General features: G+C 43.2%; 1 protein-coding gene across 1 annotated transcript; it reads right to left on the minus strand.

Annotated features, from left to right (window-relative positions):
• Positions 1 to 38809: 38809 nt before the first annotated feature.
• Positions 38810 to 113986, minus strand: LOC138756279 (multimerin-1-like). The gene is made up of 8 exons (XM_069922830.1): positions 113601 to 113986; positions 103801 to 103920; positions 84886 to 84992; positions 76978 to 77067; positions 72479 to 72652; positions 58330 to 60312; positions 44926 to 45066; positions 38810 to 39705 (listed from the first exon to the last, which is right to left on the minus strand). The coding sequence occupies exons 1-8, from the start codon at positions 113966 to 113968 to the stop codon at positions 39284 to 39286; spliced, it is 3405 nt and encodes a 1134-aa protein (XP_069778931.1). The 5' UTR covers positions 113969 to 113986; the 3' UTR covers positions 38810 to 39283.
• Positions 113987 to 133667: the final 19681 nt, after the last annotated feature.

The raw sequence follows: 133667 nt of genomic DNA on the forward strand, positions 1-133667 counted from the left end.
ATGCGGTGAAGTATAAGATTGTGGAAGGAAAGGGACTGATATCAAATATGCAGAGAGAGAGAGAGAGAGAGAGAGAGTGAGAGGGAGAAATAGATGAATAAAGAGGTAAGTAAATAGCTAAATAAATAAATAGATACACAGAAAAATAAATTGATAAATGAAAACATAAATAAATAAATAAATAGGTAAATAAATCAATCAATCCTGGATGATCCAACAGCCTTCATCAATCAAAAGCTCTTGAGATGGTAATCAGTGCTTCAAGTGACAAAGGCAGTAGCCAATTTACACATGGAACACTCCCACAAATGTGATAATCTACTTTTTAATAATTAAAAGCAAAAATACTGGAGATACTTCATGTCAACGGCTTTCCACCAGTATCTGCAGTTTCTTGCTTTTCAATCTGTCTTTAGTGACATTAGTAAATAGATAAATATTGATGAGGAAAAAAAAAATCAGTGCATTTTGTTGTTCACTGGTTTATATGCAGCTCATGAAAAATTTAGATCTTCCCATATCCAGGCAACCTCATGATCATCTAAAAGTTTAATTGGAATTGATTAGTTGTTGACAAGAAGTGGATGGCCAAGATTGTGATTACAATATTGAAAATGTTTTCAGTGCAATGCTCCCCATTGGGGGTGGCTATAACAAATCCAGGCAACTACAGAGTTTCTCATTTAATTAGACAGCGAAAGCCTTACTCGGACCAACAAACTTGAAGACTGACAGGGGATCTTGCATATGTGGTGGTGAGGAGTGTTTAGTGCAGAATCAGTTGGGAAGAGTCAATTTCTAACTCCACAGAAAGGATGTATTCTCCTTATCAATTTACCCATCTGGAAGCCTTCCTGATTCCAATTGGCCTGGAATTTCTAGGAACAGCTTTAGGCTTTTTCAGATGCATTCTATGCTAAGAATGCACCTGAAGAAGCAGAAGCAGCCCTTTAAATTGCCGTTCAGGTGGCAGCGTTTAAAGCGCAACGCTGGCCACCTGAAGGACACAGATGCACAGGATGCTGCTCAGAGCACACTCCGGCACCTGCCCAGTGTCAGCTGTGATCCAGCCCACTGTCGTGATGTCATTTTGAGCACGACAAGAAGGAACACAGGACAATGGCAGATCCTGTGCAGGAAGGAGACATAATGATGACGATTTCAGCATTTCTGAGTGTTCAGAATGAGTTACGGGAGATCCTTGGTAAGGCTACTTGTGCTGCTGAAGCTCTTTAAATCATCCTTGAGATCAAAAAATCGCATGGGTGCAATCAGGAGAAGGTTCCTGCAAAGGTTGAGGACAAGAAGACAGCAGTTATCGGTCGAAAGGCGCATGGAGCGTAAGCCCCGCAGATGAAGGCGAATGCTGCTGGTCAGTCAATTAGCTATGTGACACATCGATTTCTCTCAAGGTTGAACTGCCCGCAGGGTGCTGAGTTCTGGAGTAATGTCCTCACCAAATTTAATGATAGTGAGTGGAGCAGACACTTTCGTATGGCACCTTTCACTTCGTGCTGGAACTAATGGAACCTCTCCTGACGGCGCATAGACTGGACTTGCAGCGACCATTGGAGCCCGAACTTCAATTAGCTGTGGCCTTGTGGTGGTATGCCACTCCTTGTGAGTATCAATCCATCAGTACCATTTTTGGAATAGGCGTCAGCACTGTGTGCATGGTGGTGCAGGAGGTGACCTTGAGGAGGTTCCTCTATAAACGTTTCATCTCCCTGCCAAGTGAGTCTCCAGGAGACCATTGATGGCTTCGCCCAAAGGGGATACCCAATGTGTGCTGGTGCCATTGATGGGTCACACATTCCCATTATCACACCCAGCATGGATGTTTCAGCCTACTACAATCGCAAAGGGTGGCATTCAATGGTACTGCAAGTTTTGGTTGACCACAGATTCTGGTGAGATAATCCTCTATTGATGTACATCACATCATATTTCCAATGACTATAACTTCACTGTGTGATTTCCATTCATGTTACAGCTTCTCAGATGTGTTTGTGGAGTGGCCAGGCCACACGCATGATGCCCGTGTGCTTGCCAACTCTCCTCTGTATAGAAAAACTGAGGACCAGGGCAGATACCTCTTCCCACATGACATAAGTGTTCACCCTTCAAAGCTCCGTGTTTCAAATATTATGTATGCTTGCTGTGTCAATGCTCAGGTGCATGAATTAACTACATTTCCCTGAAGATATAGGTCTGTATGATGAAGTTTTTAATGGGTCTCTATCTTTCTTTGGTAGCACTGTAATTGCAACTGTTGAGAAAGATTCCAGGAGGGCCTGGATCTCCACCATCCAATCCAATCCAATACATCCATCATAAGAGATATCAATAAATCTTTAAATTGTCTATAGAACTTTGGAGGAAACCCATCCTCCCCTAGAGATTTGTTGTAAAATACCCAAAGATTTCTCAATTTCTTCTCTTGTGAAAGGGGCATCTAAATCAATTTGTTCTCTATCTTCTAATTTTGGAATTTCAACATTTGTTAAAAATTTGCCCATCTTATTTTCATCTCCAGTGAGCCCTTTCAATATGTATTTTTTCTTGGAATTTGTTTTCTCTCAGCACTTGCGGGATCCATGTTTCAAAGAAGTTCACCACATCTCTTCCCTCGATTCCTTCTAATAATTTGGATATTATTTCATCTACTAAAATTCTCCATGCAGTTGATTTTGTCCAACAGACCTTGTCTGACTGACTCCCATTGCTTCACATCTTTCTCCAAAGCTTTTAGCTTATCTTGTGTTTTTACCAAGTCTACTTCTGCTTGGGTCATTCTTTCCATTAAGTCTTCAACAATGTCTTTAATTTCAGTCATCCTTTCAGTCATGTCTCTCATTACATTTTCAAAACCAATAAATCTATTGCTCATGTTTTCCATATTTTACAGGATAATATTTAGTTCTTGTCCCAACTCCCCAACTCTGCTGGGGTCCACTGGTCCCAAGGCCACTCTTGCACCGCTCCCTTTTTGGCCTTTGCTCGATGTTCCTGGCTGAGTAGAATTTTTTTCATTTTTGGTTCTTGGCTGCCTTGGTTTCTTAGTGCTTCTTTTGCTCATATTTTAGAGAAAAATTCTTAATTTTAAAATTTTAACTATCTTTTAAATACTCTTCATGGAGAGCTCGATCAAAACATGTCTGTTTAAGTCCTACACATGGCCACACTCCTCTCAGGGAACATTGTTGGGGTCCTTCTAAAGTTGTCATCTCCACACTTCAGCTACAGGCCTGTTGCAGGCTCTGGGAATCGTAAGGTAAAAACATCATGAGATGGGACCGGAGAAGGAGTCACCCAGTACTAAGGAGTAACAGAATGCAGATGTGACCTTGTACACTCAAGATAAGCTTGGCACTAACAAGCTGATGAGCAGCAGACTAACAGTGAAGGGTAGCAACAGCTTATTCATTGGACAGTGTAATGTTATGATAATTTACTAAGTATGTGTCCTGAGGTATAAAAAAAACACCACTTGCTGATATCAGGAGAATGCACCTTCTCCAACTAACAATGTTAGTTGTAAGTGTTACAATCCGGTAATAAAGAACCTTGATTTCGACTCAGTCTGGTGTCTGACTCACTCATTCTTGAACAAAGCAGACCTAACAATTTGGTGACCCCGACGTGAGTTAATGGTAGATGTATTGAGAGAAATGGAAATGATAACTACAACACTGTCAGCAGAACTCCAAACAGGAGGAGTAGTAACAGGAGTAAAGGACGAAAAGTGTAGTACAGATGAGGAAACGAGATACGGCCCACCATGGGAGGGAAGTAGCATAAGGGAACTCGGAAAGGAAAAGAGTAGACATGCCCGCCTGGACATAGTTAAGACGAAAGGGAAAGACGTAAAACCACTAGACATTAACCGAAGAAGTTATCTTAGAGACAAGCGTGAACGATATACCTCCGACTCTGAGACATCAGGACCTGACGGGGACAGTGACAGTAGTGACGAAGAGGTGTCTGAACAGAGAGGACAAAATAGATGTATTCCAAGAGTAAAGAGGGAACAGAAATCCCCAAAATTGAGATATCAATGCCCATTGCTGATCACGGGGCGGGGAAATCAAAAGTATGTACCCTGGTCACGAATGGACTTAGAGAGTCTAATGAAAAGACTTCCTCCATTAAGCAATGGGGCTGGTCCATGGATTTCTTGTTTTGAGCGAGAAACCTGTCAGGAACAATTAGCACTTGCAGATGTCAGAACTATCATGATAAAAATGAAAGCAGAAGGAGCCCTGAAGCAAATAGAGAGAACACTAAAAAGCGGAAAATTGGGGGATGAAATAGAATTTGACCCGCTTCGAAATAGATTTTGGGAGGCACTTAGAGAAGCATTCCCTACACCCTATAGCCTGGATGCCTTGGTAACCCTCCAACTAAAAGAAGGGGAAGGTGCGCATGAGTACCTCTCTCGAGCGTGGGATTTGTGGGAAACTGGGACTGGAGAGAGACCAGATCATAGCCCCTTAGGAAATGTTCATTATCGAAATGGGACAATAAACGGACTACCTGGTCCAGTTCAGGCAAAATTAAGGGATATAGTGTGGTTAGAAACGATGCCAGAGGACTTGTGGAAAAGACACCTGACACATGCACTCAAATGACATCGTCAATCAGAACAGGCTAAGTTAGAAAGTGCATCCCAGAAGGGAGTGGATAAGACAACTGATAAATTGATGAAAGTCATAGAGCAAATAGGGATAAAACTAGCGGCCCAACAGATAGTCCCACAGGCCATGGGGCCAGTGATAAATTCGGGACCCCAAGAAAGGAATGGTTGGGAAAGACCACTAAGTACCATGTATAGAGGAGAACATACCCTATGCTGGCACTGCCACAATCCTGGACACTACCAGCGGGACTGTCCAGAGGCTGGGAGAGGAAGGGGCATAGGATTACCCTCTATTAGAGGTAATAGAGGAATTTTAGAGAACAAGCAAGGGGTAGGGGTGGACACATCGATCGGCCCCAGAAAATTGGGGGGTGGCAGAGTGATTAACAAGTACAGGCACCCCAGTATGACGATGATATTTTGGAAGGTGCTGAATTAGATTGACGGGGCCCTGGAGAATCAAAAATCACGCCTCCCTGGGAGCCGCCGAAAATTTGGGGGACGGTGAATGGAGAAAAAATTGAATTTATGATTGATACAGGGGCAGCAGTAACGACTGTAATTAAACAACCCCCAGGGAGCACATATTCGGGCAAAACATTATCTACAATAGGATTCTCCGGGATAAGGGAAACACAGCCCTATACCAATAACATCGACATGACATTTGGACGACAAAGGGTCAGAGCACCTGTCCTAGTTGTGCCAAGCTGCCCCATTAATTTACTGGCAAGGGACGTTCTTACTAAACTGGGGATAACCATACAATGTTCTGAGAAGGGCCTTCAGTTAACATGCCCAGGGGACACAATAGAGGGGGAAGGACATTTTGTACTAATAACCCCAACAAAGGCTTCAGAAGACTCTGTGGAGGTTAATATTTTCTGGAGTTGACTACTGTATGACGAACCAAGCCCAGGTCTGATAAAACAGTTTTTTGAGTGGAGGGCTAGTATTCCCCAGTATGAGAGTACCAATACCCACTGGATCCCATGCATGTAACATTAAACTATACCATCCACCCGGACCTGGAATATGAGGAGAGGTGGGACTCTCTAAAAGAAGGGAAGACAGAAATGATACATTGTCCGTATATCTTCATGGGAAAGGAGGGAATAGCTGCTATGGTTAGCTTGTCGGCAGAACAAATGGAGTGGTTCCACTTAGGAGTAGAAAGTGTGCCACATGTAACCTTGGGAATTGCCAAAGATCACCACGCCTGACAGTTGGGACCGATGGTAAAGGAGGCAATGGGGTGTAAATACAGACAGACGGAAGTCCCGGGATATTCCACCTCGGAGGGAGGGAAATTTATCAGACTGAATATTGAAGCATGGGACCGGGTAGTAAATGAGAAAGTGGAGAGAGACCGACCCATAAAAGGAGAAAATATTGATCACAGGGACTCAGACAAATATCTTTCTGATCTGAGCCCACAGATATGGACTACGGGGGGGGGGGGGGCCTACGATGTGGGAGAAATAAAAGGGGTGGTATTTCTGGAATTAGCCAACCCCAGGCAGAAACCGATATGGAAAAAGCAATACCGTTTGTTGCCCAGCCAGGAGGAGGGTATTAAGGGAACGATAGGAGGGTTATTGGCTACGGGGGTTTTAAGGGCGGCACCAGACAGCTTGTGGAACACGCCCATCATGCCTGTCCCCAAACAAGGTAGAAAAGACTGGAGGATGGTACATGACCTCAGGGAAATTAACTCTGCTACCAAGACCATCGGGAGACCAGTCCCAGACCCATATGTTGCACTCAGGGCTCTGAGTCCAGATCACGAATACTACACTGTCATTGATCTGGCAAAGGCATTCTTTTGCTTAAAATTAGCCGAGGAATGCCAAAACTGGTTCGCTTTCACTTACCAAGAGAATCGGTACACATATACCAGATTACCTCAAGGTTATAAGGACAGTCCAGGACTGTTCAATCAGGCCCTTGGTGAAATCCTAGTGAAATTGAAGCTCCCGGAAGATGTTATGCTGATTCAGTATGTAGATGACCTGCTATTAGCAGGAAGAACGGCACATGGGTGCCTTATGTGGACAGCAGTTTTACTCAGGGGCCTGGGTGAGGCAGGATTTAAAATAAAGAGGTTGAAATGTCAGATCGGAAGGAGGGTGGTAACTTTCCTAGGAAGACTCATCAGTAAAAATGGTACGGCCATGTCCGAGACTCATCGGGAAACGATATTAAGTTATCGAAAACCGACAACAGTACAAGACATGTTAGCATTTTTAGGGCTCTGTTGATACAGTCGAACTTATGTCCCAGGATATGTGAGTTTGACCCAGGGTTTGAGGGAAATGGTCACGGAGATAGGTCACCGAAGGCTTAAGGAACCAGTCAGGTGGAATGTAGAACGCAAAGCGGTTTTCCAGCGTGTTAAACAGGAACTGGGGAAAACGATCAGCCTGGCTAATCCGGATTAAAGTAAAGAATTCCACTTGGACATGGCTGAAACTGGGGGCATTGTTAGCTCAGTTCTGTATCAGAAGGATAGAGGATGAAGGAAGGTATTGAGTTACTGTAGTTGCAGACTAGACAATGTAGAAAGAGGAAAGGCCCCATGTCTCCGATATCTCGCAGCAGTAGCTAGAACGATACAAAAAACCGCACATATTGTCCTCTGTCATCCCCTGGTTATTAATACAGACCACAGTGTCTCAGCCCTTTTAATGTCTAGTGCCTTCAGCTTCTCGGCCAACAGATCTATTAAGATGGAGGACGCCCTTAAGGGTCCTCACATCACCTTCAGGTCGCCAAGGGACAACTATTCCAACATGGCTAGAGGATTGAACTCGGGGTTTATGGAGACGCATGACTGTGTAGCAAGACTCAAGATAGATTCCAAGCTGAGGGAGAAGCTATTTGAGGAACCCATAGAGGAGGTGGATTGGGAGTTATTTACAGATGGAAGTTGCCATAAAAGTTCAGAGGGTAATGTGGCGGGATATGCAGTGGTAGGATGGGTGGATGATGCACCCTATCTAGTAGAGTCCTCTATCATCCCCCAACCGGCATCAGCACAATTGGCAGAAGTGATAGGGCTCATAAGAGGATCGGAGCTGAGCGAAGGTAAATCGGTTAACATTTATACTGACTCTGCGTATGCTTGGAGTGCAGTCCATATTGAAGCACCAGGCTGGATAAGAAGGGACTTTCGGACTGCAGCCGGACAAAACGTCCAACATGATCTGGTTTTACGGAGACTTGTCAGGGCAGTCATGCTTCCCCAGGCTCTAAGCCTAATTAAGGTAGCAGGCCATCCCCTTCAAAACACAAAGGAAGGGAAAGGAAACACGGCGGCTGACAGAGCAGCCAAACAGGTTACTGGATATCAAGAACCTATACAGGGGATGATTCTGAGGTCCCATGGCAAGAAAGAGGAATTAGAGGGAAGAGAAAATAGTAGTAAGTTGAGTGACCAAAAAGAGAAGGAGGGAGAGGGACCCCCACCAAATATTGAACATCTGATAGAAATAGAGGAAAAAGCTAGCCCAAGTGAGAACGCGGTGCTACACGACAGGAGATCATCTATGACAATCGGACAGTACATGTCTGGCGCTCCCCAATAGGTACGATAGTTGCCCCCCACCAATTACTTCCGCTATTATTTGAAGAAGCACATGGGCCGACTCACATTAGCGCCACCAAAACTTATAATACGCTTAAACAACATTGGTGGAATCCCCACTTACGCGAGCACATTGACAATTTTAGAGCTGAATGTACTATCTGCAATGGGCATAACCAAAGGATCACCTTACCCCACCCGCTTTTACGATTTCCAGTACCAACAGCCCCATGGAAAGAGATCTATATTGACTATACGGATATGGGTACTGACCTTAGAACAAAGGAAGGATACCGATATCTGTTAGTGCGGTAGATAGGTTATCACGATGGGTGGAGGCTGTCCCAACGAAGAGGGAGGATGCGGATAGTGTAATAGGCTGGCTAACGCGAGAGTTGATACCCCGCTACGGGGTCCCCAGCAGAATATGCTCTGATAATGGGTCCCACTTTAAGAATGAGCTGATCCGACAGGTTGAAGAATACTGAGGGATCAAACACCATTTCGGTAGTGTCTATAGGCCTGAGAGCCAGGGGCTAGTAGAAAGGGCAAACAGGACGATAAAATCCAAATTAGGTAAGGTTTTGGGTGGGACCAGGTTGAATTGGGTCGAGGCATTGCCATTAGTACTGATGTCTATGCGACAAGAGAAGGCCAAAGATACCTTCCTGTCACCACACGAGATTCTAATGGGTCGACCCATGCCCGGTCCAAAGACTGATCCAGCCTGGGTAAAGATTTGGGAAGAAAGGGAAGTGGAACTGGACCATTATATGCAGATGCTGGGTAATATGGTTGCTTTAGTTTCACAACAGGTGGCGAATGCAAATTAGGAGAACCCGGACATTGAAGGAGTTTCAGTGAAGGAGGGAGACCTGGTGTATATCCGTAAACCTGGGAAGGTACATTGGACTGAAATTAGATGGACTGGACCATACACTGTTACCGCCGTGACAGATAGGTCGGTAAGAATTGACAAACCAGGGGATAATAATTGGCATCATTTTGCCTTTTGCTCCAAGGCAAAACAACAAGTAACGAGTATTGGAAAATATGATGAGACTCATGTGGACAATGCTGAGGGCCCTATGGGCATTCCTGCTGATGGGTTGCCAAACAAGCCAACAGAGTAGTTCGGATCCATGTGGGGCCAAAGTTATTCTGAAGATAGATAAAGACAAGGATAGCACCTTTCAGTTCGATCTATGCAGTGTAATAGCGTGTGGTAGGAATGAGGCGTCCAGGAGAGGATATGATGTTTACATGTGTAACTTTAAGAGAGGATATCCAGAGTGGGGCCTACATGTATGTCCGTCCTGGGGTGAGGTTTGGTGGTGGACAGGACCCGACACTAGATGGATAAGAAAGCCCCTTAACAAAGGGTCCAGCAGACCCCATTAAAATTTTTTCACTAAGATCTCCCTGATACATGGTGCCATTACCCATACTATGAAAGGCATTGGCGAAGGAATTAAAAGCCCAATCTGGAGTCTCTAACCCTGTTTTGTCCTGGTTACATGGAGTGTTTGGGAAATGGGGCACAATGTTGGGACAACTTTTCCTAGGATTGTTCATTTCTGTATCCATTTTTATCACTTGTGGCTGTTGTTGTATTCCATGCATTCGAACGCTGGTCACGAGGACCATTGAGAGAGCCTTTGCCAACCGCGATGATCTGCCTCCGAAATATCAAGCTCTACAAGCTACGGAGCGGGACTATCTCACTTCAAAGGAGGCATCAAAAAATGCTGAGATCGATCCGGAGTCTGATGAAGAATGCGACAGGGAGGAGATATTATAAAATAGACTGTAGCACAAATGTTTACTATTATCTTAACTAATTACAAATGCTTAGAAGGGAAAGCCAGTTAGTTGCTTGGGGGAAAATGGGGAGAAAACTTGTAAACGGGCAATGGGATCGGGGAAACGGATGGGGGGTATACGCTAAAGAGGGTTGGGGGGAGCCCTCGCCCACCAGCCAAAAAAACCCCGTGAACAGAACCCGTATAGAGCTTGGCAATAATAGGCGAACTAATGTAACATGGTGGTAGCGTAGTCAGGGCAAGATTGTCCTCTAAAGAGGACAAAGGAGGGATTGTAAGGTAAAAACATCATGAGATGGGACCGGAGAAGGAGTCACCCAGTACTAAGGAGTAACAGAATGCAGATGTGACCTTGTACACTCAAGATAAGCTTGGCACTAACAAGCTGATGAGCAGCAGACTAACAGTGAAGGGTAGCAACAGTTTATTCATTGGACAGTGTAATGGTATGATAATTTACTAAGTATGTGTCCTGAGGTATAAAAAAAACACCACTTGCTGATATCAGGAGAATGCGCCTTCTCCAACTAACACTGTTAGTTGTAAGTGTTACAATCCGGTAATAAAGAACCTTGATTTCGACTCAGTCTGGTGTCTGACTCACTCATTCTTGAACAAAGCAGACCTAACAGAATCCAGATGGAATTGTAAAAGGCAAGCTTCGTGAACAAATCAAAGTTGCTGCCTCACCTCTTTCCATGTTACCTGCACACACTGTCTTGTCTCCTTAAAACCAAGAAGCAGTCACCTGGATTGTAAAGTAGTTAGACATAGTTGGCACATTGGGGTGTTAAAATATACTGCATTAAATCTAAACCAGAGAGTTTGTTAAAATGTAAAAAGGTGTACAGAGAGTAAAATAGTGAAGTCAAGAACAAAGTGGACTGTGAGAGAGCCTGGAGTGAACTGAAATTCACTGTCAATACGTAGTGTAGACGGGCAACCCCTCCACTTGGCTCCTTCCCTGTCAACCCTGATATAAACCCCTTTTTCCCGCCTTACCCCAGAATGACCTGAAGACCTCTGTAAATACTGGCCGATAGTTGTAAGCTAATAAAAGCTCATTTGTGCTCCTCACAGGTCTCCAAGCATTATCAATCACATTACAATTTTATTAGCTTACTTTTGAAGGCAGGATGGAAGCCCTATTGAAGCCTGGCATGCTCCAGGTTGACCTGTTCCCAGAGGCCCCAGAGGAATTCGCCTACTGGTTGGAGTGCCTCAAGTCCTACATAGCAGACACCCACGAAGTTTTCCACTTCGAGAGTCTCCAAAGATCGGCTGTCCTTTCTTGTGTTGGTCCCAAGGGATACACAGTCATCACGGACTGCATGACATATGAGATGGCTATCGAAGGCCTTAAGGCCCACTACACAAGACCCTAGAACAACGTGCTGGCGAGGCACCGACTCTCACAATGTCGGCAATGACCAGGTGAATCACTGGACGACTACTTCCTAGAATTATGGGTGCTGACAAGGAAGTGCCACTACGAGGTGGTCTCAGCTCCAGTGAGGGACGAAGAACAAGTCCAGGACACTCTCGTGGCTGGAGTGAGTTTGAGGTACATGAGGCAGCGACTGTTGGAATTGGGGAAGAAGGACCTTGCCAGTACCATCGATCTAGTGAAATCGCTCTAACAGGCCCGACTGGGAATGGACCACCTTGCTAACAAAAACGGCGCTTACTCAGAAAGCCAGATCTATGGATCACAGCTGTTGCAAGTACCGACTACCACCACCACATGTGACCGGGGGGTGCTACTTCTCCGGACAGGCCAAACACTCCTGCACCAGATGCCCCGTGAGAGACACCAGATGTTCTGGATCCAGTAAGAGGGGATAATGGGTGAAAGTCTGTTGGGCAAAGGGGAACCCCAGGAAGGCTACCACGTGCATGGCCCCCGAACAGTTGCAAACCTTGTGCATGGGGCGTTGCCTCTCCATGCTGCTTGCCGCCTCCATCTTGCTGTGCCTCGTGGCAGGAAACGCTACCAGAAGAGAAGCTACGGCAGGAACGAAAGCCACCTTGGAGCTCCTCATGGTTGACGCCACCTCTCCGACCTACAGATCAAGATGACAGTGGCAATGCAGCCTCCGGAGTGCTGGCATCAGTCATCCTCAACGAAGAGAAACCCCACCAGATGAGCAACTCGACAATGGAGGTGAGGGTGAATGGACATTTAACAGACTGTTTAATAGACACTGGCTCAACATAAAGGTTTATAAACTCTACAACTCCTTGGAAGTACAAATTAAAGATTTACCTCACAGACAACCACATCTATCTAGTGTCAGAATCGTATTCAGCAACTATTCAGGGTTATTGTACTGTGCACTTAATGGTAAAAAGGGGGACATTTTGCAAGTTCTGACTGTATGTATTGAAAGGTTTGTGGACTTCTGTGTTGCTGGGCCTAGATTTCCTGTGCCACCTTAAAAGCGTGACCACGGAGTACTCGGGCCCACTCCCCCCAATTACGGTGCAGAACGGAAGGTACCAAAATCCAGACACTACATGCGGTCTCTCCATGCTGAATATCGAACCCCCCTCCCCCCCAACTTGTTCCAGAATCTAACCCCTGATGGTAAGCTGATAGACACAAAGAGCAGGGGACAGAGAATTTATCAGAGCCAAAACACAGCGGCTGCTTAAAGAGAAAAAATCATTGAACTTAGCAACAGTCCATGGAGAGCCCAGGTGGTAGTTGTGAGAGGGGGAGAAAAGCCCAGGCTAGTGATTGACTATAGCTAAACTATTAATCACTTCCCACTCCTGGACGCATACCTACTCCACCTCCCCCCCGCCCCACAACCCGAATCTTAGATATGATGAATGAAATTGTGCAGTACTGGGTCTATTCAACCAGCGACCTGAAAGCTACATCTCACCAGTTACCCATCCATTCCGAGGACAATCTCTACACCACATTTGAGGCAGACGGATGGCTTTATCAGTTCCTGAGGGTCCCTTTCGGGGTTACAAATGGGGTCTCAGTCTTCCAGAGGCAGAGGTAGACAAGTACGGGCTAAGGACAGCATTCCCCTATCTCAATAATGTCACCATTTGTGGACACTCTGTGGAAGACCATGATGCCAATCTCAAGAAATTTCTCACAGCCAAATCCATGAACCTCACGTAGAACACCAGTAAGTGCATGTTTAGGACCAAATATCTCGCAATCTTGGGCTATGTGGTGGAGAATGCCATAATTGGCCCAGACCCCCAGCATATGAGCCCCTTCCTGAACATCCCTATCCCGCAGATCATGAAGGCACTAAGGAGGTGCCTGGGCTTCTTCTCATACTACGCCCAGTGGGTACCTCATTACTTCCCATTGTCAGCCAAAGCCCAGGCGGCTTTTAACTACGTCAGGAGTTACATCGCGAAAGCCACCATGCATGCGGTGGACGAAAATGCACCATTCCAAGTGGAAAGCGATGCCTCTGACGTAGCTCTGGCCATAACCCTTAACCAGGCGGACAGGCTGGTAGCTTTATTTTCCCGCTCTCTGCAAGGCCCTAAGCTCCAAAACCTGCCTGAGGAGAAAGAGGCTCAAGCCATTGTGGAAGCCATCAGGCACTGGAGGCACTACATGGCCGCCAAGAAAGTCACTGTGCTCACTGATCAGTGATCTGTTGCATTCATGTTCAATAATACAAACAGGGGCAAAAAAAATAAAGAATGACAAGGTCACAAGGTGGAGGCTGCACACACCAACCAGTTACAGTCATTTCACGACGAGCTCTGCCACCCGGCATCACCTGCATGCCCCACTTCGTCAAGGCACACAACCTGCCCTTCTCTATCAAGGATATCAGGGAGATGACCAGGTTATGACGTCTACGCTGAGTGCAAACGACACTTCTACCGCCTTGACAAATGACTCAGCGTCGATTTCAAGGGGCTCCTTCCTTCCACTAATGGAAACGTGTACTTTCTTAATATTATTAATGAGAATTCACATTTTCCATTTGCTATCTCCTGCCCAGACACCTCCACCTCCAAAGTCATCAGAGTTCTGCGCTTGATTTTCACCCTGTTCCCAACTATATTCAGTGACCGGGGCTCATCATTTATGAGCGAAGAGCTACACCAGTACCTGTTTGCAAGAGGCATTGCCTCCAGCAGGACAACTAGATACAACCCCCGGGGGAATGGACAAGTTGAAACGTAGAACACAATGGTCTGGAAGGCTGTAAAACTGGCCCTCTGGTCTAATGATCTTCCAGACTCATGCTGGCAAGAGGTTCTTCCCACTACGCTCCACTCCATAAGATCGCTTCTCTGCACCATGATCATTGCGACTCCTCATGAGCTAATGTTTGCATTCCCGAGGAAATCCACATCAGGGATCACTCTTCCAGCATGGCTCACAACACCAGGACCAGACCTGATGAAAAAGCACATGAGGAGAAGCAAAACAGACCCACTGGTCGAGAAAGTGCACCTACCGCACGCAAATCCGATGTATGCCTATGTGGCATACCCAGATGGTGGGGAGGACACGGTCTCGATCAGAGACCTGGCACCTTCAGGAACTGAGGTCCTGACACCTACAGTGGGCCTGGAACCTCCAAATACCCCACATCGGGTTCTGGATGACATAGTTCCAACAGAGCTACCACAAGACCTGGGATCACAACCGGGACCCCAAAGTTCCCCTCTGAGTCCAACTACCCAAGAATCGCAGGAGGCACAGGAATTTCTGGAAGAGCAATGCCCATCAGTGCTAAGGCGCTCAACCAGAATAACCAGGCCCCCTGACAGACTCAACTTGTAAAAAAAATTGTACAAAAAAAAAATTTGAATGTGGTCTCTGCTTTCGCTTGCAAGTTCTTTTCTGAAGGAAGGGGTAAATGAAGTGAACTGGAATTCACTGCAGTATGTAGAGTAGACGACTGAGCTCTCCCCTTGGCTCCACCCTGATATAAACCCTGTTTTCTTGCCTTACCCCAGAATGACCTGAAGACTTCTGTAAATACTGACCATTAGTTGTCAGCTTATGAAAGCGTATTTGTGGTCCTCACAGGTCTCTGATACTATCAATCACATTACAGAAGCATAAATAAAAATGATGTCTCAAGAGCTTGGAACACAGAGGAAAGGAAGTGAAGTTTTAGTTGTGTGGAATCTTGCTTCAATATTTTCTGACAACGTGCTACACAGGTCTTGGAAGAAACACAGAAGAGATTCATTAAAATGATGTCAGACTCTTGAGAACATGAATGTTCACAGACTTGATTTGTATTCCCTTGAAATAAATTAGTTGAGGTAATCTAATTGAGGTGGTTTAAATAACTGAAGGATTCAGTGGACATGGAAAAAGCATGCTGGTGATAAAGTCCAGGAATGCGATACTATCTAAATATTTCAGCTTGGTAATTTAGATTAATTCCTCAACTCTGTCTAGCCTAGCCCTTATTTTCAAATTGTGTCCCTGGTCCACAACTTCTCTGCATCTATCCTCACTTGAAGACTTAAAGAGGCAGGTGGAGGGGAACAGGCTAACATGTAAGAGGTGGGCTGGAAACCAATAATACATACATGGCCTCATACAGTGCCAAATCAAGGGTACCGGTACATTTGGAGAAACAACATTTTAAATTTCATTAGGGCACTCCAGATTTCTGTTACACTACACCCCTGAGTCTCTCTCTTTCCCTATGTGTCCTTTCCATCAGCTCCCCACCTCCTTCCCTTCCCTATCAGTGAGCTACCTCCCCATCACCTCAGCTTTTTTCTCTTCAACCCTCCCACCTGCCCCTGCCTATGCCCTCTTATCTGTTAGCCTGTACTCCTTCTCCTGCCCTTTTCTTTTCCTCTTCCATTTCCACACCCTTCTCATCCACCCCAACCCCTACCTTTTTATTCAGGCACCTACCTGACTTTTGCTCATACATTGATGAAGGAGTTCGAGCCGAAACGTTGGTTATTCTATTTTTCCTATTGATACTGCATGAACTGCTGAGTTTCTCCTGCACTTTTATGTCTTGTACTGCTGAAGGAATTAGCTTTCAATGAGCAATTGACTATGGAACAAAACTAATTGTTTTATTGTGACATGTAGTGCAATACAGTAAGAAGCTTCCTTTTCTATGCTATCCAGATAATCCATGAGTAATGTAGAGCAAAGAGAACAAATAGATAGATAAATAAAATGGTGCAGGGAAGAGTGTTTCAGTAGTGTGGGGTATGGAGAAACTATACCAACATAGAGCAGAGAATAGTTATAAAGGACAAAACTGTCCTTGAATTTGGAGGCTCATATTCTTAAAAGCATGCATCTTCTGTCTGATGAAAGGGAGAAGAAGACAGTATGACTGGGGATGGGATGTGTGCTTTAATTTTATACCAACTCTCCCAACAGAGAAAGAATCTGGGTAGTATCAATGGTGGGCAGGTGGTTTTCACGATGGTCTGAGCTGCATTTACCAACCTCTTCAACTTTATGCGAATAAGAATATCAGCTCTGAAGGATCTATATGAAAAAATAGAATTAGAAAAAAAAATGTTTTCCTTGGTATCAGAGACAACTTTGTTTCCAATATTTTTGTTAAAAGCTTAATGCACATCATTTAAACCATTAGATGGAGCAGAAAAAAAATAAAGTCAAAATGTTTTTACCTTTCAACACTGGAACAATAGGTGGTGTAACACATTCATGAGCTAATGTTTATTGGTAATAAGTTTCACACATTCAAAACAGTATAAACTGACAATAAAATATCCAGTTGAAGAAAATAAATTGACAGGCAGTAGTATACAAAATTTATTTTATCCTTGATCTTTGTGTTCTCATCACACCACAGTTTATCTTGGTGAAAGCTGTGCAGGTGACATAACAGTTAAATCAGATTGGACCAATTGAAACTACTTTCTTTCATGGTTTATCTGAGTGCTCATGCATTTCAATCAAGAGCCACTCTCATTTTAAATGTACAGGTTGAATGAAAAGTAATGCCATCAATTCTCATTGTTGGAGGAACAAGGGGATAGTGATCTACATTTGATGAAGAGAAGTTTATGATTGATGCTCAGGGGATTTATTTTACTAACCAAATGGCTTGAGTGATAAATATTGGTTGAGAAACCATCCCTGCTATTCTTAAAGTCAGGCCATGTGATCTTTCTATAAAATCTGATTAAAAGTTTGTGCTCTTTATGGGTTATGGGTTATGAGAATGTGATGATTTTGTGGGCATTTTTAATCTGACATAATTGTACTTATTGGGGGTGGTAAAAGGTATAAATGTTTCAAGTGTGTTTAGAAATGGCTGCATCTCAATGTTCAAGTTTATGATCATCCAATTGTACAACCCAACGAAATGTTCTCTGGTCCTTGGTGCAAAAACATGCAAAGACACAATCAGACATAACGCACATACAGTGAAACACTGAACTATGTCAACGCTGTGATTGTAGTAAAAATACACAATAAATGCCGGAGGAACTCAGGCAGTCTCGCAGTGTCCCTAGGAGGTAAAGGTATATTACCAACCTTTCGGGCCTGAGCCCTTCTTCAAGGTATAAGCAAAAATCAGGCAGGCATCCCAATAAAGACTGAGAGAGAAAAGGGGAATGGATGGCATGTTTAGTGTAGCAAGATGTATTGGGGGTTGTAGGTCAATTGGGCAGCAAGGGCTTGTGGGCCAAAATGGCCTGTTACTGTGCTGAATGTCAAAAATATTTTTTTTAAATAATTCAATTTAATTTTAAAAATAAAATAAAATTAAACGGGAGGAGGAGGAATCCAGACAAACAAACAAAAGGTGCTAATTAGATATGATAAGAGGAAAGGTGAGAATTAATTCTGGCTCTGTGAAAAGAAACAGGGGGAAAAAGGAGGGGAGAGAGAGAGTGAACTAGACTAAAGGAGACGGGGATGAAGATGGTTGGGAGGAGGGGAAGGGGTTGGGTGGTTTAATGGAAACTAAAAAAATTGGTTAATGCTATCTGGTCAGAGAGTGACAGAACAGAAGATGAGGTGTTGTTCCTCCAATTTGCAAGTGGTGTCAGTCTGCAGTGCATGAGATTATGGACATTTCAGCAAGGGAATGGGATGGAAATTGAAATGAGTGGCCACTAGGTGATCCATGCTATTGTGGTGGACAGAGCCAAGGTGCTCAATGAAGTACATATAGGAAAATAAATAAATATTGATTATTAAATAGTGGAGTCTCAGAGGGTTATGTATGAGCATTTCATTCAGTTGTTCAGCAGTCTCACTGGCTGTGGGAAGAACTGTTTCTCAGCTTGATCATCCTGGCTTTGATGCTCCTGTATCTCTTTCTTATGTGTTTTACATGGTAGGACAGAGGATGGGTAGCCAATCGAGTTTTAAGAGATAAGAAGGTATTTGTTGACTGACTGTAATATCAGAGAAGGGATTAGTTACAGTGTGCCTGTCAATATGCTCTGGACATACACAGCTGTGGACTGAAACTTGGAAGTCTTTAGGTCATGAGGCTACACATTTGATTCCTGCTGCATTACTGCACTCACCACTGAACCCTTGGAGCATTCCTTGACCTCCATGTAATACCTACCATAACTAGTCCATGTAACATGGCCCTATTCACTTGCATGAAATATAAAAAGGAAACTGGTTTGCTTTCTCCAACTTAATTTCAATCAATATTTTTGCTTACTTTATATATAATATGACTTTGGAATAGGATTGAGAACTATGGATACTGAACTCCTGTCCATTGAAGACATCTATTTGAGAACCTACCTCAAGAAGGCAGCCAACATTATAAAGGACCCCATCACCCTGGTTGCAACCTCTTCTTGCTATCACCTGCAGACAGAAGCCCGAAGTCCAGCACCTCTAAGTTCAAGAACAGTTACTTTACAACTGCTATCAGGCTCTTGAATTTTCCATTACTACCTTAACCATAAACTACTCATGAATACCAAAAGATCTGTCTGCGCAATTGAAATATCACATTTTTCTTGCATCAATGATGAATATTTATTTATTTTTTCTTTTAAATTTATTATCTCTTTTTGAATACCTGTGTGGCTGCAGGAAGAGATCATTTTGGTGCATCCGCACATTGTACTTGCATATTTGACAATAAACTCTCATACATTAAGTGGCATACATGAAAAGTTCAGAATCCCCACAGTGGACTAAGTGTGGTGCTCTATAAAGCGATCACCCAATGTATAACAACGCAGAACAACTTGTTGGGAACTACAAACGTGATCGACTAGATTGGAAGAAGTGGAAATGAATCTCTTCTTTACCTGGAATGATTGTTTGGATCCTTGGGTGGTGGGAAGGGAAGTGGGTAAATGGATAGGTGTTGCAGCTCCTCCAGTTGCTTGAAAGGTATGATGGGAGTCACAACATGTGCTACTCCTGCAACATGCAGAGATTGTAGGAAAGGGGAAGATGGTGGAATAAATGCTGTCCTTACCAACCCTGACATCATCTTGCTGCCAAATATTAATGCTAAAATTCCAAGTGCTAAGATGAGGAAAAAGTAGCCTTTATTCAATATTTTCAAACAAGGCGAGGTCACGTGATGCGGGAAGAGTAGGAGGAGGCAGAACCCAAGAGCTCCCAGGCTTTTTAAACAAAATTAGGGTTAGAAACCTAAACGAAGTATCAAAAATACCAGGAAAGGGCTTCGGAAAGTATTTACAGTACAGAATGACTGAAAAAGGCAAGCTGTTGAGTAAGAATACAAAAGAACTTTCCCCGAAGCAAGAGACGAACCACCCCCCACCCTGTGGTGGGAAAAATGGCGGGGTGATCCCGTGGCCCGAGTAGAAGCTGCAATTTCAAACATGAAACTTACCAGACAGGAAGACCAGGACTCTGATGGAAATAGCCAGAAAGTACCTGAAGAAAAATCGCCTGAAGCCCTTGGGGATGGGGAAAGGATTGGGTCCCCCCTTCCTCAATGGGTCCGTCGGACTGGGCGCGATCATGGGGTGTACGAAACCCGTGAAGAGGTTGGCGTTAGCAATGGTCGCGGGGCAGCAGCGCTGAACCCCACAGACATTGGAGCTTCCCGACTGAAGGGGAACTGGCAGGAAATCAGTGTCGGTGCCAACAACAGAGGTGAGTTTAACACTCGCTTCTGACCCAGTAGTGGGTCCAGGATCAAGTCCCGCAGAGCAAAGGGCGTCGGTGTCAGCATCGGTGTTGACAACAAGGACGACCCAGGATCGAGTCCCGCAGAGGGGGGGGGGAAGCTAGACAGGGTCCAGAGCACCCTATCTGGGCTAATAGGTAGGGTGGCTGAGGTGGAGGAAGGGATGAGCCAGAATGAGGATACTATTCACAGTATAAATAATAAGGTAGAAATATTACTAAAGGAAAGGAAAAATGTTCGGAAAAAATTGGATGCCCTTGAAAATTTTATCAGAAGAAATAACATTAAGATAGTGGGGTTAAAAGAAGAGGTGGAAGGGCAGAATCCAACACATTTCTTCCAAACTTGGATCCCTAAGGTGCTGGATAGGGAAGTGCTGGGAGAAAGGGTCAAGGTGGAAAGGGCGCACAGATCTCTTTTCCCCAGACCTGGTCCTGGACAAAGGCTGCGATCTGTACTGGTGAGACTGCTACATAAACAGGACAGAGAAAAAATACTGGGGGTGGCAGCGATGAATGCGAAAAGAAAAGGGTCCCCCCTATAGGTAGAAGGCAACAAAGTTTTTTTCTACCTGGACATTAGCGCGACCCTCCAGAAAGCAAGAAAAGCATTAGAACCAGCTAAAAGATTAGTTAAACAAAAAGGTTACAACTGTGTATTGAGGTACCCAGCCACCCTAAAGGTATCATTGCCAGGGGCTACAACAAAATTTATTGCAGACCCAAAGGAAGCTCTTGAATTCGCTGAAGGTTTGCCTGCAATGGGAAAAAAAGAAGTAGAATTTGAAGGAAAGATGTTCTAGATTATACTGATATATTGTCTTACCTTTCTTGATAATTAAATTGTTGAAGTACGTTTTTTTAAAGAAAGAGGTTAACCCAAATAGCTATTATAGTTTTATCTGTGACTTTTCCCGGGAACTCAGGTGATGGAGAGGGGATTAGATGGGTGCCAGTGGCACAACCTTTTGTTATGGGTTGACAGCCAAAGGAGGCTGTCAGCAAAACAGATGGGAGGGTGGATGTAGAATGGGGCAGAGGTTGCATTGGGAGGGTTATATGGGATTAAGGGGAAGTATGATTGTGAATGTTTTTTGCAGATTTCTGCTCAGGTATTTGAATTATTGTCTTTGTCTTTGTCTCCCCCTTGTTTTTTTATTTGCTTATTCTCACGGCTCGGGTGGGGCGGATCAAAGGTTGGACAGTAAGAGATTGGGAGTGCATGGGGGTGGGGTGGCAGCGAAGGGGGAGGTACTTTGGGAAGAACCTGGAGATAATGATTAAGAGCATAATGGTAGTCTCTTTTAACATTAACAACCTAAACAGTCCAGTGAAATGGAAAAGGGTCTTGGCACACATTAAAAAAATATGGGTGGATCTGGCCTTTCTTCAAGAGACACATTTAACTGAACAGGAACATCAAAAGTTAAAAAGAGAGTGGGTGGGCCAGGTTATATCCTCCTCATTTGGCTCAAAAGCAAGGGGAGTGGCACTTTTAAAAAGGAAGAGTGTTCCAGTGCAGGTGCAGAGGGTGACTGCAGACAAAATGGGTAGATTTGTAATGGTGCACTGCTAAATATATTCAGAGTCCTGGACTCTAGTTAATGTGTACGCCCCCAATTTTGATAATGAAAAAGTTATACAGGACCTTTCCCTACGTTTGGAGGAGGGTAGTGAAAATAATTTGATGGGGATGACTTTAATTTATGTCTGGAATGTGTATTGGACAAGTCCACAAAACATATAACTAGGACTAGAGCAGCGAAAGCCATCATTGACTGTATGAGAGAGTTGAATGAAATAGATGTGTGCTGTAGAATGCATCCAAGAAAGAGAGACTACTCATTCTACTCAAATCATCATGACTCCTACTCTAGAATAGATTTCTTTTTGGTTTCAGCCCATTTAGAGGGTAGGATCATGGATGCCAAGCACAGAGTGAGACTTCTCTCAGACCACTTCCCCCTGGTCTTGACTATAATCATGCCAGATAAGCAGGACACAGCATACAGATGGCATCTTAACACTTTGCTATTGAAAAAGCTAGAGTTTTGTAGCTTTATAAGATCTCAAATAACTCAGTTTTGTGAGGACAACTGCTCCTCTACTCCAGATATTTTTTTTCTATGGGACACACTCAAGGCGTACTTGAGGGGTATACAAAAATGGTCAAGAAAAAATATATGAGGGAAGTGGAGAAATTGGAAAAGGACATTACCCAATTAGAGAAGGATTTTCAGGAATCAGGCCTAGAGGACCATTACAGAGCTCTCACATATAAGAAATTGGAATATAATACGCTTCAGACATATAGTATGGAAAAGGCTATTATGAGGCGAGACAAAAATATTATGAGTTGGGGGAGAGAGTTCATAAGGTACTCATATGGCAGTTGAGGGCAGAACAAGTCTCTAGAACAATTAATGCAATATGAATGGGGAATGGCCAGGTCTTGTACAAACCAAAGGAAATAATGAGACCTTCAGGGAATTTTATGAAGGACTATATAAATCTGAATTGTCTAAGGACATCAATCAAGAGGACAAGTTCCTGGCCAGATTAGATCTCCCCTGCCTGAAATCAGAGGATCAGGCAGGATTAGATCTTCCTTTTACTGAGGAAGAACTGGGTAAATCATTGAGTGCGCTGCAAACAGGCAAGTCTCCGGGGGAGGACAGGTTCCCGCCTGAGATCATTGAGAATTTAAGGACTTATTAATGCCTCTGTATATGGAGGTGATAAACCAGGCTAGGGAAACGAGGTCCCTGCCAGAATCTTATACAGTGGCGATTGTTATGACAATTTTGAAGAAGGGTAAGGATCCACTTATGCCCTCTTCCTGTAGGCTAATTTCTCTGCTGAATACCGATTTCAAGATCCTAGCTAAAGCCCTGGCAAATAGATTGGCATTGCGTTTGCCAAAATTGATAAACAGGGATCAGACAGGCTTTGTACAGGGAAGGCAGGCAGCAGATAATATTGGCAGATTGCTGAGTGTTATGGATCTGGCACAATCTAGAAATGAGAAGGGTCTGCCATCTCCTTCAATGCAGAAAAGGCCTTCGATAAACTGGAGTGGGAATTTTTATTCAAGGTGCTGGAGAAGGCAGGGCTGTAACCAATTTTTCAAAACTGGATTAGGGCGCTATACCACGCGCCCAAGGCAAAAATTGTAACCAATGGGCAGGACACTTCAGCCTTCCCACTTACCAGATCTAATAGGCAAGGTTGCCCACTCTCACCGGCTCTCTTTGTGCTGTTAATGGAACTGTTGACAGAATTCATTCATCAGGAACCAGACATCAAAAGTTATAAAGTGGGCCAGGAGGAACTCAAAATTAATTTGTTTGCTAACGATGTACTGATGTATTTGACAGAGCCTGTGACTTCTCTGTGTAGACTGCATGAGGTACTGGAGGACTATGGGGAACTGTCTGGGTATAAGATCAATTGGGATAAGTGCTAGTGGGCAGGGTCAACTGCATCAAAATGAATGTGTTGCCAAGATTCCAGTATCTTTTCCAAACATTGCCTGTGCCATTGTCCCTGGGTTTCTTCAAACAGTTATCACATATGCTTAGGAGGTTTCTTTGGAATGGTAAGGGTACCAAGGCTCTCTATGGAAAAATTAACATGGGACTATAGTCTAGGCAGATTGAGTTTGCGGGACTTTAAAAAATATTGTTTGGCAGCCTAATCGAGATACATCACCTCTCTTTTTTGGGAAGGAGATGTAGCATCTTGGGCACAAATTGATCTGCACTTGGTGGGCAAGAAGATAGCAGAGGAATTTATTTATAAATGAGACATTAAATTGTTGACAGGGAAGAAGTGCAGCCCCATATTAAAACAAGTTTGTGGGCCAAAATCAACCAGTATTTGGATATTAAAGTTGTCCCCAAAAATGCCCTTGACTCAGAATAAATCAATACCACTGACAGAGGGTACAAGGTTCTGGACATCTGGCTCTGTAAGGGAGTCAGGGGTATAGAGGACAGTTATGAGCAAGGGCAATTAATGTCATTTGAACAGTTCAAAAATAAATATGATTTACCGAATAAAACATTTCACTGCTTTCTTCAAATAAGACCTTTTCTGCGGGATGTATTAGGTCCAGGTATGGTCCTATCTCGATGCAGCAGCATAGAGGCCCTGATTCGAAGGGGGATCAACAAGAAATTTATTTCAGCAATGTTCCAGTCAGAGGAACCCAAACCGGGCTTTCATAGGTCAAGAGAAAGATGGGAGTCGGACTTGAGCATTACAATTGGTGAGAGGTGCTGGTCCGACCAGTGCTGGGAAAGCATGACCACGGTCATTAATGCAAGGTACAGGCTGGTCCAGTATAACGTTTTGTACCAGTTGTACATAACGCCGCAGAAAATCAATAGATCAAAACTAGAACTCCCGGATCAATGATTTAGGTGCAGTGTTGCAACTGGGATGTTCATGTATGCAACCTGGTCATGTGCCAAGGTGAGGCACATGTAAGGAGGACTCCATAAACCAATTGTGTGGAGGAGGCAGTTCATCTATCCAATCCAATCCCTTAAGACGTGCCATGAGAGCCATTTTCATATGACAGTGAAAATGTTCCACTAAGTCATTGGACTGGGGATGATATATTGTCGGCCAATGCAGTTGTGTGGCCAGCAACTGTGAGATTGTGGACCATAACCCAGATATAACTGAGCTCCCCTGTCAGAGGAGATATGCATGGGTAATCCGAAATGTGCTATCCAATTGGCAATGAGGGCTCTCGCACAAGCTGAAGTGGAGGTGTCAGAGAACGGAACAACCTCTGGCCATCTCGTGAACCTGTCTACTATTGTGAAGAGGTGAGTAGTGCTCTTGGATGGGGACAATGGCTAATTATATCCATGTGAATGTGATCAAACCTGCTCTGTGTGGGTGCAGAAACCTGTAGAGGGGCTTTGGTGTGGTGCTGAACTTTTGTCTGGTACTGGATGCATGTCCTTGCATAAGTGGGACGTGAGTTTTCCCACCACGAGCCTTGTTGTTGTCCTAATCATAGGGGTGAGTCAAACTGTGTATGGCGTCAAACACCTGACGTTGCCACGCAGCAGGTACAATGGGCCTCAGTTGGCTGGTGGATATGATGCAAAGTAGGGAGGCATTAGCTGGACCAAAACATATATCCTCCAATTACAGTCCCATTATGGCAGTATAATACACGGCCAGCTCTTCATCTTCCTGCTGAACTGCTGCCAAAGCCGTGTTGTCTATACTGGGACCAGGTGAATAAAGGGAAGCAGTGGCAGTGTGGGATTGTGTGTTGCCAACTATATTGTTCTTCTGGTGATGTGTTTTATCGTAGTCGTAAACTCTGAAATGTAGGAGAGTTGTCATTGTTGTTGAGCTGACCATGGATCGGACATCTTGGCAATGGCGAAAGTCAACGGCTTGTGATCCGTGTCGACCATAAATCCTCTGTCCGCTAAGAAATAGAGAAAATGCTGGATGGCCAAGTGGAGGGCAAGGAGCTCTCTGTCAAAAGCACTGTACTTCTGCTCCAATGGTCTCAAATGACAACTAAAGAAAGCCAGGAGTTTCCAGATGCTGTTAATAAGCTGATCCAGGATCCCACCTACTGTTGTCCCTGATGCATCCGCCATTGGAGCCATTAGCACATCAACCCTCAGGTGCACGAGCATAGTGGCTCTTACTAGCGCTCCCTTGGCAGTCTCAAATGTGGCCGTAGCCTCGTTATTCCATTTCAGTTCCTTTGGATGTCCAGACAAGAGTTTGACAAGTGGCTGCATAACTATGGCTGCAGCTGGCATGAAAAGATGATAAAAGTTAATCACGCCAATAAACTCCTGCAGGTAGAGGGTCTTGGAAATTTTCAAATGGATGAATAGTGGTGGGAAGACCTGTGTCTGAATAGCATGTCAGGAATTATCAAAGCCAGATACATGCTGGTACAGTATAAGTTCCTGCATTAGTTATAGCTCATACCACAAAAATTACATAAATTAAAGCCAGAAATTTCAGAACTGTGCTTTAGATGTGGTGTAGAGGTTGGAACTTTTGTCCACTCCACCTCTGGCTATGTCAGAAGGTGAGGTCCTTCTGGAGGGACCTCAGGGACATTCTGAAAAAAATGACAAAAGTGATTTTTCACTGGATCCAGGATTATACCTTCTGGTAGATATTAGGGAAACACAGTTTAGACCAATGGTTCTCAACCTTTTTCTTTCCACTCACATATCACTTTAAATAATCCCAATGCCACAAATGCTCTGTGATTAATAAGGGATTGCTTAAGGTGGTATGTGAGAGGGAAGGGAAGGTTGACAATCACTGCTCTAAACCCAAATGTTACTGAAATATTTTGCTTCAGAAAAATTGTCATTGGCCCATTTCCTTTGGAGTTATGAAACCATGCACGTAACAAGTTAATTAGATACAAGTAAAACAGTGGTTTTCAACTTTCCCTTCCTACTCACATACCACCTTAAGCAATCCCTTACTAATCACAGAGCACTTATGGCATAGGGATTTCTTTAAACAGACTCGGCAAGGCAAATAGCGCCTTTGGAAGACTACACAAAAGAGTCTGGAAAAACAACCAACTGAAAAACCTCACAAAGATAAGCGTATACAGAGCCATTGTCATACCCACACTCCTGTTCGGCTCCGAATCATGGGTCCTCTACCAGCATCACCTACGGCTCCTAGAAATCTTCCACCAGCGTTGTCTCCGCTCCATCCTCAACATTCATTGGAGCGCTTTCATCCCTAACGTCGAAGTACTCGAGATGGCAGAGGTCGACAGCATCGAGTCCACGCTGCTGAAGATCCTGCTGCGCTGGGTGGGTTACGTCTCCAGAATGGAGGACCATCGCCTTCCCAAGATCGTGTTATATGGCGAGCTCTCCACTGGCCACCGTGACAGAGGTGCACCAAAGAAAAGGTACAAGGATTGCCTAAAGAAATCTCTTGGTGCCTGCCACATTGACCACCGCCAGTGGGCTGATATCGCCTCAAACTGTGCATCTTGGCGCCTCACAGTTTGGCGGGCAGCAACCTCCTTTGAAGAAGACCGCAGAGCCCACCTCATTGACAAAAGGCAAAGGAGGAAAAACCCAACACCCAACCCCAACCAACCAATTTTCCCCTGCAACCGCTGCAACCGTGTCTGCCTGTCCCGCATCGGACTTGTCAGCCACAAACGAGCCTGCAGCTGACGTGGACATTTACCCCCTCCATAAAACTTCGTCCGCGAAGCCAAGCCAAAGAAAAAGAAAATGTGAGTGGAAATAAAAAGATTGAGATCCAATGGTTTAGACTCTCCAAACACCATACTCAGTTTCTGAAGATCAACTTGTCGGTAGCCAGGAAGTGTATAGTGGTTACGTGGAAGCTTAGTATTGCACGATGGAATGTGGAAATGCAGGGTTGCATTCCCCTGGAGAAGATTAAGTTTAAATTAAGGAAGAAGTATGGCACATTCGTTGAAGTGTGGCAGCCATATCTGAAGCACATAGGCGCATAAATATGTGCTATGTACAACCACCACCCCCCACCCCCCCACCACCCCCCACCCCCCCACCCCCCACCACCACCTTTTTGAGCCTTGAGCTTTGAATAATGAGTGAGGAAAGAAAGCCATCCCACTAGGTATATAAAGAAGAGATGAACTGGAGGGCGTGACACAGACGTGTGTTTTAGTTTTAATTTTAATTTTTATTCTCATTTTCATTGTTTATCCCTTCCCTTTTATTGTTTATTTAATACTTGGGGTGTAGTCGCATGTTGTTTTTCTTATGTAAGTGTGTAACCGTATAGGTTATGGGAGAAGGGAGGAGGGGGAATACGGGAAGGGAGAGGGGAAAATGCTGGTGAATTATATTGTGCGGAAGGAAAAAATGCCATATTGTTTGCTTGGGTTTTCATGAGTCTTGAAAATAAAATAATTTTAAAAAATGGTTTGTGACATTGCTGAAGTCTCAAAGCTTGTATCAAATTGACACAACATTATGGTTAATTTCATAAAAGCAGCATTTGTATGACTGAATTTTGCATGTAAAATTTATAACTAATAACCGTAAATAAAATATTTATCTACATGTGACTTCTTAAACCCATGGGTTTATCTGTCTCCTTCTGTGCAGTCAGCATCAATGTTAATGAGAAAAAATGCAAATTGGAATTGAGCAATGCAAGATAATTTCTGTCTCACAGCCTAAACATCCTCAAGTTACAATTACATAAGAAAAATACTTATGAAGAACTGGCTAAACAAAAATGCTAATTGGGATATTATAGTTATTATCTGTGTATGTTAGAGTCATTGAACAAATAAGCAATCTAGACAGAATCATTTTAAAGTGTGTGAGATGTTAGGCTTTGGTGGCCCCCACAGGTAGGCATAAAAGATCTCATGGCACCATTTAAAATATCATATGAGTCTGCCTGCTGCCTTAGGTAATATTAATTCCACAACCAAAAGATTGCTCAACTAGATTATATGTGTAGGATGTTGATATTAAGTTGGCAATGTATTCAATACAATGGAGACCTCAGTACAAAAATATCTTCAATGGGATAAGAGGCACTTTTGGATATCCTTGTTCTGAAAGTGTGCAATATCAATGCCCAGAACATAGAAAAGCACAGGAGAGGAACAGGCCAACTACACAAATTAACCTACAAACCGCAAATGTTTTTGGAGGATGGGAGGAAACCAGAGCACCCAGAGAAATCCAATGTAGACATGGGGAAAATCGTATAAACCCTTAGAGTCAGTGTCGGATTTAAATCCGGGCCACTGGCACTGTAATAGAGTTGCACAAGCTGCTACATTATCTGTGCTGCCAGTTAAGGGGATTTTTTTTTTCCATCCAATGGGTGGTAATGATCTGGAGCTCCCTCCTTGAAAGGGTAACAGATGCCAAACTTCCCAGGACACAAAAGAAGTAGAAGGTGTATTTGAACAGCCATGATCTGCACAGCCGCCAAACAAAATGGGATTGGACAGGATATTTATTTGGACAAATTCAAAGCAATCCTTGACAGGCTACTATGAAGTATTGCATTATCATGTGATCATCAGACTCTTGAACCACCTTTTGCTTCTTTATAATGATAGACTGCTCAGAAATCACAGAAGGACTGTCTGCTCTCTTGCAAGTCTGCTTACTTTTACATTAGGATTACTGTGAATATTCATACTCATCTTATGTATCTATTGTCTCTTTTAATTGAATTGAATTTGTTGACAATTGTTGTTTTCTCTTTACAAGTCTGTATATGGCTGCAGTGTTAGAATTTCAGTGCATATGTACTTTGTACAATGAAAACAGTATCATCATCATTTAAGACCATATGATCACAGTTGTTCTCCATGGAGGGTTTACAAATTAAATATTACATGTACTTTGCAAAAGAATGGTCAGGAAGTGGGCTTCGGCATGCTTTATAACCATGAATATTACTTTGTTAAGACTGCACATCTGAGCTTGACCTACGAAAATCACCAGGCCCCATGGGACTGCAGGTTAATGTCAGATTCAGGATTCACAAAAAATTAAGAAAGTAAATTAAGAAAGTAAATTAAGAAAGTCAGGATGCCACAGTCAGCATAATGGTTAGCGCAGCGCAATTACATCGCTGGCAACCTGGGTTCTAAACTGGCACTGTCTGTCAGGAGTTTGTACATTCACCTCATGTGTGCGCGTGTTTCCTCTGGGTGCTCTTGATTGTCCCTCTCCCTCCAAAAATGTACATGATTTTTAATTACCGAATATTTCAGTGTATAAGTCGAGTCTTGAACCCTCAAAAACTCTATCAAAAATGGGGGATCAACTTATATGCCAGATACACTTTTGAGACCTTAAATTCCACTCAAAAAACTGCTCGCTGCCAATTCGGTGTATAAGTCAACCCTTGAAATAAACCCTACTATAACAAATTTTCATGCCACCAGTATAGTAGAACAAATTTTTTATTGGAAATAAAAACACATTTTGTATATTATCAATTAAGATCTTTTGTAAAACAGTTATGTGGTCGACATATGATTTTATTGCCTGAATCTAGTTTTGAAGAATATGTACTTTCAATACCAAAAAAGGGATATATATCTAATTTGTATTGTATTTTACAAGAAATTGATAGTAAAAAAGACTGGGATAAAGATAAGTTGAAATGGGAAAAAGATTTAGGACATAAAATAGCTGAAGAAGCTTGGATGGAAATTTGTCAGAATAGTATTCGGAAATTAATTAATACTAGACTAGCGATGATTAATTATAATTTTATTCATCAGCTATATTTAACGTCGGAGAAATTAAAAAAATTTGGTGTTAGTAAGTTGGATTCTTGTTTTCGATGTGATCAGACGGCCAATACTTTTTTGCATACTGTTTGGCTTTGTGATCGATTGCAACAGTTTTGGAAAGGTATTCAATCTATTTTTAACAGTTTATATAATATCCATCTTGTATTAGATCCCGATATATTTTTATTAGGGAACATGCAATCATTAATTGATTTAGGTTTAGAGGATTATCAGATTTCATTTATCTATTTAGCTTTAGTCGTGGCTAAGAAATGTATAGCACTTACTTGGAAAGATAGAAATATACTAACTTTAGATAAGTGGTATTTGGAAATGAAATTTTGTTTGACTATGGAAAGGATATCTTTTTCAATTCAGGATAAGATGTCTTTTTATGTTAAAGTGGACTCCGTTTTCTAATTATATGCATTTAAGTTTGATTTAAATATATGTTTAAGCGTGATATTTTAGTATTGACCATTTTTTTTTGTTGTTAGAATTTTTTTTAGGTTAAGTTTTATCTCTTTTTTTGTAAGTGGGTATTTTTTTCCATATATAATATTGTTAATTTTATTAACTCTTCACTCTTTATTTTGGGGGGTTGGACTAATTTTAAGTTAGACTATTAATATTGTGTTACAATTAATGGGGGGGGGGAGTTATTTTGTGTAGTTTTCTGATGTAATATTGTAATCATACCATTTTAATTTTTTTTTATTTTTCTTTAAATGTAATTCTCTATTGTATTCATGTTATAAAATTTTAAATAAAGTCTTCAAAAAAAAGGAAATAAAAACACATTTAGAACCTTTCAAAATCACTCTCACTATCATCATCTGAGGCAAAGATGGTGGCAAACACATCCATAGTCCCACACTTTCACTTTAACCCATGCTTTGAGCACAAAGTCACTCAGCACATCAAGTGCTGCAGCACACATTGCCTTGCCTTTTGTGAATAATTTTTCTACACTAGACATCCTCGTGCACATAGTCATTGAATGGACTGTTCAAGCAGGCATCAAGAGGTTGCAATATAGATGTCAAACCACCCAGGATAACCGCCATATAAGATTTATGTAGTGCTAATCTACTTTTCGTGTTCTCAGGTGAGTGGCTACGAAACATATCCCAGACCAGTAAACTACATTCTTTGCATAAACCGCCTGGCCGCCTGTTCCACACATTGTCTATCCATAGTTTTACACCATTTTCATCCATCCATCCTTTTTCATGAAAATGTGCAAAAATACCTGCAGGAATTTCATTTTCGGTTTAATTTTGCGTTTGAAGATTACCAAGGGTCTTAACTTTGTCCTGTTGGCCATGCACGATAACACCACAGTAAACCTGGTCCTTTCGTGGTCTGTACTTGTTTGCACAGTTTTAACACCTTTTCATTCCACTGTTTTATTGTCGATTAGGTCGAAATTCGTGGGGGTTTCATCCATTTTTCCGATAATTGCCAATGCAAACTGGTGTTTCTGCCAGTTCCGTGTGATAAACTGGGGAAGACTTACAAGTTTATGATTAAGACCTTTTGGTAGTTTCTGAACAAATTTTGTCTTTTGACATAATACCAGATTTTTTTTGTTCATGAAACGGTTGCACCAGCCTACTGTAGCTTCAAAATCTTTACTGCATTCTGGGCGTGATTTCACCCTCTTCAGTGCAAATGTTCTTATTTTATTTCATGTGACTTTGTAGCAATCTTGCCTCTGTTCATGTACTCATACTACAACGTGATACTCCAACTCTGGCCAATGAAGGAGTCCTCTCCTCATCGAATATTGCCTCTTGGGTATGTTTCTTAAAGTCTCTTCTTTCTTTCTCCAATCTCTTAACAATTTCTCATATATCTCAAATTTTCTTGCAGCACCACAGTTGCTGGATTCCTTGGCCATTTCTTTTACTTATAACTTAAAACTCGCTCCATACTTTCATCATTTTGCTGGAGCCTCCATGATAAGAACCACACTCAACCAACGCTCAACAGTTCAGTCATGGTGAGTTTTGTTGGGGGGGGGGGGTGGCAACTTATACACCCGATATATGATAAAACCATGAAAATGAGGCTGAAAACGAGCACCTGACTTATCTGAATTTTACATCAAAATATACGGTAACTGGTGTATTTGTGTGGCACAGACTCATAAGATAGAAAGGCCTGTACTGTACTGTATCTTGAAAAATAAGCAGGAATAGGCCCACTCTGCTGCCTTTCTCACTGCTGATCTTTTCCTCAGTGCCACTTTCCTGCACTTACACCAAACTCCTTGGTTAATTAAAAAAAAATTTAAAACTCCAGCCCCTTGTCATAGAAAACCTACAGCACAATACAGGCCTTTCAGCCCACAAAGTTGTGCTGAACATGTCCCTACCTTAGAAATTACTAGGCTTACCCATAGGCCTCTATTTTTCTAAGCCCCTTGTATCTATCCAAAAGTCTCTTAAAGGACCCTATTGTATCCTGGGAATTATAGGCCCATGAGTCTAACGTCTGTGGTGGGCAAGTTGATGGAAAGTGTTCTGAAGGATGGTATTTACAAATATTTGGAGGTACAGGGATTGCTAGGGAGTAATCAGCATTGTTTTGTCAGGGGTAGATCATGCTTGACAAACCTGATTGAGTTTTTCGAGGGGGGTTACAAAAAAAGGTTGATGAAGGGAAAGCTGTGGATGTTGTCTATTTAGACTTTAGTAAAGCTTTTGACAAAGTTCCCCACAGGGGGTTAGGAAAAAAGGTGGAGACATTAGGTATAAATGAGGAAGTACTGAAATGGATTCACCAATGGTAGGATGGGAGGTGTCAGAGAGTAGTGGTAGAAAATTGTTTGTCACATTGGAGGCCGGTGACTAGTGGAGTTCCTCAGGGATCGGTCCTCGGTCCACTATTATTTGTTATATATATTAACGATCTGGAAGCAGGGGTGGAGAATTGGATAAGCAAGTTTGCGGATGATACAAAGATTGGTGGTGTTGTGGACAGTGAGGAAGATTACCGTAGATTAAAAGGTGATTTAGGAAGGCTGGAGGTGTGGGCTGAGAAATGGCTGATGGAATTTAATACAGATAAGTGTGAGGTGTTACATTTTGAAAAGGCAAATCTAAATAGGTCATATGCATTAAATGGTAGGCTATTGAGGAGTGCAGAGCAACAAAGGGATTTAGGAGTTATGGTAAATAGTACCCTCAAGGCTGATACTCAGGTAGATGGTGTGGTGAAGAAGGCATTTGGAATGTTGGCCTTCATAAATCGGAGTATTGAATTCAAGAGTAGGGAGGTTATGATGAAATTGTACAAGGCATTGGTGAGGCCAAATTTGGAGTACTGTGTACAGTTTTGGTCACCAAATTATAGGAAAGATATAAACAAAATAGAGAGAGTGCAGAGAAGGTTCATGAGAATATTGACAGGATTTCAAGGTTTGAGTTACAGGAAAGGTTGTGCAGACTGGGGCTTTTTTTCTCTGGAGCATAGAAGATTGCGAGGGGACTTGATAGAGGTGTTTAAGATTTTAAAAGGGACAGACAGAGTAAATGTGGATAGGCTTTTTCAATTAAGAGTGGGGGAGATTCAAACTAGACGGCATGGTTTAAGATTGAAGAGGGAAAATTATAAGGGGAACATGAGGGGAAATTTTTTTTACGCAAAGGGTGGTAGGGATGTGGAATGAGCTTCCGACAGACGTGGTCAAGGCAGGATCATTGGTTACATTTAAGGAAAGACTGGATAGTTACATGGATAGAAGAGGACTGGAGGGGTATGGACCGGGTGCTGGTCAGTGGAACTAGGAGGGTGTGGATTTGTTACGGCATGGACTAGTAGGGCCGAACTGGCCTGTTCTGTGCTGTAAGTGGTTATATAGTTATATGGTTATATGGTATCCGCCTCCTCACCCTCCGTCACTCCAAGGAGAAAAGGCCGAGTTCATTCATCCTTTTTTCATAAGCTTGCTCCCTAATCCAGGCAACATCCTAATAAATCTCCTCTGCACCCTTTTCACCGCCTCCACATCCCTCCGGTACTGAGGCAACCATAATTGAGCACAGTACTCCAAGTGGGGTCTGACCAGGGTCCTATATAGCTGCAACATTACCTCCACAATTCAATTCCACGATTAATGAAGGCCAATACACCGTATGCCTTCTTAACCACAGAATCAACCCGTGCACCTGCTTTAAGTGTCCTATGAACTCGGACCCCAAGATCTCTCTGATCCTCCAAACTGCCAAGAGTCTTATCATTAATATTATATTCTGCCATCATATTTTACCTTCCAAAATGAACCATGCACTTATCTGAGTTGAACTCCATCTGCCACTTCTCAGCCCAGTTTTTCATCCTTTCAATGTCCTGCTGTCACCTCTGACAGCCCTCCACACTATCCACAACACCCCCCAACCTTTGTGTCAACTTACTAACCCATCCCTCCACTTCCTCATCCAAGTCATATAGAAAAATTATAGAGTAAGGGTCCCAGAACAGATCCCTGAGGAACACCACTGGTCACTGACCTCCGTGTAGAATATGACCTGTCTCCAACCAGTCTTTGCCTTCTGTGGGGAAGCAAGTTCCAGATCCACAAAGCAATGTCCCCTTGGATCCCATGCCTCCTTACTTTCTCAATAAGCCTTGCATTGGGTACCTTATCAAATGCCTTGCTGAAATCCATGTACACTACATCGACTGCTCTTCCTTCATCAATGTGTATAGTCACATCCTCAAAAAATTCAATCAGGCTCGTAAGGCACGACCTGCCCTTGACAAAGCCATGCTGACTATTCCTAATCATATTACACCTCTCCAAATGTTCATAAATCCTGCCTCTCAGGATCTGCTCCATCAACTTACCAACCACTGAAGTAAGACTCACTGGTCTATAATTTCCTGGGCTTTCTCTATTCCCTTTCTTGAATAAAGGAACAACATCTGCAACTCTCCAGTCCTCTGGAACCTCTCCTGTCCCCAGTGATAATTCAAAGATCATTACCAGAGGCTCAGCAATCTCCTTCCTCAATAGCCTGGGGTACATCTCATCTGGTCCTGTGACTTAATGCTTTCCAAAAGCTCCAGCACCTCCTCTCTCTTAATACCCACATGGTCAAGCTTATCCGTCTGCTGCAAATCATCACTACATCACCAAGATCCTTTTCCATAGTGAATACTGAAATCTTTATTAAGTACCTCTGCTAGAACCTTCTGTTCCATGCACACATTCCCACTGTCACATTTGATAGGTCTTATTCTTTCACATCTTATCCTCTTGCTCTTTATACTTGTAGAAAGCGTTGGGGTTTTCCTTAAACGTGCCCACCAAGGCCTTCTCATGGCCCCTTCTGGCTCTCCTAATTTATTTTTAAAGATGCTTCCTGTTAGCCTTATAATCTTCTAGATCTCTAATATTACCTACCTCTCTGAATCTTCTGTAAGTTTTTCCTTTCTTCTTGACTGGATTTATTACAGCCTTTGTTCACCACAGTTCCCGTAACCTACCATAACCTCCCTGTCTCATTGGAATGTACCTAAGCAGAACTCCACACGAATATCCCCTGAACGTTCATCACATTTCTTCCATACTTTTTCCTAAAAACATCTGTTCCCAATTTAACCTTCCAATTTCCTGCCTGATAGCCTAATAATTCCTCTTACTCTAATTAAAAGCTTTCCTAACTTGTCTGTTCCTATCTCTCTCCAATGATATTGTAAAGGAGTTAGAATTATGATCTCTATCTCCAAAATGTTCTCCCACTGTGAGATCTGGCCAGGTTCATTTCCCAATATCAACTCAAGTACAGTCTCTCCTCTTGTAGGGTTATCTACATATTGTGTTAAGAAACCTTCCTGAACACTCCTAACAAACTCCACCCCATCTAGACTCCTTGCTCTAGGGAGATGACAATTGATATTTGGGAAATTAAAACCTCCTATCACGACAGCTCTGTTATTATTAGACCTTATCAGGATCTGTTTCCCTATCTGCCCTTTATCTCCCTGTTCATATTGGACAGCCTATAAAAAAAGCACCCAGTAAAGTTATTGACCCCTTCCTGTTCCTAACCTCCACCCACAGAGACTCTTCAGACAATCCTTCCATGATAACATAACATATAACATAACAATTACAGCACAGAAACAGGCCATTAGGCCCTTCTAGTCCGCACCGAACCAAACACCCCTTTCTAGTCCCACCTCCCTGCACAATGCCCATAACCCTCCATCTTCTTCTCATCCATAGACCTGTCCAACCTTTTCTTAAATAATACAATTTACTCCGCCGCCACTATTTCTCCCGGAAGCTCATTCCACACGGCTACCACTCTCTGAGTAAAGAAGTTCCCCCTCATGTTACCTCTAAACCTCTGCCCCTTAATTCTTAACTCATGTCCTCTTGTTTTAATCTTTCCTCCTCTTAATGGAAATAGTCTATCCACATCCACTCTGTCTATCCCTTTCCTAATCTTAAATACTTCTATCAAATCCCCTCTCAACCTTCTACGCTCCAAAGAATAAAGACCTAATCTGTCCAATCTCTCCCTATACTCTAGATGCTTAAACCCAGGTAACATTCTGGTCAACCTTCTCTGCACTCTCTCCACTCTGTTTATATCCTTCCTCTAATTAGGCGACCAGAACTGCACACAGAACTCCAAATGAGGCCGCACCAACGTCTTACACAATCTCAACATCACCTCCCAACTCCTATGTCCATCTTTTCTGCAGCCATGACACTATCTCTGATCAATAGTGCCACGTCCCCACCTCTTTTGCTTTCCCATCCATTTGAATGCTTCCCTTCTCTATCACATGCCTATCCTTCCTCAAATTTTGCCTCCACACTTTATCTATTTCTGAGCCAACTGCCTCTTCCACAGTCTCTTCAGTTCGGTTACACCCCCCAATGATTCTAGCTTGAACTCTCCCCAGAAGCCTTAGCAAATGACCCTGTCAGGATTTTTGTTCCCTGGGATTCAAGAACAACATATCCTTCTTGTACAAGTTAGACCTGCCCCATAAGAGGTCCAAATGGTCCAGAAATCTGAATCCCTGGCCCCTGCTCCAATCCTTCAGCCATGCATTTATCTTCCACCTCATTCTACAGTATTCCTATACTCAATGTCTCTTGGCACAGGCAGATATCTCGAGTTTACTACCTTCCTAACTCCCTGTAATCTTTTTTTTCAGGACCTCTTCCCACTGCAGAATATCTTGGACGTGATCTGAAACATCCCGGACCCAGGATCCTAGGAGGCAAACTACCATCCGAGTTTCTTTCCTGCATCCTCAGAATTGCCTGTCTGACCCCCTAACTATAGAGTCCCCCATCACTACTGCCTTCCCCTTCTTTTCCCTAACCTTCAGAGGCACTCAAGTAGTACTCAAACAGGAGTACTTATTATCAAGGGGTACTGCCACAGGGCACTCTCTAGTACCTGCCTCTTCCCCACCCCCCTCCTGACTGTGACCCACTTGCCTGTCTCCCGTGGCCCTAGTGTGACCACCTGTCTATATCTCCTTTCTGTTACCTTTTCGCTCTTCCTGACCAGACAAAGGTCATCGAGTTGCTACTCCAGTTCCCTAATGCAGTCTGATAGGAGCTGCAGCTCAACACATCGGATGCAGACATGGCTGCCCAGGAGGCTGGCAGACTCCATCACCTCCCACATCTGACACCGAGCACAGAACACTGGCCTCACACACATACATCCTGTCCGCAATTAGCACAGGTAAACCTACCTCACCTCATTAATGCCTCAGCCCATTGAGCCAAAGCTTCACCACTCTGCTCCCCTCTCATTCCACTTCCCACTCCAAATGTACCATTGACCCAGGGAAGGCTGAGGGATCACCACACCACCGACCATGGAAAGCCGCAGCATTGGCTCACCACTGACCTGGAGAAGGCCTTAGGGTCACTGCACCACTAATCTGGGGAAGGCCACCAGGTTACCACACCACCATCCCATGGAAGGTCGCCGGGTTATCACACCACTTACAAGGGGAAGGCTGCCAGATTACCACACCACTGACCTGGTGAAGACCGCCAGGCCACCACAACACCAACACTCCATGTGTCCTTTCCAACACCACGCCTTTTCCAGCAGAGCTCCAATCACAATCCAACAGAGAAAAATGGCAATTTCTCTCACCATTTGCTCTTTTGATTGTTTTGTGGGAAAACTAATTACTGAGGTCATGAGAGGTGACTGATAGACAGACTCACCAAGGATTCCATACACACAGGCCGCAGGAGGGATGATCTTCCACAGATATGAGAAATATTATGTTGAAGTGTATTTGTTTGACAATTCATGCAATTTTTGTTATATATTGCAAGCAGATACAGGCTCTATAACACTTTATTATATAATTATTACATTTAATAATACTTAACATCATACAGATGCTTTTAAGAATACTTAAAATGGATAAAGAATTTCAAACAACATATGGCGACAACTTCAACCTCCAGTCATTGTAAGATTTATTGTACTGTATTAAGCTCTCTGTTCTGCTTCAAAGCTGTCAACTGATATGTAATCACACATGTAAGCATTGTTACCTCTTTCTAAAGTTTGGAGATACTGGTGTAATGCTCCAATATTACTTATATTTAGTTTCTGAGCCCATCAATTTCAATGCAGAAGAACACAAAGGAAAATGTGAAGTTTGCAATACATTTTGCTTCCATTCCAACAGGATAGGTACTTTAAGAATATAACTTGGTATTTCTATAATAGGTGTTGCACAATGTGATTCTGGAGCTTCCTTTATTGCAAGTGATGACTTCAAATATTGTATGTGCCCTCATATTCTCCTATGTGCGATACAATAGGTAGCCACCAAATGTTGTCACGGGTGGAAACTTTTCCGGAATTGAGCCCGACGTCAGTCTCAGCCAGACACTTTGGCCATAGTTAAGTTCCAGCACAGCATCGCCAGTGACAGTTCTACTGCCGGAGACCCCATTGTCTGTGTCTTCATATTGAAAGGCTAGTTTATCAACTCCATCAACCACCAGATAGCCAGACAAGTGTGCACTGAAGGATTCGATGGTGTACTTAAAGACGTACACACCAAGGAATGGAATGGAAAACTTCCCACTTCCCGGTGCATAGGACGCACCATAATTGACATAGAGATGATTAAACTTGATTGGGCCGGAAGTATTCATCGCATAGGTATGTGCCACGAAGAACGCCACCATCGGAGCATACCTGTACGATCCTCTTGAAAAATCTGCCATTGAATTTAAGAGAACATTACTTGGAAAATTTGTTAACACATTATGGCTCTGCAATAGATTCCCTTCTTCATTCATGAACAAAACTTAGATTTGTGAGCAACGTTCACATCCCGAGAAGGTAAGTAATGAAGAAGTTTTGAAATTAGGATAGTTTTGTGATGTGGGAAAAAATCATAAAGGACCACCATCGCCCTGGTCACATCCTCTGCTACCTTGGGAAGAAGGTACAGAATTCAGAAGACCAGCACCTCTGGGTTCAAGAACAGTTTATTATTCATAGTTATCAGACTCTTGAACATCCCCTGATTATACAAATCAGTGTAGTGGTGAGCTTAGTCATCACAAAGGGACTGGATTACTGAGCTCACCAGTCAACTCTTTCTTCTTAATGACATCCAAAACTGCTGATTTTGCTAATCCTGAGGTATGGACAACCTCTCTTACTGTTTTATGCTTGTTTTTCAGCCTTATAATGGCCTCTTCGACTTTCATTGGTACAACTCTAGCCCGCATGTAGAAAAATGGCAACTACAGACTCTAAAAGTGATCAAAAGCTTAGAAGCAAACCTAGGTCTCTTATAGAGGTACCTGCACAATGAAGCAATTAAACATTCCTGAGTACTCACAAACACCTGTGAAGCCAATTGTCCCAAATATTATGGTGCTCTGATATGAAAGGACCATGTATAAAGAGAGCTGTAATTTCTACTTGGTCAAACCAAAATGTCTCCAAATAATCTTGAATAAAATCTGGAATGTGCACTTTAATTACATGTGAATTGTTTGATTTTACGTGTTAAACTGTGGTGCACTGGGGTTAATAAAGGAAAAAAATGTGTGTTTATGCCAAATATTATGGAGGGCACTGCAGCTGTTTGTCTACGGCAGGTAAGAATTTCAGTGCATATGTACATTATACAATGTATATAACAATAAACTCATGTTATCATTATTATTGTTCAGCTGCAGATACACAACAAGAATTTCAATATGACACCAAGCATTGTATTTTTAGCTCTCCTTTGTGCAGCTGGTTTGGGGGTTACAAGGCTACCTTGTGCAATGTTGGTGAACAGAGTGATAATAATGTGGAATTCTCCATGAAGATAAATGGTGGAAGCAAACAGTGAAACCCCTCAAACAATAGAGGGAGGAGGAACAACAAGGTGACACAATGGTGGCAATGGTGTAAATAGAGAATGAATATAACAATGAACAGTGATGGAAATGTATGGATATATGGATATGACACTAACCATGTGAGAGATTTTAAACAATTTCTTCTTTGTAAATAATTTAAAGTGACTAAAGTCTACTTTTGAAAAGAAAGGTAGAAGCAAACAGTATAAATGCATTTAAGGTGAAGCTTAAATGGAATAAAGGGATGGGGTAAAATGAAATCCTGTGGACGTTACTCCCACAAGAACACAAGATTTTTTTTTTCTTTCCTACTAGCATGTATTTTTATGGATAATGTTCAGTTTTGAAATATGAAGAAAAATCCCTTTTGTGCCAAGCCCCGTCCACTTAAAGCAAACATAACATAATTTTCTGCCAGCATCAAGTGGTAACAAGGCATCAACAATCATTGCAGTGAAATGTAATTTTACCTTTGTTTCTGTTGAGCCAATGTACTTTTGCAATAAAAATCTCTTGACAATAACCACCATTACCTCAAAAATAACCTCAAGTTATTTAGAAATGTTGCAAAGAATGTAAATTATTGTGGTTTAGTTCCTGAAGGGCTGCAATTTCCTGATGGTGCAAACAAGTCCTCCAGGATTTCAGTGCATAATCTCAGTGTGCATTTCTGTATTGTATTACTGATGTTGCTTCCCTTCAGAACAAGCTATGAAATTAAAAACTCTTTTTGCCTGCTCAGGAATATTCCACCACACCATTTGAAAACCAAGAAATTCTTCTTGTAAGCTTATCACTGCTTTGGTCAATCGATTCTATTAACATAAGACAAAGTATATGTTTGTTTCATAAACTGCAAAGGGGCAGAGTTAAGGTAAATGGTCACAATCTTTTTCTCAAGGTGGCAGTGTCTAAGACTAGAGGGCCAAGGTTGAAGGGAAAGAGGAAGGATTTAAGAGAGACCTGAGGAGAATGTTATCCCCCACAGAGGGTGCTAGGTTTAGGAATACAGAGGAACCTGTAGCAAGGAGTACAATGAAGTTTAAAAGACATTTGGCATGTACATGGATAGAAAAGGTTCAGAGCAAATGGACCAAATGCAGGCAAATGAAACTAGTTTGGGTAGACATGTTGTTTGGACCCATGCCAGATCATTAGAGATGTCTTCTTTCTTCAAACAATGTGGCTTTACCTCTACCACCATCCGTATATCCTATGCTACCTACACATCTGCCCTGGGCCCCTCTGCCCCCATGCACAACAAGGACAGATTCCCCCTGTCCTCACATACCACCCTACCAGCCTCTGTATCAAACATATTCTATGCCCTTTCCGCCACCTACTACGTGATCCCACCACTAGACATATTTTCTGCTTTCCTCCACTTCCACAGGGACCACTCACTCTGTGACTCCCTTGTCCACTTCTCCCTCACCTCTAATCATCCCGTTGGTACCTATCCCTGTGACCACAGGAGATGCTCCACTTTCACTCATATCTCTTCCCTCACCAACGTTCGGGGGCCCATATAGACCTTCCATGAGAAGCAACATTTAACTTGTGAATCTGCAGGGGTCATCTACTGCATCCGGTGCTGCCATTGTGGTTTCCTCTACATCGGAGAGACTGGGCACAGACCAGGAGATCACTTTTTTGAGCACCTTAGTTCTGTCTGCCACAATGTTGTGGATCCCCAGTGGTTACCAACTTCAATTCCCAATCCCATTCCCTTTTTGACATGTCTCCCCATGATCTGCTGCACTGCCAGAGTGAGACCACCTGTAAGTTGGAGGAACAACACCTCATCTTCCATCTGAGCACCCTCAAACTGGATGACATTAACAGTAACTTCTCTGGCATTTGTTAAACCATCCCTTCTTCCCCTGTCACATTTCCCCACCTCTGTCTCTCTCCCTATTCCCTCTGTCTCCTTCAGAGCCAAAATCACTTCACCTCTTATCATATACAATTAACATCTTTTGTTGGTCTGGACTCCTCTCCCAGCCAACACTGTCTTTATTCTGAGCATTCCTATTATTTTCTTATTCCTTGAAGAAGAGCTCAGATCGAAATGTCAGCAATATATCTTTTGAACAATAGAACCAAAGAACACTACAGCACAGAAATAGGCCTCTTTGGTCCCTCTAGTCTGTACTAAACAATTTTTTTTGCCTGGTTCCACTGACCTGCACCCAGTCCATAGCCCTCAATACCCCTCCCATCCACGTACCTGTCCAAAATCATCTTAAATGTTAAAATTGAGCCCACATTCACTACCTCAGCAAGCAGCTCATTCCACACTCCCACCTCCTCAGTGCCCTGAATTTACTGTGTAGGTCCTTTCTTGGTTTGTTCTTCCAAAATGCAATGTCTCACACTTGTCTGCATTAAATTCCATCCGCCATTTTTATCCCAATTAATCCAGTTCACTATTTCACCATGAATGCCGAGAGACTGACCCTTCCTGACTAACCTACCATGTGGGACCTTGTCAAAGGCCTTACTAAAGTCCATGTAGACAACATCCATAGTTTTTCATTCATCAACTTTCATTGTAACCTCTCCTCTATAAGATTGGTTAAACACGACCTAACATACATAAAGCCATGTTGACTATCCTTAATCAGTCCATGGCTATCCAAATAATTGTCCATCTGATCTGATCCCTTCCAACAATTTACCTATTACTGACATCAGGCTCACCAACCAATAATTTCCAGGGTTACTTTTGGAGTTTTTTTTTTCAACAACAGAACAACATGAGCTACCTTCAATTCTCCAGCACCACACCCACGGCTAAGGACATTTTAATATTTCTGCAATTTCTACATTAGCCTCTCACCAGGTCCGAGGGAATATATTGTCAGACCGTGAGGATTTATCCACCCTTATTTGTGTTAAGACAGCAAACACTTCCTCGTCTTTCATCTATATCGGTTCCATGACCTCACTGCTTGTTTTCCTTACTTCCCACAATTCTGTGCCTGTTTCCTGAGTGAATACTGATGAAAAAAAAACATTTAACTCTTCCCCTATCTCTTTTGACTACATACAAAGCCAACCACACAGATCTTCAAGGGAATTAATTTTGTTCCTTACTATCATTTTGCTCTTAATATATCTGTAGAAACTCATTGGATTTCCCTTCACATTGTCAGCCAAAGCCACCTCATGTCTACTGTTAGCCTCCCCTGATTTCTTTCTGGAGGTTTTTCTTGCATCATTTATTCTCCTCAAGTACCTCATTTGCTTCATGCTGCCTATACCTGCTATACATGTCTCTCTTCTTTCGAACCAGATCCACATGGACACTATCTCCTATGGATGCTGCAAGACTAGCTCAGTTCCTCCAGTATTTCTTTCTGTGTGTTTTTAAGTCTGCAGACTTTCATGTTTCACTATGTTGTTTGGCATGAACGAGTTGGACCAAAGGATTAGTTTCTGTGCTGTATGACCCTATAACTCCTGAAGCTCCAAGATGTATTTTGTAAATGAACTCAATTCTTTTACTAAACATTTCTGTTTGTAATATGATATCTGGCCTCGTCTTATTGCAGCATTATTGTACATGGAATAGATTGTTGATTTAAAAATGAAATTGGTAGGGAAATATATTTGAATATGAATGGAAATTATGACTATCAACAATGTCATTGCCACTAATTGGGCATAGTCAAGATTATGATTAATTTGCTTCAGGGTATAAATGAAATGCTGAATAAATGGCATGCCCCAAAGGATGGCTAAAACCTGGCATGAATTTTACCAATCAAATCAAATCCAGGCCAATATCCAGAGTGGTTTAATTCATAGGTTAGCTGTGACTGACCCTGGTTCCTTTGTTGTGGGATAGATCCCTGTTTTCTTGTTTCAAGCCACTTACTTGAGATCTTACTTATGGGACCAGGATTATTCCAACAATAAAACAGCCCATGTGTTGAAATGAAAAGGAACTCAATTGTGGCACAATTAATTGGAAAATTCCTTAGGTAAAAACAATTCCTCATTTCTTTCTGCAGGACCCGTCTATATTGCGGAGAATGTGAACTAAATGACAGATCAAACAAACCCACCTGTCTTCTTTACATCGAGTAGCTTAATATCACAGATGGGACCATCAAAAGGAGGACGGCAGGCACATACAAAGCCTTTTCTTTGATTAATACATGTCCCACCATTCTGGCATGGGGCACTCCTGCAGCTTGTAGACTCCACTGTAAATATAGAGAGCAAAGGTCATGAGAACACAGGGTCTTGACGGTGCAAAGGCATTTAAAGAGCATTTGGCCTCCTCCATATTTGCCAGCTTTTCCTGACAATATGATCCCTGCACTCTGTGGTATAGCTTTATCAGATCTAAAAGTTATATCTCACCCAAAGCACAGTTCGCACAGTGCGATTATAGCACCAGTGACACAGGTTCAAACCTGTCGCTGTCTGTAGGGAGTTGTGTTCTCCCGGTGTCCATATGAGTTTCCTTTGGCTACTTAGGGTTCCTCCCCACCTTCTAAAGATGTACGGATTTGTGGGTTCACTGGTCACATGGGTGAACTTGGGAGGTGTGGACTTGTGGGCCTGAAGGGACTGTTACCATGCTGTAGCTCTGAATTGAAAAAAATTAAAATATTTTGCATTTAACGAGCACCTTGTACAAAACAACAACACGGGGGAAGTGCAGTCACCATTGTAAAGTATAAAAAATGATAAGGGAATCAGGTGATCAGGCTCATGAAAATTTCATCACCTTTTATTGTACCATGAATCTGAAATGTTATGTTTCCCTCTGCATGGGGTTGTGTGACTGTGGTGGTACACCACCAGCCTACTGCAGGGGGCAACCTCTGTACCTGCAGGAGTGTAAGGGGACAGGACAACACCTGCCTGGCTGCCAATCAGTCGGCCTGAATGGATCAAGCCCCACCTGGTCGGGTGTCAATCACCCTACGGGATATAAGCCTGCGCCGGCCTCCTGAGGGCTCACACAGAGTTGCTGCAGCCACAGCCAGCCTGGCTCTGTGGAAGTCTTTGTGGATTAAATCTTGTTGTACAGTCTTTACCTTGTGTGTGTCTGATTCCAGCTAGAACACACCTTGTGTGTGTCTGATTCTGGCCAGCAGCGCACCACAGTGACCAGTTGTGAATTTCCAGGACTGCATGTTTCATTTCAATCTTCAATAAATGTTGGTCACACCTAAATTCAAACCCTTAGTAACGATGATCAGACATATGTAACCCCCCCCCACCACCTCTGTTTAATGCAACTGCTCTCCTTCAAGCTACTACTTCATTTACAAAGCTTTTGTTCCATCCTCTGGGCAATGTCATCTCTATTTGAAAACACTGCCATTCTCTGAGCAGGGAGGAGAAGATTTTATTTTCCTTTCTAACATGCAGAAGGAGAATACATTGCCCATCAGGTCCGTGATGATTCCTGGGGACCAATTCCACTCGTCTCCGTACCACTCACTTCATTTTCTAAAATTTCTGCAACTTATAGCTCATCAACTAGCCTGTGAGTTTTATTCTAATTGTGAACCCATAGCAAGGGTTGACGCTGTTGCCTGTTAACTTATCATTACACCTTTGAGATGTGGTAAGAAAGTTGAGCAACTAGAGGAAACCCACATGGTCACAGGAAGAACATGCAAACTCCACATGCTTGGCGCTATGGAGCAGCAATAACAACTATGGCACCATCTCAACTTTCCTCAAAAATATCACGAAAGCAATAAACAGAATGTTGATGACAGGAGCCAGTAACATTGCATTAACATTAATATACAGTATGAATGCTAATGTAATGAAAATAATATCCCCCACTATAGACTGGCGAACACAATCAATAATCAGAATTAGATATACAGCACTGTTACAGGCCATTTCGGCCCTATGAGTCCATATCGCTCAAATTACTCTCCATTAATCTACACCTGGTCAGATTTTTTTTTAAATCAGGGAGCCTTTGGAAAAAACCCACGCCGACACGGGGAGAACGTACAAACTCTTTACAAAGTACAGGATTTGAACTCCGGTCCTGTCCTCATCACAGGTGATGTAAAAGCATTGCGCTAATCACTACACCAACCAGGTGATAGATCAATTCAATAAGTGAAGTCTTTGTAATTGTGCTCCACATTTCAGTACAGCAGCAGATATGATCGATAATAAATTAATGAGGCAGTTTATATCACTGCTACCTTTTCAATGGAGCTGCAGGTGACAGAATCTGCTATCACGATTCGATAAAAGCTGACAAGCCTTTAATATCATCCAGCACAGGTCAGCTGCACAATTCGGAGCTTCTCCAGTAACTCTCCTGTGATGGAATGGTGTGCTAACATCTGGCTTCAAACCAAGGTCAGCCCCTTTCATACATCACACGACAACATTGTAATTCCAAGCTTCAAATAAACAGTAGAAGAGATTTGAAAGCACTTGTATGACAGGCTATGTGCACTGCAGGGAGAACTCAGATCAGATACCTGGCACTCCCAATGTGCCTCCCTTCCACCTCCCTTTTTTCTCCAGATTCTTCAAAGAAAACTCCTCCGACAAAGCTGTCAGGCAGAGGGACAAAATAACAATGCACAGGGACGAATTCTCATCTTTGTTGTTTGTTTGGAAGTCGATGAAGTAGCCGAACTACTTTCTGTGGAGCTCACGCATTTAAAGTTCCAGTTTGGCCATGAAAAATATGTGCAAATTGCTTTCAGTATTTCCATTAGCAGGTTTCATGAATACAGCACAGCAAAAGGCCTTTTAGCCCATGCTGTCTATGCTGACCTTGATGCCAATTTAAACTGCACATCTGCCAACACATGGTCTAGATTCCACTTTGCCTTACAAACTCACTTTAAACTTTCCCTGTCACCTTAAAGTTATGCCCCTTGCAATTTAACATGAGAAAGTCTCTAACTGTTTATGCTATCTGTGCTTCTCATAATTTTATATTCGACAATCAAATCACCCCTCAGCTTCCAACACTACAGAGAAAACAAATTTGTCCAACTCTCTCTATAGCTAATACACTGGAAAGCAGATGAAACCTTCCCTTACACAGCTCTCCACCCACGCACCCCACACACACACACAAATGAGAAAAAATGAAACATTTTCAGCTCAACAAATTTAAGACACAGCAAGGAAACCCCATGCATTGACCAAACTTGTCTAATGCCTGTCTTTGAGATAGCATCAGTGTTTGCTTGATTATATTCTTCACTATTATGTTAAAGATGATTTATAAAGCAGCCAGGCGATGATGGAAATTAATCATCTTTGATTGGATTTAAAACATAAATAATTTATTGTCATTCACATCCTGATCAGTGAAGAGATGCAGGAAGAGTTGGATCTTTGTGAAACACAGATACTCAATGCTCTGTGCAATGGATGCCAATCATTGAGACTGGGATCATTGAGAGGGTAGATGGAGCCACCGACCTTTCCAGACCCACTTCCCTCAATGATGGGCACCGTTAGAGAGTATTCCCTGAAGTCATCTTTATCGCAAAGCAGAATTATAATACCATAGCAAGTGCATCAGTATTCCCTCTGTTAAAACATCCTGACACTGACTGAACTTCAATTCAATCACCAGCAGTTTGCTTGCAGCAAATACAATTACCAGCTGTATATTATCTTTAAAGCAACAGCATGCTGTTTTACACTAATGCAGTTTGCACTGTGAATGGGTGGCTCTGTGCAAAGCCAAGGAAATAGTGAAGGTTGAGTGCTCCCACAAACAACCAATGAAAGAATTATTTTCAGAGAAAATATTCTATTGGCCAAACAGCAATACACAGAAAGGAAGGGTAGAAAGTCATTGCTCCACTCCTCATTGTCATTCTGAATATTGTTCCCATTGGCACCAGGAATACACCAAGAATGTGTCCTGATGTAAAATCATTATTTATTCATAGCTTGTGTACTTCATTCACTTTTTTATGTTGTGGCATAAATAATACTTTGATTTATTCTATTGTCGTTGGTGTATTTTGTGTATCTGAGTGACTGCTGCAAATCAGAATGTCAGTGTATCTATACATTGTACTTGTGTATATGACAATAAATTCTCAAACTCATAATCAGCATAAGTGGTGAAATAGTGCCAGGTTAATTTTTTTCAAACATCATTATTATTCATTTATTGTTTCCAGACTCTAGATATGAACTGAATTTAAATTAAATTAAATTTGGCATATAAGCCGACTGGCATATGGCGACCTCTTTTTCAGCCTCATTTTAAGGGTTTTATGATAAATCTGGCATATGTCGACCCAATTTTATGGCAGCCTGAGGTGCCCCGTTGACCAGCGTATAAGACAACCTCCCAAAGCTTGCAATGCTTGAGATGGGCCATTGACCAGTGTATACGTCGATCCCCATAGATCGCACAGATTGATCTGCTGGGTGTTGGCTGAAGGTGATTGCTATCATGGCGAGTCCATCGACACAATGCAACACGCGATGAAAATATGAAGCGAGTTTTAAGTTAAAAGTGATAGAAATGGCCAAGAAAACCAACAACTGCACTGCTGCAAGAAAATTTGATGTACATGAGAAGTTGGTAAGAGATTAGAAGAAGAAAGAAGAGACTTTAAGAAAAATACCAAAAAGGCAATGTTCTTTGAGAAAAGGAATCACTAGTTGGCCAGAATTGGAAAATCACGTTGCAGAATGGGTATGCGAACAGAGGTGAGATTGCTACATAGTCAACTGAAATAAAATGAGAACATTTTCACTGCAGTGGGCCAAGTCGCATCCAGACCTCAGTGATGATTTTGAGGCTACAGTAGGCTGGTGCAACCGTTTCATGAACAAGAAAAATCTAGTCACCTCTTAATGTCTGCTTGAACAAGCCATTCAAAGATCATGTGCGCAAAGAATGGAATACATGGATGATGTGTGCAGAAAAATTGTTTACAAAAGGCGGGGCAATGCATGCTGCCTCACTTGATATGTTGTGTAACTTCATGCTCAAGGCGTCGGACAAAGTTAAAGTAGAGACTGATAAAATCGCTTAAAAAGTGCAATTGTCCAATTGATGGCACGGAAGATGATTTACTGTGGGACACTGATGACAAAGTTGAAACCGCCTCATCAGATACAGATTGGGACCCATATGATGACTGCTTAAACAATGAGAGTAAGGATTGCTTGCCACCATCTTTGCTTCAGTCGGTGATAGTCAGAGTGATTCTGAAGGGTACTAATTGTGTTGTTGTTTTCAATAAAAATCTCAATGAAAATCTGTCACAGTTGGGGTTTTTTTAAAGGGTCAATGTATATCTTGAATTAGTTTTCAAGGGTTGATTTATACGCTGGATCAACACAGATTGGATTTTGAGAAGAATTTAAGGACTCAAAAGTATATCTGGCATATAAGTCAACCACTATTTTTTGAGATTTTTTGGGGTTTTATGACTTGACTTATATGCCAAAATATACGGTGAACGAATTCCACTGCTTCTGTATTAAGATTTGAACACAGGTCTCTGGATTACAAGTGTGGTATCCAAAATGCTGAACTACCAACATCCAGATTATCGAGGATCTTGCCAGGACTGGATAATTTTATCTTTGATTAAAACCTGTCACGGTTCTGCCGTTTTACTTTGGAGGACTAATTCTGTTAAGGTTTTGAGAGACCTAGATTGGGTGAATAGGTAGGATTTAATTCTTTCAAGAGAGTTCTGCAGCAATGGGTATTAACATCAAGGTCAAGAGCAAAAGAGAACGAATAATTAATACATGGAATTCACTTCCTGGAAGAGTGTTATAGAGTTATAAAGTTATACAGCATGGAACTGAACCATAGAACATGACAACACAGAAACAGTCCTCTAGTCTGTGCCAAACCATTTTTTTTCCATAATCCTACTGCCCTGCACCCAGTCCATAGCCCTCCATACCTCCCATCCATGTACTTGTCCAAATTCCTTTTAAGTGTTAAAATTGGGCCCTCGTTCACACCCCCACCACTATCTTTTTGAAGAAGTTGCCCCCTCATGTTCTCCCTAAACTTTTCCCCTTTCACTCTGAATCCATGTCCTCTAGTTTGTATCTCACTTACCCTCAGTGGAAAAAGCCTATCTATATTTACTCTGTCTATCCCCCTCATAATCTTAAATACCTCCATCAAATCTCCTCTCATTCTTCTTTGCTCCAGGGAATAAAACCCTAACCTATTTAACCTTTCCCTAGAACTCAGTTCCTAAAGTTCATACAACTTTCTAGGAAATATTCTCTGCACTTTTTCTATCTTTTTGATATATTTCCTGTAGTTAGGTGACTAAAACTGTACACAATACTCCAAATTTGGCCTCACCAATGTCTAATACAACTTTACAATAACATCCTAATTCCTGTACTCAATACTTTGATTTATGAAGGCCAATATGCCAAAAGCTCTCTTTACAACCCTATCCATCTGTGATGCCACTTTCAGGGAATTATATAGCTCAATTATCAGATCTCTCTGTTCTATCGCACTCCTCAGTGCCCTTCCATTTACCATGTATGTCCTTTCTTGGTTTGTCTTTCCAAAATGCAACACCTCATACTTGTCTGCATTAAGTTACTTCTGCCATTTTTCAGTCCATTTTTCCAGCTGGTCCAGATCCTTCTGCAAGCTTTGAAAACCTCCTTCACTGAACACATTTAACAAACTCCAAGCTATGCAAGCCTTTTATAGTATGGGAGTTCCAGTCAACATATGGAAAGTTTCTTGCAGCTGTATGCTATCTCTCTACAGATTTGCTCCTCCAATTTTTGATGACTACTGGGTGGTCTATAATACAACCCCATGAGTATGGTCATACCTTTCACGTTCCTCAGCTCTATCCATATAGCCTCATTAGATGAGCCATCTGGTCTTTCCTACTTGAACATAGCTGTGGTATTTTTCCTGATGACCAATGTGACTCCTTCCCCTTTCATTCACCCTCCCCCTTCTCTCACATCTAAAGCAAAGAAAGAACAGAACAATGAGCTGCCAGTCCTGCCCCTACTGCAACCAAGCTTCACTAATGGCCACAATGTCATAATTCCACATGCCAATCCATGCTCTAAGCTCATTAGCCTTTCCTCCAATACTCCTCACATTCATATCGACGCACCTGATAACATTTCCACCATGTACAATCCATTGACTTCTAATGGTGCATGCAGTTTTTCACATTATCTTTTCCCTCCTCCACTGCTCTATCTGCTCTGCCATTCTGGTTCACATTCCTCTGCAAATCTAGTTTAAACCCACCAGAGCAGCACTAACAAACCTTCCCGCAAGGATATTAGTCTCCTTCCAGCTCAGATGCAAACCCTCCTTCACTGAGATTCTGAAATCTGAAGCCCTTCCTCCTACACCATGTTTTTAGCTGCATTACCCTCATATTTTCCACAGGTAGCAATCCTGAGATCATTACCCTGGAGGTCCTGTCCTTCTACCTAGCCCCTAACTCCCTGAATTCTCTTTGCAGGACTCCCTCACCTTCCTACCCATGTCATTGGTCCCTACACGGACCACGACATTGGGCTGATCATCTTCCCTCCTGAGAATTCCGTGAAGCCAATCTGAGGTATCTTTGACCCTGGCACCAGGGAGCCATCATACCATCCAAGGTACTCGATCTCTTCCACTGAACCTATTATCTGTCTCCCTAACTAAGGAATCTCCTATCACTACAGCTCACCTCCTTTCCCTTCTTAGTTACAGAGCCAGACTCCATGCCAGAGACCTGACCTCCATGGCTTGTCCCTGGTAGGTAATTCCCCCCAACAGTCTCCAAAATGGTATTGAAGGGGACGACCACAGAGGTGCCATGCAGTGCCTGCCTGTTTCCTTTCCCTCTCCTGACTGTCATCCATCTACCCTTCTCCTGTCTTGTAGGTGTGATGGTGTCTCTGTAACTCCTGTCTATCACCCCCTCTGCCTCCCAAATGATCTGAAACTCATCCCACTCCAGCTCCAATTCCTTAACTCGGCTTTTCAGGAGCTGCAGCTGGATGCACTTCTCACAGATGATGTCATCAGGGATACTGCTGGTTTCTCTGATGACCCACATCCTGCAATATGAGCATTCCCCTACTTTGGCTGCCATTCCCACTGCTTATGATGAGAGGAATAAAATATATGATATCTAAATCCTGCCCTTACTTCTGCCTAGCTGATGAATCCTTTTTTCTTCCTCAAATAGGGTGGCCATTTCTGACTTCAAATCCAACTATTCCTCACCTCTTACCTGTTCTTGCCAAACCCTATTGAGCCAAACCCTTACCATTCCGACTGAGCCTACTCTGATAATGACCGCTCACTTCTTCGTCTTCAACCATTGAATTTGATTGCCCAAAATATTGCTATCTGTTGACTCTCTCCTTTTTCAGCCCCTTTGTCTTCAACTGTTGAACTCAATTGCCCTTCAGCCCATCTTTTCTATGCTGACTATGGTGCCTCCCTGAGCTTGTCCCATTTTCCTATCTATGGCCCACATCTCCCAAAACCTTTCCGATCCAGGAATCTAGTCAAATGTCTTTTAAACATAGTTGTACCAACTCTACATATTCCTCTGACAGCCGGATCCATATACTCACCACCTTCTGTGAGAAAAACTTGCCCCTCAGGTCCCATCTAAATCTTTCCCTTCTCACCTTAAATCTATGCCCTCAAGCTGTTCACTCTTCCATTTTGGGAAAAAGACAGTGACCGTTGACCTTATCTATGATTTTATATATATGATAAATCTCCTGATATCCTGCACTCATGGGGATTGGTAGATTCCAGAGTGGTTTCTTAGTGTGCTAAATTTAAACATTTGTTTTTTTTTACCTTTTTATTTTCTGCAATGTTTTGCTGGTTTCTTGAATTCTGTATAACAGGGTTTTACTATTCTATACCACTCTAATGTCACCCTTCAGCCTCCTTTGCTCCAGGGAAAACCCTCCCAGTCCACCCAATCTTTCCTTATAACTCAAGCCCTCTTGTATCTCTTTATTTTTTTAACAAGAACCAGGATAAGCAATTGATATACAGTGATGGACACAGCACAAAACTAAACGTTTGGGAATAGCATTGTGCCAGAAAGCTCTACTCTAGCTGACATCAGTCATAATAGGCCGGATGATTCCTTCTCGATTGTTAATTTCATTTATTCTATGACAATTATGATATCTTTGGATTGAAACATTAAGCTGAGGTTGTTGGGTGGATGCAAAAGATTCCATGGCCCTACTCAAAGAGATTCAAGAAGTTCTGAGCCTATATTTATCAACAATGAAATAAATGATCTTGCTGTTTATTTCATTGTTGTTGAGCGAACTTTGCCCTGCATGAATTTTGGCAATTGTATTTCCCTACAAAACATTGGTGTCTGCTCCAAGAATACAATGACTCTGGACTTCTTTGAGATGTCCTGAATTCATGAAAGACATTGTAGAAATACAAGTTCTTTCCTGTAAGAAACACCCCTCGTGACTTGCATCCAAAATAAATTATACATGTTGATACAATGTTATGTAACTTTTGGTAATAAGCTCTTCCTTCAAATAAATGCTATTAGGCCTTCCAGCACTGAATGGCAAACAGCCCTCTTCCATTAACTCTGCTACTTATAGTCAGCTATTTTCTGACTTTTGGCAAGAGGCTACCAACACCACACCTTCTCTTCCATTCAAAACACAATCCATTGGGTCAAGCAGCATCAGTGGGAGAAAGTAAACAATGTTTCAGGCTGGAACCCCACCATCTTTCATCTTTCTTGGCAATATGTCTCCATGGAATCATCACCACCTCTCCCAATAGTTTCCAGCACTGCCAACTCCAGAGATATCTTTGTTGTTATAATTTTGGTCCATGTTGACCCAAAACCTATGACTGCAATTCCATGAAGGAGGATTGGATAGGCTTTGACAGGTGAACCAAGGAGAGACTTAAATAATCACCACACCATAGAAAGGTCATTATTTTATTACAGAGATGAAGAGGAGATTCAGCAGGATGTGGCCTGGGCTGAGATGATTCAGACGTAAAGAGAGACTGGACCAACTGGGCTTGCTTTCCTTGCCATAGAAGTGGCTGAGGGGAGAGCTGAATGAAGCATACAACATTACGAGAGGCATAGATGGGTATAAAAATTATCCCAAGGGCAGAGGTTCCTAAAATGGCTTACTATAAGAGGAAGGTTTAAAGGGGACTAGAGGTTGAATTTCTTAACCCAAAGATGTTTGGAGTCTGGAACACACTGAATGAAGGGAAGTGAAAGCAGAGACACTTACAATATTTTAGATCTAGACAACCACTTCTATCAAGGAAATGAAGAATGTGGACCAAGTGCTGACACATGGAATTGATATGTTTGAGCACGGATATGCTTGGCCTATTTCTGTGCTGGATGGCTGGATGGTTCTTAACTGAGATTATAACATTTCAAGTGACGTGGTAGTGATTAATGAAACATCGTTACAGAAGGGATGTGACTGGCAGCTAAATATTCCTGGATTTAGTTGCTTTAGGTGTGATAGAACTGGGGTGGGGGGGGGGGGCAAGAGGGGGTGGGGTTGCACTACTTGTTAGAGAAAATATTACAGCAGTGCTTAGGTGCGATAGAATACAAGGCTCATCCAGGGAGGCTATTTGGGTGGAATTGAGGAATGGGAAAGGGGAAGTTACAATTATAGGGGTGTATTATAGACCACCAAATGGGGAACGTGAATTAGAGGAACAAATTAGTAGGAAGATAGCATATATTTGTAATAAGCACAGGGTAATGATTGTGTGGGAATTTTAATTTTCCAAAATTGATTGGGAAACCCATTCCGTGAAAGGACTGGATGGGTTTGAGTTTGTAAAATGTGGCCAGGATAGCTTTTTACATCAATACGTGGAGGTACCAACACGAGAGGGAGCTGTGTTGGATTTACTGTTGGGGAATGAGGTGGGTCAGATGGGTATGTGTGGGGGAGCACTTCAGGTCCAGTGATCATGGTGCCATTAGCTTCAATGTAATTATGGAAAAGGATAGGTCTGGGCCCAGAGTTGAGGTTTTTGAATGGGGAAAAGCTAGGTGTGGGGAGATGCGAAAGGATTTACAAGGGGTGGATTGGGACAATTTGTTTTCTGGGAAGGATGTAATAGAGAAATGGAGGGTCTTTTAAAGGAGAGGTTTTAAAAGTACAATATCTTTATAAACCTGTTAGGTTGAAAGGTCAGGTCAAAAGTTTGAGAGAACCATGGTTCTCAAGGGATATTGGAAACTTGGTTCGAAAAAAGAGGGAGTATTACAATAAATATAAGAAACAGGGAAAAAAGGAGATGTTTGGCTACTATATTGAATGTAAAAAGAATCTTAAGAAATAAATTAGAAAAGGTAAAAGAAGCTATGAGGTGGCTATAGCAAACAGGGTGAACATAAATCCAAAGGGTTTCTACAAATATGTAAATAGCAAAAGGAAAGTGAGAGATAAAATTGGTCCAATAAAGAATCAGAAAGGACAAATCTGTGTGGAGCCAAAAGAGATGGGGGAGGTCTTGAACAATTTCTTTTCCTCAGTATTTACTGAGGAGAAGGATATTGAACTGTGCAGGGTAAAGGAAGAAAAAGGGGTATATATGGAGACTATAGTGTTTAAGAAAGAGGTAGTACTGGAGCTTTTGAAACATATAAAGGTGTATAAGTCTCCAGGTCCTGACAGGATTTTCCCCAAGACCTTGAGAGAAGTTAGTGAGGAAATAATGGAGGTTCTGGCAGTGATTTTTCAAATGTCATTAGAGACGGGAATAGTGCCGGAGGATTGGTGTGTTGCACATGTGGTTCCTTTGTTTAAAAAGGGTTCCAGGAGCAAGTCTAGCAATTATCGGCCTGTAAGTTTGACGTCTGTAGTAAGTAAATTAATGGAAAGCGTTCTTAGAGGTAGTATATATAAGTATATGGAGAGACAAGGTCTGATCAGGGACACTCAACAGGGATTTGTGTGTGGAAGATTGTGCTTGACCAATCTTGTTGAATTTTTTGAAGAGGTGACTAGGAATGTTGATGAGGGTAGAGCAGTGGATGTTGTCTATATGGACTTCAGTAAGGCCTTTGATAAGGTTCTGCATGGGAGGTTAGTTAGAAAGACTAAGTCCCTGGGTATTAATTTGGAGATAGTCAAATGGATTCAACAGTGGCTGGAAGGAAGGTGCCAGAGATTAGTAGTAGATAATTGCTTGTCAGGATGGAGGCCAGTGACAAGCGGAGTGCCTCAGGGTTCGGTATTGGGACTGTTGTTGTTTGTCATATATATTAATGATCTGGAGTATGGGATGGTAAAATGGATTAGTAAATATGCAGATGATACTAAAATAGAGTGAATTGTGGATGATGAAGAGGGTTTTCAAAGATTGCAAAGAGATTTAAACTGCTTAGAGTGGGCAGGAAGATGGCAAATGGAGTTTAATGCTGATAAATGTGAGGTGCTTCATTTTGGAAAGAATAATCAATGTGGTAAATGGGAGGGCACTGAAGAATGCAGTGGAGCAGAAAGATCTAGGAATAATGGTGCATTGTTCCCTGAAGATAGGAGCGCATGTGGATAGGATGGTGAAGAAGGCCTTTAGTATGCTTGCCTATATAAATCAGTGCATAGATTATAGGAATTGGGAAGTAATGTGAAACTGTACAAGGCATTGGTGAGGCCAAATTTAGAGTACTGTGTGCAGTTCTTGTCACCGATTTATAGGAAGGATATTAACAAGATAGAGAGAGTGCAGAAAAGATTTACAAAAATGTTGCCTGGGTTTCAGCATCTGGAATATAAGGAAAGATTGAGCAAATTAGGTCTTTATTCTTTGGAACATAGAAGGCTGAGAGGGGATTAGATAGAGGTATTTAAGATAATGAGAGGGATAGATAGAGTTGATTTGGAAAGGCTTTTCCCATTGAAAATAGGAGAGATGGATTCAAGAGGTCATGGGTTGAGAGTTGACAGGCAAAGGTTTAGGAGTAACATGAGGGGGAACTTCTTTACTCAGAGAGTGGTTACTGTGTGGAATGGGCTTCTGGGAAAGGTGGTGGAGGCAGGGTCAATTTTGTCATTTAAGAAAGAGTTGGATCAGTATATGGATGGGAGGGGGCTGGAGGGATATGGGCAGAGTGCTGGTAAGTGGGATTAGAGGATCAGTGCAGACTAGAAGGGCCAACTTGGCCTGTTTACGTGCTGTAATTGTTATATAGTTATATGAAGGAACTACTTTGCTTGCCCAAAGAGTCAAAAACATGCTTTAAAAGTAATCAGTAGAAGATTTGACAGAGAGGAAGGAAATATTTCTTTGCGATCAAAGTATAGAAAAATTCTGAAAGTGTCAGAAACCCTTAACACAATTAAAGAAAATAGGGATACGAACTGGAAGAAACCACAGACCTGTGAACGTCATGTGAGTTGGATTAGAGTGGGTCATGATTCTCAGACAGAATGGCCTCTAAGGTTGAAAATAGTGAAACTACCTGGATCAGTGATCTTGTCAGCAAATCTTTGACTTCTTCCAGAATTGAGTGTGAAGTTGGCTTTCTTGAAAAATTTAGGCCTCTTGTATAACTGCTTAATTTGTTTCTGAATCTTGGTGATGTTCTTGACAACATTAGAAATGGTTTTTTCCACGAACACAGTGATATTGGTGAAAAAGCCTTCAATGCTAGCCCTGCTAGTGGTCTGCACGAACATTCTGAGGTCCTGCTGAAGGGCTGTGATGTTAGGCTTTTCTTGTAGCATGGTTACTTGAGGGATGCTTGCATTGACCTGAGCAATCAACAGTGATAAGTTCTGGCACTGACCCCAGGCTAGACCTGACTCCGAATTCATTCGGGAGATCCTGTCATTCAAATTAGTCCACTTAGCCTGCAGTCCTGACACTTTGCGGCTCAGCGCCTGATACTTTGGGGGCTGGGGCTGGAGTTTTGCTCCTTGTGTTTTTTTAGGCTTCACCTTTGCTAAAGACTTGAAGCTTGCCAGCACAGTGTTCAGCTTAGATTCAAGGGCCTCAATGCGTGATTGGTAATCTCTGATATCTACAGCAGGGGAAAGACTTGCTTCCTCTAGATTCTGGATCCTCTGTTCGAAATCCTCAACGGTGTCTGTAGTTTTGATTAACAAATGAGACACATTCATCAGAATTGGGGGGATAACTAGCTCAGTGTCTTTTATTGCCTGAAGGATGCCTATCATTTCCAAAGCATCCTGGTGTCTCACAACTGTAGCCATAAGGTCCTTAAAAGACTCATTGAACTGAGCAAGTTGTGGGAGCAGAGATGACATGTGGTTCTGCTCCACACTGTTCTCATAAAATAGCTCCAAAATAGATCTTCTCAGATCAGTGACATTATTTTTTAAGATATAGTAATCATCTCTCATGGAATCCATGGCATCATTAATGACAGTCATTGTCTCATTCAAACCATCCTCAATTTGATGGTGGCATTCCTCGAGAACCCCCTTAAATGATTTGTCTCCACCTTGGCTCTGGTTCCTAAGGAAATGAGCTCCCATTGTGTTTTTGACAAACACACTGAGGCTCGCCACCTTGAAACTGAGATTGTCCAGACGTTCCATGATATTCTGTTTTTGCAAATGGCCAGAGCCAGCTGTGCTGGTCTCAAGAGGTTGTCCTTGATGTTCGACAACTGTTTGGAGGACTTCAAAGTCATATGATAGATTGCTAATCCTCTCATTCATTTCCTCAAGGATGTTGTCCAGTGGAGTTAACACATCAAAGAATGTCTTGTTTAGGTGGAATATTCCATTCTCTGTCTGGTGCAGTCTGGATCCCAGGGAACTCTTGCACTCTTCAATCATTTCTTGGCAATTTCTGATCTCTATTTCCTTCTGCCTGCCTGTTGATGTTAAGTTGAAGAGCTGTTGCTCATGGGCACTCACTTCATTGTGCAATTGCAATATCAAACGGCCATGCATTTTTACGTTCTCTGTGATGTTGAACAAGTACATTTGGAGGTTTTCCTCTCTCTGCATTCCTTCTTGCTCAGGGGCTCCTTGGAATTTCAGATGCAGCTCTGGAGTCTCTCTTGCCAATGAAAAGGTTTGGTTCATGGTTTCCAAGAGAATGCCAATTCTCTCATGTTGCCCCTCTAATTTTCTTTCCAGAAATTTGTGTTTTTCAGTTAGCTCTCGAGATACATTGTGGCAAGCCAGTGACATGTCAGCTCTCAGAACTTTTATTTGCTCCCAAATGTCATGAGGCTCTGAGGGTGGTGCTGGATTCTGCCCCACTATTGTGGAATGGGGATTCCTAGATTGTGACAGAATGGTCTCATTTAACTCTCTGATCATTCCTTTTGTGCTTTGAAGCTCCTCGCTTAGACTGGAGATGGTTTTGTACAGTTCAGCCACCGTCTCCTGCAGGTTTCCCTGAAATGACTGAATCTGTTCCATTACCAGCTCCTTCACCAGTTCCTGAATCCCTCTCGACTTTGTACCTGAAAGAAAAAATAATCAGGCAAATTACAGGACATCCTTCTTTACCAAGTTTCTTGCACATAAATGAATGAATGAATATCATGAAGAGAGGGGGAAAGCCTAAAGAGGGAGGTCCATTTCTTGACAACATTTTACAGGAACACAATTGAGAGGGTTCTGTCTGGACCAGGTCAATACAGGGGATTATCAAAATGGCAGGAACATCATTGGGATCTCTCTTTTCTCTATTGACAATATTTATCAGGAGCACTGCTTAAATAGGGCTCAAATAATTGTTGAGAAGCTTTTCCATATAATATCTTATCATCAAGAAAGAGGTACATGCGTAGCAAAATCAAAACTGCCTGGTTGTGATTATTATATGCTGTACATTGTAACCCAACACCCAACCCCAACCAACCAATTTTCCCCTGCAACCGCTGCAACCGTGTCTGCCTGTCCCACATCGGACTTGTCAGCCACAAACGAGCCTGCAGCTGACGTGGACATTTACCCCCTCCATAAATCTTCGTCCGCGAAGCCAAGCCAAAGAAAGACATTGTGTGTGTATGTATGTGCACCATGGTCTGAAGAAGCACTGTTTGCTCTGATTGTATACATTTATGTACAGTCAGATGATAATTAACTTAGGACAAGAATTTTCACAAAAACCCACTGAACTGTCAAAGGAGGTGACAGAGGGAGGTATGAGTACAATGTTTAAAAGCCATTTGGACAGGGGAATGGAAAAGGAAGGTTTCGAGGGATATGGGCCAAATGCAGGCAAATGTGATTAGTGTGGCCAGCATGGAGGAGTTGGGCTTAAGGTATAATGGACAGGCAGCATCCACCACCTGGTGCACGCTGCTGTACTTCTGTTCGGAGGACACACTACCTGCCCATCAAGGTCAAAGACTCACCCCAACCATCAAGGTGACCCTTGCGATTGGTCCACCTAAATCACCAGGTGCTGCAGTCCAGGCAGCCTGCCCAGACTCAGCCCTGACCCTCACCCAATTGGCCCAGGTGAATCACCTCGGCTGACCCCTGCTGAGCCCTTGCACTTAGTTGTGAGCCATTGGCCATAGCAGCCAATTGGGCCCAGCCTGCCCTGAGTGATTGGCCCCCCAGGACTGCCTGCAGAACTATAAAGGGCCATGTGCCCCTTTGTTCTGCCTCTTTTGACCCATCGTGGGACGCAAGTAGCACCTTTCACACTGGGTTGGGGTGAGTCCTGAGGTCAGGTTGCAAGAGCCATGTCCGTACTGGTCTAGGGTTGGGCGCACGTAGTATCACTTTGATCCTGATTGTTGAATGGTATATTCATGAAATTTCCCCCAGTCTTCTGTCAGTTCCTCCCTCATTATCCAAAGTGTATATTTATCCCTTATGTATTGTATGTACATATTTGTAGAGGTTTGTCTTGCATATTGACCCTGTGGTCTCATTTGCATCCCCAAAATAAATGTGTGCTTTGTTCCTCAACTTTGGTCTGGTTCTTAACCTGTGGGACCCACATGAACCCAAGCAACAGAAGGGAATCTTTCTGTTCCATGACTCTATGATTCTATCTATTATCTACCCCCATCACAGTACAGTTTCCCACAGAAATCCCATTTTGTAAAAACTTGGCATTGAAAGTCTTTTGTAATGTCCCTCTATAATTATTGCACTGCCCAATGACTTTGGACTCACTGCAAAGTATGGCCTCCTCAAGCTCTATCATATAGGCTAGAATGAACACTGTTATCCCCTGCAAATAAAGAGGATGTTACAGACTTGAGATTTGCATCTTGCACCAAAAACCACCCACTAGGTACCTTATCTTGAAGAATGGTGTAGAAGAGCAGGAAGGATTGTGATCTGCTTAAACTTGTTCATGGCCTTGAACTACCTATTATCAGCTCAATGAACGTTATTACCTTATTACCTGTATGTGCATAACAGTCATGAAATATGAGTACAATGGCTGCAGAAGAATTGATGGCACTGTCCTGATTACTGTCTGCTGAGCTGATCAGGATCGATACAGGACATGCCTGCAGCATAAGGCAGCTATGAACCCTTAATCAATAGCCCCTTTCACTCTGCCAACCATCCGAGGAAGCGGGAAAATTTACCAGGCATACTTCACTCGTGAGCCTTTCCCACTGCACCGTGATTTACCTGGTTAATCAACAACCCAATATTTTAAGGGGGTGAGGGGGTGGGGGTTGGTGGGGTCCTGCTTCCAGTGATGACAATGCAAGAGCAGGTTGTGCTTTCACACCACCAGAAGGTGATTAGAGAGTTAACTTTGCCGGGCTCTGACATTTGGCCCCACCAAGTGTCAAAGCCCAATTGAATTTAACTCGCCCTGCCAGGTTGGGCCATTTCACACCACACAATTACCAGGAACAGACCCGTTAAATTAGCCAGTTAACCCACACGGAATCAGCAGTGTGAAAGGGGTTAATGATAACTGGTCAAAATATGCAAGGACAACTGATGTGCAAAAAGCAGCCTCATACCTTGTTGAGGGCTCAATTGGTTATAGATATCTAAGCTCTATGAATTGAGCAATGCAAGCCTGTGAATAAAGGGAGTATGGTTTAAAGTTAATCATGTCTAAAGTTATTCCCTAGGTTAAAACCTAGAAGAGGACAGAGCTCCTCAATCCACTCACTCATCTGGTTCCATCTGCTCATTGCCACTCCTTTATCTGGTTCAACTTATCATTTTCCTAATCAATCAGATTCCATAACCTTTGTAAACTCCACATTATCACCTCCCAGTCTGGACATCTCCCTCAACACTTCCCTCCCTCTGCTGCCCAACTGCTAATCAATCACTCCTCATCGGGTTCCACCCATCTCTTGGCAGCTCCTGCCTCATCTCTATATCCTGGCTATTTCCCCTCCATACTTTCAATCCTGATGTATGGTTTCAGCCTGAAACGTGTCTCTTTCCATCTGCCAGGGCTGCCTGGGCCACTGAGCTCCTCCAGCACTTTGTTCTTTTGCTCCAGATTCTAAATCTTTAATCTCTTGTGTCACCATAAAGATTCTCCATTGCTCAATACATTGCCATTTCTATGTCAGGAAGTTTTGGATTTGAGAGATGTTAATAAGCTAGAAAGGATGCAGAAAAGATTCACGAACATGTTATATGGACTTCAGGGCTTGATTTATATGAAGATATTGCCTTTTTTCTCTGAAGCTTGGTGGAAGACTGAGGGGTGATCTTTTTGAAAGGCATGGATAAGATGAATGGTTGCAATCTTTTTTTTGCTAGAGTAAGTAATCTAAAACTAGAAGGCAAAGGCTTAAACTGTGAAAGGAAATATTTAAAAGGCACCCGAAGCAACTTACACAGAGGGTGACAAGTATATGGAATGAGCTACTTGAGGAGTTGGTAGAGGTGGGTACAGTTACAATATTTAAAAAAATTAGACAGGTGCATGGATAGAAAGAGTTCTGAGGTATGTGGATCAAATGCCGACAAGTAAGTCTTGGTAAGCAACTTGGTCAGCGTGGATGGTTAGTATGAAGACCCTGTTTCTCAGCCTATATAGAATTTAGTCTGAATAGATTCTACAGTTAGAGAGTGGGAATTTTAACTCAACCCTATCTCCTCATTCAGGTTCACAACTCTGTTTGAAGGCAAGTGGGCTTCAGCCATTTTCCTTCATCGTCGTACACCTGCGCTCTGCTGGTATTTTCTTCACTTCCATCCACCCTTCCCACAGTGACAAGTCTGTCCTTGGCTAATGTTAACTTGGGAACATCATATTACTTCTGGCAATAAAAACACAAAAATACTTGAGGAACTCAGCAGGTCTTGCTGCATCCTTAGGAGATAAAGCTATATAACCAACATTTCAGGCCTGAGGCCTTCTTCAAGGTATGATCGAAAACCAGGCAGGTGCTTCTGTTTCCACTGTTTTCATCTCTTCTTTACTCCTGTTCTTACTTGTCCCTCAAATTCCCATGGTCTCTCCTTCTACCTGCTTCTCCACTTCTCACATCTTCTGTCCAATACCCTTTCACCTTTTAACCCCCCCCCCTCACCTTCTTTCCCCCATCATATATTTAACAGCAACCTCTTTTTACTATAGTCTCAATAATGACTCCTGAGCCCAAACCTTGACTGACCATTTGGGCCCATGGATGCTGAACCATTGAGTTCCTCTAGTAGCTCATTGTTTGCTCAGGATTCTGGAATTTGCAATGTTGTGTTTATCCCAAATGTCGACCGGTTGGTATTACATTGTATATTTGCTGAGCTATTTCTGTGACTAGATTAGCTTCTACATTTTCTGCATGACAACAATGAATAAACAAAATATACCACGTAAAATTCTCTCAGATACTGTGAGATAATAAAAGGTTATACATGTTCAATGAAGGGAGATTTGATAGGGGTATACAAAATTGTAAGGGGTAAAGATAGACTAAATGCAATCAGGCTTTTTCTACTGTTGGGTGAAACAAGAAAGGTGAAATGTTTAAAGGGAACATGGACGGGGGCTTCTTCACACAGAGAGAGGTGAGATTGTGGAATGAGATGTCAGCTGAAGTGGTGAAAGTGGGCTCAATTTCAACATAAAAGAGAAATTTGGACAGGTATATGGATAGGAGGAGTATGGGGGGCTATTATCCATGGGCAGGTCAATGGGACTATACAGAACAATAGTTCAGCATGAGCTAGATGGTCAAAGGACCTGATTCTGTGATGTACTGTTCTATAATTCTATACCTACTTACCTTTTATGTGAAAGAGGTTTCCCCTCAGGTTCCTTTTAAATTTTTATCCTCTTATCTTAAATCTCTGCCTTAGTTTTAGACTGCCCCACCCTGGAATAAAGTCTATGATTATTACTGTATGTGCTGTGTATTGTTTCTATGTGTGTGCACCATGGTCTGGAGAAATTCTGTTTCGTCTGGTTGGTTATGTACAGTCAGATGATGATGAACTTGACATGAACTTAAGATATCACACATCAGTATTCCTATTTGTGTTGTTAATTTTCCCCTATTTTGTGGCATTTGTCACTAAATATAGACATTCTGTTTTAACTCAAACACCAAAAGTTTTCCCTTATCCCAACAGAGGACCCCACGCTCCTGTCAAAGATTCTTACTGTATAGTGTTGCACTATGATTTTGGATCGAAACACATACAAAATCACAAAGTGTCATCAACGTACCAATTGCTGACATATTTGCAAGATTTACCAAAGTTTTGATGTTTAAATCACTCTGTTATCCATAGTCACCTTTTTATTTCTTTCTCAACACCTTCAAATATGGAACATACTACAGTACAGTACAGGTCCTTCAGCCCTCAATGCTGTATCAACCCATATATTCCTTAAAAAGCACTAAACCCACCTGACCCAATAACCCTCTATTTTTCTCTCATCACTGTGCCTGTCTAATAGTCTCTTAAATGCCCTTAATGTTTCAGACTTCACCACCATCCCTTGCACGGAATTCCAGGCAGCAACAACTCTCTGTGTAAAATATTTATCCCTGATGACTCCCCTAAACTTCTCTCCCTTAACTTTGTTCATATGTCCTCTGGTATTTGTTATTCCTGTCCTGGGAAACAGGTGTGGGCTGCCCACCCTATCTATGCATGTCATAAGTTTGTAGACCTCTGTCAAGTTTCTTCTCATCCTGCTACGCACCAAAGAGAAAGATCCCAGCTCTGCTAACCTTTTTGAAGCTCGGCTTCAAAATATTTTTTTTCCCAATCCTGCAACATCCTGGTAAATCTTTTCTACATCCTCTCCATAGCTTCAACTTCCTTCCTATAATGAGATGACCAGAACTGAACTGTGTGGTCTTACCAGAGAAATGTAGAGTTCAACATAACCTCTCTACTCCTGAAGTCAATCCCCCTATTAATGAAGCCCAGCATCCCATAAACCTTCTTAACTATCCTATCAACCTGTGCAGCGACCTTGAGGGATGTATGGATTTGAACCCCAAGGTCCCTCTGTTCATCCACACTCTTAATTAACCCTGCACTCAATCTTCTGGTTTGTCATTTCAAAATGCATTTCCTCACTCTTATCCAGGTTGAACTCCATCTGCCACTTTTTTGCCCAACTCTGCATCCTATCTATATCCTCTTGTAACCTTCAACAACCTTCAGCTCTATCCACAACACCTCCAACCTTTGTGTCATCTGCAAACTTTCTGATCTATCCTTTTGTCTCTTCAACCAGGTAATTTATAAAAATCACAAAGAGCAGGGGTCCCAGTACAGATCCTTGTAGCACTAGTCTCCGACCTCCAGGCAGAATATTTTCCTTCTACTAATATTCTCTGTTTCTTTCCGCAAGCCAATTTTTTTATCCACACAGCTAAGGTTCCACTGATCCCATGCCTCATGACTTTTTGAATGAGTCTCTCATGGGGGACCTTGTCAAATGTCGACCACATCTATAGCCTTACCCTCATCAATTTCTTTTGTTTCCTCCTCAAAACCTCAGTAGGGCTCATGAGGCATGACTTTCCCTTCACAAAGCCATGCTGACTATCCTGAGTAGATTGGACTTCTCCAAATACTCACAGACCCTATCCTTGAATTCTCTCCAATAGTTTGCACACCACTGATGTAAGACTCAATGATCTATAATTCCTAGGATTCTCCCTCTTAATTTTTTAAAACAAGGACACTACATTTGCCATATTCCAATCCTCGAGCATCTCTTCTGCAGCCAAAGAAAATTCAAAGATCATAGCTACTGCTCCAGCTATCTCTTCTCTCACTTCCCACAATAACCTGGAGAACCACAGACTTATCAATCTTGATGTTTTTAAGATGATTCAACATTACCTTTTTCTTAATCTCCACATTGTCCAGCACACAGGCCTGTTCTGTATCAACCTCACCCTGATGAAGAACATTTTCTCTTGTGAATACTGAAGCGAAGTATTCATTTAGGACCTCCCCAACCTCCTCCGCCTCCAGGCACATATTACCTACTTTAGCCTTTAGCGCCTACCTTCGTTCTCGTTATCCTTCTGTTCTTCACATATGCATAGACCACCTTGGGGTTCTCCTTAATCCTACATGCCAAGGCACCCTTTGAGCTCTCCTAAGTCCTTTCTTAAGCTCCTTCCTGGCCATCATATTCTTCTCATGGGCCCTTCCTGTTTCCTGCTTCCTATATCTAATATCTGCTTCCTTCTTCCTCTTGACTAGTTGCCTCACCTGTTTCATCAACCACAGTTCCCTTTTCCTTGTCGCAGTGGGAGAAACCTATCCTAAACCCAGCACGTGGTCCCTAAACTTCCTCCACATTACTTCTGTGCTTTCACTCTTGAACATCTGTTTCCAATTTTCTTTCGCTAGTTCCTTCCTCATCCCTTCATAATTGGCCTTTCCCGAGTTAAGCATTTTCCCATTTTGTCTGTTTTTAATCCTTTTCCATAGCTATGCTGAAGCTAAGGGAGTTGCGGTCTCGCCAAAATGATCCCCCATCAAGAAGTCCGTCACCTGAGCAGGTTCATTGCCCAGAACCAAATCCAGTGTGGCCTCTCCTCTTTTTGCCAGTCGGTCCATACACTGTATCAGGAATCCTTCTTGAATACACCTGACAAATTCAGCCCCATCCATCCCTCTTACAGTCAGTCGATGCCAGTCAATATTAAGGAAGTTGAAATCACCCATAACTACACCCTGTATTTCCCACACCATTCCTAAATCTGCCTGTTTATCTGCTCCTCGGTGTCCTGAAGGCTATTTGGGGGCCTATAGACTACTCCCAAGTGCAGTGATTGCTCCTTTCCTATTTCTGTTTTATTACAGCCAGACTTATTTCTCCAACCTCCTTGCTCCCTATGACTCTGCTTGGGTTCCACCTCCTTTCATTTTCATTTTAACTCACTTCTATTATCACAAATTCCTAACTCTTCCTCATATCACTTTTTTCATGGGAACTTCTATCAAAATGTCTGAATTGATTTGATGTTGTTCAAAATTCCAAATGAGATCAAGAACTGAAACAGAATTGGTCAGTTTGGTAAAATAGGGCACAGTCTCGATAGCTCATCCCTTAAATCAAAATAAATACAAAGAATCTTATTCTCGGAATTCCTGATCAATAAAATCTTAACAATATTTAGCTTCAAAGCCTTTCAAAAGCATTTGGTGCCTTCGAGCTTTAGGCAACAAACATGCCTAACTGTGAAATGAGGCAATTTACTCAGTTGCACTGGGACCAGACGAAGCTCAATACATAATTTAACAAAGGACTTTTGACCTTCAGTAGCTGTGGACTTGTGTCAATTTTCATTGATTGCTTGGGAACCCATGAATCTGGGGTGACATGTACCGTGCATTCACAGTGTAAGCTAACTGATCTAAGGGCATCTTGCCTTAAGGAAAGTGGATGATTTTGCAGCAACGGTTCACATCAATACTGCAGCTCAGTGTAAAATTTTAACCTATTTGTCTGCTGTCAGGGTGAGCATGTCACACAAAAGGGCATCTTCCTTGAAGGAGGAAGACGACCTTATCAATTCTTCAGAGGAGATTCATGGCTGGGCTAGAATCAGGGACATAGGCATGGCGTTGAATTTTACAGCTGTTGAAAAGATGCAAATATGTATCCTCAATGTTGCAGGAAGATTCAATACATCCATGACTTCAGACCATACATATTTTCATGATTAATTATTGGAATTGTAGTGCCCCTAATTTCCTCCTTCTCCTCTAGGCCTTTTCTTGTATTTAATTTTAATATCTAGGCATCAGTGGTGAAGGCCAACTTTTATTATTCTTCTCTATCCACCCTTGAGAAAGTAGTTCTGAGCCATCTGTTGAACCACTGAAGTTCTTCTGGTAAAGATACACCCACATTGCTGTTGGGCAGTGAATTCCAGAATTTAGACCCACCGATGATGGAGGACTGGCAATATACTTCCATCTGAAGATTGGTGAGTAGAGCCTTCATTTTGTGCTGTTTGCACACACCTCTTGTCCCTATCCTTCTTGGCAGTGGAAGATGTAGCATTGGGAATGAGCAGGGTGAGGATCTGCAATACATTTGCTGGTGGTACATAACTGCAGCCGTTGGACACTGCTGTTGTATGAAACAAATGGTTAGGAAGGTGGAAGAGTTAACAATTACATTGGCTAACGTGTCCTGAAAGGTATCAAGCTTCCTTAGTATTGTTGGAACTGCTCTCTCCAAACAATTAATTGAAGAAAGTTGAGGACAAATTCCCTCAAAAGTATTGCCAAATTCATGACAGAGATACTGCAAATAGAGCTGGGAAGATGTTCAGGTCATGGATGTGCCCATCCCAGCCTTGATGGTATTCCCTCCTTGGTTTGATCAGGGGATGATTCTCCTCTGGGCTCGGATTAGAGAGGTGAGGTTGATGGGACTCCCTAGACCCAGTGCTTCTGCTTTCGTAGCCAGTAAAGAAGCAGGAAGTCAAGTAGAAACACATAGGATGACTGTAGAACAAAATTCTACAGGTATTCCCCTCACCCCCTGAGCTATAAGTGTGTTTATTTTGGTTAGCATTTGACAAAATGTTCCCTGAAATGAGATAAACAGAAAGCCAATCATGGTTGCATAGAGTGGCAAATAATATCAGACAATTTAGATGTTTTCTCTGAAGCATATTTCTCTCATCCCCATACAAGACTATTCAACCCATCAGGTCAGTTTTCAGAGCATACTCATTGATCCAGTTCCCCCATTTATTTCCTTGTAACCCATTCCCTTTTGCATGTCCACCAACTACCTCCAATTCTCCTGCCACCCACCTCCAAAAGGGAATAATTGCAGTAGCCAAATAACCTGCCAATCAGCACATATTCAGGGCATTTTTTTTAGTCATTTTTTTTAGTCACAGGTCCATGAACCTGTGCTGTTCAATTATACCCAAATGACCTACATCCCTGGAACTTTTCGCAGGGTGGGAGAAAACCAGAACATCCAGAGGAAACCCATGCATACACAAGGAGAATGTACAGAGTCCTTCCAGACAATGCTGGATTCGAACCCAAGTCCTGGTCACTGGCACTATAATAACATTGTGCTAACTGCTACATTAACCTATCACCCATAAATATTTTCTAAATTTTAGTTTATTTGCGGAAACTGGAGCACTCTGGGAAAACCCATGCAGCAAATATGCATAATGCACATGGACAGAATCAGAGTTTAAGATCAAAACCAGATCACTGGAGCCATGTGACAACCTGTGCCACACCACCGCGCCCCTCCCCCCCCCCATAATTGATTTTCTTTCTTTTTAAAATATTTTTATTGATGTTTATATTATGCACAATTGAACAGTAGTTATATATTGTATTGTAAAATTGAAGAAAAAAAACAAAAGAACCTTATTATTCAGAACCCCTTCCATGAAGCAAGGCTAAAAGCTGACACGTAGGAATCAAATGACAACAACCTGGAGTTCGACAGCACAGCACCAAACTTCAGAACAACCCTAATACTTAAATTATGATAATAGTCCATTAAATAGACCCCACGCCTTTTGGAAGTTAATATTTGAATCTTTGATGGCATATCTAATTTTTTTTCTAAACTTACACAAGACATAATATCACTTAACCATTGTATTTGAGTGTAGGTGGAGTATTGTCTTTCCATTTAATCAAAATTATACCCCTGGTTATCAATGAAATAAAAGATAAAATTTGGTTTTGAATTGGAGTGAGTAATTAGAGCAATTAAAGGGCAAGGTTCTAATTTAAACTTGCGAATCACCGACAATGTTTGAAAGATCTTTCCAAAATTTTTCTAAACTAGGGCAAGTCCAGAACATGTGAACCAAAGAAGCTTCACCAATTTTACATTTGTCACATAGAGGATTTATATCTGAATAAAAATGAGACAATTTAACTTTAGACATATGTACTCTTTGGACCACTTTAAATTGCAACATACAGAGTTGTGCACAAAAGGAGGTTGTATTAATCAGATTACAAATAGAATCCCGCATCTTATCTGAGAATGAAAGATTCAAATCCTGTTCCCAATCGTTCTTAATTTTAACTAATGAGGCTATCTTAAATCAAGCAAATTATTATAAATAGATATTAAAATTTATGAGAAAGTTATAAATCAAAATGTGTTGCAAGGATGTTTGCCTCAGGGATTAGAGGAAAGTCAGGGATCTGAGACTAGCCAAAATCTCTAACTTGTAAATATCTAAAAAAAAATTGTGTGCTTGGTAAGTTAAATTTTACCTCTAATTGTTCAAAGGAAACAAAATTGTTTTGAATAAAAAGGTCTTTAAAACATTTAATACCCAATCTGTACCAGTCAGTAAAGGCAGTATCTTGCAAAGAAGATTGAAAAGGTGATTGGATATAATAGGGCTGGCAAGAGAAAAGCTCTGAAATCCAAAAATAATTTCTAAATTGTGCCATATTCTCAAACTATGACTAATTATCAGATTATCGGTTAGTTTATAGAAAGAAGAGGTTTAAAAAAAGACCCTAAAATTGCCAACATTGTAGTACTTTTAGTAAAATTCAGTTCCATTTCTACCCATGAAAGATGGTCAAAGATTATCGAAGTGTAACAAAAGGAGCAAACTACATATATTGACCACCTAATAATAAAATCTAAAATTAGGAAACACCAATCCACCATTCCTTTTAGTTTTATTTAAACAGGCATGTTTTCCTTGCCATATGTAGGAAGGAAGATATAAGCAAATCAAGTGAGTCAAAAAGGGATTTGGGAATAAAAATTGGTATAGATTGGAAAAGATACAAAAATTTAGGTAAAATGTTCATTTTAATAGAAAAGATGCGACCAGTCATGGAAAAAGATAAAGGTGACCATTAATTGATTTCTAGAAAGGATACCTTTCAAAGTAATTTTGCATGAGGTGATTTTGATGCTTTGGGAAGTCCTAAATTTATCATTTCCCTGCAGGAGGAAGCCAAGTGTCCAAGCATTGTGCAGCAGGATGACTGGAAGGTGGGTTTTAGACCATGAGCATCCATTAATATTCAGATGCCCTTACAATTTAGACAACTTAAACCCATTCATAGTAAGTCATGGGATATTAACCTTCTTTCAAAGATTAGGGTAAGAGATAGATTTTTTGAATCCAATTGCTATCAAGATTGGTGTTAACGAGAGTGACCCATTAGCAAATTCAGAATGTACAAGTCTGCTGCAAATATTTGCCATACCTTTTGAGGTTGACTGAAGATCTTTCCCATTAGCTTCATTTATCTTCCCCTCGAGTGAGTACAGCAGACTCCACACATCATTTACATTGGCAGAAATGTTCACAATTTTCTTCTGCACAAGATCCAGTTTAATTTCCTGATTATAGAGCTTGTCATTGAATTTTGCTGCTAATGCTTTGAAACATCAAAACAAACCATTAGTTATGAAACAGTTCGTGCACACAGTTGAATAGTATCGAAGAGTTGGAATGATTCCTGTGTTTACCCATACAACCATATATTTGCTGAAATGTCAATATCTTGCCTTCAAATTTTATATGTGAAACAGCCACACTTGCAGAGTGAAATATCCATTTTGAACTAAATATGCAAGAAAAACACAAATATTATCCCTAAAGCTGCAAATGCATTGGATTTAAATGTCACGACACTGCAAGGTGGAATAATCTCTACTGTGTTGTGAAAGAGGGTTTTCCTGTCAATTACAGTTACACTACTAAGGACACAAGGCATGGAAGCAGCTGGTTAGCTTCTTCTTCCAGGACCCCATTCTAATAAATTGAAGGGATCTCCTTTACCATATAATTTAAATCTTTATCTTGATTTTTTATCAATGCCACTTCTCCAAAAATATTATCAGCATTCTCCAAACTTAATTATTCTAAAATAGGGACAGGTTGCACTGGAAAGGCAAGATAAATATCTTAAAAATGTGTGGAGAATGGGCAGGTTTATGAATTCCCACAGAAGAGCATGAATTTATTTCTGGTGTTTGGGGATTTTGGTTTTCCAGATGGATTTAATCGATAGCTGAATACTTTCAATCTCTCACCAGTTCAATGTCCTCTGTTAAATTTAAGGTCTCAGAGCAGTGCCTTTGGACGGTTTGGAACACGTTAATTTGCTCACACTAAAATGAAAATGTTGGTATATTTCCTGACCTCACTTCTGTGAAATGTCCTGACATCTATTTTCAATGCTGTTGACACTTTATAAATACAAACTTTTTTCATAACAATTCTTGCTGTTAAAATAAGTTTGTCTTTCAGGATGACTGGTATTTATTATGTGCAAATGGTACAGCTAGTTTTGGTGGATGAACAGATATATGCTTAACTCCAGTTACCTGAAAATTGCTGTCTGACATAGGCCTCTCAGCATTGCAAAAATGGTACCACTAACATTGTGAATTGTAGAACATTTAATCATTCATCTCATTTAATTGAAATGTTTTAATGTTTCTTCTCTCTCTCTCTCTCTCTCTCTCTCAGAATCAGAATTTATTGTCATAAATGTGTCATGAAATTTGTTATGTGGCAGCATAACAGTGCAAATATGGCCAAAAATTATGTTTCAAAACAATAAATAGTGCAAAAAATGAGAAAATGAGGAAGTGTCTGTGGATCATTGTCCATTCAGAAATCTGGTGGCAGAGGGTAAGAAGCTGTTCTTCTTCCACTGGGTGCTTGTCTTCAGGCTCCTGTACCTCCTTGCTGATGGAAGCAATGTGAAGAGGGCATGGCCTGAGTGGTGATGGTCCTTGAGGATAGAGGTTACTTTCTTAAGACACTGCATCTTGTAGATGTCCTCAGTGGATTGAAGACTGGTGCCCTTGATGTTGCTGGCTGAATTAACAACTCCAGAGTTTTACCTGTACTGTGCATTGGCACCTCCATACCAGTGATGCAATCAGTCAGAATCCTCCTGTAGGAATCTTCGAGAGTCTTTGATGACTCTCTTTCTCTCGCTCTGTCTCTCTCTTTCTCCCTCCCTCTCTCTCTATTGTCAACCAAGTCTACTCCTCACCCTCCCCAACTGTCTATCATCCTTCCTTCTGATCCTTGTTTCACCCTTCCTACCCTTTCCTCATTATACTGGTTATCTCTTCTCTCCATCATCAGTCTTGATGAAAGGTTTCAAGCCAAAATATCAACAATTCCTTTTTCACCAGTGATGCTGCTCGTACCTCTGCGTTCAGGTTCTTCATGTTCTTGATTCCAGCATCTGCAATCTCTGTGCCTCCATCTTGCTCACCATGTCCATCAAGAGGAACATCAGCCTTTCTTACCTAGTTCGGTCTATATGTGAATCTTGACCCATGAAAACCTGAGCTGCCAAATTACATCCAATTAACTGACCAAGCCCATAGGTTTTTTGGAGGGTGGGAGGAAACCAGAGCACCCAACAAAAACCCACACAAGTCATGGGAGAACATACAAACTCCTTTGAGATAGTGCCAAATTGGAACCTCATTTGCTAGTGCTTTAACACCATTTCATTAACTGCCATGCTGTGATTCAATCATATCTTGGGAAGCTTCTCAGATAAAGCAATGAGGGATGGGAAATAATAAAGGTTGGCCTGATCAAAAGCATCTCCTGTGTGAATTAATAAAAATATTTAATGGGAAAGGAAAAAGCAGATATAAACTCAGCCCAATAAAAGATCAAATAGTCCACTTTTTAAAATTTATATTAATTTAAAAAAAATTTAGCCATACAGCACTTAATAGGCCATTTTGGCCCACAAGCCCATGCCACCCAATTACACCCAATTAACCTACAACCCCCGGTACATTTCAAACAGTTGGAGGAAACTGGAGCCCCAGGGGAAAACCCATGCAGACACGTACCAACTCCCTACAGGCAGCGCAGGATTAGAACCCCGGTACCATTCGCTGGTGCAGTAACGGCATTGTGCTAACCTCTACGGCAAACATGCCACCCAAAATTCCTACATCCATATTCAAGAGTGAGGAGTGATTTTATTGCAACATATAAGGCATGTCAGATTATTGTCCAAATATTTCCACCAGTGGGAGTATATTGAACGTTATAACATTAGGGAGCACTCATTTAAGCCTCAAGGGCACATAGTCTTCTTGCAGCTGATTGTGTTGAATCCAGAATCCTATACCCCGGAAGGTTGTGGAGCTTGGATTAATGGGAGATTTAAAAAAGTAATTAGATATATCGTTGAAAAATAAGAGAAACTGAGGACTACACAGAATTAGCACGAAAGAGGAGGTGAGGCCTGGGGCAGATCAACCATAAGCCATAAGCCATAAGCAGGGTTAAACCTGAGTGGCCTTTAAGACAGAGGTAGATAGGTTCTTGATTTGGGAAGGAAACAAAGGTTATGAGGAGAAGGCAGGAGAATGCATTTAAAAAGGATAGTAAATGGTGAAATGGTGGGACAGACTTCAATGGTCAAATGGCCTAATTTGCCCCTGTTTTATAGGCCCAATGACCTACTTCTGCCTCTATTTTCAATTGAACTATATGGCTAATTATGAAAGAATGTGTTTGTAAAGAATTCTCAAATGTTGCATCCAGATTCTGGAACCAAATGTTGAGGCTGTTGCTCAACCTGTGAGATTCTTTTTATCAGCAGATCTCACAGTTTGAATCATTCTGAAGAGCTGATCCCCAGGGCACAGTTGTGTAGTTGTATATTGTCCCGATAAAGGGTCCCGAACTGAAACGTTTATGGTTTTTTCACAGCCGCTGTGATAATTTTCCATCAGCGATTTTCACACTTGCCTTCTGGAGTGGCAGTTCACACAGGAAAGACGCTTACACTAAATCCCTGTGTTGTGGTAATTTTGTCAGCTGGTAGATGCTGCGTGTGACATATAGCATCATATCATCAACATCGTACTATCCCCCAGCCCATTGTTGCGGACCATCTGAAATTCAGTTTGGACTGCAAGCAGTCTGCAATTTAGGCTAGGACTGCTGCAGGAAAATTTTAGGAATGGGATGAGTCACTCATTTCTATTCCAAACTTTTTACACTCCGTGCATTGCAGGAATTTTCCGAAAATTTCCCGTTATGTCTTCTTCTTTCTTTCTTCTTTGGCTTGGCTTCGCGGACGAAGATTTACGGAGGGGGTAAAAAGTCCACGTCAGCTGCAGGCTCGTTTGTGGCTGACAAGTCCGATGCGGGACAGGCAGACACGATTGCAGCGGTTGCAAGGGAAAATTGGTTGGTTGGGGTTGGGTGTTGGGTTTTTCCTCCTTTGCCTTTTGTCAGTGAGGTGGGCTCTGCGGTCCCGTTATGTAGCGGCTGTGTAAAATCCATAGTTGACTCTCCATTGCTCTCCACAGAAACCCACTGAGTTTCTCCAGCTTCTCATTATTTTGTGTTGCCACTCCTCTATCTTCTAACTGAACGCTTGCAATTTATATATTATATTCCTACATCCTTGGTGAATAAACACTTGAAGGTCCTTTTGATCGCTACCTGCTTAGGGGAGAAAGTAGCATTTTGCAACCAAATAACTTGGACAAATCACCTTTATTTACATTATACCCTGGGTGCCTAGGTTCTGGAAGTGATTAAACATTGCAGCCAATCTCCTTCATGTGGAATGAGTTTGTACAAGTCCAAAAATGAATAAATAAAGCAATAATTTCCTGCCACAAAAGAATTCATCTCAGTCATAAGTTTTTATTAAAATTATTTGCTCTTGAGCTTAAATAATATGGTGAAACTAACCTGAATCATGGTGGTATTGTGGCTTCTTGGGGAGATCAGTTCCAGTTCTCTGACTCTCAGCTTGGTTCTCTGCTTGTCTCTTCAAATAATCTATGATTAATACAGATATTTTACAATTACCAGATGTGTGTGTGTGTGTGTGTGTGTGTGTGTGTGTGTGTGTGTGTGTGTGTGTGTGTGTGTGTGTGTGTGTGTGTGTGTGTGTGTGTGTGTTATAGGGCAAGCATTTGCACAACTTGCAAGGATTCTGAGCATGGTTTGGTTCTGTATAAATATGCAAATGAAATACTGTAAAAGAAAATGGCAGATGCCAGAAATCTGAAATAAAAGCAGAGAATGCTGCAAACACAGCAAGTCAGAGAGAGAAATAGTGTTCCCTTTTCAGATCATAGATTCTTGACATCTTCTGAACTGGGTCCTGATCAAGGGCTTTTGACCTGAAATGTCTTCTCTGTTTCTTCCTCCACTGATACCTGATGAGCGTTTTCAACATTTTCTGTTGTTTTTATTGTGAGCTTCCATGTGCTTTTGCAAGATAAGTTTGGGTGAACCTTCTAGCAGTGGCCAAGGTTCTGAAGGCAACTTGAGGTTTCAAATTAATTGAACTGTTTGTTGTCATGTACACTGAGACACAATAAAAACTTTGTTTTGTGTGCTTTCCAGGCAAGTCAACACATGTGTGAGTACAGTCAATGAGTGAAGAGTATGGGGTTACTGGGTCAAAATGCAGGATACAAAGAAAATTACAGTTGAACAGTGCAGGGGTAGTGAGAGCTCTATAACTCACACTGCCTTGGAAAATCACTCAACACATTGAATGACTCATACCATCTTGGACACACTTTCTTCACCTCCCCATTCACCCCCCTCCCCACCAAGTCAGGAAGTGGAGCAACCAACATGAAATCGCACTAGGACTTTCTTGCTGCTGTCAGATGTCTCTATGCATCTTTGTATTTCGTCAAGAGAAAATTAAAATGAACTTCCATGAAAACAACGTGAGCCTCAGAACCTGGGAGCCGATGAGGTTGGAGAGGAAGAATTGTATTCAATGATTTGTTGGCTGAACCCCATTTGTACTGGATCAAACCAGACAAAAAAAATGCCAGACCACCCCTCCCTCCCTCCTGATTTCACTCCAAAAGACAGATTAGGGGAAGGTAAATTATTCTGTTTTAAGATTCCACTTTAATTTAATCAAATTTAATTTAGAAATACTGCACGATAACAGGTTCTTGGCCCACACTGCCAAATACATCCATGTGACCAATTAACCTACTAAATCCCATATGACTTTGGAATGTGGGAGGAAACCAGAGCACCCGGAAGAAACCCATGTGGACACAGGAGGAATATATAAACTCCTTACAGACTGCAGCGGATTCAAACTAAGGTCGCTGGCGCTATAATAGTGTTACGCTAAATGCAACATGAACTGTGCTGCCCAATTTTTGTTCATTGTTTTAAAATGATTGGAGTAGGGCCATAGACTTGATTGGCTGAGATATGTGATTAGCCCAGAAGTACACACGCGGCCCAGAGCAGTGAAACAGGAGCTATGGTTCTCCCAGCTCAAGGAAATCACATGCAGAACACTGATGATTGAGACTGTCATCTAAACAGTAAACACAGAAGCAATAAAGCACAGCTGGTGCTCACTGGAGTAGACGGTAGTACAGCCCAACACACTTTGAACCACTCCCATTAGATCAGCAGGCAGTATGAATATTCAGTGTTCTAATTTCTCGCTGGAAATTTGCCTGGTTTTGGGGAGGTTGAAGATATGGAAATCCAGTTGGAGACATCCTGCTACCTCGTGCATAATTTTCAACCAGATAATTAAATAGTGGTCAAAATGAGTAGAGTTCAAATTTAAAATTCTCCCCACCCCTTCTTCAAAGGAGCATTGTCAATCAATGTACCAAGTTCAGAGCTGCTGGAACAGGAACCAAAGATAAAACATGTGTTGTTTTGAAAAGGCATTCTACTTGCTTATTCTTTGGATGTTGTTAAAGCCAGCATTTATTAGCCATCCTCATTACCCCATGAATACAGGATAGTGATCCATCAAACATCAAAAATACAGAACACAAACAAGCCCTTTGGCCCATCATGTCTGAGCTAAACATCATTCCAATTCTAAACTAATCCCATCTATCGGAACATAGTTTATAAACCTTCCATTCCCTGCTTGATCATGAGTCTGTACAAAGTTTTTGCAAACTGCAACATGACTTGCTAACTTTGATACATGGCCAACAAAGGCAAGAATGCCATGTGTTTTTTTTTAAATCACTGATCCAACTGTTGCTGCTTCTAGAGAGCTATTATCTTGCATTCCAAGATCCCTCTGAATTTCAATGTATTTGCCCTCCCAAAATGTATCACCTCACACTGCCCTGGATTAAATTCCATCTGCTCAAATTTCCAACCAATCTACATCCTGCTAATATCCTTTGACAACTTTCCTTATTATTCACAACTCCACAAATCTCCAGGTCATTTGCAAGTATTCAACACATGTAAATCTTCATCCAAATCAATACTAGATGTGAGAAACAGAGGTCCTGGCACTGCTTCTTGCAGAATGCATTGGGTATAGACCTCCAGGGAGAGTAACACCCCTCCACCACCTCTCTCTGTCTTAATTGACCAAGCCAATCTATCCAATTCACCAATGTGACTTCATATGGTGAACCTCTTCAAAAACCTCAATCATATTAAAATGTCATGGCCTGCCCCACACAAATCAATGCTGATTATCTGAAATAAGTCAATGTTTTTTCTGGATTATCCCTGTTGCACTTGTTCAACAAAGAAACAATAAAGCTTATTGGGGGACTTCAGAGTCAACTAAGTGTCAAACCAGCTGGTGGCCCTTGAACCAAATTGGGTGTATTATTGCAGACTCCTTGAAAAGTATTTGTAGACCAAGCGGGAAGCAACAAAAGTACTGGAGAAACTCAGCAGGTCATGCAGCATCCAGAGAAAGCAAAAGGCAGCAGACGTTTCAGGCCTGTTCCCTCCTTCAGAAGTGTTAAAAATCAGGTAGACTCCCAAATAAGAAGGAATAGTAGGGGGGTGGGGGGGGAGAAGAGGGAGGAGATCTGGCTTGCAGGTGACAGATGGATACAGGTGGGAGAGGGAAGAAGAGAAAGGAGCTGAAAGGGTGATGGGGAAGGAGGCAGAAGACTGAGATTGATAGCTCTCTGATAGAAGAAGGGAAGGGAAGGAGTTGGCTTTCCCTCATTCCTCTTACTCCCTCCCTCCAACTCCCCACCCTCTTCCCCAGTTTATTGTCTGAATTTAAAGTCCCAGATTTCTGAATTTGAACTTCCACCTTCAGATCAATAGCCCTGGTTTCTGAATGTTAAATCTGAATCAGGCTGACCTCACCATCTTTAGACTGCTTGAGGCCAGATCCTTTACTTTAAAAAAGCAAGATTAGCACTATGAGAAGGAGAGTGGCCAAAGGTAGGGTCACCTTGAGTTGTGCTCCCACATGCCAGACATTATGGAGGGATATCTCAGAGGATTGTAGGCAGATTATCCTTTAGAATGGAGAATTAAGACTCAGTCTTTTCATCCAGGTATTGAAACTGGACTGGTAGCCCAAAAAATTCCATGATTTAATTCTAATTTGCTCACAGCAATTAAGGGAGGGATTCATACAATAAGCTCAACCTGCAGGACAAGGGATAAATGGACTATCTTGAAGTTATATAAGGCATTGGTGAGGCCAAATTTGGAATATTGTGTGCAGTTTGGTTGCCAAATTATTGGAAGGATATAAAGACAATAGAGAGAGTGCAGAGGTGATTTAAAAAATGTGGCCTGGGTTTCAGGCTTTGAGTTACAGGGAAAGGTTGATCAGGCTGGGACTTTATTCTCTGGAGAGTAGGAGATAGAGGGGTGATTTGATAGAGGTATTTAAAATTATGAGAGGGACAGATAGAGTCAATGTGGATAGGCTTTTTCCTTTGAGAGTGGGGGAGATTTAAACAAGACGACATGGATTGAAATTGAAAGTGGAAAAGTTTAGGGGAAACATGAGGGGGAATTTCTGCACCCAGAGGGTGGTGGGAGTATGGAATGAGCTTCTGGCGGAAGTGGTAGATGTGGGTTCGATTTTAATACTTAAGGAAAAGTTGGATAGGTATATGGATGAGAAAGGTGTGGAAGGTTTTGGGCTGGGTGCGGGTCAATGGGACTAGGTGGGAGTAGGTGTTCAGCATGGACTAGAGGGCTGAACAGGGCTGTTTCTGTTCTATAAATCATTATATGGTTATATGCTGCAATGCACCATCTGATTTCAATGTTCATCTGCAAAAATTACCAAGCGAAGGAGATTCCCCAACATTGAGAGAATCCATTCAGCAGTTCACCCACTGCTGGATTTAACCAGTTGGCAATTGTAAGGGACAAGCCATAAATGCTCAAAAAAGGTTAAAAAAATTGCAAATGACAGCCGTACTGGAGAAATTCAGCAGGTCACCCAACATGACCAACCTTTTCGGCCTGGGTCCTTCAGGTATAATAAAAATTTAAATAAAAAAGTAAAAGTAAATGGAGCTACTGTAACGGCAGCATTGCTGCTGGTGGATAACGGAAAAACAGAGCTGCTCCACAGGGTTATATTGCCTGGTCCTATTGCCGAGGGCTCCATACAAACTTTATGCAGGCCTGTTGAAGGAGGCAATGGTGTTTTTTTTTCAAATCCCACAACTGAGGAATCTGTACCCAAGATGCCAGCATCTGTGATGGGTAGCATACCACAAAGGGTTGCAGAGAACAGGCATAGGACATCAGAAATGGGAGAACATCCCCGGTTGAGAAGGAGATGACCCAACAGGATGTGACCAGGGCAGCAGACCAACGAGAGGTTCAGCAACTGGAGGACCCACACAGGCTGTAGGCTGTTGCAACCTGTGGTCGAAGGACTCACACACAGGCGGTGGGCTGCCGGAGTCTGGCTCATGGGAAGAAAGTATCGGAACCGACATTGAGAGGGAGATGAGGGAAAGAAGGGCTCCTGAAGGGTGTCGGGCACTGAAGGTTTCCTGATCTTATTGGAAGTTTGGATCTGGAGCTAGGGTTGCCGATGGTTTGAACTGGAGACTGTGCAGCTTCAGTAGCAGTGGGAGGGTTGCTGGTGTATCCACAGATATTCAGTGGCTCTGAAGGGACTCCCTTTTGTTCTCTTTCTTCTATTGTTAGCGGTGCTGGGCAATGCTCATAGTGACTCATTGTTTGCCTTACGGCAGACCAAAGTTGAGGTTTATCATGTACGTTACATTTTTAATGTATTATTATGTAACAATAAACAGAACCTTTGAATATAAGAATAAAGTATCAAAGTTCTCTAGCATGGAAACAGAACTTTCGGCCCAACTTGTTCATGCTGACCAAGCTTCTCATTTGCCTGCATTCCTCTGAACCTTTCCTGTCCATGCACCTGTCTCAATGTCTTTTAATGGGTGGCAATAAATAACAAAAAAAACAGATGCAGCTTAATAACACATCAAGATATTTGTACAATAATTCATCTTGACACAAAATTGCACTGGTGCCATTAGCAATCTAATGAGAAGGGACCAGGAAGTCTGCTCTTGATGGGAGGTAAATGCTTACTATTATCTGCGGTCCTGGCTGAGCATGGTAATTAGAGATGGTGTGCAGAGTGACAGAGGAAATGTGGATGACAATAATTACACAAACAGCGGGGGAGGAGCTGAGAGCAAAGTAAGGTTCATAAGTTTATTTCTCCCTCCCATTTCCTTCTCAATCTATGTACTGCTGATGGATGAAACCCACCACTCCAACATTTCTACTCAAAAGCTGGGTATGAACAATGTGTGGTGACCTTTAAATGACGAGGGAGGGAAGTCTGTAAAGCTCCCCATCACAGTCTGAATGTAAGGGTAGAGCTGCCTTTACAGTCACAGACGAATTTTGCCTGTCAACACCGAGTTAATCTATTGTGTCAGTTGACTTGCTGTTAAATCTGGTCACACATTTATGATCCTTTATGTGTGGAGGAATGTTCACTGTGGTGTATAAATCTGCAGCTCCCCTCAGGGTCCACGTTTGCCTCCATTGCCTGGCAGAGTAGATAGTAGGAACTTTATAGAATCTGCTTCCATTTTAATTTCATTGATTTCAAAACAACAACCTTGCACCCCCTGTTCATATTAATCTCACATTAAAGTTAAGGCCCACATTGCAGAGTGCAGAGAACAAAACAAAGGACTCTACATCACCTTTGTTGACCTCACCAAAGCCTTCGACACCGTGAGCAGGAAAGGGCTTTGGCAAATACTAGAGCGCATCGGATGTCCCCCAAAGTTCCTCAACATGATTATCCAACTGCACGAAAACCAACAAGGTCGGGTCAGATACAGCAATGAGCTCTCTGAACCCTTCTCCATTAACAATGGCGTGAAGCAAGGCTGTGTTCTCGCACCAACCCTCTTTTCAATCTTCTTCAGCATGATGCTGAACCAAGCCATGAAAGACCCCAACAATGAAGACGCTGTTTACATCCGGTACCGCACGGATGGCAGTCTCTTCAATCTGAGGCGCCTGCAAGCTCACACCAAGACACAAGAGAAACTTGTCCGTGAACTACTCTTTGCAGATGATGCCGCTTTAGTTGCCCATTCAGAGCCAGCTCTTCAGCGCTTGACGTCCTGCTTTGCGGAAACTGCCAAAATGTTTGGCCTGGAAGTCAGCCTGAAGAAAACTGAGGTCCTCCATCAGCCAGCTCCCCACCATGACTACCAGCCCCCCCACATCTCCATCGGGCACACAAAACTCAAAACGGTCAACCAGTTTACCTATCTCGGCTGCACCATTTCATCAGATGCAAGGATCGACAATGAGATAGACAACAGACTCGCCAAGGCAAATAGCGCCTTTGGAAGACTACACAAAAGAGTCTGGAAAAACAACCAACTGAAAAACCTCACAAAGATAAGCGTATACAGAGCCGTTGTCATACCCACACTCCTGTTCGGCTCCGAATCATGGGTCCTCTACCGGCACCACCTACGGCTCCTAGAACGCTTCCACCAGCGTTGTCTCTGCTCCATCCTCAACATCCATTGGAGCGCTCACACCCCTAACGTCGAGGTACTCGAGATGGCAGAGGTCGACAGCATCGAGTCCACGCTGCTGAAGATCCAGCTGCGCTGGATGGGTCACGTCTCCAGAATGGAGGACCATCGCCTTCCCAAGATCGTATTATATGGCGAGCTCTCCACTGGCCACCGTGACAGAGGTGCACCAAAGAAAAGGTACAAGGACTGCCTAAAGAAATCTCTTGGTGCCTGCCACATTGACCACCGCCAGTGGGCTGATAACGCCTCAAACCGTGCATCTTGGCGCCTCACAGTTTGGCGGGCAGCAGCCTCCTTTGAAGAAGACCGCAGAGCCCACCTCTCTGACAAAAGGCAAAGGAGGAAAAACCCAACACCCAACCCCAACCAACCAATTTTCCCTTGCAACCGCTGCAATCGTGTCTGCCTGTCCCGCATCGGACTGGTCAGCCACAAACGAGCCTGCAGCTGACGTGGACTTTTTACCCCCTCCATAAATCTTCGTCCGCGAAGCCAAGCCAAAGAAAAGAAAGAAGAAAGTTAAGGCCCACATTTTCATGATCTCCAACATAAAATGGAGACCAAAGTTGAGGTTTATCATGTACGTTATCATGCAGCTCTGGAGCTGCTTCCTGAATCTCTTCATTCTCTCTTTAAAATGCCCTTCAAAACCTAGTACCTTAACTAATTTCTCATCTATGACACAATCCTGAATCTTGATCGAAATGCTTCTGAAAATTGCCCGAGGCAGTGCCTCAAATGAATTAGAGTCTCTACCAGTGTCAGGCCCTCTGAATAGCTTCACACTGACCTTTTGGTTGACAGTCAGTTCCAATATATCCAGGACAGCATTTCCAGGTCAATGATGTCACGATTTTGTGCCTTATTCTGTACATTGGTTGATTGCGGATCTGATATCTATGAACAGAAACGTCCAAAAAGTTTAGTGCCAATGCATTGCTTTTGAATTTTAATTCAGCATGTTAGCTTGCCATGTCCCCCTTGTCACTCACAACTTCTAAAGATGCACCATCAAAAGCATACTTACTGGATCTATTGCAGTGTGGTCTGGGTGATTCCGGAAGAAGCTGCAGAAGATTGTGAATGCAGCTCAGAACATCACACAAATTTCCCTCCTTTCTATTGGCTCCAGCTACATCACCCACTGCCCAGCCAAAATAATGAAGGGCCCATCACACCACAGACACACTCGCTTCCCCCTTTTCCCATCAGGGAGAAGGCTTGAGTGTACAGGTATGTACAAACAGGCTTACAGTTTCTACCCCACAGCTATCAGGCTCCTAAATGAACCCCACAACAGTGTGATGTTGCTGCCTTTACTTGGTGCTAATTTATCCTTTTTTTTCTTTTCAACACTATACTAGAACTCCTGACTTGGCTGAATAGCGATAACCCGATTATCTGCTTGCAGAAGAACCCTTCTCGTTGTATCAGGTATTTTGTGACAAATAAATACATTTCTAATTTATGTGATTTAGTAGTGTGATGATTAAGGTATGAGGTTAGTATCCAAATGTCTGAAACATTGATTATGTGCCAGGAGTTTCAATCTCCTACAGCATTCGGGAATTGATTGGTCTGAAGCCCATCCTTCTAATGCCTTATCTAATCTTTTCCTTGTGTTGATATTTCCATTTGACCTTTCAACCCATCAAATCTATGCCAGCACATAAATCAATCCCACTCCTCTACTAAGTTTCCTTGTAACCTTATCTCTCTGCCTACAGTTAAACCACTCATCCACACAGAGGGAAATGTATAGTGGCCACTTTACCTGCCAACCACCTGACCTTTGGGATGTGAAAAGTGAAAAACCCAGAAAAAAAAACATAAACTCCACACAAGTGATGACAATATTGATAATAAGTTTATTGTCATATATGTTGTACAATGCACTATAATTATTTATTCCTGTGGCAGAACAGGTATGTTATAGAGGATAAATAAACAATGGCAATAGGAAAGATTATGTTCAATTGAAAACATATGATAAATACAAAAGTTAGATAATAAATATTCACAATTACCAAAGTGCAAAAAAAATTAAAATGGTGTTACAATAGTGCAGGAGTAGCCTATGATTTGTGTAACATGGGAAAGTTCAAGAACTCGTTCCTGAATCCAGAAGAGTTAAACAAGAAAGACAGCAGATGGTGGGGTTGAGTGCAATGCACAAATGTGCTGGAGAAACTCAGTGGGTCACACAGCATCCACAGGATGTAAAAGGCACCTGACAAAGGGCCCGCTGCGAAACTTGCTGAGTTATCTAGCACATTCTTGTATTGGGCTTGAACCTGGAGGAACTGGATGGCACTGCCGCCAAGCACTGAAGCTGGGTCATTGCACATGTGAGGCACAGCTCTGCATCTGCTCTTTGGCCTGTATGTGACTCCAGACCCACGAATGTAATCAACTCTTAACACCTCCTCAATTCGGGTGATTAAGACAAGAAATGCTTGATTTTCATCTGAACCCACACCCAATTTTCATTTTAAAAAATTAAGAGACATTCTCTCCCTACTAAATGATACCAGCTCAGCAGAGTCCAATGAAATCAAGAAGCAGTTGGTACCTGATTATAATGGAAGATTATGAGGAGAAATGTAGAGGCAAGGCTATTCTCTTACTTGGCATGATGTTTAAGGAGGTTTACGTAACAGCTCATATCGTTTTTGTTCCAGATGGAAAATCAGGCACATTGATGTGTGAGAGATATTTCAGCTGAGTGGAACCAGCTTGGAGTAAAGCCTTGTGAATTTAGCCAACAACATGCATTTACTGAGCATACAATGAATGGCTTGAGGGGCTCAGAGGTTTAGGCAGTGTCCATGGAGAGAAATGGTTAGTCAATGTTTCTAGTTGGGACTCTTTATCATTCTCGATGGAGGGTCCTTACCTGAAACCATGACTGACCATTTCTTTCTATCAATGCTGCCTGACTACTAAGTTCCTGCAGCTTCTCATTGTTCACTTGAGATCCCAGAATGTGTCATTTTGGGTTTTTCAACATGCATCTACTCCCTTGCTTTCATTCACTTGGTATAATGCTCTTTGCATTGCCCGCGCTTTGATGTCCGGATGGCTTGCATTCATAATTCTTCAATAATTAAGCAATCCCTGCCCACATGCAGAGAGATTTGCACCACATTCACATTTGGACTGACAAGTACAATGGTGTCCCACAATGGCAGGGCAATGAGCAGATTTCTAAAAAAGAGAAGTGCAAAATCTCCATGCTTGTCCTTCGCTATTATCCCCCTGGAGGATGATATTGAATGGAAAGTCAATTGCACCAGGCAATGAAATGGCAGCGTCACCAGAACTGCTGCAATGGCAGTACTGCCAATCCCAAGAAGCGTGAGGAGAACAGACACAGTGCTCCTCGGTAGGGTTCTACCACCCAGTCCAACTTGTGATGACTCTGTAGAAGCTTTAAATTTAAATATAATGCACAGTAACAGGCCCTTCAGCCCACAAGCCTGTGCTGCCCAATTACACACAATTGACCTCCAATCCCCGGTACATTTTGAACGTGGGAGGAAACCAGAGCAACCAGAGGAAACCCATGCAGACACAGAGAGAACGTACAAACTCCTTACAGACAGCACAAAGATTCACACCCTGGTTGCTTGCACTGTAGCAGCATTGTGCTAACCACTATGCGAAATGGTTTATTTAAAAATCCTGTAACTACAGGGCCCCAGAAACTGGAGAGACCACTCCCCATTTGAGAGGGGGAAGCAGAGGAGATGACCCTATGGGACGGTGACCATGGCAGCGGACTAGTGAAGACCTCTACAGTTAAAGAACACACAGGCAGCAGGATGTTGGTGACTTGAGGCAAAAAAACCATGCAAGCTGTCAGCTCAAAGGACTCACACCAAGCTGTGGACTGCTGGAGACTGGGTGTAAGGATACCAGGCATCAGAACTGGGATGTGAGAGAGTTCTAAGTGCGCTGAAGGCTTCCTGATCATCTCGATGGTTTGGACTGAATTCTGTGTGGCTGCAGAGGCTGCAAGAACGTGAGTGGCAAATCTACAGACACTCAATGGCTCAGGGGTCTCTATTTTGCTTCTCTTTCTGCTGATGGCAAATCTAAAGCCAATTTCATGTAATATTAAACCTGTTTTATTACATGGCAATAAAGGAATCTTGAATTATATCATGCTCACGTGACTAATGTCTGAACATTGAACCAGACTCCTCAAATCCCTTTTGTTTCTTGCAAACATGTTAAAAATATGTTTAAATATTCTCTGCTTGTTCAATTAGAAGCAGCTGCGATAACATTCAAGGATTTCAACATAATCCAGGAAAAGAAAGACCATTGTGGAACTCAACCTATCAAGTAGCATCAGTAGGAGAAAATGCATAGTTGACACTTGCTGATAAAGAGTTCTGGCTCAAAACATTGACCATTCAACCCAATACATCCATATTGACCAAGTTGCCTACATGTGGTGATCCCATTGTACAAATTCACTGAGCTTTGGAATTCAGTGTAAATTCAATTCTTCCAAATTGCACTCTCCTCTGAGAATTCAGGAAGGGGAAACCAGGAGAATACAAACCAGTCCTCATTGAGGGGTCAACAGTGGAAAGGGTTAAGAACTTCAAATTCTGGTGTGTCAACACCTCTGAACATCTATCCTGGAGCCATCACGCCAAGGATTTGAGAGGGTTCTGAGGACAAGGAGAGCTTCCGAGGGCCTCTGGCACTGAAGGCTTCCTGATCGTATTGGGGGGTTGGATCTGTAGTTTGGTTTGCCAAATTAAATGAACAAGGATCTGTGTTGCTGCAGAATTTCAGGAGGTGAATCTACAGCCACTCAGTGACTCTGAGGGGACTCTCTTTTGCTTCTCTTTCTCCTACTATAAGGGGCACCAGGCAAAGCTGATGGTGACTCTTTGTCTAAAGGAAATTTCATGTAATGTTACATTTTTCTTTTAATTTCTTGGCAATAAAATAATCTTGAACCTTGAATCTTATCGTTGCTGGATCGTTATCCTCACCCCCAAAAGCAGCCTTTGAAACAGAAATATCAGGGTGTTTGGAGCTCACCATTATTTTCCGCAGTGCATTCAGGGATGGAGAATAAATGCTGGTCAGCCATGCCCAGAATATGTCAAAGCAAATTCTTTCATTTCGAACCACATGCTTTCTGGGACTAAAATGCAGATGTTTGAACTAATTCAGAACTTTACCAAAAATGTTCAGTGTTTGGGGAGGAATGTCAAACACATAAATACTGCCACATGTTAAGCCTAAGAAAACCTATCCACGGTAGGGTTTAAGTGATCATAAGCTAAGAAGACACAGGGACAGAAATAGACTCTTTAGCCCATCTAGTCTGTCTGCCATTTCCCCACTCAGCCCCACTGCCCAGCTTTCTCCCCATAACCTTTGATGCCCTGGAGTAGTGTGGATTGTTGGGGGGGGGGGGGGAGGAGGTCATATGGCCTTCCATCTGGAACCAGGTGGGAGTGTCGATTGTGGAGGGTCATGTGGGCTCTCCATCTGGAGCCTAGTTAGAAGTCGCATCACCTGCCAATCAAAGGTTAGAAGTACCCACCTGTGAGACTGATGTGCGATTGGGCCCGGCAGCTGACATATGATTGGTTCTCCAATGCCAATCAATAGATATATCTGATGCGGTCGCATACTTACCTTCGTCAGGAGTGGTGTCAGCTACCACTTACAGTATGACATGTGCAGGTGTGTTAAGCTCAGTATATGCATGATGGATCTCAGATGCAGGAGGAGGAGAGTGAGTGTGTCAGGATCACCCATGTGGCAGTGAGCCAATGAGAAAGTCAGAGGAGTTTGGCAGGGTAGTGTTTGGGGAGTTGAAGAATGCAATGATGTGTCTAGTGAATAATAAAAGAAAATTGATTTCATGGTATGCTGAAAGAAATGAGTGAGTGTTTTCTTTATTTGTTTGTAGGCTGTGGTAAATCAGTGCTGTTATAGATCTGTCCACATGTGAGGTTGATGCATGATTAGTCCTCGCAGGTCTTTTGGATGGGCCCCTGCATTGAAAAAGCTGAGCTCATGCAGTGTTCTGTCTGTCTGTCTATCTATCATTCTCTCTCTCTGTTTGCTGTTGCCTTCAAACCATCTCTGAAGCAAAGGTTGTCGGCACCTCCAGAGGAACAACTTCAATAGGACAGTCCTGGAATCTGAGCCATGATCTAAGATGGAAGCCAGGTTTACATGTATATATTTCTTAACTCTGACCATTTCTGAACTCTAGGTTGCAGGCAGATCCGAAGGGCTGACTGAAATTGGCCCATCCCTGATCCTGAGAAGTGGCCGATCCTGGAAACCAGATTTATATGTATTTACTTGTTAATTGTGAACATTTATGACCTCCAGGCTGCAGGAAGCTGCAGAGGGCTGAGAGCTGAGATCCCAAGCAGGGCCTACACCGGAGACTAGGTTTATGTGTATATACTCATTTATTTGTTATGTGGCATAGTGTGCCTGTTGGTGGTGGGTGCCAAACAAGTTAAACCGTCATTTCTCATTAAACCCTTGTGCCTGTGTGATGTGTATGTTAGTCTGTTGGTTTGTGCCCTTTTTGTGAATTCCCCTGTGTGTAAATAAAGATCATGGATTGTTCACAACATATGTCCTGCCTTGATCCCCTTCAAACCTATCGAGCTTATTCTGAACACAACACCTGGCTAATCAAGAACCTATCAATCTCTCCCTTAAATACATGCAGGGACCTGGCCTCCACACCACCTGTAGCAACAAATTCAAAAGATTTACCACCCTCTGGTTGAAGAAATTTCTCTGCATCTGTTTAAGTGGGATAGCCTTCAATCCTGAAGTTGTGCCCTCTTGTCCAAGAATCTCCCATCATGGGAAGCGGGCTTTCTACATCTACTCTCTGCACACCTTTCAATATTCAAAATGTTTCGATAGCCCCTTTTCCACTGGTACCGTGTCCCAGAAATTAATAGGGAATTAGCCAGTTACAGGTCCAATGGAAAAGAAAAACAATTAGCAAGCCAGCATCAAATGATGTCAAATCACACTGAGGATTGATGGCCTCTACACCTACTCAAATCTCTGGCATCAGCTGATGCCACCCATGCTGATTCAACCAGTGGACAAAGGACAATTTCTATCCATTCCATTCCATTCGAAGGTAGACTCTCTGATCCCTGGGGGTGGATTGTGTTCAGTGGAAAAGCAGTCAGTGACCCTGTTAAAAGTGGCCCAGTGGAAACAGCAGAATTGGCTTCCTATCCTGGTACACCGCGCGGCTAATTAACTGGGATTCCAGTGGAAAAAGGGCAAATGACATCCCCCCACCCCCATTCTCCTAAATTCCAATGAGTACAAAACAAGAGGTGTCAAACATTCCTCCTATAACAACCTTTCATTCCTAGAATAATCCTTGTGGAACTCCTCTGAAGCATCTCCAATGTCAATACATCCTTTCTTAAATGAAGAGCCCAATATGGGTCCAAGGGAGTTCTCACCAGTACCTTATAAAGCCTCATCATTACATCCATGCTCTTATATTCTATTCCTCTTGAAATGAATGCCAGCAGTGCATTTGCTTTGTTCACCACTGACTCAACATGCAAGATTAACTTTAGACTAACCTGCACAAGGACTCCCAGGTCCTTCGGTATACAAGTATTTTCAATTTTCTCCCCAATGAGAAGATAATCTGCCTGCTTCTTTTTTCTACCAAAGTGAATTTCCAACATTGTATTTCATTAGCCATTCCTCTGCCCATTCTCCTAATATATCCAAGTCCTTCTGCAGCCTCCCTGTTTCATCAACACTATCTGCTCCTCTACGTACCTTTATATAATCTGCAAACTTGGCCACAAAGCCATTCATTCCATAACATAAATCATTAATATACAACATAAAAAGCGGCCCAACACCAACCCCCGTGGAACTAGCAACTGGCAGCCAACCAGAATATGATCCCTGTATTCCAAACTTCTGCTTCCTGCCAATGAGCCAATGCTCTACCTACTACACTAATATGGTTCCTGTTTTACCATGGGCTCTTATCTTGTTAAATAGCCTCATGTGCAGCACCTTGTCAAGGCCTTCTGAAAATACAAATACACAACATTCACTGCACCTCCCTTATCCAGCCTGCTTGTCACTTCTTCAAAGAATTCCAAGCAAGATTTTCCCTTAAGGAAACCATTCTGGCTTTGACCTATCTTGTCATGTTTCTCCAAGTGCTGCATAACCTTATCCTTGACAATCAACTCCAATATTTTCCCAACCACTGATGTCAGGCTAACCATCTTATAATTTTGTTTCTGCTGCCTCCATCCCTTCTTGAATAGTGGGGAGATATCTGTCATTTTTCCAATCCTCCAGGACCGTACAGAATCTAATGATTCCTGAAAGATCCTTATCAATGATTCAGAACCCAAGGGTGCAATCCATCTGGTCTGGGAGACTTATTCATCCTAAATGCACTTTTCTGGACTTCTACCCCACTCCTGCCTATGTTATTGATGCCAAGGTGTACCACATCTTCTGGCTGATCACCCTTCCCCTTAAGAATATTCTGCACATGCTCAGAGATGTCCTCGGCCCGAGCACCTAGGAGGCAACACACCATCCTGGAGTCTCTTTTGTGGCTATCTGTTCCCTTGGCTATTGAGTGCTCTATGACTATCTCTCCACCTGACTTCACCTTTCCCTTCTGAGACTCAGAGCTGACTACGGTGATATTTCTCTGGCTGCTGCCTTGCCCAGATAGGTAATTCCACCATAGCAGTATCCAAAGGGGTATACTTGTTACTGAGGGGAATGGCCACAGAAGCTCCCTGAACCACCTGGCTGTTATCCAGCTACCTTCCTCCTGCCTCCTAGATGTGATTGCAATCCCGTCACCCCCCTCAGTCTCCTGAATGATCTGCAGTTCATCCAACTCTAGTTCCAATTTTCTAAAATGGTGTGGAAGGAGCTGCACTTGGGTGGACTTCTCACTGACGAAGTCATCAGGGATACTGCTGGCTTCCCTTCCTATCCACATTCTGCAGCAGGAGCATGCCCCTGCCTTGGCTGCCATTCCCACTATTTATTAAAGAGGAAAGAGTTAGGAAAACCTGTCTTTACCTTGCCTCAACTCCCGCACTACCTCAGCCTTTGTTTACAGTAGCCTTTTGAGCCAAATCCTTAGATTCCCACTCTTACACTGGGCCTCTCGCACAATGGCTGCTCCACTTGAGATTCCCTACCTTTAATTGGCTATAGCTAATTACCCAAACAGAGAGATTTAAACAAGCACCTACCTCTCCTGCTACTTTTCGAACACTCCTCCTCTTGTTCACAGTCCTGCTCTCACAATCCCGACAAGATTTAAGCAATCATCAGCAGGACATCGTATAAATCACTTTAACATTGTGCAGAGGCATGAATATATTGATCAAGACATTTTACATTATTAAAGTGAATTATCTTACATTATCAGGAGGGTTCCAAACATGGCATGATATATACTTGGAAGATTGGGGGCAATAAATATTTTATGCAATTCTATTCAGCATAAAGATTAATGGATGCATATGCAGCTGACAGATGTAGAGATTGGGTTGGGCATGTGTGAATCTGTCCACTTGATGCTTGATTATCATGTCTTTTCCCATTTACTGCAGGAAGGTTTGATTTAATCATGAATTGAATGTGTTCCTTTCTTTAATTTTATCTTATTTCTGTCTGTGGATAAATGTAACACCTCTTCTTGTTCCAAGGTGAATGGACTTAATTGTATCATGAGCAGGAAAAGCCAAATGTGCAATTTTGACCAGAAAGAAAATGTCAGTGTCATCGACAGAGTTTTGCTTATTGAATCATGTGGACAGGAACAAGCCGATTATTTAATTTTTCAGATGATTTCACAAGATCACAAGATAAAGGAAAAGAAGTAGGCCTTTTGGCCCATTGAGTCCACTCCTCACTTTCACTTCTCTTCCCTCCACTACTGGTATGCCCTGCTATGGCACAGTCACGGACTAGCCCCCGTCAATTTGTCAACCGCAGGCTGTTGATAATGTTATACTGTTAATATGAAATCCTTCACCAGGCCAGGGCTCAGAAAGAAAGAATCTGCTTCTATGCTACATTTTGTCAAGACCATTGGAGATCCCAAAGCACTTTTAAAATGCTTTAAGGTATTCATTTGTATACAAGAATGAAATAAATTATTAAGAGTTAAAGGAGAAAGTTTACAGATACTGGGATTGAGTGCAATACACATACATGCACTTTCCAACCAGACCAAAGTTTCAATTTCCCCATCTCCCTCTTTCCATTCCTCCAGCCACACCCCCTTCCCTTCTTCCTCCTAATCAGAGAGCTACCCTTGACCCTCCCCCTGCCCTTTCCTACCTGAGTAAGGGCCCAGGCCTAAATCGTTGGTCACCCTTTACCTCCTGTCAATGCTGGTGAGTTTCTTCAGCACATTTGTGTATTGCACAAATTGTCAGTGTATCGGTTTCAGGGAAACACCAGAGCTGCAGATGCTCAAATCTTGAACAAACAAGTCGTTTTTATTGAGGGGCTCTGATTCGAGGCTGGCTCCAACAGTGGAGAAAAAAAAATGTGCATGTACCTTTTTATAGAGGAGGCCTAAAAGGCTCATGCAGGGCCGCTTTTATGAAGAGCGGCACCTCATTGCATCCTCTGGAGCCGATGGAAGTGGGCGACTGGTGCCGTAGCGTTGCCCATCAACATGACAGCATACATCTGCGGCGAGCAATGGCCGTCTTCGTTACCCATAATTCCCCCATGCAGCTGGAACCACTCTGGGAAACGCAGTCATTTCCAGCTGCGTGGGGGATTGTGGGGAATGAAGATGGCCATCTGCCCAGTATTGGCCCTCAAGTGCACCAAGGGACTCTGAGCTCCAGCATTTATGCGGTGTTACTGCTACAAGGTGATGAGGAGTAGACATGGAGAAGCAGAGCCAGGGGAGTCCGATAGATGAAAGAGGGGAGCAAAGAGCCAGGCTCAGCATGCTGGAGGGGGAAAAAGAGCTGGAGGAAGGAGCCTCAGGTTTTATAAAGGCGTGCAGTGGCCACACATTAATGGACCAAGGTGGAGGACTCGGTTCAACTTCTGTGACCACCCTGAGGAGGGATTGGAGTTGCCGTCTTGGAGCCAAACATTTATGCAGGTAGGTTCAGCGATGTGAGGGCAGAGAATATTCGCCTTTATGGTTGAATTTCTTTCCTCTTTCAAAGGGCCTAATGAGAAACTGGAGGGTCAGGCAGCATCTGTAGACAGAAGCCAAATAGACAGTCAACGTTTCGAGTCCAGATCCTTTCTTAAGCCTGCAAAGGGAAAGGATACTAAGGAAAGCATAAAATGGCAGGGGGGAGGGATGGTGAGGACAGGGGAGGGGCTGGGAAGAGAGATACTAGACCAGTAGTTCTCAACCTTTTTTTCCTACTCGTATATCCCCTTAAGTAACAATGGCGTGAAGCAAGGCTGTGTTCTCGCACCAACCCTCTTTTCAATCTTCTTCAGCATGATGCTGAACCAAGCCATGAAAGACCCCAACAATGAAGACGCTGTTTACATCCGGTACCGCACGGATGGCAGTCTCTTCAATCTGAGGCGCCTGCAAGCTCACACCAAGACACAAGAGAAACTTGTCCGTGAACTACTCTTTGCAGATGATGCCGCTTTAGTTGCCCATTCAGAGCCAGCTCTTCAGCGCTTGACGTCCTGCTTTGCGGAAACTGCCAAAATGTTTGGCCTGGAAGTCAGCCTGAAGAAAACTGAGGTCCTCCATCAGCCAGCTCCCCACCATGACTACCAGCCCCCCCACATCTCCATCGGGCACACAAAACTCAAAACGGTCAACCAGTTTACCTATCTCGGCTGCACCATTTCATCAGATGCAAGGATCGACAATGAGATAGACAACAGACTCGCCAAGGCAAATAGCGCCTTTGGAAGACTACACAAAAGAGTCTGGAAAAACAACCAACTGAAAAACCTCACAAAGATAAGCGTATACAGAGCCGTTGTCATACCCACACTCCTGTTCGGCTCCGAATCATGGGTCCTCTACCGGCACCACCTACGGCTCCTAGAACGCTTCCACCAGCGTTGTCTCCGCTCCATCCTCAACATCCATTGGAGCGCTCACACCCCTAACGTCGAGGTACTCGAGATGGCAGAGGTCGACAGCATCGAGTCCACGCTGCTGAAGATCCAGCTGCGCTGGATGGGTCACGTCTCCAGAATGGAGGACCATCGCCTTCCCAAGATCGTATTATATGGCGAGCTCTCCACTGGCCACCGTGACAGAGGTGCACCAAAGAAAAGGTACAAGGACTGCCTAAAGAAATCTCTTGGTGCCTGCCACATTGACCACCGCCAGTGGGCTGATAACGCCTCAAACCGTGCATCTTGGCGCCTCACAGTTTGGCGGGCAGCAGCCTCCTTTGAAGAAGACCGCAGAGCCCACCTCACTGACAAAAGGCAAAGGAGGAAAAACCCAACACCCAACCCCAACCAACCAATTTTCCCTTGCAACCGCTGCAATCGTGTCTGCCTGTCCCGCATCGGACTGGTCAGCCACAAACGAGCCTGCAGCTGACGTGGACTTTTTACCCCCTCCATAAATCTTCGTCCGCGAAGCCAAGCCAAAGAAAGATATCCCCTTAAGTAATCCCTTACTAACTACAGCACTTATGACATCCTCTGGTTAGTAAGGGATTACTTCAGATGGTACATGAGTGCAAACAAAAGGTTGATAACCACTGTACAAGACAAATGAAGCTGGAAGTGGTTGAGAGAGAGGTAATGGAGGGGATCACAAGGTGGGAGGTAGGATGAAAGTTTTAGACTATCTTCTAAATAGTTAATGAGTTCAGAAATTAGAGGTGAAGGAGGACTGACATTTTTTTAAAAATTAAATGTTTTATATTTTATTTATAGCATGGTTGAAGCCGATTCCAGCCATTTAAGCTAATGCCACTCAATTACATCAAAATTAACCTGTTTTTGGAAGGTGGGAGGAAACTGGAGCACCCAGAGATATCCCACACGGACACAGGGAGAACATATAAACTCCTACAGACAGCGCCAGATTCAAATCTAGGTCGCTGGCATGGTAATAGTACTAACTACTCCAGTAATCATGATTCCCACTTGGGAGTCCTCATGTAAGATACCCTAAAGGGTAACTTGCAGGTAAAGTCGGTGGCAAGGAAGGCATTTATTTTGAGAGGGATAGAATATAAAGGCAGAAAGCTAATGTTGAGCCTTTAAGACAATGAAGTATTGTGAGCAGTTTTGGGCTCCTTTTTAAGAAAGGATTGGAGAGGGTCCAGAAGAGGTTCTCATAAATGATCCCTGGAATGGGTTATCATACGAGGAGCATTTGATTGCTCTAGACTGTACTCACTGGTGTTGAGATGAAGGGGGGACCTCAATGAAACCTGGCAAACACTGAAAGAAATGAGTGGATGTGGAAAGGATGTTTCCATGTTAGCACAGCCTCAGAATACAAAAATGTCCCTTTAGAACAGAGATGATGCGGAATTTACTTTCCCAAAGGGTGGCGAATCTGTGGAATTTGTTGTTGCGGACTCCTATGGAGGCCAAGTTATTGAGTATATTTTAGTTAGAGATCAATTGATTTGGAAGGGAATATACAATAGATTCTGGAGTAGCCCAATTGGCCTTTCGAGCCAGCACCGCCATTTAATGGATCATGGCTGATCTTTCTCTTTCAATAACCACTCCCAGCCTTATCCCCATAACCCTTATCTCCCCTTCTCACAAGAGCCTTATCCAACTCTCTCTTAAATCTATCCAGCGAATCCACCCCCACCACCCTCTGTGGCAATGCACAGATCCACAACTCTCTGGATAAAAAAATTACTCCTCATTTCTCTTTTAAATGGCCTTCTGTGTATTCTTAAACTATGCCCTTTAGTCCTAGTCTCTCCCATCATTGGGAACATGTACTCTGATTTCACCCTGTCAAGCCCTTTGATAATCCTAAATACCTCAATCATGTCTCCCCTCATCCTTCTAAACTCCATCACATATGATCCAAGTCTTTCTAACCTATCCGCGTATTAAAATCTTGCCATCCTGGGAACTAACCTCGTAAATCTGTGCTGTACTCCCTCTATAGCAAGTATGACCTTTCTTAAATATGGGGACCAGAACTGGATGCAATACTCCAGGTGAGGTCTCACCAGGGCCCTGTACAACTGCAAGAGGGTTATGGGGAGAAGGCAGGAGAACAGGGTTGAAAATGATAGTATATCATCCATGATAGAATGGCAGAGCAGATGAGATGGGCTGAATGGACTAATTCTGCTCCTTTATCTTAGTCTTCTTATGGTTTGCGAGAAAAGTGAGAATAAGAATAGGTGGTGACAATGGAACCAGATCCACAAGAGAATTTCCCTAAAACTGGAAAATCCAATGTCAGTGCCATTCAGGCTACCCAGAATGAATATATGTTGTTCCTCTCATTTTTGTTGCTTCACCCTAGCAATGGACAAGGTCAAGAAAAGTTCAAGTTTGTTATCATCTGACTGCACATATACAAACCAACAAAAGAGCGTTTCACCAGATCATGGGGCATACACATACACACACATTACCCAGTTCATAATAATCACATGTATACATAAAGATAAAATTTAAAATATAGATATATAAATATTTTGGGATGATTCATCAAAGCAAATTGATGGGCTGAATGGCCTAATTCTACTCTGAAGTCTTATGGTCTCATGGTAAATTGTGGATGACAATAAAGTCTTTATTAATATCATGTCAGAATCATGCTCCATTTTACTGGCTTTCCGCTTCAAGATGTAGATGCACTGTTTTATTTAAGGAATGTTCCACAGGTCTTCTGAAAGTGTAAACTGAGTCCCAGCTGAATTTCTCACAACTGACCCACAGTTCCTCCTCGACAGCAGAGCCACACAGAGATGGGGTGCCTCTGGCTGGCACTGCCCGCCATCTAGTGGCTACAAGAAGCAGAACTGGTGGAGCCAGAGGTTGAGAGCAGTCTGTGCAATGTGTGAACTGAACTTCAAACCCCAAATATTCCTTCAGCAAACTGATGTCAATAAATACAGCCTCTTAACATATAAACTCAGGAGTAATTAAAATCAGTGAAGACTCTCCTTCAAATATTTTTCTGACATATCAAAATGAATATCTATTTTGATTCTGTGACATTGAATAGATTCAGTTCCAAAATTAATTTTACCCATTCTTTCTTTATTAACTGATGGGCTGTTACCACACTTTAAGCCTTATTGCCCTGAGCTCATTACCAACCTATGTACTAAAATAAAATAATTGTCAACCATAGCATTGTCATTCCATACCATAGGTGTGGAATTATGTTTTTATATTATTAAGGACCCCTACCATCCATCACACAGTATCTTTGACCTACTACCCTGAGGAAGAAGATACAGGAGTATCAAAATCAGGACTGTCAGGCTGGGAAATAACTTCACCCCACGGACTGTGAGATTGATGAACAGTACCCTGTAACCTTAGGTCTCTTATAAATGAAACAAGTATTCCAAAAAAATGTATATTTATTTATTATATATTTTTTGTATATATGTGATTATTATGTGGTGTGTATTTTGCGCGCATGTGTGTGCAACGTGGTCCAGAGAAACACTGTTTGTCTGGTTGTATATATGCAGTCAGATGATAATGAACTGGAACTTAAATTTGCTAGACCAAAGAAAGTTGCAGATTTCCTTCTATTAAGCAGATTACATAAGAATGTAATGACTAGGAAAGGGGGCCAGCCATCTGCCCATCGAGCCTGGTCCATCATTCAATAAGATCATTGCTGTTCTGACCATGGATTCAGCTCCACCTACCTGGCTTATCCATAAGACCATAAGAAGATATAGGTACAGAAGTAGGTCATTCAGCCTGTCGAGTCTGCTCTACAATTCCATCATGAGCTGATACATTCTCCCACTCAGTCCCACTCCACTGCCTCCTCATAACCTTTGATGCCCTGATAGATACCTATCAATCTCTGCCTAAAATACACACATGTAGTGGCACTATGGCGGCACGACAACTCCCAGAAGGCATCGAACCGACTGCGTGATGACATCAACCCGTGTCGAGTACGTGATTCAGGCTTTTAAAAGGTTGCGTGGTGATGAAGAGTAAATCCATTTGATTCACTCTAAAAATGCCTTGTGTGGTTATTTTGTCATGTCCACTGTGATTCCAGTAGCCACACCCAAAGACTTGGCCTACACAGCCGCCCATGGTAGCAAATTCCAGAGGATCGCCACTCTCTGGCTAAAGAAATTCCTCTGTATCTGTTTTAAATGAGTGCCCTTTTATCCTGAAGTTGTGCCCTCTTGTCCTAGACTCCCCTACCATGGGAAACAATTTTGCCATATCTACTCTGTCCAGGCCTTTCAACATTCAAAATGCTTCCATGAGGTTCCCCCTCATTCTTCTGAACTCCAAGATGTACAGTCCAAGAGCCGATAAACGTTCCTCGTGTGCTAATTCCTTCTCCCAAAGTGCATGACTCTAATTTCCAACATTGTATTTCATTTGTCACTTTTTTGTCCGCTCTCCTAATCCTGTGGTTCTCAGCCTATTTCTTTCTACTCAATTTAAGTAATCAGTGAAATCGGTGCTCTATGGTTAGTAAGGGATTACTTAAAGTGCTATGTGAGTGGAAAGAAAAAGGTTGAGAACCACTGTCCTAATCTAAGCATCCAAGTCTCTCTGCAGCCTTTCTGTTTCCTTATCACTACCAACCATTCCATCTGCAAACTTGGCCACAAAGTCATTAATTCCATAATCTTTAAACAGTGTAAAAAGAACCCGTGGAACACCACTGGTAACCTGTAGCCAACCAGAATAGGATCCCTTTATTCCCACTCTCTGATTCCTGACGATCAGCCGTTGCTCTACCCATGCGAGTATCCTTTCTGTAATTCCATTGGCTCATAATCCTGAACTCTTTCCCCATAACCCTCAATTCCTCTGCTCTGCATTAAATTATCTAACGATCTTTTAAGTATATTTAATGAGATAGTCTCCATAACTTCCTTGGACAGAGAATATCACAGATTCACTAGCGTCTGGGAAAAGCAATATCCTCCTCACCTCCATCCCAAATCTACTCCCCTAAAATGTATTCTAGTCTCATCTGCCAGAGGAAACAACTTCCCTACCTCAAGCTTATGTGTCCCTTTCATAATGTCATGTCTCTGTAAAGTCCCCTCTCATTCTTCAGAATTCCAGCAAGTACCTGATTAAACCATGAGAAAGACCACATTAGACCACTGGATTGTGTAGACTTGCCTGGATAGCGTGAAAAATGACATTTTTCACAGTGTTTCCTAATAATGACAATCAATAAAAAGTTCAATTCAATTCACAGTAGTAATTGACTTGATTGAAACTAATGTATCTGAGGCAGGAATCTCACCCCCCCCCCCCCCCCCCACACCCCCGCATCCTTGCCTTCAACTTGAAATGCTAACTCTGTATCCCTCTCCACAGATGGTGCCTGACTTGTTAAGTACATCTAGCGTTTTCTGCTTTCACCAAACAGCTCTGCTCCCTGCACAGCAGTGATCAGGAAGAGACCAAAGTTATTGCTGTGAAAGGAAGGCTTAGCGAATGCATGCAGAGCTGGTCAAAGGACAATATACCAGCACTTTCAGCATCTCAATGGTCTTGACATTTGCCTTCATCTATTTCTGTTCTGTGGGCGGATTTCACCACAGAATGAGCAAAGGACAGAGTTTAAGGTGATTTATTATCCTCAGAAATGCTGGCTCCTGAACTTGAGTGGTAAAGAGTGCAGGGGGACTGTTGAGGTGATGACGAAGTATTTCTTTTCTGTAAGGGTGAAGCCATTTTAAGTGTGGCTTGATTTCCTGAAGTCTGAACAGGGTGAAGCCTTGAGACATGAAGGGGCAAAGGTGAAGTTTGGGCAATCAGTGTTCTCTGGACACTGTTTCGCCCCTCACCTGAAATGCATTCCTCCAGCATATGGCCTCTTTGGCTTGGGACTGTTCACCGTATCAATTTCTCCTATGATTTGATAAATTTCTATCAGGTCTCCACTCAAGCCTCTGACGCTCCACTGTCATTGTGCGTCTGAATCTTGAGCAAACAGTGGGCTGCTAGATGGAGTCAAAATATCAGACAGCACCCGTGGAGAGAAATGGACAGTCAGTGTTTTAGCTTTCAACAAGGGGCCCTGACCTGAAGGGCCGACTGACCATCCCTCTCCATGGATCCGCCATAACCCATTGAGTCTGTCATCCATCTTATTGTGTGTTTATGATTCCAGCATCTGCGGTCCTTGTGATTGTGATCTGGTTCATGCCCACATGAGATCTTGGGGCATTTCATCTGAGGAGTTCAAATGAAACTGTAAATTGAGTAATAATCACTTTCTCTATTTTTGACCTTATGAATGTCCGATCTTACATTTTTACACTTTGTGATAAGGTTCAACCATTTTGGCAAAAAATTAGGGAATTTCTTCAAAAATTGTTTTAAGATTCAATTTTTGCTAGATCCAAAATTTTTTTTGTTGGGTTGTATTCTCCCATTTACTGATTTGGGGTTGGACAAGTTTCAGACAGTTTTTCCTCATCTAGCTTTTCCTCATCTAGCATTGGCTGTAGCATTGGCTGCAGCATGGAAAGATGAGGCTGAGGTAAAGGTAATTCATTGGCATAACGAGTTGAGGTCCTGTATTTATATGGAGAAAATAACATATAGCACATGATAATTAATACTTTTTTTATTAAGATGTGGTCGCCTTATTTGAAATGTATGAGCTTAGTAAATCTTAAATTGTTGTATGTGCTTCTTTTATGATGTTTTTTGTTTGCTTCCCTTGTGGAGTTTGCTGAGGGTATGTGGAGGGGGGTGGGTTAGTTGTAGTTTTTCATTATTATATTATGGACTTTGAAAATTTTAAATAAAGTTTAAAACTTTTTTAAAAAATGAATGCCCGACCTTCTAATGACAAGGACCTTGATTTACACCAATTGTTGTTTATTTTGCAAATCACAAAAGGGTTTCAGCAATGAAAGGAGGCCATCAGCCTGTCAATTACTGGCTCCATGTAAAGGAAATCCTTACACTCCCCCATATTTCCCCCTTAGTGCTGCAAATTTATTTCTTTCAGGGGATGATTAATTTCCAATGGACACCATTGCCACCCTCACCCCAATAATTTGTGTGTGACTTTTTTTTTCAGGTCACCTTTGGCTGTTTTTCAAAATTTAAATTCTGTACCTCCATCTTCTTCCATCTAATAATGGGAAGAGGTTGCTCTCTCTCTCTCTCTCTCTCTCTCTCTCTCTTTCTCCCCCTCTCCCCTCTCTCTCTCACAATGAATCTTATTTAATACACAAAAGTGCTGGGAAAACTCAGCAGACCCCCCAGTGTGTGTAGCAGATACATAACCAACATTTTGCCTGCCTCCTTTGTGCTCATATCTGTGAATCTGTGTTCCTCCCTCTACCCCTCCACCCCCCCCCCCCCCCCCACCATTTTATGTAGCGCCCATCTGATTTTTTGCTCATTCCTTCTTGAAGGGCTCAGGTCCAAAGCCTTTGCTACATTAAGAATGCTGTGTGTCCTGCTAAGTTTCTCCAGCACATATGTTCATTGCAATTGTGATACATACCTAGGCTGGCATTTTTCCATTTTCAAGACACATAACTTTGATGTCAACAGTACATGACTCTGCAGATTTTCTATTGTTATGGTGGGCGCAAGTCTTGTATGAACATAGGCACACCAATTTCTGCAAAACAAGCCAGAAAACATTATTTTCAACATAGACAGATATCACAAACTCTGCAACCTTCCTGTAAGTTCTCCAAGTACAAACCTTGAAGGGAACATTTCCAAGGACATGATGATGTGTGACATGGAGTTAGCCCCAGGGACTTTATCCACTGCAAGACAGCACACACCTCCTCGATTATCATGTCGATATGTTTCAGGACATCACGGTTCTCTCACCTTAGCTCCTCCAACATCTTCTCCATTATAAGTGAGTTACAGGGAAAGGTTAAACAGGTAAGAACTTTATTCTCTGGAGCACAGAGAATGAGGGGAGAGTGGATAGAGGTATACAAATGATGATGGACAGAGTAAATTTAATCAAGCTTTTTTTTCCACTGAGGTTAGAAGAGCTAAAAAAAAATGAGGACATGTGTTAAGGGTGAAAGGGAAAAAAGTTTAAAGGGGAAATTAGGGTTCTTCTTAGAGTGTGCTGCGTGTGTGGAATGAGCTGCCAGCTGAATTGGTAAATGCAAGCTCAATTTTGACATTTGAGAAAAGTTCAGACAGGTACATGGATGGGATGGGTTTGGAGGGCTATTGACTGGGTGCAGGTTAGTAGGACGACCAGAATAATTGTTCGGCACAGTCTAGAATGGCTGATGGGCCTATTTATGTGCTGTAGTGTTCTATGATTCTATGGTAAATACATGTGAGAAGCATTAATTTAAGACCTCTCCCACCTCCCTGTTTCAACACACAGTTGACCACAGTGATCCTCAAGTGGCCTTCATCTCTCTCTACTTTCCCTTTTGTTCATAATATACACAGAATGTTTGTAGATTCACCTTTACCCTCTCTATCAAGGATATTTTCTGTGCCCTTTTCTCCCTCCTGATTTCCTTTTTCATTGTACTCCTTCAGGGGGATCTCATCGAAATATGTCAAATATTGAAAGGGCTGGATTGGGTGGATGCTTCCAGTTTGGTAGAGTCTAGGGCCAGAAAGCACAACCTCAAAATCAAAGGACATCCCTTTAGAACAGAGTTGAGGAGAGGTTTCTTTAGCTGGATGTGGTAAATCTGTGGAATTCATTGCCACAGGCAGCTGTGAAAGCCAAGTCTTTAAAATGGAGATTGATAGGTTCTTGACGAGTAAGGTTATCAAGGGTTATGGGGAGAAGGCAAGAGAATGGGGTTGAGAGGTAAAATATATCAGTCATGATGCAAATGACAGAGCCAAAGGCAGAATGGCCTAATTCTGCTCCTGAGTCTTATGGTCTCATCCTCATACTCTTCAATGGATTCACTTGATCCCAGATAATCTCCACTGTATTCCCTTCATTAACCTCACTGAACCATTTAATTAGGCAGGTGGAACATAGCTGAAATCTGTGCTGGTTGCCTTATTCATCTCAAAACCTCATGGAGGCCTGTTGAATTGTCGCTGATTATTATTTCTCCAACTTCCCATCTTTGATGTTGTTTACTGTCCTGTAGTTTTTATGTGTGGCCTGTTCTTCTGTTCCTAGACAATGTTCTCACCAGCACTGATCACCATAATCATATTTCCTATTATCATCTGCCAGATCCTGTCTCACCAAACCCCCCCCCCCCACCTCTTTACACTGGTATCTTCCTTCTACGCTCTCAATCCCGATATAGTTTCTCGATCTGAGGTATCAACCACCCCTTTGCCTCCATAAATGCTCCTTGATCCATTGAGTGCTTCCGAATGTTTCCCATCTGCTCCTGATCACAGTATCTGCAGTCCCTTACATTCTTGTATCCTCCTTCAAAAATGTCTGTAGTTACACCATTGCAAGTATCCTGTCAGGATGCATCACAGCTTGGGATGGGAACCATTCCAACAAAGACAGAGAAACCACAAGGAGTTGTGAATGTAGCTCTATCCTCCGTCGACTCCATCTCCACTTCCCGCTGCTTTAGAAAAGCAGCCAACATATTAAAAGGCTCATCTTCCCCTGGCAACACTCTCTTCACCTCCTGTCAGAAAGAAGATTTGCAAGTATGTGATCACACACTACCCATCACAGGCAGCATCCTTCCCTCTACTATCAGGCTCCTGAATGAATCTCACACAAGTGAAATAGTATCTCCTTTGCTCTATTCCAACTCAACTCTCTCTGTAATTCTGCACATTATATGGTGTTTTTTTTTAAACTGCTGTACTATGTATGGGATGTCTCTGTTGGACTGCTCTCGCTGTACTTCAGTACACAGACATGACAACAAACTTGAACTTGAACTCTTCATCAAGTAAAAGCACACACTTTGCATTTCTCATTTCCTAAATCTCAGGAAGATTGGATATCATAGAGGATCAAGCCATTGAAATTCATCCCTAAATGATTTCCGAACAGAAGTTCTTTGAGCTGAGGTGTTACCTGTTTCTCTCTCCTGCTGGGCTTTTCCAGAATTTTCTGCTTTTATTTCAGATTTCCAGGGATGCACTGAAATATAATCATCTGGGACATCCTCTTGGGATAATAATGATGTACATGTGTACCAAAAATCTTACTCGCTGCAGCCAAATGGATACTTTGTAAAATAAAAGCTACAATAGCATACTTAATTGATTTTTTTAAAAAAGCAATGAAATCAAAAGATAAGTAATAAATATTCACAGTTATCCTATCACATAAAAAGGTGATGTTAAAAGGCTTGGTCAGAGTAGATGTGGCAAAAATGTTTCCAATGGTAGGGGAGTCTAGGACAAGAGGGCACAAACTTCAGGATAAAAGGGTGTTCATTAAAAAACGAGATGGGGAGGAATTATTTTTGCCAGAGAGTGGTGAACCTCTGAAATTTGCCATCATGGGTGGCTGTGTACGCCAAGTCTTTGGTGTATTTTAGGCAGAGATTGATAGATATCTGAATAGTCAAGTTATGGGGAGAAGACAGTGGAGTGGGGCTGAGTCGCTGACCAGCTGCAGCCCATGCGGGTCCTGGAACCGCTGAACCGCTTGCTGGTCACTGTCCTGTAGGGTCATCTCCAGTACTTGCCCTTCTCAACTGGGGGGGGGGGGTATTCTCCTCTTTCCTGGTGCCCTGCGCTGGTCTGCCACTCCCCTAGAGTCTGCAACCCCTCGTGGCCCCACCATCTTGGACACAGACCTCACAGTGGCAGGATTTTAATTAAAAACACCATTAGCTCCTTTAACAAGCCATTTAAAATTGGCACTGAGTCACTGGCATTAGGACCCTGCAGAGCAGAGCTGTGTCTCCGCTCCCTGCCCCCCTAGATTCACACCAGTAGCAGCACTACTCTTGAAATACTTGTCACCAATTATAGACTGCACTGACACCACAAAAGGACTATCTGCTATGCTGTAGATCAATGATTTAGATTATGGAATAAATGGCTTTGTGGTCAAGTTTGCAGATGTTACGAAAGTCAGTGGAGGAGCAGGTAGTGTTGAGGAATCAAGAAGGCTGCAGAAGGAGAATGGACAGAGAAGTAGGAATTGAAATATAATGCTGGAAAGTGTACGGTCATATACTTTGGTAGAAAAAAATAAATGGGCAGACTATTTTTTAAATGGGGAAAAATACCCATATGCATAGGGACCTGGGAGTCCTTGTGCAGGATAACCTGAAGATAACCTTTCACGTTGAGTCAGTGGTGATGATGGCAAATGCAGTGCAGGCATTCAATTCGAGAGGAGTAGAAATACAAGAGCAGGGATGTGATGTTGAGGCTTGATGAGACACCGGTGACACTACATTTGGAGTATTGTGAGCAGTTTTGGGATCCTTATTTATGAAAGGATGTGCTAATGTTGGAAAGGGTTCAAAGGAAGTTCACAAAGATGATTCTGAGAATTAAAGGTTATTCATATGAGGAGTGCTTAACAGCTCTTGGCCTGAACTCAGAATTTAAGAGAATGTGGGACTTGCGGGTGGTGGAGCGGTGAAATGATTGAAACATTTAAGGCATAGATGGAGTAGATGTAGAAAGGTTGTTTCCCATGGTGGATGAGTCTAGGACAAGGGGGAACAACTTCAAAATTGAAAGGCACCCTCTTCAGCCAGAGGGTGGTAAACCTTTGGAATTTGTTCCAATGATAGATTGTGGAGGCCAGCACCTTGGGTATATTTAAGCCAGAGATTTATCTGTTCTTGATTAGCCAGGGCATCAATGGTTATGGGGAGAAGGCCAGGTAATGGGGCTGAGTGAGAAAATGGATTAGCTCATGATTAATGTCAGGGCAGACTCGATAAGGCTGAATAGTCTATTTCTGCTCCTATGTCTTATGGTTTTACCCAGAACTGTCAGGGCAGATATACAAGGAGTAACTGTTTGGATAGATCAGGCTGCAGGAGAGAAGCCAAATTGATTTCCCTTCTGCAAGGACTGGTCAACAACAACCAAAGCAAATTTCAAAGCACAATGGAAGAGTCGATCTTTAGCAGTTTCATGTTTGCCGTCTGTCTGTGGGACTACACGAGCTTCCTGTTCCAACCACCCTGCCCCCACCCCCCTCAAATCCTACATGTCTGTCCGTGACTTCATCCCTTGTCAGGGTGAAGCCAAACATAAGTTTGACGAACAACACTTCATATTCCATCTGCACAACTGACAGCATGAACGTCGATTTTTCCAGTTTTAGGTAACTCCAACCCACAGAACCAACCCCTTTGGCCCATCTAGTCTGTGCCAAACTATTATTTTGATTAGTCCTACTGATCTGCTCCTGAACCATAATCCTCCACACCCTCCCATCTATGTACCTATCCAAATTATTCTTAAACATCAAAATTGAGCTTGCATTCATTACTTTAGCTAACCCATGCGGTTCTGCTATTTCCATATCTTCTTAACCCACATCTGTACTTTTCTTCTTCCCAACTCCCTACCTTCCTAAGGGTCTCTCTGTCCACCTGTTCCTCCATCTCTTGCAACTTCTGTCCTTTACCCTATCACCTGTATGCCCCTCCCCAGCTTCTTTCCATCTTTGTATATGTATCTCACCATTTTATCTTTGTCTTAGCCTTGATTAAGAGCCCTGACTTAAAACAATGACTGTACAACTCTCCCCACGTATGCTGTCTGACCTGTCGAGGTACACCAGCCATTAATTCTTTGCTGACTCGTTCAGCAGAGGGTGGCAGAGGTAGCGTAGCAGTTAGATCACCGCTATTACGGTGCCAGTGGCTCAGGTTCAAATTCACCACTGTTTGTAAGGTTATCTCCCTGTAGGTTTCCTCCAGGTGCTCTGGTTTTTTCCTATGTTTCAAAGGCATACAGGGTCAGTAGGTGAATTGGTCGCTTGCAGTGTAGTTGGGCAGCATGGGCTCATAGGCCAGAAGGGCTTGTTTCTGTGCTATATCTCTAAACTAAACTAAAATGAAAATTCTACAACACACAAAAATGCTGGAGAAACTAAGCAGGTCATGCAGCTTCCAGAGGCCTGAGCCCTTCGTCAATGAATGAGCAAAAAGCAGGCAGGTGCCTGATTAAAAAGGTGAGGTGAGGAGAAGAGAGGAGGGTTGAAGGGGGAGGAGGAGCATAGGCGAACAGGAAAGAGGTCATGGGTTGATGTAGGCGGGAGGGTAGAAAAGAGAAGGGGTGAGGAAAGGGCAGCTCCCTGAATGGAACGGGAAGGGACGAGGAGCTGGAGGAGACATAGGGGTAGGGAAAGAGAGAGACTCAGTTTGGCGGGGGGGGGGGGGGGGGGTGGGGGGGGGAGGTGCTTAACAGAAACTAAAGAAGTTGCTGTTAATGCCATGTGGTGGAGAGTGTCCAGACTGGATATTAGGTGTTGTTCCTCCAATTTGCACATAGTCTTGGTTTTGTAGCACGTGGTCACAGACAGGCATGCAATGATAGACCAGCAGATGGCAGCATCTTACAGCCCATGTCACATTGGATCACAGGTAAAACTAATAATCTGAGACGCTGATTAAAACCTTCATTTTATTGAACACTATAAACACATTAGATTAAAAACTAAAAATGCTTCTTGTAAATGTGCACAATAGGAATTAAAGATTGATGTAAATGAATCATATATTATGGCATCTCTAATGCCATAGATTAAGAAGCAAATTCTTAATCGATACCAGTATTCATAGTTCTGATCCAGATATCTGGAGGCAATAGTTCACTCCCTCCCCAATCACAGGTGGGGAACATAAATTATTCACATTGAAGCATTTCAACAAATCAGAATTTTATAAATGCTAATTTAATGAATGGTGATCATGAAACTAACAGATTGTCTTTAAGGAGCGTAATCTGATTCGCTGCAGAAAAGGAAATCCTTTCTCCACTGTGTCTCCAGACCTATAAATGTGGTCGCCTCCTCATGGTATCCATTTCAGGTAAAATCAGGGATCAAATGGCACTATTGCAAACAGCTTCCGCATCCCATGGATGAAAATAAAAACCAAGACCAACAAACAGTACAGCAGAGGAAAAGCTTCCTCAGCCTGTGATTTTATGGCCAGACATGATACCAAATTAAACAAAGTCTCTTCTGTCAGCACAAAATCCATATCCCTCCATCTTCTTCATATTCATGTGTCCTCTTAAACATTATTATCATATTGGCTACTGTCGCAAACCTCAGCAACCCCTTCCAGGCATCTTGGCCCATGTTTCTCCCTATTAGAATGTGATCTAATAGAAAAACACCTTGTATGGTACTCAATAAAACCATCATTCAACCTTGTCATATTCTTACCTGATTCCAGTACTCATTTGCACCCATAAGCTACGATAACTGAGGCTAGGTACATGCATGAAGTTAAGTACAACTATATACATGTGTGTGTGTGTGTGTGTGTGTGTGTGTGTGTGTGTGTGTGTGTGTGTGTGTGTGTGTGTGTGTGTGTGTGTGTGTGTGTGTGTGTGTGTGTGTGTGTGTGTGTTTTATATATATATACATACATCTTTCTTTGGCTTGGCTTCACGGACGAAGATTGATGGAGGGGGTAAAAGTCCACGTCAGCTGCAGACTCGTTTGTGGCTGACAAGTCCGATGCGGGAGAGGCAGACACGGTTGCAGCGGCTGCAGGGGAAAATTGGTTGGTTGGGGTTGGGTGTTGGGTTTTTCCTCCTTTGCCTTTTGTCAGTGAGGTGGGCTCTGCAGTCTTCTTCAAAGGAGGTTGCTGCCCGCCAAACTGTGAGGCGCCGAGATGCACGGTTTGAGGTGATATCAGCCCACTGGCGGTGGTCAATGTGGCAGGCACCAAGAGATTTCTTTAGGCAGTCCTTGTACTTTTTTCTTTGGTGCACCTCTGTCACGGTGGACAGTGGAGAGCTCGCCATATAACACGATCTTGGGAAGGCGATGGTCCTCCATTCTGGAGATGTGACCCATCCAGCGCAGCTGGATCTTCAGCAGTGTGGACTCGATGCTGTCGACCTCTGCCATCTCGAGTACTTCGACGTTAGGGATGAAAGCGCTCCAATGGATGTTGAGGATGGAGCGGAGACAACGCTGGTGGAAGCGTTCTAGGAGCCGTAGGTGGTGCCGGTAGAGGACCCATGATTCGGAGCCGAACAGGAGTGTGGGTATGACAACGGCTCTGTATACGCTTATCTTTGTGAGGTTTTTCAGTTGGTTGTTTTTCCAGACTCTTTTGTGTATACACAATATATATAGATATATGTTGTATGTATGTATATATCTATATATATTATGTGTATGTATGTATATATCGATATATATTGTGTGCATGTATGTATATATCGATATATATTGTGTGCATGTATGTATATATCTATATATATAGTGTGTGTGTGTGCGAGAGTATTTTTCACACTGCAGGCGAGTGGTGACCTTGCTTTGACCCGGTTAAATTCTAAGGAACTGTGGACATCCTGGGCCTTTCACGCTGTGGTCCAAAATCTCAGGAATTTGCCCTCCCCAGCAATTTAAGGAGATCCTGCCCCCAACTGATGACACGTTACGCACTTCAAAGGAGTAAGAGTAAGATCCCCACTCCCACCCCCGTCTGATGCCTGTTTGCTCTCTCCCCCGCCAGCAATTGGTTGGTTGGTCGCCCAACTTCCCCAATTCGGCACATCACGACGGCAGCACCATGCAGGATGAATGGTCAATTTCGTTTTCCGTAATCCCTCATGCAGCTGGAACTGCTCTCAGAAATACAGAGTGGTTCCAGCTGCGTGAGGGATTATGGTTAAAAAGGATGGCCATTCATCCCACATTGTGCTACTGTCATGACATGGCAAAGTGACCCACTGTTAGTGACCCACTGTAGTCAGGAGGCATGTATATTTTAATTTTAATTGCCTACATGACGCAGAATATAAGCGTAGACGTCACAAGGCTTCCCCTGCTTGGCCATTTGCCTTTTCGCATCGCAGGAAGAGGGTCGTCTGGGAAAATTTCCCTAACAACGAAGTAGGGGCGCAGACCTATTTATAATTCATGAGCCGACCTTTTCACACCGCAGGTTCATGGAAGGGTTCCCAGGAAAATTTCCCAGGAATCTTCATTTTACACCGCGATGAGAAAAGGCCTAACTTTAACTCGAATTTGTATTTAAGTCAGAACAAGTACATATGGTCCTTATTTAGTGTCAGTTAGTGAAATGTTTATCTGAGTATATAGTGTATATTTTATCTTTCTATGCATGTAAACACTTAAGAAACACTTCCAAATACACAACAACAACTTAAACATAATAATACAATACCTAATTGGATGATATAGGAGAAGATGATAGAGAGATGGCTACTTGTTGGAGAGGATTGTCCTGGTGCTGGAAGTTCAGCTGAGAGGGGCGGGGGTTTGCTATTGGAGTCAATTTCTTAAAGTAGGCATCAAGGGAGGTTTGTACAGAGCTTTTCCTTTTCTCATCATAAATGGCCTTAAATCCCCTGGTAGATTTGGTGCAGTCCAAATGCAACACAGGTGTATTAGGATTTTTGCCACATGAAACCTGGAGGTGAAATCGGCTGCAAAGAAGCATCTGTTCATTTCCAGCTGCCTTTAACCCAAGGACACAGTAAAGAGTCACCAAGATGTTGGTTCGTGAGTCACTTGTAAACCAGATGAAATAAGAGTACAGAACTGTATAGGTGCAATGCTCAAATCTGTACTTTTCAATTTCTAATCTGCTCCTGCGCTTGCCCTATGCGGTACGCTACTCTCTCATGATGCTGGGCAATGGCAGCATTGCACAAGAGATTTTTACAGCATACTCTCTCGCAATGCTGACTCAACCATGCTTGAATTGGAAGTTGATGGCACTCTACCTCTGGCCGGTTTTTCGGTTCCTCAGTACGAATTTTTCGTATATTGGACATTTTTATCCCAAGGACGAATGTGTGTGTGAGTGTGTGTGTGTGTGTGTGTGTGTGTGTGTGTGTGTGTGTGTGTGTGTGTGTGTGTGTGTGTGTGTGTGTGTGTGTGTGTGTGTGTGTGTGTGTGTGGATAGATAATAGATAGATGTATAGATATGTCTGTGTAGATAGAGAAAGATAGAGACAGAGAGGTATATGGCAATTGCTCAAAATTATAGATAGATAATCATAAGGAAATAGAGATGATGAGTAATATTGGATTAGGTTAACTGAGTGGTTGATAGTCAGTGCAGATGATGGGCTGAAGGATTTCATCCATGTTGTGCTTCCCCTTGAATGTCACTAGTTTGATGAAACAGAGAAATTATTATTGTGATAGAAACATTTGGCTGTACTCACTTTCCTCTGGCTGTTTGAAAGGAAGCTTTGCTGCCTCCAATCAAGTGATAGGAAGGATTTTTCTGTCTCTGGCTGAGCTTATTCACTCCTCTTGCAGCATAATTTGCTTGCTGAGGGTATCTGTTGGTAACAGGCAGATCATCAGAAGACAAATTCTTGGTCGTTGCCTTTGCGATTCCATCCTGAAGTTTTCTTCCTTGTTCCAAGGCAAAGGGGTGACTTCCATTCTTGCCTATCCACTTGGGGATGGAATGTGCTTCGAGAACCACACAGCACACTTTTGAAAGGGTAAAAACAAAGCTCAAAGCCATGAGAATTCGCACTCCTACTGAAATGGAACACACTGCCCTTCCCTGTGAAACAGCCATGGCAACGCAGGAATCTCTGGCCTGTACTGACACAATGAGATAATTCCTTCATCAGCTTTATGCATCAGAAAGGAAACAGCATTTGCATTTTGGATGTAACAGAAGGAAACAGAACCGCCCTTCCCAGGAAGTTTACCAAGAGAAAAAGTTGGTGCTGTTTCCGTGAAGACCATTGAAAGAAATTTTCCATTGATTTTGCAAAAGGAAAGGAATTTTGTTTGCATTATTTTATCAGAGAGCAAGGTGCTGGTATTTAATCAGGGAATCAAAGAAATTGATATGCCACCAGTAGCCTTAAAGAGTTATACAATCTTATCTCTTTATGTGCTCATCCAGGTATGTTGAACATGAGAATTCTTGAAAAAATATATCATTCCTACTGATTTCAGGCTATTTCTGACCCATGGCCACCCAAGGATAGAGAGGTCAAATATCAGGGGAAACTATATGGTTAATGGTTGGGCTCAAAATCATTGGTGTGGAGAGGGATCTGGGGGTTCAGGTCCATAGCTCCTTGAAATGAGAATGGGCCTTGGCTGTGGACTTAGGGCTTCTGCAGACTTTTGCATAATGCCCACGTTTTCCACAGTTGGAACAGACATTTTCTCTGGCAGGGCGGAGGGCTCTGGGGTGCTTTCTTTGTCCACTGAAAAAGCACTTGGGACCCTCAAGGTGCTGCTGCTGCTGTGGATTCCTGTAAGGCAGCAGACTTTTCTTTTCGTGGGGCTAGAGAGTCCAGCAGTGTGACGTTTGTCCCAGCCCCAGGGTCCTGTGAGTACTCCTCCAATTCTTTCCTGGTGCTTTCTAAAGCTTCTGCAATAGTCTCTGCCTCATCTAGCCCCACCATTCCTTTCTCCAGCAATCGATGTCTCGTCTCAGTGGACTGTATACCTGCAACAATTCTGTCCCTAATAAGGTCCTCTGCATACTCCTGAGCTGATACTGCTTTAAAGTTGCAGCCTCTCACCAGATCTTTCAGAGTATAAAGTCCCTGGCAGACTCCCCTACTTGTTGTGACCTGGTCATGAGCCTGTACCAGGAGTGGAGTTCACTATGACCCTTACTGAAATGCCTCTGTAAAATGCTCATTCCCTCTTAGTAGGACCTGGCATCCTGTATAAGGGAGTAAGGGTGGTCTCCCAGCTGCGCTAACAGCAGCATTAATAGCTCTTTATCCGATGCCTCAGCACCCTCCACATAATTCAGAAAGCATCTCTGCCAGCAGCCAAAGTGCGTGCCGGCTCCGGGATTTCTGGGGTCGAGCTCCAGCCTGTCTGGTCTCAGCACATGGCTAAGCCGCAGTTTCTGCTCCCTTAGGTGTAGCAAGGGTGGACCCTGGGGTACTGGGAGCTGCTGGTGGAGCCTCTGTGGGGCTTGTGTCTACTGGAGGAGTAACCTGGGTGCTTTGGGCTGTTGGCTGAGTCTCTAGCTTTGGGACATTTGCAGCGGGGTTGGGGGGGATCCCAGCGGTAGCGTCAGGGCTCCATGGTACTGGGAAAACTGCTGCTGGGGGAGTGACGGTAGCAGTGTCTGCCTTCCCTGGCTCTGGAGTGGTTGGGAATTCTGCACATATGTGGTGATCGGGAGCACGACTTGTGGAGATCCTTCCACCCACACTTGTAGTGGCCCCTTTCTGATTGGACTGGAGTTTAGGGTCAGCGGCACCTGTACCGGTGAACCCACGGGCAGACAGGGCTCTTGGCCGTTTCTTACCTGCCCTACCGTACTTCTGTGGTCTTCCCTGCACTTCACCACAGTTCCAGTACAGCGGTTCCTCGCCGTCTCTGTCCTCGGAAGCATATGCGTGCTAGTCGTCCCCGGATTCCATTTTTCAGGAAGAGTCTCCAGGTGGTCAGGAATGCGCATTGGAGCAGAAGCAGCTTCCATTCTAGTAGCTATTATGTTAGTTTATTAAATTGTACTGACAATAACCACAACAGCAGTGTGAGTATAAGACAGTTTTAATAAACTAATATGTACACTAAGAGGTCTTGTCTCTCTGCAAGACAAACCTGGAAGGCTAGACTGTAGCTCTGGACTGTTTTATATACAAGGTCACTGGGATGACCCCTGGTGACCTAGTGGTGTAATTACATATCACCACAGTGCTCATCCAGGTATGTTGAACATGAGAATTCTTGAAAAAATATATCATTCCTACTGATTTCAGGCTATTTCTGACCCATGGCCACCCAACGGTAGAGAGGTCAAATATAAGGGGAAACTATATGGTTAATGGTTGAGCTCAAAATCATTGGTGTGGAGAGGGATCTGGGGGTTCAGGTCCATAGCTCCTTGAAAGTGGTCACACAGGTGTATTGAGTAGTGAAGAAGAGGTATCTCATGCTTGCCTTCATTGGGCAGGGCATTGTATAAATTAAAAAGTCATGTTGCAGCTGTTTAAAATGTTGTTTTGGCCACATTTGGAATATTGTGTACAATTCTGGTCACCCCATTACAGGAAAGATATGTAGGCCTTGGAAAGAGTACAGAAGAGGTTTACCAGGATGTTGCTTGTTTTGGAGGGCATAATTGAAATTTTAAATTTATATATACAACATGGTAACAGGCCCTTCCAGCCCATGAGCCCATGCTGTCAAGTAACATCCAATTGACCAACAACCCTGGTATATTTTGAAGGGTGGGAGGAAACCGTAGTGCCCAAAGGAAACACACGCAGACACAGGGACAGCATACAAACTCTTTACAGACAGTGCCGGATTTGAATTCTGGTCACTAACCCTGTAAGAGTACTGTGCTAATCGCTGTACAAGCTGTGCCGAGTATGAGAGAGGTTGTACAAACTGTTTTCATGGGAGCATAGGAGGATGAGGGGGTGGCCTGACCACAAAGTGTTAAGGAAGCAGGGAGAATGAGCAAAACAAGTGGCAATTAGAATATAGGGAAGTGAAGAATATGGTCATGCACTTTTAATAGATGGAACAAAATGTTGGACTATTGTCTAGATGAGGAGAAAATTCAGAAAGCAGAATCCAAAGGAACTTTGGAATTCCAGTACAAGATTCCTGCAGGTTACCTTGCAAGTTGAATCAGTAGTACAGAAGGCTGGGGGGTGGGTGTTTACTATTGGAGTCAATTTCTTAAAGTAGGCATCAAGGGAAGTTTGTACAGAGCTTTTCCTTTTCTCATCATAAATGGCCTTAAATCCCCTGGTAGATTTGGTGTAGTCCAAATGCAACGCAGGTGTATTAGGATTTTTGCCACATGAAACCTGGAGGTGAAATCGGCTGCAAAGAAGCATCTGTTCATTTCCAGCTGCCTTTAACCCAAGGACGCAGTAAAGAGTCACCAAGATGTTGGTTCATGAGTCACTTGTAAACCAGATGAAATAAGAGTACAGTACTGAACAGGTGCGATATTCAAATCTGTACTTTTCAATTTCTAATCTGCTCCTGCGCTTGCCCTATGCGATATGCTACTCTCTCACGATGCTGGGCAATGGCAGCATTGCACGAGAGATTCATACAGCATACTCTCTCGCAATGCTGACTCAACCATGCTTGAATTGGAAGTTGATGGCACTCTACCTCTGGCCGGTTTTTCGGTTCGTAAGTACGAGTTTTTCGTATATTGGACGTTTTTATCCCAAGGACGACCACGCGCGCGTGTGTGTGTGTGTGTGTGTGTGTGTGTGTGTGTGTGTGTGTGTGTGTGTGTGTGTGTGTGTGTGTGTGTGTGTGTGTGTATGTGTGTGTGTGTGTGTGTGTGTTTGTCAATGTTTACATTTATTTGGAGAGGATTAGAATATAAAAGCAAAGATTTAATCCTGAGGCTTTGTAAGGCATTAGTCTAGCCACATTTGGAATAATATGAACAGTTTTGGGGCTCATATCCAAGGAAGGATATGCTAGTATTGGCGAGGAGGTTTCTGCGAATGGTCCTGATGAGGAGAGGGTTGATGACTCTAGGCATGTCCTTATTGGAGTTTAGAAGGTTGAGAGAGGAATCTCATTGAAAGATGCTGAACATTGGAAGGCCTGGACAGAGTGGACATGGAGAAGCTGTTTTCAATAAAGTGAGAGTTTAGGACCAAAGGGCTTAGCATCAGAATAAACGGGCTTCAGAATCAGGATTTATTATCATGAATATGTCACAAAATTCATTGCTTTATGGTAGCATTAGAGGTGCAAAGATTCATTACAGGTGCAAAGATTAAAGCTATAAATAACAGGTTGAAAATAAATGAGTGTAAAAGTGTTTGTGAATGATCGTCCATTGAGAAATCTAATTGCAGAGGGAAGCTCGCTGTATTTGTGCCACTGGTGTTCATCTTCCAGCACCTGTATCTCCTTCCCGATGGTAGCAGTGTGAAGAGGGCATGGTCTGGGTGGTAAGGGTCCTTGAGGATAGAGGCTGCCTTCTTAAGACATCCCCTCTTGTAGATGTCCTCGATAGGGTGAAGACTGGTGCCCATGATGGTGCTGGCCGAGTTCACAACTCTCTGTCGTCCTTTTCTCTACCCCGTGCATTGACACCTCGGAACCGGACAGTGATGCAACCAGTCTGAAAGCTCTCCTGTAGAAATTTACAAGAGTCTTTGGTGACATCCGCAAACACCTCATGAAATATAGCCGCTGGCAAGCCTTCTTCATGATTGTATCGACGTGGATCCTCAAAGATGTTGACACACAAGAATTAGAAGTTCTTAACCCTTTCCACCACTGACCCCCTAGATGAGGGCTTGATTGCATCCTCCATATATCCACAATCAGTTCCTTATTTGCCTTTAGAACAGAGATGAAAAGAAATTTCTTCAGCCAAAGGATGGTGGATATCTGGAAATTATTACCACAGATGGCTTTAGAGGCAAAATTATTGAGTATATTTAGAGCAGAGGTTGACAAGTTCTTGGCTAGTAAAGGTACCAAAGGTTATAGGGAAAAAGGAAGGAGAATGGGGTTGAAAGGAAATATATCAGCAATGATTTGAATGGTGGAACAGGCTTGATTGGGCCAAAAAGCCCAATTCTGCTCCGATGTTGAATGATCTTATCTTGAGAGAGACATTGATATGGTCGACAGTCAGAATATTTTTCTGAGGGTAAAGCAGTACATACTAGAGGACGTGTGCTTATAGTGGGTGTGAAGTTGAAAGGAGATGTGCCGGGCAAACACAGGGTGGTAGGTGCCTGGAATGGATTGCCAGAAGTACTGGTGGTGGAAGCAGGTACAAGAATAGCATTAAAGAGGCTCCTAGAGAGACTAGTGAATATGAATTTTTTAAAAATTTGGACATACAGTAAAAGGTCTTTTTCGCCCACCAGCCAGGGTTGCCCAATTACACCCAATTGACCTACAACACCTGTACGTTTTTCGAATGGTGGAAGGAAACTGGATCACCTTGAGGAAATCCATGCAGACATAGGGAGAATGTACAAACTCCTTACAGACAGCACCAGATTCAAACCACAGTCCCTGGTGCTGTAACAGCATTGTGCTAACCACTTCAATAACTGTGCCACCCTCAGGGAATGAAGGGATCAGGTGCCAGCCACAGTTTTAATTTTTTAATTGGACATTCTTATGTTATATATTTGATCAAGGAAGCATTCGGGATGGTACTGAGTTCATACAGTATTACACACTGGAGCCATGTGTGACTAGGAGCAGTCCACCTCACAAACTACCCACCCTTTCTTCCATTTGTTGCCTCATCCATGGAAGAGGTTGTGGTTCCCACACTGGGCTAATCAGTTATCTCGGAGCTCACAAAACCAGAGTTAGAGCATTACCCTTAATCCTCAGGAGCATTTGATAAATATTCCAAATCCATTTCCATTAAATCTCACCTCTGGTGGTCTCTTTGCTAAGGGAAATATATCCTCTATTTTGCCTCTGAATGGGTCTCTCGCTATCTTATCTACTGTGTCACAAGCATCATTGAGATTGTCGGGACACTCACACCAGGCTGTGGACTGCTGGAGACTGGCTCAAAACTGGCTGAAGGGGTACCAGTTATCGGAACCGTTAGGCGAGGGGGTGCTGAGGGAGTTCCTGACCGTGTTGGAGATTCAGATCTGGAGCTTGGATTGCCGATGGTTTGGACTGGACTCTGTGTGGCTGTGGAGGTGCTGGAGGCGAATCTACGGACACTCGGTGACTCTGGGGGGATTCTCCTTTGCTTCTCTTTCTCTGTCTGTAAGAGGCATTTCAGGCAATTTCTGCTGATGGGAAATCTATCTGCTTTACAGCAGGCAAGAGCGATTTCATGTAATATGACACTGTTTATTACATGACAATAAATGAATCGATGATGCAGTAATCTTCTGAGAATGAAATGTTCTCGGTGACTTCAAGTAATTATCTTTACTCCATGAGATGGTATCATTTTGCCCTTAAGGACAAAGTTGTCATTGTCAAATATAAATCATTTGTGGGGGAGTTAATTTTCTCAGTGAATAGAAAAATCTGGAGTCACTAATGGATTGGAGAGTAGTGCAGTGGGTTGGATTTATAGCTGAGCACTCGGGTTTTGGAACTGGAGTTTGGAGAAGGTCAGATCATTATAGTTGCTGCCAGTTTATAAGAACATTACAGCACAGAACAGCCATTCAACCCACGATGTTTTGCTGACCTCTGTAAACCGACTCCACAACAAACTAATTTTTCCCTGCCTCACACTGATAACTCATTCTTTTTGTTACATCAATTTGCCTATGAAAGAGTCTTTTGAATGTTCCTATTGTACCGGCCTCCACCAAAACCCTCATCAAGGCATTCCAGGCACCCACTACTGTCTGCATAAAAACTTACCTCTGACATTTCCCCTAAACTTTCCTCCATTCACTTAAACAGATGTCCTCTGATATTTGCCATTATCACCCCATTTAAAAAAAAGGTACTGGCTATCCACCCTATCTAAATCCCTCATAATCTTACATACCTCCATGAAGTCACCACTCATCCTTCATCACTCCAAAAGAGAAAAGCTATGTCAACCTTCCTTCATATGACATGTTCTCCAATCCAAACAACATTCTGTTAAATCTCCTTTGCACCCACTTACATTCTTATACACCACTCAAATCCACCCATGTAACCAATTAACCTACTCAAGCAGAATGGGAGGAAACCAGAGCGTCCAGAGGAAGCATACAATCTCCTAACAGACGTGGAGGATTCAAGTCTGGATTGCTGGTGCAGCAAAGGTGTTGTTCTCTTTTTTTGGCTTGGCTTCGCGGATGAAGATTTATGGAGGGGAATATCCACGTCTGCTGCAGGCTCGTTGGTGACTGACAAGCCCGATGCGGGACAGGCAGGCATGGTTGCAGTGGATGCAAGGGAAAATTGGTTGGTTGGGATTGGGTGTTGGGTTTTACCTCCTTTGTCTTTTGTCAGTGAGGTGGGCTCTGCGGTCTTCTTCAAAGGAGGTTGCTGCCCGCCGAACTGTGAGGCGCCAAGATGCACGGTTTGAGGTGATATCAGCCCACTGGCGGTGGTCAATGTGGCAGGCACCAAGAGATTTCTTTAAGCAGTCCTTGTACCTCTTTGGTGCACCTCTGTCTCGGTGGCCAGTGGAGAGCTCGCCATAGAACACGATCTTGGGAAGGCGATGGCCCTCCATTCTGGAGACGTGACCCACCCAGCGCAGTTGGGTCTTCAGCAGCATGGATTCGATGTTTGCAGACTCTGCCAGCTCGAGTACTTTGATGTTGGTGATGAAGTCATTCCAATGAATGTTGAGGATGGAGCGGAGACAGCGCTGATGGAAGCGTTCTAGGAGCCATAGGTGATGCCGGTAGAGGACCCATGATTCGGAGCCGAACAAGAGCGTGGGTATGACAACAGCTCTGTACACGCTGATCTTTGTGTGTTTCTTCAGGTGGTTGTTTTTCCAGACTCTTTTGTGTAGTCTTCCAAAGGCGCTATTTGCCTTGGCGAGTCTGTTCTCTATCTCTTTGTCGATCCTTGCATCAGATGAAATGGTGCAGCGGAGGTAGGTAAACTGGTTGACCGTTTTGAGTTCTGTGTGCCTGATGGAGATGTGGGGGGGCTGGTGGTCATGGTGGGGAGCTGGCTGATGGAGGACCTCAGTTTTCTTCAGGCCGACTTCCAGGCCAAACATTTTGGCTGGTTCCGCAACATTTACATAACAGCTACATTTACTGTGCTACCCTCAATTTGAAAAAGCATGGAGAATTACTGAAGACAAATTAAAACTACAAGGCAACAGTTCATCCAAAACTTTGTACTTAAATGTCTCAAAGAAAAGATGAACTAAAGTTCATCTTTGCCTCAAGGACAATTTCACATCTCTTCCTTCAGTTAACCAGTTTAAGTTCAATAATGCTGAAAACTCGATTGTAAAATGACCATCTGGTGCCGTGGCAATTGGTTTGTCTTCATTTGTATCTGGAACTAAATTGTTTAAGTTGCAATTGAGCTTCAAGGCATAATATTGCTCAGACAGCCCAGCGAAATTCGGCCTGTCACCTGCCTCCCTCAGCAATTTTGACGTGTGCACCGCTGAAAATATCCTGTCAGGGAGAAGCACTGCCTGGGACAGGAACTGTTCCATCCAAGACTGTAAGAAACTGCCCATCCCCTCCCCCCTCACATCCATCAATTCCATATATAACTCATGCTGGGGTTGGAAAAGCTGCCAGTATATAAAGATTCACCCAACTCCAGCCACATTCCCTTCAGCCCCCCACCCCCAACCCTGTCAGGAAGAAGATTTGCAAAGAAGATTCATGTGTATGAGATCACATGCCACCTGGTTCAAGGACAGTTTAGTTCCTGCTGTTATCAAACTCCTGAATGATATATAATTATATTGTCTTTGCAGTGTAACTGGACTGATCACAAACTATTATTGCATCTAGGAGTATGTGGCAACACATCTGAATCAACTCCATTAGGGGAACACACATTGTTTACCAACCATTCAGAATTAATAACCCAGATAGTTCAGTTCCACAGCCATTATTGTGTTAAAAAAGTTGTCCCCCTCCAACCCTCTCTGTATTGCTCGTATTAAAGATAAATCTCATTCTAATTGATTTTTAGCATCAATTGTGAATTTTACCTTGAATCTCAACTCACTGGCCTTCTTTGGAATTCTCTAAATATGCTTTTAGAATAGTCTCTTTTATTTGGGGTTATAGTCTTTTCTTTCATTGACTCTAGTCTGTGCTCCCAGCAAATACACATCTAAGAAAGTTTGCAATTACTCTGTGCCCTCCTGAAAATTCAAACTGTTTGAACAGGATCAATTGTTAAGCAGATGTCCATTGAAGTATTTTTGAAAACAAATGGTTTAAGCGTGCCACTTACAATCAGATTCTTGTCTGAGGCCCTTTGATAATGTGATAGTGTAGCGACTGCTCTTTCTTTGGCTTGGCTTCGCGGACGAAGATTTATGGAGGGGGTAAAAAGTCCACGTCAGCTGCAGGCTCGTTTGTGGCTGACCAGTCCGATGCGGGACAGGCAGACACGATTGCAGCGGTTGCAAGGGAAAATTGGTTGGTTGGGGTTGGGTGTTGGGTTTTTCCTCCTTTGCCTTTTGTCAGTGAGGTGGGCTCTGCGGTCTTCTTCAAAGGAGGCTGCTGCCCGCCAAACTGTGAGGCGCCAAGATGCACGGTTTGAGGCGTTATCAGCCCACTGGCGGTGGTCAATGTGGCAGGCACCAAGAGATTTCTTTAGGCAGTCCTTGTACCTTTTCTTTGGTGCACCTCTGTCACGGTGGCCAGTGGAGAGCTCGCCATATAATACGATCTTGGGAAGGCGATGGTCCTCCATTCTGGAGACGTGACCCATCCAGCGCAGCTGGATCTTCAGCAGCGTGGACTCGATGCTGTCGACCTCTGCCATCTCGAGTACCTCGACGTTAGGGGTGTGAGCGCTCCAATGGATGTTGAGGATGGAGCGGAGACAACGCTGGTGGAAGCGTTCTAGGAGCCGTAGGTGGTGCCGGTAGAGGACCCATGATTCGGAGCCGAACAGGAGTGTGGGTATGACAACGGCTCTGTATACGCTTATCTTTGTGAGGTTTTTCAGTTGGTTGTTTTTCCAGACTCTTTTGTGTAGTCTTCCAAAGGCGCTATTTGCCTTGGCGAGTCTGTTGTCTATCTCATTGTCGATCCTTGCATCTGATGAATGGAGCGACTGCTACACAGAATGAAATACACCACTACCATGATGGAAGTTTCAAATGAACTGTTTATTCAAACTTTGTGCACGCCCTTTAAGGGCAGTGTGAGCTCCACCCCCGCGTCGGCGCTGATGTCGCCACGCTTGCCCGAGGCGCAAGCCCTGACCTAAGCCACAAGGCACGGAGGTCTCCCGTCGACACCATTTTCTCGTGGCTGCCCTGCCAAGTGCTGCTGTACAAACGGGTCCGGTTCGCCACGAAGATGTGCGCCGCCACACAACCCCCCCCCCCCACCCAGAACCAGCTTATGCGTCTTGCCGCTTAGGTGGCCGACCTCGTCGTTTCAGCCGGGCCATCACTACCGGCTGGCTAAGGTCCAGGTGTGCCGCCTTGAGTATGTTGACTGTGAATATCTTCCCCTTGCCCCCGATGTCCAGGGTGAATGTCTTGCCTGAGCGTTACAGGACTTTGTAGGGGCCTTCATAGGGGTGCTGCTGGAGCACGGTGTGCGGGCCTCATCAGACGAAAACAAAATCAGCTGTGGCCAGCTCTTTAGGGACACAGGACGGGGAGCTGCCATGGTGGGTTGGTGATGGGGGCACTAGTGAGGCGAGCTTACCCTGCAAGTCTGCCAGGAAGGTCTGACTCTCAGTCACGGAACCAATGCTCGGGCCGAAGAGCTCCCCGGGTAGCGACTGCGGTGCACCATAGACCAACTCCATGGACGATACCTGTAGACCTTCTTTCGGAGCAATTCTGATGCCGAGCAGGACCCAGGGTAATTCATCTGTCCAGTTGGGGCCAGTGAGGCGAGCCATGAGGGGCGACTTTAGGTGCCGGTGGAAGCGCTCCACAAGGCCGTTGGCTTGGGGATGATATGCGGTGGTGTGATGGAGCTTGATCCCCAAGAGGTTTGCCAGCTGTGATCAGAGGGTGGATGTGAACTGGGCACTCCTGTCGCTCGTTATGTGTGCTGGGACTCCAAACCGGACGATCCAGTGAGTGAGTGGAATCCTGGCGCAGGACTCGGCAGAAGTGTCTCTCAGCGGCATGGCTTCCGGCCACCTCCTTGCACAGTCGACCTGGTCAACAAATAGCGGGCATCCCTGGACACTGGCAGGGGTGTCATGATGTTGATGTTTATGTGTTCGAATCTCTTGGCCGTGGAGTCAAACTGCTGTACCGGGCCCTTTACATGGCGCTGGACTTTGGAGGTCTGGCACTGCGTGCAGTTTCTTGCCATCTGGGCGACCTGTTTCTTGAGGCCGTACCACATGAACCATTCTGCCACCATGCGAACCGAGGTCTTGACCAAGGGGTGAGCCAAGTGAGACTACCGGTGCGGCGAGCCGGTGGAGATGTCGCAGAGCTAGAGGCTCGTGATGGTGGTGTGGAAAGCTTGTGTGTCTGCATCCTCCTTCTGCGCCTGTGTTAGCTGGCCGTAGTCCATGCCGGTGGCGAGGCTGTGGAAGGTGGGCCTTGAGAGCGCATCAGCAACGACATTGTCTTTACCTGCTCGGTGTTGGATGTTGGTGGTGAACTCCGATACGTAGGACAGATGCCGCTGCTGGCGCGCCGACCAGGGATCCTTTGACATCGTGAGGGCCTGAGTGAACAGTTTGTGGTCGGTGAAAAGGGTGAATGGCTTCTCAAAGTACCGGAAGTGTTTGATGGCCAGGTACAGGGCCAGAAGTTCCCTGTTGAAGGCGCTGTATTTCAGTTGCGGGGGCGGAGATGCTTGCAGAAGAAGGCTAGTGGGTGCCACTGGCTGTTGACTGATTCCTCTAGGATACCCCTGATGGTCATGGCTGACGCATCCATCGAGAGCATGGTGTGGGCATCTGGCTGCGGGTGGCCTAGCAGGGTGGCGCTCGCCAGGGCATCTTTCATCGCAATGAAAGCTTTCTTGGCCCCTTCCGTCCATTGCAGGGATTTGCTCTTGGCGGCAATCAGTGCGAACAATGGCCGCATGATGCGAGCCGCCCACGGGATGAAACGGTGGTAAATGTTGACCATGCAGCGAATTCCTGTAGACCTTTGAGGGTGTTGGGCTTTGAGAACTGGCATACGGCTGCGACCTTCTCAGGTGCCAGGGCAGCCCCGTCCATGGAGATGGTATGGCCCAGGAACTGCGGGGACTGCTTGCTGAACTGACACTTGGCCACGTTGACTGTGAGGCCGAACTCTGCAGACGGGTGAATAGCGCATGGAGATGGACCTCGTGTTTATCGTGGTCCCGGCTGGCAATGAGGATGTTGACGAGATAGATAAACACGAAGTCCAAGTCTCTGCCCACTGTGTCCATCAGGCGTTAAAATGTCTGGGCCTCGTTTTTAAGGCTGAAGGGCATCCGCAGGAACTCAAATAGGCCGAAAGGGGTGATGATCGCAGTCTTGCTGATGTCGTCAGGGTGGACCGGGACCTGGTGGTAACCCTGTACCAGGTTGAACTTTGAGAAAACTCAGGAGCCGTGCAATTTGGCCGTAAAGTCCTGTATATGCAGGATGGGGTATTGGTCCGCTGAGGCGACGGTAGTCCCCGCATGTGCACCAACTCCCGGAAGCCTTCAGGACCATGTGGAGGGGGGAGGCCCAAGGGCTATCCGATCTGCGGACGATCCCCAGCTCCTGCAGTCGGGAGAACTCCTCCTTTTCAAGATGTAGCTTCTCGGGGGGCAACCGCCTGCCTTTGGCATGGAGGGGGGGGGCCCCTGGGTCGAAATGTGGTGGCGGACTCCATGTTGGGGCATGGCGGAAGTGAACTGCGGCTGCAGGATGGTGGGGAAATTATCAAGCATGTGAGAATACTTGTCCTTGGGGGTACTGAATGAAGCTATTCCTGGGTCACAAGTGACTGTGGAGTCAAGGCGAATGGATTGGAAGGTGCAGGCATGTACCAATCGCTTGCCTTTTATGTCCACCAACAGGCTGTGTGCCCGGAAGAAATCGGCTCCCAGCAGTGCTGTGCCCTCTGAGGCCAGTACAAACTTCCAGCAGAAGTTGTCCTTGCCAATCTGGATCTGTCCGCTGCGTGTTCTGAAAGTCTTGATGGAGGATCCATTGGCTACCTGTAGAGTTGAGCCCGATGCATGGGTGCGGGTGTCGAGGTCAGTCAGGGGGAAGCATGCTCAGTTCTGCTCCGGTGTCTACCAGGAAGTGTCAGCCACTGGACTTATCAATCACAGGAGGCTGTTCATCCAGCCAGCCGCCACAGCCATTAACGGTGGCTGGCCGGGTCGTTTCCCTGGAACGAACAGGGCTGCCTGCACTTGCAGGGTTGGGCCCCCCCCAGCATTGATGGTAGAAACACCAGGTGGGATGGTGTTCTTCTGGTTTGTGCTTGGGGGGGGCGCTTTCAACCGATTGGGTCCTGGACAGGCTGAGGACAGCCTCGTTTTCTTGCTTGGTCCGCCAGAGCACGTCTGCGCGGGCTGCAACTCTGTGTGGGTCTGAGAAATCCTCATCTGTTCGCAGGAGTTGGATGTCCTCAGGCAGCTGTTCAAGAAAAGCCTGTTTGAACATTAAGCAGGGTCTGTGGCCCTCTGCCAGCGCCAGCATTTCATCAATGAGGGTAGATGGGGTTCTGTCGCCCAGACTATCCAGGTGTAGGAGCCTGGTGGCGCGCTGCCGGGGGGAGAGGCTGAAGGTGCCAAGAAGGAGGCTTCCGAGAGCGAGGTATTTACCTTCCTCCATTGGGTCATGGATGAGGTCGTCCATCCTGGCCGTGGTTTCTTCATCGAGCGTGCTCACGATGTGGTAGAACATTGTGGCATCTGATGTGATGTGTCGGAAGTGAAACTGCGCTTCCGCTTGCCCAAACCAAGTGCATGGGCGATGTGTCCAGAAGGAGGGGGGAGTTTCACTGCGACCACATGGATTGCTGTTGCATCCATATCGGGAGACCAGAAAACCGTCTGGGCTCGCTGGGGTCACCAGTGTAGCAACTACTACACAGAATGAAACACACCACTACCACGTTGGAGGTTTCAAACAAATTGTTTATTCAAACTTTGTGCGCCCCTTTAAGGGCAGCGTGAGCTCCACCCCGCGTCAGCGGTGACATCACCATGCTCGCCAAAGGTGCGTGCCCTGGCCTAAGCCACAAGGCTCGGAGGTCCCCCGTTGGCGCCATTTTCTCACAGCTGCTCCGCCAGTGCAGCGGTACAAGCAGGGCCGGTTCACCACGAGGATGTGCGCCACCACAATAGTGCTATAGATGGGTGACAGAGGCAAGGGTCATGCAAGCAATATTAATCAAATGAAAATTGCTTGGAATCTTTCCAAATACTTCCTCTGAGCTTTTGAATTAATTTATCTAAGACAGGCCTGACTCGTGCCAAATAATCTCTCCCTTAGCAGAATCATTTTCTTCCCATATTAGATCTAGATTTATCAACCATGCATAAAAGCGTGTGAGAGCTGATGAAACCTCAATTTTGAGACTTCAACCCAATTTCCTTCTCACCATAAATCTTCAACACATTAGGACCAATGATCTGTGTCTGTCAGCAGCTAGGAAGTTATGGCACCAATAGTGGTCTTCTCATTAGAATATACAAGGTAATCAGATTCAGTCTGAAAGGGTCCTTCCCTAAATGCCCAAAGCCTCTGATTGTTGCAAATGGTAAGCAGTCCCAAGGCCACTTCACCAACAGGTGTCCCTCCAGTGAATCCTGAATTTCCAAAAGTCCAAATCCTTAAGACTTATGATGAATGTTGAAAACAGAAAGTTGCATTAACACATTACAAATTGTCAAACAAAGTTGTCATTAAAACTATATTTGAGCTATTTGGCCAGGATTCGGATATTCATAAGATGTTATTTCCTAAACTAGAACAATGTATAAAACTAAAGCATTTATGTGTCACTTCCTCTCTTGTGAAATTAGGCAATTTCTATTCCAAAATACTTGAAATATTAATTAAAATTATATCAAAATTAACCCTGCCATGAAAATAATAATGCTGTTTTAGTCTGTGATAATTAAAATACAATTATTATCATGAGATCTGAGATTCTGGAAACTATATTCAGATTGTGCTATCTTTAGAAAGTCTTGTGATAACTCTCAGAACTGGCTTGCCAATTTGACACCTCCTGCACTTACTTAAAATGACACAGCTGATCTTTTTTTTTGTTAAAAGACTCAACTCAGAATCAGTGATATTTGCTTATCTTATAATAGTGTCATGGTGGAAGCGTTCTAGGAGCCGTAGGTGGTGCCGGTAGAGGACCCATGATTCGGAGCCGAACAGGAGTGTGGGTATGACAACGGCTCTGTATACGCTTATCTTTGTGAGGTTTTTCAGTTGGTTGTTTTTCCAGACTCTTTTGTGTAGTCTTCCAAAGGCGCTATTTGCCTTGGCGAGTCTGTTGTCTATCTCACTGTCGATCCTTGCATCTGATGAAATGGTGCAGCCGAGATAGGTAAACTGGTTGACCGTTTTGAGTTTTGTGTGCCCGATGGAGATGTGGGGGGGCTGGTAGTCATGGTGGGGAGCTGGCTGATGGAGGACCTCAGTTTTCTTCAGGCTGACTTCCAGGCCAAACATTTTGGCAGTTTCCGCAAAGCAGGACGTCAAGCGCTGAAGAGCTGGCTCTGAATGGGCAACTAAAGCGGCATCATCTGCAAAGAGTAGTTCACGGACAAGTTTCTCTTGTGTCTTGGTGTGAGCTTGCAGGCGCCTCAGATTGAAGAGACTGCCATCCGTGCGGTACCGGATGTAAACAGCGTCTTCATTGTTGGGGTCTTTCATGGCTTGGTTCAGCATCATGCTGAAGAAGATTGAAAAGAGGGTTGGTGCGAGAACACAGCCTTGCTTCACCAGCGTTGTCTCCGCTCCATCCTCAACATCCATTGGAGCGCTCACACCCCTAACGTCGAGGTACTCGAGATGGCAGAGGTCGACAGCATCGAGTCCACGCTGCTGAAGATCCAGCTGCGCTGGATGGGTCACGTCTCCAGAATGGAGGACCATCGCCTTCCCAAGATCGTATTATATGGCGAGCTCTCCACTGGCCACCGTGACAGAGGTGCACCAAAGAAAAGGTACAAGGACTGCCTAAAGAAATCTCTTGGTGCCTGCCACATTGACCACCGCCAGTGGGCTGATAACGCCTCAAACCGTGCATCTTGGCGCCTCACAGTTTGGCGGGCAGCAGCCTCCTTTGAAGAAGACCGCAGAGCCCACCTCACTGACAAAAGGCAAAGGAGGAAAAACCCAACACCCAACCCCAACCAACCAATTTTCCCTTGCAACCGCTGCAATCGTGTCTGCCTGTCCCGCATCGGACTGGTCAGCCACAAACGAGCCTGCAGCTGACGTGGACTTTTTTTACCCCCTTCATAAATCTTCGTCCGCGAAGCCAAGCCAAAGAATAGTGTCATGGAAGCCAAAGGAATCAAATGAATATTCTTTGAATCCCTAATCCATTTCATTATTAGTTCATCCTTACAGTAGACAATGTTAAAGATTTCAGATATGTTACATTCTAAATGTAGTATTACATGACAATAATTGAACCTTTACTACATTTAACTTATCCCATAATTGACCTTTGGGTATTAGGTTTTAATGTGGATAAGTAATCTATTTTAAATTGCTCTTTTAAATTCACCATGTGCATGAGTAAAACATAAATCAGTGAAATGTTTAAATCAATAGGGAGATCACATACAATATACCTTAGGATACCTAAATAACTTCTGAAGCCACTGATAATGGTAGGTGCTACATGTAAAAAGCTTGTTATCCCTGCAGATTTCACAGATTTCACTATTATTCCAGTCAGACTCTCCCTTTTATTGTTAACTATTTGTAGCGTAGATAAAAGCTCACACTCAACTGGAGGGAGAACTAACGCTTTTGCTAGCTTACAACACAGGTAGGGTTCATGAACAGGCTTTAGAGGGGTTCAGGATTTAAGTGGAAACCAGGGTTATATAAGGGGCCCCCGGGGCAGGAGCTGGGAGGCAGGAGCAGTCGTCAGAACAGGGCAGTTGTAGTGAATCCCAATTCACTACATTCACCACTTCCTTCAGAATTAAGGGTCTGTGGATGAATAGAACAAGGATCAGAAGCCAGTAATAGACACAGAAGAGAAATATTTACAATACCTTTTAACAGATTCAGGCGGTCCAGGGGTCTGGAGATCCTGGTGGTTGTATGTGATGTCATGTATGTACTCTGACAATAAATCTGAAATATGAATCATATTCCATCTTGGCAGTTTCCAATCAGACACCATCAATATAAACATCTCTAATTTCTGGTAACTCCTCCCCTTAGATTTTATTCCCCTCCTCCTATTCCCTTATCTCTCTGACCCCTTCCTCCTCTTTTACTTCTCTTCACCCTCCCCCACCCATCTTCCTCCCCAAAGCCCCCCCCCCCCCCCACCTACTATCAGAAAGCATCTTTCTCAGCCTTCTCCCCCTTCTTCTATCTCCTGGGCTCCCTTTATTTGTTACCCCTCCCACCTGTATCCAGCTATCACCTGCCAGCCTGAACTCCTCCCCGTCTCCCACCACCCCCCTGTCCTCCATTCAGACAATTCCCAATTCTTTCTATTCCTGATGAAGGGTTTTTGTACCAAAATGTCAACTGCCTATTGCTTTCCATGAATGTGGCCTGACCCACTGATTTCCTCCAGGATCTTGTGTATAGATTGTAGTTTACTGTCATCAGGACAATAGGGGAGATAAGGAAAAATGATTTGACATGAGGGGACATGGTTTAAAGTTGCTTGGGAGAAATTAAAGGGGGGGGAATGTAAGAGCTAAGTTTTTCACACAGAGAATGGTAGGTGTATAGAATGCACTGCAAGCAACGGTGCTGGAGACAGGGACAATAGAATATTTTAAGAAGATTTTAGGTACATGAAACTGGGAAAAATGGAGGGTTAAAGCAGTAAGGAAATTCCAGACAATTGGTAGAGTAGTTTATTAGGCTGGCACAACAATGTGGGCCTGTACTGTGCTATGGATACCCATATTCTCTTTTCTATGGTAAAAGAGCTATGATCTAAGAAGCCAAAAGAGTGGGCTCAGCAGAAACCCTCATCCCATTTCGAAGTCCGGAACCTTTTGGTTCGACAACAGTGTTGTGGCTATACACAGGCGCCCGTGTATGATGTCATGACACATATATATTGTGTACTGCGGGGAACCTTTTTAGATATGAAATAAAGAACAAATAAGGCACAACATCTCTGTGTGCAAGTCTATTTCTAAGCCTAGAATATACAACAGATTGGTGACGAGGATAAAAGTGAACTTCGACATGCCGAACGTTGGGGAGAAGATATGAAGGTACAGCACAAGACTAAGACCACAGTGAGCCACACAGGCTGATACACAGGGAACAAAGAAAAATGACTCAAAATGCCGGAAAGACATTTTGGAGAATACAAAGAATCAGAAGGCTGGTATGATTACCTGGAGAGATTTGATATGTTCTGTCTTGTCCACGATAAAACAGATACTTAGGTGTTCATAAGGAAACAAGCTCTGTTTCTAAGTGAAGTGGGAACCAAGACATATAAACTGATGCAATCGCTTTGGCACCCGCGAGATCAAGTACTAGGTCTTATGAGGATTTGTGTGCAGTGGTCGGAGAAACCAGTAGCAATTGTAGAAAGATACAAATTTTATTCCAGAAAGCAAAAAGCAGGCGAAATCGTAAGTGAACATTTGCTGAATTGAGTAGACTGTTGGAAAGTTGTAATTTTGGACAATTCTTGAACATAGCATTAAGGGAAAGGTTAGTCATGGGTTTGGCAGACCACAACATCCAGCAATGATTGCTGAGTAAGAAAAATTAGACATTAAGCCTGCATATGATACTGCATTAAGTTTCGAAATGGCCAATCAAAACATGGATATCATTCAAGGAGAGTTTCAGGTAGTGGGAAATTTAAACCAATCAGAATGCTTCCACTGCAAAAAAAGTAACACAGTCCGGATAATTGTTATTTAAAAATAGCCAGGTGTCATCTACGTGACAAGGAGGGACACATCAGAGCCAAATTTCCAAGAAAAAAATAAAATGGAGGTAAGGAGAAAAAACAGAAACCCAAATACAAAAAAAACAGTTATCCAAAGTGAAAACTGTGGGAGAGAAGGACGAAAGCCCTAGCAGTGGACTTAATAATTCCAAGGAAGACAAAGAAATGGAAGTAACGTATATTCACAGTGTAATGGTGATAGTACAGATCTATCACCAATGTATATAGTGTATATAGTTACAGTATCTAGACTGTGCTTACAGCGATTGGCTGAGAGCTAAGCCACGCCTACTGTCTGGGCCTTAAAGGGTTGTGTCCCTAGCCAGGTCGGATCATTCCGGACTGGTCGGCCACCTGTGAAGAGCTCCTGTCTTTTGCTAATAAAAGCCTTGGTTTGGATCAACAAGTCTTTGATTCTTTCGACGAGCTCTACAATAAGAAACTGGAAATATATATCCAGGTTAAAATCAACAATGAACTGTTTCAGAAGGAGTTGGACACGGGTGCAACTGTGTCTTTAATACCAATAAAACATGACTATTACCCCATCCTACCATGGAACAGTCCAACATGGTGTTGA

The sequence above is a fragment of the Narcine bancroftii genome, chromosome 3 (assembly GCF_036971445.1).
Source record: "Narcine bancroftii isolate sNarBan1 chromosome 3, sNarBan1.hap1, whole genome shotgun sequence".
Lineage (NCBI taxonomy): Eukaryota > Metazoa > Chordata > Chondrichthyes > Torpediniformes > Narcinidae > Narcine > Narcine bancroftii.

Coding starts and splice junctions, on each gene's coding strand:
- LOC138756279 (XM_069922830.1), bottom strand. CDS start 113,968: ATGGCTGTTTCACAGGGAAGGGCAGTGTGTTCCATTTCAGTAGGAGTG. Junction 103,921..113,600: donor TTTCAAACAGCCAGAGGAAA/GTGAGTACAGCC, acceptor CTTGTTTTGCAG/AAATTGGTGTGCCTATGTTC. Junction 60,313..72,478: donor TCTTCAGTCAACCTCAAAAG/GTATGGCAAATA, acceptor TTTTTCTTTCAG/GTACAAAGTCGAGAGGGATT.